Source organism: Panthera uncia, chromosome D1 (assembly GCF_023721935.1).
Source record: "Panthera uncia isolate 11264 chromosome D1, Puncia_PCG_1.0, whole genome shotgun sequence".
Lineage (NCBI taxonomy): Eukaryota > Metazoa > Chordata > Mammalia > Carnivora > Felidae > Panthera > Panthera uncia.
The window spans coordinates 89220579-89347725 of record NC_064808.1 but is presented as its reverse complement, the minus strand read 5'-3'; the positions used below and the strand labels follow the sequence as shown (position 1 = coordinate 89347725).

General features: G+C 39.9%; 5 protein-coding genes across 6 annotated transcripts; 4 read left to right on the top strand and 1 right to left on the bottom strand.

The window, feature by feature from the left end:
- Positions 1 to 10880: 10880 nt before the first annotated feature.
- EI24 (EI24 autophagy associated transmembrane protein) lies at positions 10881 to 23650 on the top strand. The gene is made up of 11 exons (XM_049654820.1): positions 10881 to 11057; positions 13950 to 14060; positions 16662 to 16807; positions 17664 to 17724; positions 18550 to 18616; positions 19172 to 19296; positions 19615 to 19734; positions 20088 to 20199; positions 21101 to 21212; positions 21610 to 21684; positions 22616 to 23650. Exons 2-11 carry the CDS (start codon positions 14019 to 14021, stop codon positions 22776 to 22778), a joined length of 1023 nt encoding a protein of 340 aa, XP_049510777.1. The 5' UTR covers positions 10881 to 11057; positions 13950 to 14018; the 3' UTR covers positions 22779 to 23650.
- A 5953-nt stretch (positions 23651 to 29603) lies between these two features.
- Positions 29604 to 57042, top strand: STT3A (STT3 oligosaccharyltransferase complex catalytic subunit A). The gene is made up of 18 exons (XM_049654728.1): positions 29604 to 29703; positions 31798 to 31924; positions 32661 to 32721; positions 36045 to 36166; positions 36567 to 36712; positions 38324 to 38414; positions 39784 to 39890; positions 40549 to 40713; positions 42497 to 42677; positions 43674 to 43829; positions 45225 to 45316; positions 46003 to 46158; positions 46369 to 46557; positions 47377 to 47493; positions 47613 to 47715; positions 51122 to 51310; positions 52601 to 52716; positions 53511 to 57042. The coding sequence occupies exons 2-18, from the start codon at positions 31837 to 31839 to the stop codon at positions 53547 to 53549; spliced, it is 2118 nt and encodes a 705-aa protein (XP_049510685.1). The 5' UTR covers positions 29604 to 29703; positions 31798 to 31836; the 3' UTR covers positions 53550 to 57042.
- Positions 57043 to 59049: 2007 nt separating this feature from the next.
- On the top strand, positions 59050 to 91165 carry CHEK1 (checkpoint kinase 1). Of its 2 annotated transcripts, XM_049654777.1 has the most exons (13): positions 59050 to 59470; positions 60200 to 60284; positions 61348 to 61571; positions 62770 to 62834; positions 62924 to 62993; positions 77839 to 78027; positions 78466 to 78570; positions 81578 to 81673; positions 85338 to 85446; positions 85642 to 85819; positions 86089 to 86220; positions 88701 to 88802; positions 90296 to 91165. In XM_049654777.1, exons 2-13 carry the CDS (start codon positions 60220 to 60222, stop codon positions 90389 to 90391), a joined length of 1431 nt encoding a protein of 476 aa, XP_049510734.1. In that variant the 5' UTR covers positions 59050 to 59470; positions 60200 to 60219; the 3' UTR covers positions 90392 to 91165. The 2 variants fall into 2 exon arrangements, with proteins under 2 accessions (XP_049510734.1, XP_049510727.1); XM_049654770.1 differs by having other exon boundaries at positions 59050 to 60284.
- An 18925-nt stretch (positions 91166 to 110090) lies between these two features.
- Positions 110091 to 116820, bottom strand: LOC125939415 (sperm acrosomal protein FSA-ACR.1-like). Its single transcript, XM_049654858.1, has 4 exons — positions 116672 to 116820; positions 113327 to 113932; positions 111227 to 111346; positions 110091 to 110474 (listed from the first exon to the last, which is right to left on the bottom strand). Exons 1-4 carry the CDS (start codon positions 116721 to 116723, stop codon positions 110350 to 110352), a joined length of 903 nt encoding a protein of 300 aa, XP_049510815.1. The 5' UTR covers positions 116724 to 116820; the 3' UTR covers positions 110091 to 110349.
- Positions 116821 to 121330: 4510 nt separating this feature from the next.
- On the top strand, positions 121331 to 123355 carry LOC125939435 (protein PIP-1-like). Its single transcript, XM_049654876.1, has 3 exons — positions 121331 to 121562; positions 122235 to 122348; positions 122912 to 123355. Exons 1-3 carry the CDS (start codon positions 121508 to 121510, stop codon positions 123034 to 123036), a joined length of 294 nt encoding a protein of 97 aa, XP_049510833.1. The 5' UTR covers positions 121331 to 121507; the 3' UTR covers positions 123037 to 123355.
- The last annotated feature ends 3792 nt before the right edge of the window (positions 123356 to 127147 follow it).

Below are 127147 nucleotides of genomic sequence, written 5' to 3'. Positions count from 1 at the left end.
TTCTGGTGTCTCTGGAAGAATCGTATCATCTTACAATATTTCCTTCATTGCCAAATAGCAACAACTACCCAGAGCCAACTGACAACTTCCTCCGCCCAGTCCATCCTGCTCAGCCGGCTCCACAGGGCCTGTAGACATTTGACTTTACAAGCCACGTTTGAACAGTTCCTTTGGGTCTACAAGAAAAAGCCAAGACAAAACCGTCTCCTTAGGCACAAATAGGTAAAGAATTAGACATCCAGGGTCACCTAGGTGGTTCAGTTGGTTAAGTGTCTGGCTCTTGATCTCAGCTCTTTTTTGGTTTTTGGTTTTTTTGAGTTTTTTGTTTGTTTTTTGTTTTTGTTTTTGTTTTGTTTTTTGAGCAGCAGGCAAAAGTTTATTAGAATATAAGACTAGAAAGGAAAAATAGAAGAAAAGCTCTCTTTACAGAGAGGAGACATTTGAACGTTCCTCTCAGCTCAGGTCTTGGTCTCAGGGTTATGAGTCCCAGTTCCACATAGGGCTCTGTGCTGAGGGTGAAGCCTACTTAAAAAAAAAAAAAAAAAAAAAATTAGATGTCCATATCACCTTGGTGCAATCTTCAGAGCAGTGCTGATCGAAAACAAAATTAGAAGCAGGCTGAGATCTATAGCATATCATTTGTGTAAATTAAAATTATGTACACATTGTAAGATAATTTATGTTTTAACAAGAACATGTTCAAATAACATGATACGTATGAAACACATGGGAACATTTGTGTAGGAAAATATGGGGAAAGGGGGATGGAGACTGGTGATACAGGGGAATGTAGAAAGGAAAACAAGAAAACAAGCAAGGCTTTGCCCAGAGCAATGATGGCGGGGTACTATGAGCTGAGAGGTGTACTATGAGTGGAGAAGTACAATGAACTTGATTAGCTGTAACTGATCAAAAAAAAAAAAAAAAGTAAAAACAAGAAGCTAAAACTCCTTAGCAGTTTTTATACTACCTTCCATGATGGTCTTTGCTCACCTTATCAGCCTCTCCTTTCTGTTCCTCCTCCCATGAGTTCTGTGCTTGTGGCTACCTTATCTGTCCCTCATCCTAAACCAGAATGGTAATTCTTCCTTTTGGCCTGCAGAGATTCCATCAACCCTTCAAGACTCAACAGGAATGTCACTTTTTTCAGAACCCCTTCCCTGACATCTCCAGACAAGCAATAGAAATCTTCCTTGTGACTTGTCCCTTACTCAGCCTCAAATTACACTTTCATGTTGTTGTCATTATTTACATACAAATGTTTCCTCTATTATCAAATGTCTCCTGCAATACTGTGTGACCCCCCCCCTTGTAAGCACTGACTAGTCACCTGCATATCCTTAGCACTTGTGTCAGGACTGGGTCCAAAGCAGATGCTTGATAAATAATTTGGGATCAGTGGGGTGCCTGGGTGGCTCAGTTAAGCATCTGACTTTGGCTCAGGTCATGATCTCCTGGTTCGTGAGTTTCAGCCCTTCATTGGGTTCTCTGCTGTCAGTGCAGAGCCTGCTTTGATCCTCTCTCTCTCTCTCTCTCTCTCTCTCTCTCTGCCCCTCCCCTGCTCTCTACTCTCTCTCTCTCAAAACTAAATAGACATTAAAAAATTATAAAAATTTGGAATCACTGACCATCATAAAGGAGAAGTCTCTCTAATTTTTGGAGACAATATAGAATAATGGTTAAATGTACAAATTTTGGGATAACATGGATCTGTGTTTGGAACAATTTCATCACTTATTATCTGTCTGTCTTTGGGCAATTAATTAACCTCCCTAAATCTTCGTCCTTTATCTGTTAATTGAGAAAGAAATGATTGATAACATACCATTCTTATAGAGTTGACCTGAGGTTTAAATTAAGCATGGAATGTAGGGGTGCCTGGGTGGCTCAGTGGGTTAAGCGTCCGACTTCGGCTCAGGTCATGATCTTGCGGTCCGTGGGTTCGAGCCCTGCGTCAGGCTCTGTGCTGACAGCTCAGAGCCTGGAGCCTGTTTCAGATTCTGTGTCTTCCTCTCCCTCTGACCCTCCCCTGTTCATGCTCTCTCTCTGTTTCAAAAATAAATAAAAATGTTAAAAAAAAAAATAAAAAAATAAAAAGCGTGGAATGTAAAATACAAGCCCAGGGGCACCTGTCTGGCTCAGTCTGTAGAACAGGTGCCTCTTGATCTCTGAGTGGTGAGTTCAAGTCCCACTTTGGGCATAGAGCTTACTTTAAAAAATAAAATTAAAAAAAAAGAGAGACTCTTAAAAACTGAGAATAAACTGAGGGTTGATGGGGGGTGGGAGGGAGGGGAGGGTGGGTGATGGACATTGAGGAGGGCACCTGTTGGGATGAGCACTGGGTGTTGTATGGAAACCAATTTGACAATAAATTTCATATTAAAAAATAAAAAATAAAATAAATAAATAAATAAATAAATAGGTGCAAGCCCAGTTTCTGATACTTTGGAAGCCCTCAATTAATCATAGTTCTGATGATCAAGAATTTATTTTAGGAGCACCTGGGTGGCTCAGTCAGTTGAGCGTCCGACTTTGGCTCAGGTCATGATCTCACACTCCATGAGTTTGAGCCTTGCATCAGGCTCTGTGCTGACAGCTTGGAGCCTGGAGCCTGCTTCAGATTCTGTGTCTCCCTCTCTTTCTCTGCCTCTCCCCTGCTCAGGCTCTGTCTCTCTCTGTCTCAAAAATAAATAAAAACATTAAAAAAAAATTAAAAAAAAAAGAATTTATTTTAGTTCCAGTAAGTAAAGTAAAGCTTCTACTGTGTCACTTGCAAATTGCTGCCTGATAGACATTATAATCTATTATCCATAATACCTTTCAATGGCTGAAATATGTTTTCACTGGTTTATTTGTAAAGGGGATTTTTGCCAACTGAATTTGGGCTCGTTCTTGCTATTTACCTATGAACCCTGTGGCCAAGACTTCTAGAATACCCAGTTCCAATTATGGCCAAAGAGGCATTTTTCTCATTAAATTCATACATTTAATTGGGACGTTTAAACCATTTAAATTTAATGGAATTACTGCTATGACTAGATTTAAATCTAACATCTTACCTTTTATTTGTTCCGTCGCTCTCCACCCTTTCCCTTTTCTACCGTCCTTTGGATTAACTGAGTCTGTTTAAGATTCCACCTTACATCCCTTGTTGGCTTATTAAGCATAACGCTTCGGTTTGTTATTTTACTGGTTGTTTTATGGTTTCCAGTCTACATCTTTAACTTGTCATCGTCAACCTTTAAGTACAATTGTATTCGTGTACATTTTTAAAAAAATTTTTTTTTTAATGTTTATTTATTTTTTGAGACAGAGAGCGACAGAGCATGAATGGGGGAGGGTCAGAGAGGGAGACACAGAATCTGAAACAGGCTCCAGGCTCTGAGCTGTCAGCACAGAGCCCGACGCGGGGCTCGAACCCACAGACTGTGAGATCATGACCTGAGCTGAAGTCAGACGCTTAACCGACTGAGCCACCCAGGCGCCCCTCGTGTACATTTTACAAAGCTTAAAACAATATATGTTCATTTGTCTTTTCCTGGGCTTTGTAGTACTGTCATACATTTTACTTCTACACACGGTATAAACCTCCAGCATATTATTATTTTTGCTTGAAGCAGCTCATTAGTTTTGAAAGACACCTAAAAATGTTTTTAAATCTTTTATACACATATATGCCATTCTTAGAGCTCTTCAGTCCTTTGTGTAAATCTGAGTTTCTAACCGGTATAACTTTCTTCTGGAAGAACTTCCTTGAATATTTCTTGTAGCGTAGGTCTTCTGGCGATGAATTCTTTTACCTTTTCTATCTCTCTTTGTTTTTTCCATGTTTATTATTTATCTTTGGAGACTGAGTGTGAGCAGGGAGAGGCAGAGAGAGAGGAAGACACAGAATCCGAAGCAGGCTCCAGCCTCTGAGCTGGCAGCACAGAGCCCGACGGGGGGCTCAAACTGTGAGATCATGACCTGAGTGGAAATTGGAAGCGTAACGGAACGAGCCACTAAGGCACCCCACCTTTTCTATCTCTGAGAAAGTCTTTATTTTACTTCTAAAAAAATGTATTGAGGTGAAATTCATATAACCTAAAAATCATTTTAATTCTTTTTAATGTTTATTTATTTTTGAGAGAGAGAGAGAATGAGTGGGAGAGGGGAAGAGAGACAGGGGGAGACACAGAATCCGAAGCAGGCTCCAGCCTCTGAGCTGGCAGCACAGAGCCCTACGTGGGGACTGAACCCATGAACCATGAGATCATGACCTGAGCCGAAGTCGGACGCTTAGCCGACTGAGCCACCCAGGTGCCCCTAACCTAAAATCATTTTAAAGGGAACAATTGAGTGGCATATAGTCCACTCACAATGTCTTGCAACTACTACCTCCATGTAGTTCCAAAACATGTCCATCTCTCCCAAATAAAAGACTGTACCCATTAAGCAGCTTCTTATGCTTTTTCTCTCCAGCCCCTGGCAACCATCAATCTGCATTGTGTCTTTATGGATATTTCATATAAAGGGAATTATTGCAATCTGTGGCCTTTTGTGACTATCTTTTTTCACTTAGCATAATGCTTTTGAAGTTTATCTGGTTGTAGCATGTATCAATACTTCATTCCTTTTTTTTTTTTTTCAATTTTTTAAAATGTTTTTATTTATTTTTGAGACAGAGAGGGAGACAGAGCATAAGCAGGGGAGGGGCAGAGAGAGAGGGAGACACAGAATCCGAAGCAGACTCCAGGCTCTGAGCTGTCAGCACAGAGCCTGACGCGGGGCTCGAACTCAGACTGTGAGATTATGACCCGAGCCGAAGTCAGATGCTCAATCAACTGAGCCACCCAGGTATCCCTACTTCATTCCTTTTTATGACTGAACACATTGTATGTGTATATCACTTTGTTTCTCTATTCATCCATTGATGTACATTGAAGCTGTCTCCACCTTTTGACTATGATGAATAGTGCTGCATTCATGTGCCTGTATTTGTTTGCATCCCTGTACCAGCTCTCTTATGTCACCCTTATTTTGAAAAGCATTTTGCCAGGTGTAGAATTCCAGGTTGGCAGTTATCTCTCCTTTGAATGCAGAAAGATGTTTCTGCATTCTCATACGGTTTGCATCCTCATTTCTGATCCTCTAAACAGAATATTTCTTTTTACTCTGACAGCTTTTAAGATTTTCTCTTTATTGATGGTTTTAAGCAATTTGAGTATGACGTGCCTTGGTGTGGTTTTCTTCCTGTTTCCTGTGCTTCTTGTCTTAGATCTTTGGGTTTATAATTTCCATCAAATTTGGACACTGTCAGCCATTCTACTTCTGACTTCGGTCTCCTTTAGCACTCTTAATGGATGTACTCTATTTTTTTAAATTTTTTAAAGTTTATTTATTTATTTATTTATTTATTCTGAGAGAGAGAGAGTAGGGGAGGGGCAGAGAGGGAGAGAGAGAGAGAGAGAGAGAGAGAGAGAGAGAGAATTCTAAGCAAGCTCCATGCTGTCAGCACAGAGCCCAATTCTGGGCTCAAACTCACAAACTATGAGATCATGACCTGAGCTGAAATCAAGAGTCGGACACTCAGCCGACTGAGCCACCCTGGTACCCCAGTGCTGTACTTTAGATCCCTTGAACATGTCCCTGGCCCACTGATCTCTCTTTTTCATTTTGGATATTTTCTCTTGTTGTGCATTTAAGTTCATCATTTTTTCTTTTGTAATGCCTAATCTGCTGTAATTCCATAAAATGTATTTTTCATCTCAGACATCGTGGTTTAAATCTCTAGAAGTTTGATCTGGCCCTTTTTAATATTTTCATACATCTACTTAACTTGCTCAGTTTCTTTTCTACCTTCTCGAATATATGGAATATAATTACAATAACTCTTTCTGATGTTCTTATTTATTCTATCACTTGTGCCATTTATGGATCTGTTGCTATTGATTGGTTATTCTCTTCATGATGCATTATATTTTCCTGCATCTTTGCATGCCTCATCATTTTTTATTAAATGTCAAAACATTATGAATGTTTCCTTGTAGAAAGTTGGATATTTTTGTATTCATACACATTTATGTATGTATGTATGCATGTATGTATTATATTTTATTTATTTTAGAGAGAGAGAGTGAGCTGGGGAGGGGGCAGAGGGAGAGATAGTGCGCATGCGTGCGCGAGAGAGAGAGAGAGAGAGAGAGAGAGAGAGAGAACCTTAAGCAGGCTCCATGCTCAGTGTAGAACCTTATGCGGGGCTCGATCCTATGACCCTGGGATCATGACCTGAGCTGGAATCAAGAGTCAGACATTCAGCTGACTGAGCCACCCAGGCACCCTTCATGTACATATATTTGAGCTTTTTTCTGGGATATAGTAAACATACTTGGAACACTGGTACTCTCTGTCAAGGTTGAGGGTGGCTTTTTTAAAGTTTGTTAGGTAGGACTAATACAGCCTTTGGTAAAGGCTGGCTTTTGCCACTACTGAGACAATGTTTTTCTGGGCATTATTCTACCCTATGTCCTTTAATTATCAAGTTCTTTCCCTTCTGGCTGGTAGGAACACAAAGTATTCTTACATTTTTGTGAGGTTCAGGGATTATTTCCTCTAGTCCTTTTGGGTGGCTCTTACTCACAGTTGAGTAGTTTCCTCATATGATGCACTGATGTGTGCTCAGCAAAACCCATGAGGTGCCTCTCTACAGCTCACTGGAGCCTCTACCCCTCTCTCTGCTCTCTTCCCTCTCTAGAGCTCTGCCCTGTGAACTCTAGCCACCTGTGCCCTGTGGGACCCCCAACTCCAGCTGCTACCCTCAGGGAGCATGCTAGGTTCACCTGAATTTCTACTGTCTGTGTTACAGCCCCCATGCACTAAAATGGACCCACAGTAGGCTCATCTCACTTGTTTCCGCCACTCTCAGGGATCATTGTCCTACATTGCCTGATGTCCGATAGCTGAAAATTATTGTTGCGTGTATGTATATTGTCTGTTTCTGTAGTTGTTTCAGTTGGGAGGGTGACTGTTGCTACATGTTGGCCAGAAGAAGAAGCCTCCCTTCCACATAATTTAATTCAATTCTTTTTTTTTTTTTTTAATTTTTTTTTCAACGTTTTTTATTTATTTTTGGGACAGAGACAGACAGAGCATGAACAGGGGAGGGTCAGAGAGAGAGGGAGACGCAGAATCGGAAACAGGCTCCAGGCTCCGAGCCATCAGCCCAGAGCCTGACGCGGGGCTCGAACTCACGGACCTCGAGATCGTGACCTGGCTGAAGTCGGACGCTTAACTGACTGCGCCACCCAGGCGCCCCAATTCAATTCTTAATTACTCTGTGGTAGATACTATCATTACAGATGAGGCATCTGAAGCTTGGAGAAATGAACAACGTTGCACAGAGGTTTGCATGGTATATGACCTGTGGGAACTAAAACCAAAGCAAGCAAGCAAAAGATACAAAACTCTCCTGATGGAAGGTACAGTGGTAAATCAAAAACTGTGCAAAAATCATCTGGCCCCCAATATTGTGCCCTTTCTACCCCTCTCACTGCCTCGGGGCAGTGTTTCTCAGGGTTATGACCTCCTGCAGTACAAACACCTGGAGTACAAACACTGGTATAAAGTGTCTATTTCTGGGTTCCGTCCCTGATACACTGAATCAAAATCTCTGGTGTGACTCTTTAGAATGTGTATTTCTAGGGCGTCTGGCTGGCTCAGTAGGTTAAGCATCCAACTTCAGCTCAGGTCATGATCTCACAGCCGCACAATGGGCTCTGTGCTGACAGCTCAGAGCCTGGAGTCTGCTTCGGATTCTGTGTCCCTCTCTCTCTCCCCCTCCCCTGCTCACGCCCTGCCTTTCTCTCTCTCTCTCTCTCTCTCTCTCTCTCTCTCTCTCAAAAATAAATAAACATTAAAAACAAGTGTATATTTTTTTTTATTTAAAAAAAAATTTTTTTTTTATACGTTTATTTTTGAGACAGAGAGAGACAGAGCATGAACGGGAGAGGGGCAGACAGAGAGGGAGACACAGAATCCGAAGCAGGCTCCAGGCTCTGAGCCGTCAGCCCAGAGCCCAACGCGGGGCTTGAACTCACGGTCTGTGAGATCATGACCTGAGCTGAAGTCAGACGCTTAACCGACCGAGCCACCCAGGCGCCCCACAAGTGTATATTTCTAACAAATTTTCTATACCTAAGAAATAGACAAAGTTCCACAAGAACTTTTGATTTTATCCTCTCTCAAATATCTGCAAGAATAATTCTCTAGTTTCTCTTTCCGGTTTCTTCAACTTTCCTTTGTATTTGGCTCTTTCTTTTTAGAAAAAATATTCAATTTTCCCCCAACTTAAAAAAATAAAAAAAGGCTCTTTTAGTTCTAGTCACCTGATGACAGAGCCCTTCTCTTTCACATTTAAGCTTTTCTTAATGAAAACTTTTCAACTGAAGTGTAACATATACACAGAAAAAGCACAAATTTTAAGCGCAGAGCTCACTAAGTTTTCTACGTGAACCCATCCATGTAACTCCCACCCAGATCAATAAATAGAACATTACCAGCAACCCAAATGTCCTCCTCATATCCCTTCCCCCTTCCTTCCCAAATGTAACCATTAATATGATTTCTAACACCTTGATTAGTTTTGCCTGCTTTTTGCCTTTCTATAAGTAGAAATGTACAGTATGCATGCTCTTGTGTTGGTTTCTTTTGCCCAATTTAATATTTATAAGATTGATCCATTTTCATTCATACAGTACTCTGCCTTATAAATATGCTAACATTTTTTAATCCATTTACTGTTGATGCATGTTTTGGTTGTTTCCAGAATTTGGCAGTTGGAAATAGTGCTGCTATGAATATTCCTCTGTATGCCTTTTGGTAAACTGTGAAGTTAGAGGGAGCACAGTCTACAAAAGCACCCTTATTTCTGACACCACTTGCAAGTTCAGGAGTTCCCAAGAACTTCCCTAGTTTCAATAATTTTCTAGAAAGACTCACAGAACTCATTAAAAGCTATTATACCCATGGCTTCAGTTTATGCTGCTGCATTTCTTTCTTTTTCTTTCTTTCTTTCTTTCTTTCTTTCTTTCTTTCTTTCTTTTTTTTTTCTTTTTTTCCTATAAAAGGTTTTGTATTTTTTTTAATGTTTATTTCTTTTTGAGAGAGAGAGAGAGAAGGAGACAGAGAATCCCAAGCAGGCTCCACACTGTCAGTGCAGAGCCTGACTCCCGGCTTGAACCCACGAATCGTGAGATCATGACCTGAGCCGAAATCAAGAGTCGGATGTTTGACTGAATTACTCAGGTGCCCCTGAAGGTTTTGTTTTTTAAGTAATCTCAACATCCAACATGGGGCTCAAATTCACAGCCCTGAGATCAAGATTCGCCTGCTCCAGGGACTGAATAGCCCCAGTGCTGCTTCATTTCTATGTGGTTCCTTGGGTGATCTCTTCTACTTCTGTCATTTCAACTATCATCTATATGCCAACAACTCCTAGATCTGTATTGTTACCCATATCTCTCTCGTGAGTCCAGATCCAGTTGCCTACTGAAATATTTCCACTTGTGTATATATAGCAGGCACCTGGAACTCAACGTGTGTAAAACTGAATTTGTCTTCCTCCATGATTCTTACCTGTCCTGCATTTCCAATGTCAGTTAATGACCTTTCTATCCATCAGGTTAGCCAACCTAGAAACATAGGAGCATTCATGTGCCCTTCTCTCTACCTCTTCATCCAACCACCAAGTCCTTAAGTTGCTTCCTTTTTGTCTCCAAACTATTTTTTAACAGGCTTATTTTGGCATGGGGCTGGAAGTTGGGCCAAGGAGAAGAGAGGTCGACAACTCCCAGCCCACTTAACTGAGGAGAGGGTCAGGAGTCCTGGGCATTTGCCCTGCCACTGACCTTGAGTAAGTCACCTGACACCTGGGCTTCATAGCCTACACATAGGAGGTTGCACTAAATAGCTTCTAGTGGTAAAAATCTGATTCTATAGGTGATCTTAGCACTAGCAGCTCTAAGCACAGTTAGAGGTAAAGGAAAATAGGAAGTGAAAAGAAGAAATAGGAAATGAGATTTAAGAGGCTTGGAATAGAAGAGAAAAAGGTTGCAGGTGAGGCTTTATGTGGATTCCCAAGGAATGGCCATCCCTGGGGTAAAAATGGACTGGTGGGGATGGAGATGAAAAGGTTTTATTTCTTTATTTAAAAAAAAAATTTTTTTTTAACATTTATTTATTTTTGAGACAGAGAGAGAGACAGAGCATGAACAGGGGAGGGGCAGAGAGACAGGGAGACACAGAATCTGAAACAGGCTCCAGGCTCTGAGTGGTCAGCACAGAGCCCGACGCGGGGCTCGAACTCACGGACCGTGAGATCATGACCTGAGCCGAAGTCGGCCGCTTAACCGACTGAGCCACCCAGGTGCCCCTTTATTTTTAAAATTTTAATCTCAACCATCACTTTGCCGTCAGAGTACACACCTAATGCAGCCAAACTGCATAGCGGCTTGTCCTGTTTGTTCTTGATGATCCTGACTTAAACCCATCTTGCTTAGTACCCTTTGCTTACAAAAATCTCCAACCAGATAAACCAAGGTGACCTCTATTTCGTTCTGTTGTTAGGTTTCGTAGGGTTTTAGAAGGACAAGCAACCAGGCAGGAGTATACTGGGGAGGGCAAAGAACAGGATGAGGTATCGGGAAGGACGCGATGAGGAAAGCGGTATGGGAAGCGCGTCGGGCGGTCCTAGGCTTCCTCGCACGCGGCGGGGGACCGGCGAGGCCCGGCCCACGGACTGCATTTCCCAGGCTCAGTCGCCCCGCCTGGCCCCGCCCCCTCCGCCGCTGCGGCCCCGCCCCCGCCACCCGGGGCGGCGCGGCGTGGCTCGGATCGTCTCCGCTCGGCTCGGCGCCCGCCCGACTTCCCAGCGGCCCCGTGCGGCCCGGGCATGCCCAGTTCGGGCGCAGCGGCCCCGGCCCTGGGAGCGCCCGGGCGGGAGCTGGCGGCCGGGCGTGAAGGGGCCAGGAGGAGCCGAGCTGACGCGCGGTGGGCGAGGGGCCGGGCGGCGGAGCGGCCGGGTAGGTGCAGAGTGGCCGAGCCAGGCCCCTGGCGCCGCGTAGCGGGCGCGCGGCTGGGGCCTTGCGAGGCAGGGGCGGTAAGGGCGTGCGAGGACAGGGAGGCCCCGAGCGCGGAGGTGCGGGGTTCGGGGCAGGGGCTCCTGCAGGGGACCCCTGGCAGGAAGGTTCCGGCCCGAGCGGGGTCGGGCCGGGGCGCGGAACGCTGCCCCAGGTGCGGCGCGTCTATGTTTAGCTCTGCGTGTGACCGGAGGTGAGCGTGCTCCGCACCTCGTGTACGGCTGGGTTGCGGGAGGAGACTAGTTTCCGGTCGAAATTGGCAAGGAGCTAAGGCGAAGATGCGTCTGAGCCCGTGGGCCCGGGGCAATCCGTGGAGCCCCCGTGAGACGTGAGGATGCTCATCCTTTCTGCACCTGGTGTGGGCTAGGACAGGTTCCTGCTTTCCGGGCTTGGTGGCTTAGAAATGAAAGGACAGGAATGTGCCTCAGTAGATGCTTAATAAGTTCTAATGACTGCTGAGAATCTAATGGCCGTCTGTAGATCTAGGTTCAGAAGTTGTCCATGGGATGGCTCGGGTTAAACTAATTGCAAAGCTTGAGGAAAAAGAAGTCCCGACAGAGGGTCTGAACACCAGGGTTTTGAAGATTGCAGTAGCCTTTCATTTGCTGTGATTTTGAGCAAGCCATTTAACTTCGGAGACTCAGTTCCTCCAGCTGTAAAATGATGAGAACCAGATGCATCTTCTTTCCTTCCAGCTCAGTTGTAACGTTCCTCCTGTGTGGTCTTAAATTGTGTCAAGTTCTGTTTTTCTCCATGCTTCAGTTTTTGTCAAACTGGACAATCACCAAGAATTCCTGAAGGAAGGCTGTTAGGGTCTCTGTAGAGAATTGAAGTGACTTGTCCTACCAAGGCTGCTGTTGGCCACTAGGTAACCTGCCACTTGTACGTGCAGAAACCAGGTGTTCATGGCCACGGTTCAGGTAACACAGCTGTTCTGTTGGACTAGAACTGCTGTGCTTCGTGCCCTGTGAGAAATCCAGGCTAAGTGATTGGTTTCCTTAAATTCCCAAGCTAGTTCATGTTTACTGGGATTATGTTTATATAGAAGTTACCATTTTCATGTTATACCTTGTATTCAAAAGACGAATGGAGAATTTTAAGATCCTTAATTTATAGATGAGAAAGTAGCTGGTTTGAATCCATGATAGGGGCGCCTGGGTGGCTCAGTCGGTTAAGCGTCCAACTTCGGCTCAGGTCATGATCTCGCAGTCCGTGGGTTCGAGCCCCGCGTCAGGCTCTGTGCTGACAGCTCAGAGCCTGGAGCCTGTTTCAGATTCTGTGTCTCCCTCTCTCTCTGACCCTCCCCCGTTCATGCTCTGTCTCTCTCTGTCTCAAAAATAAATAAACGTTAAAAAAAAAAAATTTAAATAAAAAAAAGTGAATCCATGATAGTCTTTACAAACTAGTATCATCCTTGAACAGTTATTATTCACCTGGCAGCGAGTTATCCTGTCACTGTGAGGTGTTTTTGTTTTCAACTGGGAGTGTTAACAGAAGTTTCTTACTCTAGAAACTTCTTTATTCTGAAGTAATGGGATTTGACCTCAGGAGCAGGTGGTACATACGGTGTTGTGAAAGTTGCCTTCCTACCACTATATTCCCTGTTCTTCTGGTTCTGGGTGGCACTAATCCAGTTGGGTCAAGGTACAGTTTGAAGTGGTTATATATGTGACAAAATGTGCTGTGTTTTGAAAGTTGAGTTTATACAAGATGCTTGTGAAAGTCATAATTTTTGAAGCTAGATTTCTCATTCACCTGAGAAATACATAAAATGAAAAAGTTATAGTATTTTAAAGAATGTTTATACACATGAACTTTTTTGGCCCGGTTTATAGTCCACCGTTTCTTGCGTGCATATTAAAATTGTGTGTATAGGGGCGCGTGTGTGGCTCAGTCAGTTGAGCATCCGACTTCGGCTCAGGTCATGATCTCCCAGTTTGTGGGTTCGAGCCCCCGTCGGGCTCTGTGCTGACAGCTCAGAGCCTGGAGCCTGCTTTGGATTCTGTGTCTCCCTCTCTCTGCCCCTCCCCTGCTCATGCTCTGCCTCTCGACAATAAATAAATGTTAAAAAAAAAAAAATTGTGTGTATATATATATATGTATATATTTAAAGTTGAAAACAGAGGGAGGCTTATTTGGTGGTCTAGGTGGGCAGTTTCATATTGTACCTTAAGCTCACTTGTATACCAGAGGATCCTGTGCATGAATTATAGTATTTAGTAATTCTTGCTAGAACTTTCATCTTGCTCTTGTGTTTTCATTCAAGTGTTTGAGGTTATACATCAAGCATAAATAATCGCTTAGGAGGATACTGAAATGTAATTATCACTCATCAACTCCTCAAGTATTTGGGAAGTGTAGGAGGGATAGTTAGGGACTTCAAGGCCTAAGGAGGCCTGGTCCAAGAGCACATTTACCCCATATAAAAGTGAAAGAGTGGGAAGTACTTTAAAATTTGTATTGCTTCAGTCGCCTGGGTCCCCAGTCGATTGTGAGATCGACCCCACATCCAGCTCCACACTGAGCGTGGAGCCTTCTTGGAATTCTCTCTCTCCTTCTTTTCCTCTCTTCCTCTCTCCCTCTCTGCCCCTCCCCTGCTCACGTGGTTACTTTATCTGTCAAACATGAAAAAAATTGTATTGCTTTCAGGTTTCAGCTGTTGCAGGTGTATCTTTACTTAGTTCACTGTGTTAGTATCTACGGGAGTGCTGGAATCTGCTGCACTCTGAGTAGAGATGTAAATACATGGAAAACATCATCGTGTAGAAATGTACGTGAGGTAACTTACCTGTAAGATAACTGTTTGTTGCCCCATTATGTTCCATCTGTTTCCAGGTCCTTCATGATGAAAGATTTTGAGACGCTTCTCTCTCCTGTGTAGTTAGTAGTTTGGGTGGTGAAGAGATGGCTGACAGTGTCAAAACCTTTCTCCAGGACCTTGCCAGGGTGAGTATGTCATCGAGTAATCTCTTGATCTTTTTGCTACAGAAACCGACTAGGAAATCCTTTAGGTTTTTTTTGGGAATTTTTATTATATTTGTTGGGTTCTTCACATGCAGGTTTTCATTGTCATCCATACTACTCAGGACAGTAAGTATTGTCCTGCATCTTCCAGAAGCTTGAGAGACCTATCTAGTGTATGTCTCTAGTATTGGAACCTTGGTCAGTTTGGCTCCAGAGCCTTTTCTTTAGAAAGATTTTTAGTGGGGGTGCCTGGGGGACTCAAGTCAATTAAGCGTCCAACTGCGGCTCAAGTCATAATCTCATGGCTCATGAGCTTGAGCCCTGTGTTGGGCCCTGTAGTGACAGCTCAGAGCCTAGAGCCTGCTTGGGATTCTGTGTCTCCCTCTCTCTCTGTCCTTCCTCCACTTGTGCTCTCTCTCTCTCTCTCAAAAAATGAATAAACATTAAAATAAAGAAATGAGAAGCTTTTTATTTTGGGGGCTCCTGGGTGGCTCAGTCGTTAACCATCTGACTTTGGCTCAGGTTATGATCTCACATTCATGAGCTCGAGCCCTGCATCAGGTGAGCACGAACCCCGCTTCGGGTAAAACACGAGCCCTGCTTCGGGTGAGCCTCCTTTCTCTCTCTCTCTCCCTCCCTTTCTCTCTCCCTCCCTCCCTCCCCCCCCCCCCCTCCCCCCCTCCCCCCCTCTCTTTCTCTGCCCCTCATGGGATTATCTCTCTCTCTGCCCCTCCCTCACTTCTGCCCTCTCTCTCAAAAAGATACTGACACTTATATTTAAAAAAAAAAACTTCTTATTTTGGAATAATTTTAGACTTACACAAAAGTTGCAGGATAGTACAAAGAGTTGCCCTATATCCTTCACCAGCTTCCCCTAATGTTATGTAACCTTGGTCCACTGGTCAAAATTAAACAATGAACATTGATATAATACTATTACCTAAACTACTCTATTCATATTTGCATTACAGAACCTATTTTCTCTCCATTCTACATGGTGCAGATGATGCTCTAGGAAAATGTCCCATAAAGATCTGTTTAGGACTTAATAACCCAAATTAACCAATAGCACACAATTCCATCATAGTGGATGTCTGAGACTTAATGCCCTGGTTGTAGCCCATGTAGCTGTATTCCTGGGAGCAAGAGAGAGGCCCATTCAATTGTGGGGGGGGGGGGGGGGGGGAGGATGGGGCGGTCCTTGCTCAATGGGAGTGCTTAAAAGTTCATTACATATGACCAATGTCTAGCTCATTGAAGATGCTTAATGTGTGGGTGAATGGATGGATGAATGAGTGTAGTTTTTGGGACTGGGTGATAGGCAGTTCTGGAGGTTGTAGCACTAACAAAATTTTCTGCTGTTGGAGCTCTTCCAATATGGTTGGCAAGAGCTTCTGTCACTGTCTTAATAGACTTAGCCTTCTTCCCCTTCATACACTCTTTAAGGACATTTTTTTCTCCAGCTCTACCGCCATATTATCTCCGTCTTATGTGGCATGCTCTTATCCTGCAGCTGTTCACATTTTATAGTAATGATTTATTTGTGTCTTTCTCCATCTGTGGTCATTCTAGAGACCAGTGTTTAATTTGTCCTCAGTATCACTAGAGTTTAGCACAGGATAGAGGACATACTAGAGGCATTTGATTAATACTGAAAGAATATAGGGGAGGGCAATACTGGGCTCTGTAGTCTTAAGTGTAGAGGGATTGGAAAGCCACTGTTTTGCAACCATGTTCTTCAAGCTTGGTTTGAGCAAGAATTGTCAGTGGGTACTAAATCTAGGGGAGAGAACTTGAGCAGGATACTTGCCTGGTCTCAGCCCTGTCTGCCCACCCATAGCTGATAAATTGCAAGATGAAAAGTTTGCAACCATATAGTGGAGAAAAGCTGGACAACCCCTTGACTGAGTATGTAAAATTAACATGACTCGCAAGGGCAGACAGATGTCATGTGTCTCTGGATGTAATACCGGGAAGGGCACACCAGCACTTCTGTGATATTCCTGCCCCAAAAGGGGCAACCTGGGTCTAATTGTGAGTGGACCTGAATTGAGAGAGTAGCATGAAATAACTGGCCTCTGTATTTCAAAAAGAAAGACAGGCTGAAGAGCTGTTTCTGATTGAAAGAGGCTAAAGAGCCATGACAGCTAAAGGTAGTATATGATTCTGAACTGATTTCTGACACGTGGAGGGTAAACATGCCCTAGAGGGCATTGTTGGGACAAATGGAGAAACTGGAATATAGACTGTAGATTCAAGTATTTCGGTATTAAATTTCTTGAATTGGTAACTTGGGTTTATATGGAAGAATATCATTCTTGGAAATACACATTCTGATATAGGAAAAATGCATATATGTAAATAATTAATTTACCACATTTATTATTACTTCGCAAAGCTGGAGAAAGGATATTTGGAAGTTCTATTCTTCCAACTCCTATAAATTTTGAATTATATCAAAAGATTAAGTCTCCCTTAAGCCATGTAGCAGAGAAATTTCAAATTTCAATAGTTTCCACTGTTATTTCACTTTATGTAATTTGGGAAAGTCTCCTGATGTGTATTCCTCCCTCTTTAATACAGGGAATCAAAGACTCCATCTGGGGAATTTGTACCATCTCAAAGCTCGATGCTCGGATTCAGCAAAAGAGAGAGGAGCAGCGTCGAAGAAGGGCAAGCAGTGTCCTGGCACAGAGGAGAGCCCAAAGTATAGAAAGGAAGCAAGAGAGGTAAGCAGCGGGGGCTGATGTCAGAAAATATCTGAGGGGGAGGGCGCTTCAGAAAGTGGCTGGTCCTTAGTGTAGAATGAAGACCTTATATAGTCACTCAGAGTTTCAGTACCCCCTTTGTTTTTTGTACTTTTTTTCCAAAAAAATGTTACGGGTGACTCTTTTTTTTCCCCCACATTAAATTAAACTAGGGTCTACTAATAATGCTTGTTCAGAATGTCATGGTGTTTCAGTTGGTTGTGTCTGACTCTTCAGTTTGGCTCAGGTTGTGATCTCAGGGTCGAGGGATCCAGCCGCCTCCCCCCCGCCAATCAATCAATCAATATTTTAAGAAATTAAAAAAAAAGAATGCAGAGATTTATATAAACTGACATTTAAAAAATGTCATGGTGTTTTAAAAAGACAGAATGGTGAATAGAGAACTGCAAATAATAATTATAAGAATCTGTTTTCCTAGAAATATTTTTCTTTAATGTTCATGTATTTTTGAGACAGAGGGGGGAGAGAGTGCACAGGAGAGCGCTCCCAGGCGAGTTGAGGAGGGGCAGAGCAAGAGGGAGACAGATCTCCGAAGCAGGCTCTGTGCTGAGCCCAATGCAGGGCCCGAACTCAGGAACCATGAGATCATGACCTGAGTCGAAGTCGGACGTTTAACCGCCTGACCAACTGAGCTACTCAGGAGCCCCTGAGAAATATTTTTAACCATTTCTTATTGACACTGGGAGAGCATTGAGAGAACAGTAGGTGCTAGAAAAATAATGGTAACCAACAAAAGGTAATGGTGAGTGAGTGAATGAATGTTGATTTGGAAATGGCCTGTGTGCCATATTAGCTGAATGCGTGTGGTCTTTTCCAGTGAGCCGCGTATCGTTAGTAGAATTTTCCAGTGCTGCGCTTGGAATGGTGGAGTATTCTGGGTGAGTTCTTTTTCCTCAAATGCCAGGTGCCTTACAAGCATCTTCAGATTGTTGCTCTCTTAATAGCTTTCAATTCTTTTCTTGAAACTGAGACAAGTAGCTTTTACCTACTGATACATGCTTAAACCATAACTGGGAATCTGTGCTTCTGCAATGATTTTATTTCCACTCAAAGAACACTTGTATGTAAATGTCAGGGATAGCCCTGAATATACATTTTATTTTTAAAAAACGACTCATTCACAAGTTTTAATGTTAGCGGTAACAGTTTCTCTTGACATGGGGCATTTTGGAGAAGAGCAACTATCAGAAGGGAAAGGCAGAAGGACAAGAGCAAGGTTATCCTTGCACCTGGTCTTATCATTCTACTAGAATTGATGACTATTGAAAACCCACACCAGAATATGTTGCCTAGAGTTAACTGAGAGCCAACACGGGCTTAAGTGAAATTTGAGTACTTTGAAGAACGGGTAGTGAGATTTTTTTGGGGGGACTTGGAATTCCATGTAATCCAACTTGTCTTAATCCAAACATTTCACAGATGTTTTTGGATGTTTGCTTAATAAAATATTACTATGTATTTAGTATGTGCCTGTATTTTGGTCTGAATATTATTAAAATGTTTGTCTGTGTCCCTAAGATCCTCTGTTTTTACAAGCAATGTCAGGTTTGTACCTTGGAGAAGGACTAGGCTATAGAAACGGGTCCAGTTTTGGTGCCTCTTCAGGGCTCCTTGAAAAGGCACCTCCATCTGGAAAATGACACTGAAACTTGGAACTCTTTTTAAAGAAGAGCTTTTAATGTTTACTTTATTCTTTCCTTTAGTTAAGTCTCCTCTTGTTTTATCGAGTGTTTATTCCTGTACTCCAGTCAGTAACAGCCCAAATTATTGGTAAGTATATGCATTGCTGTGTGCTGCGTGCCTGGGGCGGAGGTACAAGGGATTGTCCCCGTCTCCCTCAGTTTACCAAACACTTCCCTGTTCCAGGAGCTTTAGCTGTTTTTAGCTCAAGCCTGTCAACAACCCTTTGAGTGGGTACTGTTACCAACATCATTTTCGTGGATGAGAAAATGGAAGTTAGTTACCCGAGGTTAAACTATTAGTAAGGGGCCGAGCTGGGATTTAAACCCAGGTAGTTTCCTTTATACTGTGTACTGTCAAAGGTCTGTGATGTGTCAGTCAGCACCCGGTAAGCGGGTCTGTCTCAAGGTAAGCAGCACATATCTAGGACTACTCCAATGAGAGCTGTGGCTAGAATTTGATGTGTCTACGAAGAGGAAAACTATCTGAAGTAGTCATGGTCGTGTGCTGGAAAGAAACACAGGGTGTGTGTGTGTGGGGGGGGCGGTGAGGGAGAATAGTCACCAACTAGGGGGTTCCATATTCGGTCTTTTTTGTTTTTCATTTCTCCAGTTACAGTGACAACTCTCTTTTCCCCTTTCTTAGGTGATCCATCACTACATGGAGATGTTTGGTCGTGGCTGGAATTCTTCCTTACGTCCATTTTCAGTGCTCTTTGGGTACTTCCTCTGTTTGTGCTTAGCAAAGTTGTCAATGCCATTTGGTTTCAGGTAGGTCCAGGAGAGAATGGAGTCTGGGTGCTGCTGCATGATGGGTTGGTGGGTGGCAGGTTTTAGCCTGTGAGTGGTGGCTGTGCAGGAACGATTTCATAGCCTTAACCTTTGTTGGTCATGCAGCCAGTGGTGATTTTTGTGCTCTTGTAAAAAAAAAATGGAATTATTGTCTCAGTCGCAAAAGCATCTCATGGCCAGATGTCCGGGGGCTTTTCTCACCTGGCGGATCTAATGGTAGATCAGTGGCCTTAGCTTTGGGAATGGATAGTGAAGCCATCTTATTCATGTTTTGGTGAGCTGCTTTCTCTGTTACAGGACATAGCTGACCTAGCATTTGAGGTGTCAGGGAGGAAGCCTCACCCATTCCCTAGTGTCAGCAAAATAATTGCTGACATGCTCTTCAACCTTTTGCTGCAGGCTCTTTTCCTCATCCAGGTGAGACTGGCCTTCTGGGTACATGGGCAAATTTTGAAAAAGGATTCACCAGAGGGAGCTTCACAAAGACAGGGTGTTGCATTTATACGGGGGCAGATAAGCTTTATGGGAGGTAATGCTTTTTAAATAATTTTTTCACAGAAATAAATAGAGAATTTAAAAATCCTAAAATGATAAGCAACACGAACTTACCAGCTCTTCCTTGCTCATGGGCATTGTCCACTCTCCTGCTGTTGAGACCCTTACGGAGCATCTGTGAGGCTATCTAGGCAGAGGGGGAGGACTCAGTGGCAGGTGAATAGTGTTAGTTCTCTGAAGTGTTGGAATTAAGATTCTCCATATTTGTTCTTCAGGGGATGTTCGTGAGTCTCTTTCCCATCCACCTTGTTGGTCAACTGGTTAGTCTTCTGCATATGTCCCTTCTCTACTCACTGTACTGCTTTGAATATCGTTGGTTCAATAAAGGTGAGTCTGTGTAAAGAAACTGAGAAGTAGGATGTCCAGTCCAGAAGTGCTGCGAAGCAGACTTCTTAAACTGTTCGATACTTAGGCCATTGGCAAACCATCTTTGGAAGGAAGTAGCCTCTTTGGCAAGAGAGAATTTTCACTTAAGGGTTTTTTTTTTTTTTTTTTAACGTTTTATTTATTTTTGAGACAGAGAGAGACAGAGCATGAATGGGGGAGGGGCAGAGAGAGAGGGAGACACAGAATCGGAAGCAGGCTCCAGGCTCTGAGCCATCAGCCCAGAGCCCGACGCGGGGCTCGAACTCACGGACCGCGAGATCGTGACCTGAGCTGAAGTCGGACGCTTAACCGACTGAGCCACCCAGGCGCCCCTCACTTAAGGGGTTTTAACCCTTAACTTTGATGCTGGGGGATATGGCAATGGAACATTGTCTTTATGCCGCTTAATTTGATGTAGCTCTGACTGAGCCATGCGATAGCGTAAAAGAGCATGCATTATTCTGAATTAGATAAATTATTTGATGTCAGTGCTTTCATATTCTTTTGGGGATGTTTTAAAAGACCTTGGCATATCTGTCTGGGTGTCCCATGTTTGGAAGAGGTTAATTGATTTCTAGAGAATGGCTGCCCTTTTATTTGATACCTTTGTTCAGGACTCATCATGACAAAGGATGCTGATGAGGTAATTCATGATTCTTAGCAGCTTTGAAATTGTGATTGTTGAACTGAAAAGCTTTGCACAGAAGCCTTACCATATTCAAACAATTCCAATTTGTATGCTTTTTTTTAACTTCTACATGACAGATCTGTACCTAAAACTGAGACCTCAAATAATTTGTCTACGTAGTCATTTGACTAAAAGGAAATAAGCGATCTAATTGTATCAGCTCTCTTGTTTTAGGAATTGAAATGCATCAGCGGCTGTCAAACATAGAAAGGAATTGGCCTTACTACTTTGGATTTGGTTTGCCCTTGGCTTTCCTCACAGCAATGCAGTCCTCATATATTATCAGGTAATTTGACTTGAGGGACTTGATGGGGACTAGTAAAAATAAAGACTCATTGTAGGAGCACCTTCCATATACCTGCTCCTGTGGTAGGCATTTTCCATTCTTACTTGGCTGTCCGGTCTGCAGACTTTTTCTCCTTGACAGATAGTCAGATGTTTGTCAGCATTAAAATCTAGCCTGCATGATTCTATATGCCATACATACTCTTTTATGTTGCCTCCTGGAGCAGTGTTAAAAGTAGCTGGTGCTTAGGAAAAAAAAAAATTTTTGGAGATGTTTGAAACATTAAGATTTCATCAAGCCATGATGTTAGCTCTGGAGGCAAGGGAACTTTGGGCTTCTAATATCCCTTCCAAAGTCTTGGCTGTCATGAAGGTGACTCTTTCCCTTCTGTTTACAGTGGCTGCCTCTTCTCCATCCTCTTTCCTCTATTCATTATCAGCGCCAATGAAGCAAAGACCCCTGGCAAAGCATAGTAAGTATTAGCCAGTGTTGGCTAAAATGTAGTAACTAATGTAAGCTATCTGTCGTGTAAAGGATCAGGGCTATAACATCACAATTATAGGAATGAGACTTTTTAAAAGCCTCTTACATTGTAGGAAAACATTAATACATACTATGATGAGAGAAAAACACTTGTGGAATGGATTCGCCAATTTTTCCCAGGCATATATGCACATTACATTACAAAGAATTACACATATTCTTAAAATTTAACAGTTCACTGAACATAAGGCACTTGTAAACACCTATGGGTAAGTCCATTTTTGTAAAAATGGCCAACTTTTTATAGTGGGCTATGTGATCTGGCTACATGAGTTTATTGATAGTAAAAGTACTGTGAATCTTCAGCAATAATAATAGCACTCCTGAAGTTTAAAAAAAAAAAAAGTTTAATCTTTGATCAGTTTTGCTGAAGTCAGTGAGGATACATGTATTAAACATTTCGGATCTGCTTTGGGTGTTGGCTCACTCTTGCTCACTGTAATTGCAGGCTCTGTAATTGGCTGTCCCCTGAAACTCTTGAAAATGGAGCACATGTAGTATTTGATGTCTTCAGACATGGCTTGATGTTTATACTCTGAAGTCAGCCATAGACAAGTACTCCTCAAATCAGAATTAACCTGAAATGTAACTTTATTTCCTCGAAGCCTGACACTCCCAATGGCGATTCTGTCGTACTCGTGACCGCATCAGACCCAGTGCATTCTTTGGTTGCTGCCTGTTAACCCATGTGTCTAGTGTCTGTCCTTCCTTGATCAAATTTCAGTTCTCCTATTTTCCCCTATGTCATTTAAAAATGTTTAACGTAAATTTTAAAAAATTTTAAAAATAAGCTGTCAAGTAGTGAAAACACGAAGTTTGAGCAGCTCGGGATCTAACAAGTCGGGTCTCTTGCCTTTCAGCCTTTTCCAGTTGCGCCTCTTCTCCTTGGTGGTTTTCCTAAGCAACAGACTTTTCCACAAGACGGTCTACCTGCAGTCTGCCCTGAGTAGCTCAACCTCTGCCGAGAAATTCCCTTCACCGCATCCGTCTCCTGCCAAACTGAAGGCTGCTGCAGGCCACTGAGTCGCCTGCCACCCAGAGGGGATGGGCGGGATCAGAAGGGGGCTGTAGGAGCTCCTTTCCTTGTCACCTCCTCTGCCAGAGAAGGCAGGACCCGCTCTGCCAAGGGCCCGCTGCATACTCCCTTCTCTCTGAGGAACTGGGATTTTTGTCTCTGGTGCGCATAAGGCAGAATCTTCCTGACACCAGTATGTGGATTTCTAACATCGGTGGGTCTGAATGGACCACAGGTTTTTCTGCAGCTCTTTTCTAGCACTTGCCAGCCCCCGTGCCTGAACTGATTTGAATACTTTTTTTTCTCCCTGTGCCATTTACCCTCCCAACTCCCCTTCCTGCCTTCCACCACCCTCTGGATGAATGGATTTTGTAATTCTAGCCGTTGTATTTTGTGGACCTGTTACTTTTTTGTTGTTTTTTTGTGAAGCACATATATTGGATGTGGGAGGCGAAGGAGCATCTCATTTGCTCCGGGTCACTCCCTTTATAGCCATCACTGTCTTGTTTCTTGTAACTCAGGTTAGATTTTGGTCTCTCTTGCTCCACTGCAAAAAAACAAGCCCGAAGAGATGGGACAGGAGGAAAGACCTCGCAGCCAGATCTGCTGGGTCTTGAGGAGTGATTTTCTTCCCCTTGAAGGGGAAAAGCTTTTTTTCCACTGGTACACGGAAAGTTCCCCAGCTGTAGGGAAGTACCAGTTTCGGACAAGTGCCACACAACACCGAATGCTCAGAGAACCTGCACTTTTAACTCTGGAGATCCGAAGTGTGCTGCTGGCCACTGCCAGGTCTGTCTGGAATTTCAAAGGAATCCTGGGTGCTGCAGATAGGAACTGAAGGGGTAAATTTATTAAACCCATTAAGCCTGTGATTGGTTGGTGTTTTCCTGTCATTTTAAAGAGACTAAATATGGGGGAGGGGGGCAGATGTCAAAACACTTGTCCGATTTTAAAATGTCACAATTAAACGTGAGCTGGTTTCCCACAAGTGTGTAATGGTTGGATTTTCAAAAGTCATCACCTTGTGAAACGTTAAAAAATGTTAAGTGGAACACACGACTTTGCCTTGGATAATTTGGTTGTGGTTTTGAGAGATTAGTCCTAAAAAATGTTCCCTAAGAAAGTGCGGAGTGTGTGATTATAATCATGTTTACATCTTGTGAAAGAATTGGGAATTGTTTATTTTAAAGTCTGTATGTATCTATGTCTCCTGCATATTCAGGAAGGGTGGGAGAGGCTTTTAGGTTTCAGTGTATTGAACGTTTGCATTTGGCAAGAGGTTAGACATTTGGTTAACAGAAACGTTTATTACGTACAAGACAGTAAGGATGTAAAATTCATTGCTGAGAGACATAAAAGCAAGTTCAAAGTATAGAAGGTTTTAAAATAATGGGCATCTTGGAAGTGGGTGTTGTTACCAGATTGTGCACAAGAAAATGTAAATGACATAGTTAAAATAAGGTTTCCTTCCAATATTCATCTGTGATATCTTTGGTCATTTGACAGTAGTATTGCAGAGAAATACTTCCAGGTTGCTGTGGGGGTGGTTTGACAAAGATCTTCATATTTCATCAGCAATTACCTTATTTAAGATTAAATTTTTACAATTGGTGTAGTTATTTAAGTGGCCGCATCTTTGCTGCCTGAAATTTGTGTTTGTACAACTAAGCTGGTCTTAGTTTGGAAGGGTGGGAGGTTAAGTGGATGAAGTGATGCTTATCCAGCACTGTGACTGGCTACAGAAGATGCTTAAAGATGGAAGTGAGGAATCCACAGTTTTAGTAGTGTAACTGAGAGGCCAGGCCTGCACAAATGATAGATTAGACATATCTATAATAGAAATCTGGCCACAGTCTCAAATGAGATGCACGCGAAAGCAGTGTGAACTTTTCGTACATTTTCATTAGGGGGAGGGCCTGAGGGCAGTGGTTAGGAAATTAGAATCGAAGGGAGATTAGGCTGTGTTTTTGCCAAGTTCAGAATGGCAATTTGAGGCAGATGAACAGTAACAAAGTAAGGGAGATCACATTGCTAAACATGAGAGAGCTTGAGTTTTAACCATGCAACCGGGAGGATCTCAGGATTCCTGTTCACAAAAGTTCTTTTTAGGAATAGGCATCATGACTTTGACAGGTATTTGTGGTTCAACACACTACCCTTGTACCCCATCTAGAGCTTAGTCACCCATTGTAGCAGCTTGAAGAATTAGAAAGTGGACACTTCAGACCTCAGGATGTTTTTAAATTGGTTGGAAAGTTTTAAATGGACAGATTCACATTCCTACTTAATTGCTCTGCACTTAGGAAGGGGCCAAGAGAAAGTTGAAGAGGGACTGAGAAGAGGACAGCCAGTGGTTGGAGGTTTTTGAACCACCTTAAAAGAATAACAACTGTGGAAATAAAAAGGCAACTGTAGTTGTCTGTTCACTGTCTATTCAGTTTCTCTCCACTTACATTTTCTGATAACAGTAGTACATTCAGTTTCTACGTTCATGTGTTTACCTCTATCGAGACCGTTCTCGTAAAGACTATCAGCTCAGTAGTACAATGGAATTTCCCTCCTTCCCCATTTACATTCCCCCTATGCTATAATGACCCACAGAAGTTAAAAGGAAGCTGACTACAGTGTAACTTCTGCCTTTTAAATAATGAGAGCCATGCATCACTGAAATATTTTGGAGTCCATAGAGTGAGTCCGTAGAGCCAACGGATGACTTCATCATGTAACATTTGACTGCCTTCTCTGTTGGGCACTGTGCAAAGTACTGGGGATTCAAGGATGATCCAGAAAGATGATTACTGTCCTCTTGGACCTAACAGTGCCGTGAAAGAGAGTGACAAGTGATCAAAATTTTAAAAATAACATGTTCAAATAGCTGCTACTTTCCATAGGTCTCAAAGCTGGATAAAACACTGGATTTCAGAGAATCTCAGTGGGATGAGAGGTTAGGCTGTACACTCAGCCTCCCATTCTTGTATTCATTCTCTGATTTCAAATTTAAATGTTTTGTAGTGCTCTCAGACCCATGGAGAAAATAAATAGTTCTGGATCAGCATCAGAAGCCTCTCTGGAGCTTTCCCAAAATACACATAAGACCACCTGGACCTGGGGACGTCTGGGTGGCTCAGTCAGTTAAGCTCGGACTTCGGCTCAGGTCGTGATCTTGCAGTTTGTGAGTTCGAGCCCTGTGTCAGGCTCTGCTCTTGACAGTGCAGAGCCTGCTTGGGATTCTCCTCTCTATCCCTCCCCCACTCATGCTTTCTCTCTCAAAATAAATAAAAGACCACATGGACCTGGAGGAAAGTTAATTCCAGAACAAAAGGTAACTTTAAAAATTCTAATAACTACTTTCATAGAAATTTGGGAAACTTGCATCCATAAAGTAAGAACACTTACTTATGAAAAGGGGGTGAAATAGGAAAGTTCTTAGACATTAAAGCAATCGTGAAAATAAAATGAGATGGCTTATAAAAGTTACACTGAGAAAATACGAACAGACATTTCTCAAAAGAACACATCCAGATGGCTAATAGACACATGAAAAGATGCTCAACATCAATCATCATCAGGGAAATACATATCAAAACTACGATGAGATACCATCTCACACCTGTCAGCTAAAATAAGAGACAAGTGTTGGCGAGGATGTAGAGAAAAAGAAACCCTTGTGCACTGTGGGTGGGAGTGGAAAACAGCATGGAGCTCCCTCAAAAAATTAAAAAAAAAATTATCCTACAATGCAGTAGTTGCACTACTGGCTATTTACCCAGAGAATACAAAGATACTAATTCAAAGGGATACATGCACCCTTGTGTTTATTGCAGCATTATTTACATTAGCCAAACTATGGAAGCAGCCCAAGTGTCCTTTGATAGGTGAATGGATAAAGAAGAAGTGGTGTGTGTGTGTGTATATAGTGCAATATTACTCAGCCATAAAAAGAAATGTTGCCATTTGCAATGACAATGGATGGAGCTAGAGAATATGATACTAAGTGAAAGAAGAGAAAGATATACTATATGATTTCACTCGTGGAATTTAAGAAACGAGCAAAGGAATAAAAGACAAACCAAGAAACAGACTCTTAACAATAGAGAACGAACGTGGTTACCAGAGGTGAGGGGAGGGGTGGGTGGGCAAAATAGGAGATGGGGATGAAAGACTACATTTATCAGGATTAAAAAATAAATGATTTAAAAAAGTGACACTGAGGAGCCTAAATTAGAGAACTGAAAGATAAAATTAAGGAAAGTTCTCAGAACATAGAGCAGAATGATCAAGACATGGAAAAAGTTAAGAATCATGGAAATGTCCAAAAATCAGGAAGTCTGGCATTCATTTAAATAGCACCTTCAGAAAATGAGAACAGGAACAAGGGGACAAGAATACAACCAAAGAAAATTTCCTGGACTGATGACAAAATTGGAGTTTTCGGATAAAAAGTTCCTGCAAAAAGTAAAGCAGCAAAAATGAAAGAAAAACACATAGATGGGTTCTTTAAGGAAAAGCCATTCATCAAAGAGAAAAATAGGTTACTTGCAGAGGATTGTGATTGACATGGGCATTAGGCTTCTTAAGAACAACTCTAGATGACAGAAGATAAAATGCCTTAAAAGGGTGCTTTTTTTGTGTGTGGTCGTGTATAAGGGATGGGTGAGTCCCAATTTTGTTTCCATAATTCTAACTGTGTTATTAAGGGCAAAACAAAGGCATTGTTTGCTTTCCACTGCTTTCTTGAAAAAATTACTTGAAAATCTATCAAAGGGACAAATCCAAGAAATAGATGAGTAACTGAAACAAAACAAAATACCTAACCAAACAATGTGAAACAGTGAAATAGGTGCATTAGGAAGAAATCTTGGTAATGTAGCTTTTGCAGCACACCTGAAAAGGTAGATTCTGGGGAGAACATCTTGAAGAAAAAAATAGCTACTGTTACTCTTGTGTGCCTCAGATGAGATGAAGGCATGTGTTCTTTGGAATAATGAGGTAAAAGATGTTAAGTAGACACTTCAGGAAAGACCAAGAGCTTCACAGGAATGAACTGACTCCTACAAAGCAAGCAAAATATAGCTTTATTCTAAGCAATTGATGAAATAGTAAAAATAGTGTTTCTGAAAGAACCAACTCAAAACTTTTGGTTCAATAAAGCAGGAGGAAGGAGGATTAATTAATATGCTGAATTTATGTATCATATCTGGGTTTACAATAACTATAATTTCCCCCATGACTGCTGTCCCGACCTTGATTTTACTTACAGAGAAGACTTTCCCTATCAATTGGTAATAAAGAATCATCCTAACAATAGGCTTAAATTTTGAACTTTGTTCTTGAGTAGTATACTTTGACTTTGAAAAAAATTGACTTAATTTTACCACCTGGAAACTTATGAGAGTCCCTTTAAGAAACATACATGTTCAACAATTTTTTAAAAATTAATGAAAAACCAAGATTTTATGTTCTTGAAACAGTTTTTTTTTTTACTTCAAAGGAATCTATTTTTAATTCCTTTTTCTTTTTTAACAAGAAAAAAAATCAGCTCTTGTTTTGAAGAGGCATTTACTGGAAGTTCTGCAATTCCTTCAGGTTCAGCTTTAGTTTGCTTGCATTAGCAAAATTACAGTGAACACATTGTAAAAAAGCAAAAAAAAAAAAAACAACCCCAGAGCTGTTGAATCATAACGGCCCAGGGTCAGCTTGGTCATGTGAATTGTGAAAAGTACCCATGATTTTGAAGCACTGATTTAAATATGCTTTCAGTTTATCTTTGGTGGTTTGCATTTACAGTGTAAATAGGAAGAGAAGTGCGTGGTGGCATCGGCACTGACTTAGAAGTTACCGACGCTCCCATTTTCTTTGGTGTAGCTTTTGCCCACTGCAGTGTGTGGGTGTGTGTATACACGCGTGTCTGAGAGGGGACGGGATTGGCTGCTGAACTTCGCCCTTCTCCCTCTCCCCAGCCCTCACCTACCTCAGCATTTCTCCCCCCCCCCCCCCCCCCCGGGGGGGGGGGGTTAAGGGGGAAAAGAGACAAGTGGTTAGGGGTGAGCCGACAAAGCACAGCAAGGCTGCGTGCCGGGTCTCCGGAAAAAGCTTGTCTACTGCTTGCAAGGACTGCCCCTGCGGCGGTGGTTGACTAACTAGCCTGGCAATGGAGAGTCTGCCAATTTAACCAAAAGCCACGATCCTTTTAGGGCTAGGCATGCTCGTTCACGAAGTCGGGGGCTTAAGAAAAGGATACGCCTCGAGAAATCGGCAGGGCTCTCTCGGCTATCGCTGTCAAAAACAGCTCTTGAACGAACTGTCGGACAAATCCCGTACAAGATATAACGGTCTGGACGAGAAAGCGTTTGAGTGTTTATTTAAAGTAGGTAGAATGTTCTTCCCTCCTCTTCTCTAACCTTATGTTTGGTGACGGTCAATTTCTCCAATCTCCTGGAAACCGAGAGGGGAGATACCCTAACCCGGCTTTTTGGGATTTGTAGATTCGGTTTATTCCTCCGCGTAGTTTCCGCTTCTGGTCACATGACTGGGGTAAACCCGCCACACCTTCATCCCCCGCGACTCCTTCGCGGTCCGCAGACCGACACGTCACTCCTCGGCTCTCAACCAAACTGCTCCGAGCACGTTCTTTCCGCGCTCTCGCTCTCACGAGCGGGTCTATCACAGCTCTAAAAGAGTACGAAGTCCCGCCCCCTGACGGCTGAGTGATATCTGTATTGCCCAGTTAAGAAGTAGGAGCCCGCCTTTGTCCCCGCCTCCAGCCCTGACAGACAGTTCCACAATCCTATCGCTCTCTCGAAGTGGCGTATCGAGCCTTGGCCAGCCAATGGGGAGCGGCCCAGGAGGCGGACCAGGCCGCTGCCAGGGTTGGGTGCGCCGCTGAACGGATGGCAGAGGGAGCCCAGCCGATTCCTGAGGAACGCTGGCCAGGTGAGAAGGCCTTAGGCTATAACTTGAGAATTAGCTGCAGGTGCAGTCCAGGTTGTTGGTGGGGTTGGACGAAGTGCTGGAGGTGGGGCTTTAATGGCGGCGGGTGGGGTGTGGGAAGCGAGGTCTAGGGCCTTGCAGAGGAGGGGGCGTGGGGTGTGGGGTGGAGACGTCCTGGGATGGAAGGATGTGAAGGTTCGGGATGGGGCGTGCGCTTAGGCCTGGAGGGCGTGGGAAAGATTGGATCCTGCGACTAGTTCTGGAGGGGAGGGCGCTCAGGATGCTGAGGTGGTGGGGTGTCCCGCGGTGGGTAGTGTCAGAGGTGTTATATGCAGGTGGGAGGCAGGGAGTTGGGACCTGCTAGAGTGACCAGAAGAAGGGGGTGGGATGGGGGAGCAAAGGAGTGTGAGCAGGTGTGAGAGTGGGGGCTAACAGGGATGGGGAAGTTTCCGTCTTGGAAAACTAGAAGGAGGATGGGATTCGGATGCCACAGCTCGCAGGCACCGTTGAGGAGGAGACCCGATGCTAAGTGTTTAAAGTGAAGTGTCTTTTGCCCTTATTTGCTTTGGCGATGTGCTCAAATGACCAGAGAGCACACTAGGAAAACTCCCTTAAGGTCCTGCCTCAAATTACCAGTTCCTTTACTCAGTTTGCAGGTGGAGGTTCTAGTACTCTCATTTCTTCCGCTGACTCTTCTAGGTGTGTGGCTCATACCAGCTCTTAGTGGTGTTATGTTTTTCTGTTTCAGGCATTCGAGAAAAACAAGTACAAACTTGAGCGATGTGGCGGGATTATTGACTTCCTGGAGTTAGGTGTTTATTCTTGATTGCAATATGAGGTTTTCCTTTGGGGTTGTAATTAAAAACACATGCAAAACTGCCCCTCTGGGCCAGTTACTTATGGAAAAGATGTTGTCGGAGCTAGGAATGTATGATTCTTTATGCCTTCCGCCTAGTCTGGTGTTTTTTTTTTCCCCCTCTTTTTTCCTCCAATAATACTGAGAAAAAGATCAGAAGGCATGAAGGTTCTTTTTTCTCTCCCTGCAGTCTTGAACAGTGTTGCATATCTTTTATTACTGTATTCTTTATAACTTAGCCCTTGATGAGCTTATGGTTTAAGAAGGCAGCACTTTCTTAAACAGAAATAGCTAACCTACTTCCTTCAACATTTTATTTTAATCTAGCACCCCCCCCTCCCCGCCGAGCTTTTCTTGTTTCAGTAGGAAATTTTATTTTCTTTTCCCTCTAGATTGTCATCTGGTTCTATGAGCTATCTCTGAGATCAGTGGCTTAAATCGGCAGTGTCAATTATAGGCCTATCTTGAGACAGGCAACTGGAAGCGTCTATAGATCCGAGCAGTAGTTGCACTGTGATACATGGGATTGAAAGCGCAGTGATTGTGTATGTGTTTCTCTCCCTCTTGAGTGCATCACTGTATGTGTGTTAGTGATCATCATGCTCTTTAGCTGGCCCTGCAACACCATTAGGATTTGGAACAAAAAGAAGCTCGTGGCCATTCAGTTGCTGCTGAAATGTAGGGCCGTATATTGGGCATATTCAGTCATAGTTTGATTTCTAATTTCACCTCTCTATTTAGTATTCATTTCCCCATTTCCTGCTTTCTTTCATACATTCCTGCTTTTTCTTGAGTGCTCTTTTATTCTCTGTTTCTTCTTTTTCTCTATTTCCAGTCTTTTCTATTTTCTTTGCATCTCTTCACCCAACCGCCTTTTTCTATCCCTGTGTTTGCTCTTTACTCCTGCTGTACCACGCTATTGCCAGTTGTGCTTTTTATGTATTATGTACTTGTTAGCTGTGAAGGAGTAAGAAGCAGAATTCTGGTGATAGAGTCTAATCACTCCTTTTGAGTCTTGACACATGGACCTGACTCAGGCCTACTTCCTTGCCAGTCGGTCAGACTTCAGGCAAGGCTAGGGTGTTAGTATTGGCTCGGGTGTCAAGTATTAGCTCTGACCCTCTCGGTGTGTTCGTTAGCATGTGTCTCTTTTATGGTTTTTTTGCCGCCATAAAACATGAAAGTGAATTAGGTAGGTTAGAAGTGTCTGATGTCCTACAGTCTTGACTTTTCCTTTTCAGCTATTTGAGTGTCATCTGCTGCCTCCCATCGATGTCAAGATGACTAAGCTGGGATTTTTGCGGTTGTCCTATGAGAAGCAGGACACACTACTGAAGCTTCTCATTCTGTCGATGGCTGCTGTGTTATGTGAGTGTGCATGTGGACCTCTCTTTCTTTGCGGGTGGAAAGGAGAAAAAAATCAAGAATGGCTTACTTAAATGTCTTGTTCTTTTCAGTAGATTGCAATGTGTTGTTTTTGCTCTTATCCATCAGTATGATTTTATGAAGACAAAAGAAACACAAGGATTATAAAAGTCAGGGCTAGAGATCATCTGGGAAAGAATGGGAAGCATGCTGTACTAGTTGCCTACTTTAGTATTTCTGAAAATCTCTTCAGAACTTACTGTTTGTTTGTTTTTGTTTTTGTTTTTTTTTTTTAGATTTTCTTGCTCTTTGTGAGTCATAAATATAGTCTTGATTTGCCTTACCCCCCTTAGTTTGTTCCAAAATAAAAGTTCTGGGGAGGGGAAGTCAACGATTAAAAAAGATGACCATGTAAGTGGAGTGCAGTATTAGTAGGTGAATGCATTGTTACAGGTCTTGATAGTTAAATGTGTCCTACCTGTGTGGAAAATGTAGGTGTCATTGTCAGGGGAGAGTGAACTTCTAAGTGAATTCTACCCCTAACATGGGGCTTGAACTCAGGACCCCAAGATCAAGAGTCACATGGTGTACTGACTGAGCCAGGCAGGCACCCCTATTCAGGGATCATTTTACATTTCCTGTGACTTCTGTGCTGTGCTATTATCTCTATAATACTACAATCTACTATTATTTTTCATGGCGCACTACCATTAAGGTATTAACTCTCTGATTTTTGCAGCGTTCTCTACTCGTCTCTTTGCTGTCCTGAGATTTGAAAGTGTCATCCATGAGTTTGACCCGTGAGTACTTTTGCTTGATCTGGTATTTGCTTTGGGAAGCATTCAGGTCAATGGATTTCCAAGTGAAATTTTAATCAGCTCTCAGTGATGGGGTTGTGCTTCCTATATAGTTAGGGGGGAAAACCCTCAAGTTTTCCAACAGAGATAATTGCTTTCTTTTGAGACATTTCTGTTGGAATTAACCAAGTAAATCTCTCAAACTCATAGGAAATATGAGAAGCATTGCTGGTGTGCCTGCCTGTTAAGACCGGGCCAGGCTAGGAGAAGTCTGTTTGCTCAGCTTATTGAACAATCAGTGATGCACTTTGAGGAAAAGGGGCCTGTTTGAGGCTCAGAAGAAAATCACAAGTCATGAACTTGTGATTTAATGACTGTTTGTTTAACAATTTATATGATAGAAATTGGATCTACTGGTTAAGTTCTAAGACATTGGGGAACATTTTAAGCCATTAATTTGATTAGGGATTTTGTTTATTAGATAAGAAAAGGTATAGGTGAGTATTCATTTTGTTTCAAGCACTGTTTTGCAGATCATCTCTAAATCCTTAACAACCCTATTAGATGGAGGTCCTATTTTCTCCTTTATATAAATGAGGAGACTAGGCCTGGGAGCGGCTATTCAAGTTACACGTTTGGAGGAGCCAAGATTTGAATCTAGGTTTATCTGTCTCTGGATACTGGGGTCATTTTGTTGTATTGCCTAAAGTAAAGCCAGAATCATAGGTTCTTCAAACATCATTAATATTTTAAACATAGCATATTTCAGTTTATGGAGCATTGATTCAAAAGTTGATTTGCAAATTTGATATTTTGTGTAGGTGTATGAAAGCCCTTTGGAGGCATACAAATATTTTCTTTGGGGTCTCTCAAATCAATTTATATTTTTTTCTCATGAATGAGGAAACTTAATCTTTTTGTTTCTTGATCACCAGTCTGTTAAGGCTTCTTCTCAGATTCTCTAGATGAACAAACATTAAGGTGAGATGGTCAGGGAAAGCAAGACTATCTGGTCTGTAGTCATAGGCCTGGAAAGGACTGAAGAGATCTTGTGATTTGATGCTTCCATTTGCAGAGCAGGAAACTAAGGGATTGTGACCCCAGTCAGACCTCTTTCCACTAACTTAGACTTCCTCTGCCTCACCTTCCCTTCCCTTCCCTTCCCTTAGGTAAAGGACAGAGTTTTCACACATGTTGACTGCCTGCTACCCTCCTTTCTATTGTTTCTCTGACAGTTACCAAAATAACGTTCAACAGCAACAAACAGATGGGTAGAGATTTCTGCCATCTGCTACTTCTGCTCACTTCAGCTGCTAAAACTTGACTGACCAAGGAAGAAATAGGGTTAGAGGGATGGCCAGGAGAGGTGGTTAGTCATGATTGCCTTTAGTAATTAAAAATTTGGTTTATTTATTTATATTTTTTCCTTTTCTTTTTTTCTTATTTCTTTCTACTTTTTTAAATTAAGTTTATATTTGACTGTAGTTGATATGTAATGTTACATAGTTTCAGGTGTACAGTACAGTGATTGGACAAGTTTGCAGTGCTCAGCATCAGTGTGGCTACCATCTGTCGCCATACAATGTTATTACAATATCATTGACTATATTCCCTATGCTGTGCCTTTTATTCCTGTGACTTATTCATCCCATAATTGGCAACCCATTATCTCCCACTCTTCTTCATCCATTTAGCCCATCCCCCCAACCTCTACTGCTCTGGTAACCATCATTTTCTTCTCTGTATTTGCAGGCCTGATTCTGCTTTATGTTTGCTTGTTTGTTTGTTTTGGATTCCACATGTGAGCGAAATCATATGATATTTGTCTTTCTCAATCTGACTTATTTCATTTAGCATAATACCCTCTAGGTCCATCCATGTTGTTGCAAATGGCATGATTTCATCCTTTTTTATGGCTGCATAATATTCCATTGTATGTGTATATGTGTGTGTGTGTGTATGTATACCATATCATCCTTATCCATTCGTCTGTCGATGGACTTGTAGGTTCCTTCTGTATCTTGGCTACTGTAGATAATGCTGCAGTAAACATAGCGGTGCATATATCTTTTCAAATTCATATTTTCATTTTCTTTAGGTAAACACCCAGGAGAGGAATTACTAGATCATATAGTATTTGTTTTTAATTTTTTGAGGAGCCTTTGTACTGTTTTCCCCAGTGGCTGTACCAATTTACATTACCACCAGCAGTGCATGGGGGTTACTTTTATTCCACATCCTCCTCAACACTTGTTATTTCTTGTCTTTTTGATTTTAGCCGTTCTGAGAAGTATACGGTGATATCTCATTGTGGTTTTGCTTTGCATTTCCCTGATGATGAGTGATGTTGAGCATCTTTTCATGAGTCTGTTAGTCATTCTCTCAAGTTTCTTATTTAAAAAGAAATAAGAAAGTGTTACATAGCTTGAACCTAAAGAACTGTGTCTTCCCATGTATGACTCTTAAGCATTTTATGTCACATTTTTTTTTAAAGATTTTATTTTTAAGTAATCTCTGCATCCAACATAGGGTTCGAACTTACAACCCTGAGATAAGAGTTGAATGCTCTACTGACTGAGCCAGCCAGGTGCTCCTTAAATATTTTTATGCTATTTAATATTTTATGCTATTTATAAAATATTTTTATAAAATTATAATAAATAATATAAATAATATAAAATAAAATTTTATAAAAATAGCATAAATATTTTATGCTATTTATATTTTTATGCTATTATGTAGGTGGCATTCAGAACTATTTTAAACAACATGAGTAGAATTTGTTGTTAAGTTTAAACACTCATTAAGAAGTTTGTGTTACTGAGTGGATTAAACTGTGACATGCATATAGTGTTACACCAACATCTCTAGAGATGCTCATCACTTGAAGTTATCCGTGTGTCCTTCTGTGTGCTATTGAAATCTTTGTATGTTCCTTTTTCTTGAAAAGAGCCAGATTTATTGATGTCCACATCTCAGCTGTTCTGTCTGTGGGTGCTTGAATTCTCTGACTGGTGCTAATACCTACTAATTGCCAGGCCGGTGAAGTATCCTACTTGAGTTAGGCTCCGGTTGCATTTCCTTCCAAGACAAGCAATACTTTAGTTGAGACGTGTGTGGAGCTAGAAATGAGGGGACTTATGGTAATGTAAAATGATTTTCATACTTGGCATAATTTTTGGTACATAACTGATTTGTAATCATACAGATTGATGTAATGATCAGTTCCTCGATGGTGTGACCTGAGGAACAAGATTCTCTGCAAATTGGTATAGTTATTTGAGTTTGAAGAGGAGGAGATACAGATCATTTCTTTCTTGCTATAGGTACTTTAATTATCGGACTACCCGGTTCCTGGCTGAGGAGGGATTTTATAAATTTCATAATTGGTTTGATGACCGAGCCTGGTATCCTTTGGGACGAATCATTGGAGGAACAATTTATCCAGGTGAGAGGAACAGGGTTTTCTTAAAAAAAAAAAAAAAAAATTAACAGAAATAAGGTATTTGTATGTTATAGAACAGTTTCTCATATTTCTAATGTCTGCATTTTTTGTGACAATTATAATTTCATTCTAATTACCAGTTCCTAAAAGTGGATCTTCTGTATACGGGAGAATATGTGTGGGAGCTGGGGATGGGAGGTTTTTCATAAATTCTGGACTTCGGATTGAATCCTAAGAAGAGAAATTTAATAAGCTTACTGCAGTTGCTATATTAGTGTTTCTGGTAGTTTGTCAGGACCTATGTTATGTTATCACTTGATTGATACTTTGATTCTCTTTCTCTTTCCCTTAAGTTCTTGGTCTTACCAAGATAACCTAATGGAGTTTCTTCTTCCTGTTACAGGCTTAATGATCACGTCTGCTGCAATCTACCATGTACTCCATTTTTTCCACATCACCATCGACATTCGGAATGTCTGTGTGTTCCTGGCCCCTCTCTTCTCTTCCTTCACCACCATCGTCACGTACCACCTTACCAAAGAGCTCAAGGTGAAGGATTTGGGGTGATAGGCTTGGGAATGAATGTTGTTGAACCTCTCTAGTAGATGCTAAAGGGTGGGGTCTGATAGCCATAGAAGGGCAGGGAGCCAGAGGCTACAGATAGCTTTTGCTAGGCTGAATTACTGGGTTCACTCCAGCCCCTTCCTAGAACATGTGGTTTCTTCTTATTAGCAACTGATTGTCCTATACGAGAACATTTGAAGGTCAAATATAAATTTCTACATAAGATAAAAAAAAAATGTTTAAAATGTAAAATGCGAGCTTTAGATTTTGAAGTCCTCACAACCTAAGGGAGAGGAAAAATAACTCTAGGAAGTATTCCAGAATGGTTCATTCTTCCTACTGGAAATGGACATTTAGCAATTATTTGTTGATTCTTTAAACATATATTTAAACATTTTTTTTTTGTTTTTGGAGAGTGAGCGTGCATGTGCACATGCACATGCGAGCTGGAGAGGGGCAGAGGGAGAGAGACAATCTTAAGTAGGCTCCACACCCAGTGCAGAGCCTGATGCTGCGTCTCATGACCACGAGATCATGACCTGAGCTGAAATCAAGAGTCGGGTGTTTAACTGACTGAGCCTCCCAGGTGCCCCTATTTAAAAATTATTGGGGCGCCTGCGTGGCTCAGTCAGTTGGGTGTCCAACTTCGGCTCAGGTTGTGATCTCACAGTTTGTGAGTTCAAGCCCTGCCAACAGCTGTGCCAACAGCTCGGAGCCTGGAGCTGTTTTTGGATTCTGTCTCCCTCTCTCTCTGTCCCTCCCCCACTCATGCTCTGCCTCTGTCTCTCAAAAATAAATAATAAAAAAAAATTAAAAAAATTATTAAATCACTTTTGGAGTAGATTCCATAATGGCTCTCTTTTTCTAGGGTTCTGCCTTGCTGATCTGGCTCCTTGGATGCTATTCTTAGTTTGTGGCTGTGGTGTCAGGGAGATACCTGAGAAGTGATAAACTAGTAGAAAGTTTTGGGACTCTTGAGTTTAGTTTGGAAATCTTTTCATCCTTCTCCTTGCTGCCCTTGTTCCAAATTTGATTCTTATCAACAGACAAGTCCCTACTCTTTTGGAGTGTGATTATATTTCGTTGTTTCTCTCTCCTGACCTCACAGATTGCTTTGTGATATTCCAGCTTTATTATCTAAGTTCCTGGCATCTTTAGTCCAGACAGATGATCACCTTTTGGCTTTTTGGCTTAAATAATAATTGTCTTCCTTTTGATTATCCTTGCATAGCTTTTAGAGGTGTGACTGTCCTGGCAGTGTTCAGGTATTGTTAGGGGCAGGGACTCATAAACCTGGGAATGCTCCAGCCAAACAGCCCATTCTGGGGCAGTGTCTGATGTCTGACAGCTTACATAATTTGTCTGTCCTTAGCATATATGTATTCAGTTTCAGATGTGGTATCATCCTGGGGAATTGGTTGTGAAGTCTTTAGCTTTCTCGTGCTGTGAACATTTCTAGCATTTCTAGCATCACGTCTACCTTGGAAAGTGTTGGACTGTGTTCTGGGCCCAGTATAAGCAGAAGGACTAGTGGATCCTCTCTTCTCTCTTGTGAGTGAATAGTGTTAACTTCCTGTTACCCCTCTTTTCTTCCAGGATGCGGGGGCTGGGCTTCTTGCTGCCGCCATGATTGCTGTAGTTCCTGGGTACATCTCCCGATCTGTGGCTGGCTCCTATGATAATGAAGGTAAGACTTAAAATGCCAAAGATGATAAATTCATCTCATTGTTCCATAGACATTCAGGAAGTGCAGTAAAATCTGAGTTCAGATCTGATGTTTAGCACTAGCAAAATGGTATCTGGGTGAGAAGATTAGAAATGGGCTGGAAGGGACCTCAGACAAGTTTATAATCTCTCTCTGTCATTCCCTTCAGAAAGGTAATTTCCTTTTATAAGGGCTTTATCTCTTCTCTGGACTGATAAAAGTAGAGTTAGTTTAGTGTTGAATGGTACTATTATTTTAACATTGTAATTATTTGCATTATTTTCCTAGATAAGAAAAATGGATATCCTTTTTTTTTTTAAGATTTTATTTTTAAGTAATCTGTACACCCAAGGTGGGGCTCGAACCCACAACCCTGAGATCAAGAGTTGCATGCTCTACCAACTGAGCCAGCCAGGCATGCCGAGAAATTAACGTTCTTAAAGCTATAATGACTTTTGTTGACTGTGTCAATTCAGCCTATATTTATTGAATGTTGTTGGGAAAACACAATGTTAGGTATTATAGATAATGAATAAGATAATTTTGGCTCATATTTAAGGAATTACAGTGACCAATAATGAATAAAATTATGTTGGCCCATAATCTATTAAGGAAGTTAAATACAGACCCATAACTCATAACAGGTAGTAGTATTATGTGTCACTAGAGAAGTATGAATAAAGTACTTTGGAGTGTGAAAGGAGAGGTTAATTCAGATTTGGAGATCAGGGAAGACTTTGGAAGTAGTTGAGGTTGCACTAGGCAGTGAGGTTTGGACTTCATTAGGCATATATATTTATTTTTTATATTTATTTATTTTGAGAGGGAGCGCACGTGCGTGAGTGTAGGAGGAGCAGGCTCCATGCTGTCAGTGCAGAACCTGATGTGGGGCTCGATCTCACAAACCATGAGACCATGACTGGAGCTGAAATCAAGAGTCAGATGCTCGACCAACTGAACCACCCAGGCGCCCCTCATTAGGCACATATTAAGGAGAGGGGCAGTCAGGGCATAAGGACTGGCCTGTGGTAAGATGCAGAGGGTGGATGGTGCATAATAATGTGGAATATCTTTAGGACTCTACACTAGCAAGGAATTTAGTGCCTGGAAGGAATAGTAATAATATTTGTTTTATACTAGGTATTGTTCTAAGTCCTTTAACACTTTTATGAAATAGATACTATTATGGCCTCATTTTTATAGGAACCTGAGACAATAAGAGGTAAAATAATTGCACTGTTAATGCGCAGTAGGTTTGAGATATGAATCCAGGAAGTCTGTTCCAGAGTAGTATTCTTAAATATTACGCAAGCATGGCCTTTTATTGAATTTTTTTCTGTTCTTTCTGCAGGGATTGCCATCTTCTGCATGCTGCTCACCTACTACATGTGGATCAAAGCAGTAAAGACTGGTTCCATCTATTGGGCTGCCAAGTGTGCCCTTGCTTATTTCTACATGGTAACTCTTCACTCCTGTATTCCACGAGTGTCTTTATTGGGACTGATACAAATTGGAAATAGCTCTTGGGCTTTGAGACCATGGATTGGAGGCTAGAAGTCTTTATTTTCTCTTATATCCATACAAAGCCTAATCCAAGGCAGGTGTGGCCATCCGTTGTGTAACAGCAAGATAGAGGCAATGTTTTTAATTTTTAAAGTTCTTCAGATACCATATGACCCATGGATACATATTGGTTGGCCAACTGTCTTTTCTGCTGTGTTCCTTTAAAATTTTTCCTTTTCTAATGTATTTTTTTCCTGTTCAATCTTACATAGTCACTTAGACTTCTTCCCTTAACTGCTTCCACCTGCTCACGTTTCCTATGTATCCCTAAATTGTCCACATGACATTACAATAGATGGTGTTGCTGCTTTTGTTATCATGATGGTAGGAGGCATAGGGAATAGGGGATTGAGTTACAGTAATAGGGGTGACTTTGATTTTTCTACTTAAAGAAATCATTTATTTAAACTCTTGAAGCCACTTGTCATAAATAAAGCTTATAGTTACTGTAAAGGGACTTACAGTCCCTTACCTTTGAAAAGATCACAGGTAATATTGTAAGTGGTGGCCTGAAGAGGAGCGCTCAGAGGAGCTCTTTTTTATCCTGTCCTAGGTCTCTTCCTGGGGAGGCTATGTGTTCTTGATCAACTTGATCCCTCTCCATGTACTGGTGCTGATGCTCACAGGACGCTTCTCCCACCGGATCTATGTGGCCTACTGTACTGTTTACTGCCTGGGCACCATTCTTTCCATGCAGATCTCCTTTGTGGGTTTCCAGGTGAGCCCTAGACTGAATAGAGTTGTTAGCTTCCTCAACTTCTTTAAACAGCCCCAAGTAGCTTGATTTACCTTGGACCATTGTGTTAACTGAAGTAACAGAATCACTGGTCATTAAAGTCTGCTTCCAGGGGTGTGTTAATATTTGCTCCATAAAGTTTGAATTTAATGACTCTTAATTTGGCTTAGGTTTGTGGGAAGGAGGGATATTTTGAGCTGAGTTGATATGAATGCAAAGTTATTTCCAGTCCTTTTTAATGCTAATGAGTCCATTTAATAGTAATGACCCCTGAACTTCTTGATGGGATCTATGTGAAAGTCCTTTAGGAAGCAAAGTACAAACGTTTTTATTTTTTCAATTTTTTAAATGTTTATTTATTTTGGGGGAGGGGAAGAGAGAGAGAGAGCACGAGCATGCGAGTGGGCAAGTGTGAGCAGGGGAGGGGCAGAGAGAGGGAGACAGAATCTAAAGCAGGTTCCAGGCTCTAAGCTATCAATACAGAGCCTGATGTGGGTCTCAAACTCACAAACTGTGAGATCATGACCTGAGCCTAAGTCTGCCACGTAACTGACTGAGCCACCCAGGTGCTCCTCAAAGTACAAACTTTTAACCCCATTTCCCATAGGGTTAAGAGATAAAATTATAAAGTCAGAGAATAATGTGGTGTGTTTGATTTCTCATATAAAATTCTTATGGAAATGGAGGACTTATTCAGAGGTCAGCTTGTATTTTCTTTACTGATCACCTGCTATATGCAATTCGCTAATCACTGGGAAATGTAAAAATTAAAAATATGATTGTTGTCCTTAAGGAAGTTACAGTCTTGTGGGGAAGGAAGTACATGCAGCTGTCTATATTCTGTAGTATAGCAGTTCTGGAAATGTAATTCGCCGACCAGCAGCAGCATCAGGAACTTGTTAAAAATACAAATTCTGGGGCGCCTGGGTGGCGCAGTCAGTTAAGCGTCCGACTTCAGCCAGGTCACGATCTCGCGGTCCGTGAGTTCGAGCCCCGCGTCAGGCTCTGGGCTGATGGCTCGGAGCCTGGAGCCTGTTTCCGATTCTGTGTCTCCCTCTCTCTCTGCCCCTCCCCCGTTCATGCTCTGTCTCTCTCTGTCCCAAAAATAAATAAAAAAAAAAAAAGTTGAAAAAAAAAAAATTAAAAAAAAAATACAAATTCTGGGGACAGCTATCAGACTCTGTTGGTAGAGCATGCGACTCTTGATCTTGGGGTTGTGAGTTCAAGGCCCGCGTTTGGTGTAGAGATTACAAAAATAATAATAAAGTTAAGTATTGTGAGGAACCAAATAAACTCCAACAAATTCTTTTTATTCAAAAACAGCAAATTCCAGGGCTTCATCAGAGACCCACTGAATCAAACTCTAAGGGGTAGAGCTCAGCAATCTGTGTCTTAACACCCTTGCTTCGCCCTCTCCATGATTGTGGTACTCACTAGAGTTTGAGAACCACTGGTCTAAGCAAAGAATTTATAAGTAATGAAAGAGCGAAAGTGTGTGAAACAGAGGGGAGTGATGGATTTCAGTGTGGCAGATTGGGAGGAAATAGTATTTGTAAGATAGAGTAAGGTATGATTTATAGGACTCCAAATACTGTTTAGAAAATGTGGTAGGTGAAATTAGCCCCTCTCCTCCATTGGCCCTACCTAATTCCTTGGAGGCCTCAAAACTCATTTGAGCCTTTGGTCTGAACTGGGTCAGGATAATTCAGGTCTAGGTTGGACTCATTGCTTTCCAGCATTGTCATATCTATGCTTTTACCTACAGCCCGTCCTTTCGTCAGAGCACATGGCGGCTTTTGGGGTCTTTGGTCTCTGCCAGATCCATGCCTTTGTGGATTATCTGCGCAGCAAGTTGAATCCACAGCAGTTTGAAGTTCTTTTCCGAAGTGTCATCTCCCTGGTAGGCTTTGTCCTTCTCACCGTGGGAGCGCTCCTCATGCTGACAGGTAGGGAAGGCCCACAGCTTTTGTAAATGGATATGGACACATAATGAACTTCAAAAATAGGGGTTATTTCTTGACCACAGAAAGATTCATTCTTTTTCTCCTAAGAGTATAAAGTCCTACTTCTTCAATTCAGTCCACTTGTCAGCCCCAGTGTTTTGATTCTGCATAGTTAAGAATGTCTTGTTAGAGTAGCTCTTTTTTTTTAAATGTTTATTTATTTTTGACAGAAAGAGACAGAGCATGAGTGGGGGAGGGGCAGAGAGAGAGGGAGACACAGAATCCGAAGCAGGCCCCAGGCTCTGAGCTGTCAGCACAGAGCCCGACTCGGGGCTCGAACTCACAGACCGCGAGATCATGACCTGAGCCGAAGTCGGATGCTCAACCGACTGAACCACCCAGGTGCCCCTAGAGTAGTTCTTAATGTTAGCAACATCACACTTTGTTGAAAGGACTGGATCTTGCCTTGCTAATTTTTCTCTCTTTTTTTTCCCTTTCTTTCCTACTGGTAGGGTAAGAGAAATCATAACACTGCTGGCCATTCCTTACAAACATAGTCTGTCTAAGCCCATATGCACTAACTCATGGCTGTTTAGCATGCCACATTTTTTTCCTTCCCATTTGTCCTTCTCAGAGGCTGATTGGATTCTGCATAGGTCTGTCTGTGTGGTCTATTTCAGAGCAGCACTGGAGGATGTAGTAGCTTTGTTTATAGAGCTGACCTTGGTTTGGCCAGATTTGACCCTAAAACCTTCACAGGAAACACTTTTGCCTCCCATCTCTGACTTTGTGTACAGCTTGACTTTATTCTGCTGGCTGGGCTCTCAAGTTTGAAAGGAAAGAGTGAGATTCTCAAACTACTGATGGTATTTTAACAAAAACTTAGTCCTTTTCTGTCTTAGAGACTCTTATGAAAATAGGAAATTGTGATTAATTAGGATAAGATGTTATTTTGTTTCAAGTGTGATTGTGAAATATTTGTTGCTTCTTTGCTGCCAGGAAAAATATCTCCCTGGACTGGGCGTTTCTACTCACTGCTGGATCCTTCTTATGCTAAGAACAACATCCCCATCATTGCTTCTGTGTCTGAGCATCAGCCCACGACCTGGTCCTCATACTATTTTGACCTACAGCTTCTGGTCTTCATGTTTCCAGGTCTGTCTACTTTGTGTTCTGAAGTGGCCTTCTTTGTAAGAATCACCATTTGATTCAAAATAAGTAAATTACCCTCATCCTTGTACTTTGTTGTTGTTTTTGTTTTTTGCCTCTTTACCCTATGCAGTACAAAGGATGGCTAAGCACATTTTTCTAATATTTGAAGCAGAGTAGAAGTCAGAAGTTGAACAGTTGGAGATGCTGGCAAGTTCAGAGCCTCACAGTTTTCTGTTCATTTGTATTATAAGTTAAAATTCAACTCAAATTTGTATTCAGGCTTTTGTTTTTGTTTTTGAGTACTTTCAATGTACCTCTCTCCCATCCCCCATCCCTGACTCTTCCCCATTTATCTATCTTCTTGGCAGTACTAAAGTTTGAGAATAGGCATGGCTGGTTGTAAAGCCTCAGTTACTTACCTTCTAGCCAATCCAGAAATGGTTTTGAATTTACTGGGGTGTTTCCTTTTTTATTTTTTTAATAAAAGAGCTTCTATGGTTTTTATCCTTCATGAAAGTAAGTTGTTGTCTATTGTAAAAAATACAAACAAGTTAAAAAAAAAAATTGGGGAGTTCTCACCAAACATCTATTGCTATTGTTAACATATTGATGTATATTCATCCTGTTATTTATTCATTTATCTATTTTAGTCTTTTTTAAATTTTTTTATTTAAAAATTTTTTTTTTAGTAACCTCTACACCGAACCTGGGGCTCAAACTCATGACCCGGAGATCAAGTGTCACATGCTCTTCTGAGCCAGCCAGGCACCCCCTCATCCAGTTATTTATTGAATAAAAATCGGATAATACTGTTTATTTTTTTTTAACGTTTTCTCATTTTTTTTTTTTGAGAGACAGAGAGAGAGTGACCAGGGGAAGGGCAGAGAGAGAGAGAGAGAGAGAGAGAGAGAGAGAGACAGAATCCAAAGCAAGCTCCAGGCTCTGAGCTCTCAGCACAGAACCTGATGTGGGTCTCAAACTCATGAACCGTGAGATCATGACCTGAGCCTAAATCTGCCACTTAACTTACTGAGCCACCCAGGTGTCCTCAGGATGATACTGTTTTTCCCCAATTTTTTTCATTTTACAAAGAATCATAATTTCTGTTATTTAGTATTATTTTAGAGATGTAACATTTAAATGTATTATTTGTTAAATTTTTTAAGTACAGAGATGTGTAAAGAAGATGGCAAATAGTCCATAACATCCTGCAGCAATATTTTAATTGATATATTCTATTATATAAATACGCTATAAAAACGACATCTTTAATGTTGGATATTTAAGTCGTTCTGACTTTTTGATGTTTTAAAGAGTTCTATAGTAAATAAATGTCTTTGCACATATCTATGATTATTTATTTTAGCTGCCTGCTTCTTTTTACTTTTACTTTTGTAGTTGGTCTCTATTACTGCTTTAGCAACCTGTCTGATGCCCGGATTTTCATCATCATGTATGGTGTGACCAGCATGTACTTTTCAGCTGTCATGGTGAGGAATGCTCTCAGTCCTAGCAACATTTCCACCCCTGACTCTGAGGTGCATGGCAGGATTCAGAATGTAATGATTGTGCACGTGCTTTCCTTGGAGCATTTGAAGAACTGAGTTGTAAAGCTGCTCACTGGTGCTGATCCTTCCCAGGAATGTATGGTGCACTCATACATTCTGGTGGTGGGGCCCAGCTTTCTGGGATTCATAACCTTGTGTTAGGGAGAGACACATATACTCTGTTGGATAAAGTGACCATGGGCAGCTTTCTTTGTGTCTCTTTCTGAGTGTCTTCAGAAAGGAGTTGATGTTTTTTCCTTAACGTTCTGGGAAGATTGCCAAGTATTAGATTGTTGAAAGAGGAAAGATTTTATAAATTGTAGTAAGACAGTGTTTGTTATGGTTTTTTTTTTTTTTTAAATTTCAAACCATAGTTAAAAACATTCTTTAACATAGCATTATTATTCAGGGTGCTTTCATATATTCGCATGTAACTGAAAAACAGCTTTAAGAAGTGTATACTTCCATTGTAGATGTATCAAATATTTTCTCATATTCTGTTCTTTTTTTACTAAGAAATCATGTTTGTTGAAAACCGCTGAATTGATGTCATGATCTACTACCAGGTTGAAGTCTTTAATTTTGTAAAACACTGATTGAACTGTGTTTTTGCTTTCTGTCTCTTTTAGGTGCGTCTCATGCTAGTGTTGGCACCTGTAATGTGCATCCTTTCTGGCATTGGAGTCTCCCAGGTGCTGTCCACTTACATGAAGAATCTGGACATAAGTCGTCCAGACAAAAAGAGCAAGAAGCAACAGGATTCTACCTACCCTATTAAGAATGAAGTGAGAATTAAGCAACACTAAGAACAGGCTTGGGAAAATGTGTGTGTGTGTGTGTGTGTGTGTGTTTTGAGTGAGGGAGTAGAGTGCTGTCATAGTGGGTGAACTCATACAGGTCTTGAATCATTTGGATTCATTTCATCTGTATTATTGTGTGTAAGAAGCTGTTCTGAGTTGTGTAAATTTAATTTACAACACAGTTTTCTTGTTTAGGTGGCAAGTGGGATGATATTGGTCATGGCTTTCTTTCTCATCACCTACACCTTTCATTCAACCTGGGTGACCAGTGAGGCCTACTCTTCTCCCTCCATCGTGCTGTCTGCCCGTGGTGGCGATGGCAGTAGGATCATTTTTGATGACTTTCGAGAAGCATACTATTGGCTCCGTCACAATACTCCAGAGGTAAAAATTTGGGGGGGAGTGGGATTGAGGAGTCGGGTGAAGTTGGGGACATTTGCTCTGATAGTGAATCATACAGCTTTTAGATGGGTAGAAAGCTTGGAGAAATTGGAACTATAGAACCCTCATGCTGAATGAGCCTTGAAAGTCAGCCTTCATTCAATTCAGGATTTCTTTTGTATCCTTACTGATAATCATCTACACTCTGACACTGTGGTGATTTTATCATGAGGTGGACCATCCCAATTATAAAAGAAATCAGAAAGTAGAAACATGAAAAAAGATAGTTTCCATAAAGTGATCACCGAATGATAAACACTTTTAACATTTTGGTTTAAAGCTTTTGAGAATCTGAAGTGATTTTCTTTGCAGTAGCTATTGGGAGTAGTACTTCTGAGTTAGACTCTTAAGGAGTTAAGCTGTAAGAATTTCTTAATCCTAGTGCGTCATATCCTGTGGTTTGTATTCCCTCCCATTTTTATAATAACTGCTTTTTGTGAATTGTGAAAGATCATTTAATATAATTATCTGATGACACCAGAATGTTTATTTGGAAATATCACACGGTCCCCCTACACCTGCCATCCTATTATGCTTGTTTATATAAGGTGATCTGAGATGAAAGTATTGGGAGTGTTGGATTGTATAATTTATACTGAGATTTCACGATTATATGTAAATGTAGTACCAAGTGCCAAGAATTATTTTCTTTGTAGGAAGTCCCTCACTTACTATACTATAGGATGCCCTTCCAGTTCTTCTCTCGTATTTGATTTTTGGAGGCAGCGAGCAACTTATTTTCATTTCCCATTCTTCTTTCAGGATGCGAAGGTCATGTCATGGTGGGATTATGGTTACCAGATTACGGCTATGGCAAATCGGACAATTTTAGTGGACAATAACACATGGAATAATACCCATATTTCTCGAGTAGGACAGGTAAAGTGAAGGGATTATATGAGTATTTGGCTCATGGGATCTAGTGGGAAATATTTCTCTCTGAGGGATCACATGACTTGGAATTTTTTGCTTTGAGAAATGTGCATTTATTTTTCTAGGCAATGGCATCCACAGAAGAAAAAGCCTATGAGATCATGAGGGAGCTTGATGTCAGCTATGTGCTGGTCATTTTTGGAGGCCTTACTGGGTATTCCTCTGATGGTATGTACTTGATTCTATTTCTAACTATAGTCATAGATTCTAAGAAAACTAGATGACTGTCCTATTTTTCTGTCTTTTTACTGATCTCAACATATTTTCTTGGTTGGGGAAGTTCCTCAGTATTTGTAACGTTAGGGGTGGTTTTGTTTTGGTTTTTTTTTGGCAACAAGTAGGAGGTAAATGTAAATAATTCTCATTTAGATATGGCATGGTATAGTTGTCTAAAGACCTAGGAGTTGCTTACAACCAGGAAACAAAGAACATAAAGCTTAGCCGAACCTATTGTGGTGATCATTTTACAGTATAGGTAAATCAAATGAAAAATAATAACAGAGTAAAATACAGTGTGGAAAAAAACATAAGTCATCTGAAAATGAACTTTAGAATTAGCATTTTTATTTTATTTATTTATTTATTTATTTATTTTATTATTATTTTTTTTTAACGTTTATTAATTTTTGAGACAGGGAGAGACAGAGCATGAACGGGGGAGGGTCAGAGAGAGGGAGACACAGAATATGAAGCAGGCTCCAGGCTCTGAGCTGTCAGCACAGAGCCCGACGCGGGGCTTGAACTCACGGACCGCGAGATCATGACCTGAGCCGAGGTCGGCCACCTAACCGACTGAGCCACCCAGGCGCCCCTAGAATTAGCATTTTTAGTGGGTTTAAGCCATAGATTCATCTGCCAGCTTAAAATGTTTCCTATTTGTTTTATATGTATATATATATATGTATATATATATATATATATGTATGTATATGTATGGCATATGTTATGTTATATATACATATATATATGTATGTATGTATGGCATATGTTACCATGTTCCCTGTGATTGTTAGCAAAATTCTATTTTTAGAAGAATCATCAAAACATGGTTTGCTGCCTTAAAAAAACTTTTAAGAAATTAAAGCAATACTTTATATATTTTAACATATTAAATTCTTTTGAGGGTTTATAACAAAAAATGGTAGGGAGTACCCTGTCCCTAAACTTAAACTCCCTTATGATACAAGTTTCCAGAGGCAATTATTTCTCTAGTTGTTTCTTCTAGTACTTATGTTCATATTTAAAAAATATGTGTATTCTATTCATTGAGCATTTTATATATGCTATATCAATTTATAATTGTAGATAAGAAATTTCATTCTTTTTACCTTTTCTCACTCCCTCCTTTTCCTCTTGATTCTCCTTAGTAGAGTTAATTTTTAGTTTTTGGTTAAATCCAGATAAAGTGTTTTCAAAGTCCTGACTATGTAAATATTCATTGTTGAGTCAACCAGTATACCATGGTTACAGTCTTTCCTCGAATAACTTTTCTTTTCCTGCAGTTACTAACTACCTCTTATTTCTATCTTAGTTTTCTTTGAATATATGCCTGCTTGTAAAGATGTTTAAATTTTAGATTATATGTATATAGTACTTTAATGTGCCAAGTATAAAGTAAGAAGATTGGTTTTCTTGTGTGTCTTGTACAGCAGAGGAGGAATGATGAGAGCAGGAACATGTGTTCACAGACTTGAACTTTCATAATCACACCAGCACTATTTGTGTGTAATTATTTATAGGTTTTCTAATAGTCACAATATAGCCAAATCCTATAGAAAAGCATTTGTGAATGTATGTCTATGTGTATATGTATTTTTATATGTATCATTGTACACATATATGTGGTAGAAAGGGATAATTTCTTGAGGTCTTAGCACTAACCATTGTTAAGTAACCACTTTCAGTCAGTTGACCTTTTATCGCCTACTAACGTGCACAGAAGTGTGTTTAATGCTGGCATAAAAATAAATGTCATTATTTGGAACATACTGTAATTTTTTTGTGTGAGATTAAGGAAATTACCATATCATCCCCTGCCTATGGCAACCACAATTCTGATTTCTGTTTCTGAGTTTGTTTTTTTAGATTCCACATAGAAGTGAGATCATACAGTATCTGTTTTTCACTGTCTGACTTATTTCACTTAGCATAATGCTCTTAAGGTCCATCTCTGTTGTTGCAAATGGCTGAATTTCCTTTTTTTCTTTTTTTTCAATGGCTGAATGGTATTCCATTTTATATACGTGGTGTGTGTGTGTGTGCGTGTGTGTATCTAGATATATAGATATAACATTTTCTTTACCCATTCATCCATCCGTGGACACTTACGTTGTTTCCGGGTCTTGGCTATTATAAGTAAAGTACAGTGAACATGGGGGTGCAGTTATCTCTTTGAGATAGTAATTTCATTCTTTCAGATACATACCCAGAAGTGGGATTGGTGGATAATATGGTGGTTGTATTTTTTAAATTTTTGAGCAACCTCCATACTGTTTTATGTAGTGGCTACATACCACTGCCAATTTACATGCCTACCAATGGGATATAAGGTTTCCCATTTTTCCACATCCTTGCCAGCATTTGTTATGTCTTGTCTTATGATAATTAGGTGTTAGGTGATATCTTGTTATGGTGTTGAGTTGTATTTCCCTAATGATTAGTAATGTTGAGCACTTTTTCATGTACATGTTGACCATTTGAATATCCTTGGAAAAATGTCTATTCAGGTCCTTTGCCCATTTTTAATCAGATTATTTGGGGGTTTTGTTACTTTTTTTTAAATCCTTTTTTTTTTAAAGCTTATTTATTTATCTTGAGAGAGAGAGAAAGCATGAGTCAGGGAAGGGCAGGGAGAGGAGAGAGAAAGAGAGAGAGAGAGAGAGAGAGAGAGAGAGAGAGAGAGAGAATGAATCCCAAGCAGGCTCTGTGCTGTCAGCTCAGCCTGATGTGGGGCTCGAACCCACAAACGATGAGATCATAGCCAAAGTCAGAGGCTTAACCGACTGAGCCACCCAGGCAGCCCTGGGGTTTTGTTATTAAGACATATGAGTTCCTTATATTTTACTTCCTTTGTTTTGTTTTTGGACTAAGTCTTACAAGTCCAGTATGTACTTTATATTTCCAGCACGTCTTAATTTGGACTAGCCACCTTCCAAGTGTCAGTAGCTACATGTGGCTAGTATATAGAGCTCCTATATTGGACAGCTCAGCCCAGCTAATACCTGGGAATACTATCTTTGTGACTTAACTCTGGACCAATAGCACAGGATTTCAGGAATAATCTACAGGAAGAGTTGTAAATTTTGAGGGAAAAGTTTTGCTGCCACATTGTGTTTCATGTTTTTAAAAATTAGACTTAAATGGTACTATTTCCCATTTAAAAATGAGGGATTTTCTTAGAAATTGTGGCTTTTTCAAATGTCATGTCATTATGTTGTACCCCTTAAACTAATATTGTATGTTAACTATGCTTCAGTTAAAAAAAAAAACAAGGAAAGAAATGGTAGCTTTTCATTAGGTGATTTAGCTCCAGCAGCCTTTGTGACACAGCAATTCTCTTTCTACTTTTTTCTAGATATCAATAAGTTTCTGTGGATGGTCCGCATTGGAGGGAGCACCGACACAGGCAAACATATTAAGGAGCACGATTATTATACTCCAACTGGGGAATTCCGTGTGGATCGTGAAGGTTCTCCAGTGCTGCTCAACTGCCTTATGTACAAGATGTGTTACTACCGCTTTGGACAGGTCTACACAGAAGCCAGTGAGTGATTTATAACATTAATAACACAGTAAGAACCGTGATAGCTAACACATACGGTTTTTTCCAAGTGCTTTACATCTATGAACTCATATGATCTTCACTACAACTCAAAACATAGATACTAATATTATTTCCATTTTATATATGAGGAATTTCAGGTACAAATAAGTTACTTACCTGCCCAATGTCACGTAACTAACTAGTGGCAGAGTTAGGTTAAACTCGGGTGGTCTTGCTCTAAATTCTGTACTTTTACCCATTACATTTTATTGCCTCTCAGTGAAAGAGGAGAGAGGAATGGAGAGAGGAATGAAGGGGGATACAGTGATATAAAGGACTTTTCATTTCCTTAAATAAATACATGGAGACTAATCTGATTAGGTTAAGTCTTTCCTTCTGACTTTAATTTCTTGTTTCTGCACTAGGGACAATTCCTGAAGTGGATTCTGGCCTTTGATTTCTTTTTGTTTTTTGGTTTTTTTTTTTTGAGAGAGGGAGACAGAGAATGCATGCATGTGTGGTTGAGGTGGGGGCAGAAGGGGAGAGAGAGAGAGAGAGAGAGAGAGAGAGAGAGAGAGAGAGAGAATTCCAAGCAGCTCTGTGCTGTCCAGCTGACACTCAACCGACTGAGCCACCCAGGTGCCTCCCTCCCTTTTTAAAAAATTTTTTAAATTTAGTTTTATGGGGTGCCTGGGTGGCTCAGCCGGTCGAGCATCCGACTTCAGCTCAGGTCATGATCTCACAGTTTGTGAGTTCGAGCCCCATGTCGGGCTCTGTGCTGATGGCTCAGAGCCTGGAGCATGCTTCAGATTCTATGTCTCCCTCTCTCTCTGCCCCTCCCTCCACCGTCTCTCAGAAATAAACATTAAAAAAAATTTTTTTTAGTTTACTTTTTTTTTTTTAGAGGGAGGCAGGCCTTTGACTTCTGATAGGTTCTTCTCTGCATGGAAGGGTTACTTGTGTAACACAGAGGCCTCTGGGTAGCATCCCCAGGAAAGGAGGGGCTGGGAAGTCAGCCTCCCATCTCTTAAAAGAGATAGCCTCCATGAATTTGCCAAGCATTAACTTGGAGAGGACTTGAGTCAAGGCAACACTTGATCTGTGCCTACTACCTGATGTCTTTTTGTATAGGTCCTACTCTCTACACAAACTACAGGCTGAGAAATAACATTCCATTTGGTAGATGATTTATCAGATTGATTTACTCTTTCCTTAGGAAATCAGCACTGTAGAAGTGTTTCTGTCTCTCTCTCTCTCTCTCTTTTTTTTTTTTTTTTTGTCCCATTCTAGAGCGCCCACCAGGCTTTGACCGTGTCCGGAATGCTGAGATTGGGAATAAAGACTTTGAACTTGATGTCCTGGAGGAAGCATATACCACAGAACATTGGCTAGTCAGGATATATAAGGTGAGCAAGTGCTACACTGAGAAAGCAGCTCTCATGTTTGCAGATTGGTTCTAGTGCTTAAGAATGGGCCACATATTTGTAATATAGGGACTTTATTTTTTTAAGTTTTTTTTTTTTTTTTTTTTTTAAAGAGCATGTGAGTGGGAGGGTGGCAGAGAAAGAGAGAATCCCAAGCAGGCTCTGTGCCATCAGCACAGAGCCCGGCATGGGGCTTGAACTCACGAACCATGAGATCATGACTGAGCCAAAATTAAGAGTCGGACGCTTAACCGACTGAACCACTCAGGCTCCCCTAATACGGGGACTTTTCTAATGTCAGAAAAGTAGTTTGCAACTCAGAATGTTAATATTTTTATTTTAGATTGTTGTTAGAGAGTAGACACCTAGTCTGCTGTCATTTTGGCTGTGGTTACAGTGTTATTTTTCCAGTTGGGGCTGCACTTGATCTGTTTTAGTAACTATCAGGCTTGGAGGGGAGAAAAGTGTGTGTGTGTGTGTGTGTGTGTACACTACATTTTCTTTTACCCCCCTGAAGAATTTATGGCATAGAGTTACACAGAAATGTGTTATATATCTTACATAAGAAAAGATTGACAACCCCTGATATATTTGGCAGGTAGACCATTTATTCTACTCTTGAGAGGTACTCCTAAAGGCTAAGCAGAGAGTAGCTAGTCTCAAACCTGTGTTCGTTTTGTCACAAAACCAAACCAGGCAGCAGAACCCAACTCAGTAGAGAAGCTCTCCAAAGTTGACCTCATCATAAATATTAAAATGACATCCTTATGTTGCAGGTAAAGGACCTGGATAATCGAGGCTTGTCACGGACATAAATGTTACAGCCAGCTCTGATACGCTTCGCACTGAACGCGTCACGTTTAGGACGCTGAAGACGTTTTTTAAATATGCAGTTTATAAGAACAGAGCACGATGGGATTAGTATTGTCTGGAAGTTTTGCCCTGGGCAGTATGGGCTGGGCCAAATGGAACGATTTTTATAATTCTGAGCAGGTTACCAAATGAAATGTCATGGCTTTACTTTGGTCAATTAAAGGGGGGAACTTTTTTTTTTTAAATGTGCCTTATTTCTTTTGACTTATGGCTGGTTTGAGAAAGGCAAAAGTTTGTGCTGGGCTGATAGAAGGAGGGAAAGCAGACCTCGTCCATGCTGTTAGCTTCCTAATTGAACCCTGTGGGGGCATTCTGTCTCTCTCAAATCAGGAACACTATCAAGGACTAGCTCAGATCCTACACGTACAAATAATTTTGTCATTTCAAAAATCGTAGCACCTAGCACAAAGCCTTGCATACGGTGGGTGCTCAGTAAACTTTTATTAAATAAATAAATGTTTGTGGAACCAGAGGAGTGCCATTTCTGGGCAGGAAAGGCAGTGTGTTGCCATCACGTCTCTGTTCTTAACGTCTCTTGTCCTTAGAAGCTCTTTGCTTTTATGAGGGACAGAAGGTAGTCGACTAGCCAGACCTGATTTCACCAGTATTCTTTGGGACTAGCTAGGTTTTTTTGTTTTTGTTTTGTTTTTTTTCTTGAGCAAGAATAAATCAAGTGAGCATCACTTGAAGTTTTGAAGAAAGACTCAAGGCAGTGAAATTGTTGTTCTCAATGGACATGAAACTTCTCTGGTGTTATATATGGAATTTGATGATCAGTCGGTATTTTTGAATCAGCTGAAATATAATCAGACATTTCTATTTGAAATCCAGCTTTTCAGTATTCACTTATCCATGATACAGTAAATGTCTTTTTCTCATTTCTTTTAGCTTATATGCGAAAACCCTTGTAATTATTTAAGGGTGGCTTCTTTCTCCCTTAGTGTCAGCCTGTTTGTTGTTATTCTATGCTGCAAACAAACTCAATGATCTGGTTTTGAAGCCCTGGTGAAATGAGCTACAAATTGAAAGGGGGAAGAATTGCTATTACCAAGTACCTAGAGACAGTGCTAGCCTGACTGCAGTAAAGGGGAAGAGAAACTCAAAAACAAACTTAACTGAAAGCCCAGTAGTTCCATCAATATTTAACGTCAGGACAAACAGCCTTATATTCAGTACAGTAGGACACTGTGTATTTGACAACATACGACATATATCAGTGATGTATATAAACCCTAAGTCATAACAAAAATACAAGGTAACTGTTGAGTGTTGCCTGTTTAAGAAACAGGAGCAATTACATGGCTTTTAGATAAGTCAAAATGGTGCTCCTAAAGGGTATGCTCAGGTATTCTTGTATACCCAGGAAACTTAGCCTTCCAACCAACTTCTATACCAAGTTCTTGACCTGTGGGTGAGATTTAGATTTGATGTAAGATCTAATTTACTATATGTAAATATGTTACTTCATTTATATACAGAATTTCTCCCTAGTGGAAGAGGTTATTCTGAGTTTCTTTTTTTTTTTTTAAATCAATATGAGCAATACCAGGTAAAGATCATTAGTGATCTTCCTTGGTAGTATATATGGGCTAGATAACCCTTTAACTTATCACTATCATTGTTAGTCTTACAATTTTAGTTTTGTTATCTTCTAGGCTACGTGAAGCTATCTTTTTTTAAGATTTTACTTTTCACCTTTCATGGTTGTAGTGCACCTAGTGTAAGAAAAATCAAATAGTTATAAAAAAAGCAACAACACTGTTTTCCACCTCCCAGAGACCCCACTTTCAACTCTGCTGATTCTCACATTACTTACCTCCCTATCATTAAATAACTTGCTTTAGTTTGCTGTGTGTTGGTTTTTCAATTTTAGGTATCATTTGTTGACTTGGTGGTGTGGAAATTGAGGGTGCTATGCCCATGGACACACAGATTCTTACCATTTTAAAGTTCTATATTTTAGTTATGATTTAGAATAGCTCAATAGTTTTTACTTTATGTTTTTTCACAACTGGGCCATGTGGTATATATGCTTTTACGGCTTTTTTTTTTTTTTTTCCCTTCCGCATAACTTTTTTGGAGAAAAAAGCTTTTCTCATTTGTATTTTGTACTTGACACTAATTTCTCCCCAAGCTCTCCTTCATTTGTGCCAGCTTCCTTTCAATATGTTCAAGCTTGTTAGGTATTCATTCTTGGGGATGTCTTCTGTTTTGGTATATTCTCGTCTGGATTGGTTTACGTCTTAGGTCTGCTACTCACCTGTTGGGTTGGTAGGTCTTCCATATTGTGTTAATCTCCTAATTTCCTTCTTGATTATCACCTCTATTTACCTTCCTGAGAAAATGTGTGGGAGATAGATCTTGAATGTTTCTTGTCACACTCAATTGGGCAAGTACAGAGTTCCAGGTTGGGGAGAACTTTTCCTTAGAATGATTATTTTTTTTTGATTTTTAAGTTTATTTCTTTGAGAGAGCAAGCAAGCGAGAAGGGGAGTGGCAGAGAGAGAGGGAGAAAGGGAATCTCAAGCAGGCTCTGCACCATCAGCACAGAGCCTGACGTGGGGCTGGAACCCACCAACTGTGAGATCATGACCTGAGCTGAAACTGGGAGTCAGACGCTCAGCCAACTGAGCCACCCAGGAGCCAGCCCCTCCTTAGAATTATTTTGAAGGCATAGGCCATTCATGGTTTTCTGTCTTCTAAATGTTGTTGAGAAATGCAATGCTATTCTGATTCTCAATTTTTTGGTATGTGTCCATTCCCTCCAATTCCCACCACAGGCCTATTAGGAACCTCTCTTTTTATGTAATATTTTGGAATTTTCCCAATGATGCACTTGGGGATAGGTCATCCATTGTGCTGGGTACTTTAAACTTTTAAGTATGGAAAGTCAAGTTCTTCAGTTCTAAGAAATTTACTTATTTGTGTATTCTCTCAACTCCTTTTCTCTTTCTGAAAATTATTTGGATGTTGGACTTACTGGGTTAGTCTTCTGATACTCTTTTTTTTTTTTTTTTTTTTAATTTACATCCAAGTTAGTTAGCATTTTTTAATGTTTATTTTTGAGAGCGGGAGAGGGGCAGAGAGAGAGAGAAGATGATAGACGATCCGAAGTGGGCCCTGTGCTGACAGCAGAGAGCCCAGAGTGGGCCTTGGACTCACAAACTGTGAGATTATGACCTGAGCCGAAGTTGGATGCTTAACTGGCTGAGCCACCCAGGTGTCCCTAGTCTCCTGATACTCTTATATGTACTCTTGGTTTCCCATCTTTATTTTTCTTTCTGGGAGATTTCCTAAACTTTTTTTTTCTAACCTTTCTATTTAGTTTCCTTTTTTTTCTGCTGTTACTATTTTTTTTTTTTTTTATGTCCAAGAGCTTTTTAAAAAAATAATCCTTTGTTTTAATATCCTTCATGTTAAAGGCCTTTTCAAATTCTTGGTTGTCTGCTCTTCTTAGGAAGTGGGGCCCTAAAAAGCTGATTGGAAGGTCTATATGGGGTGGGGCTTACTGAATGTCAGCTGCTCTCCTGTGATCTGGCTGAGTTGTCACGTTGTTACACAGGAACAGAATTACATTGTTACATAATTGTTACATAGGAGATCCCTGATACCGGTATTTTTAGATCTTTTAGATAGGTTAGATTCCCTCCTGAAGGCCTGTATGTCATAGGGATGCCTAGCTGGCAGATTTCTGGGAGTAAGGTGGGGCAAGAAGGGTTTGAGTTTCAGTACATAAACTTAATACCTTTGTTTTCAGTAAGGTACCCAAGTTTTTAACTGTGCCTGATGCTCTCCAGTTAGGATAGGGTTTACCCTCTCAAGTTTTGTACCAGCTTTGGGGAGGAGCAGTTCCTTGGGTATATAAAGGAGGGACGGGATCCAATTCTTTTGGCTTCTTAGTCTTTCAGCCTGCCCTGTTTAGTCCCACCTTCATCTCCACGTTCAGTTACCTGGTGTCACTAATCCAACTTGAGCCTTTTGGGAGTTCTGTGATGTAAATCAAGTTGCTTTTCTTTCCTATTGCTGGTTTTAAGATTCATCTTTATCATTCATCTAAAAACTTCCCAATTTCCAAAATTTTGTTTTTCATACTCCATTCTTGTGGGTTATTGCCTTTTGTTACAAATTTACTATTTTAAAATAGTAAACTTTACTATTATTAAATCGTTTTAATATTTACTATTGTAGTAAGGTTTCAGAAGGGAACAGAAGCTATTGTGTGCACTGATTCTCTCACATTCTTTAACTGGTATTTTGCCTGAAACCTGTATACCTTATTCATTTTTCAGGCTAAGATAGCTTAATTCCATCCAGACACAGGAACTGTGTAGGTCCCCCTCTTCCTTTCTTCATATTCTTTGTTTATAGCACAGTGCGAAAATGGAGTAAATGACCTGGAAAACTTACTTTATTCCATGAACCCTAAACTGTTGATGTCATGGTTAAAAACTCCAACAAGCACTTTGAAGTGCTCTGGCCTTGTTTTTCTGTCCCCAGACTTTGCTTTAAAACGTGTGTGCTTTTTTGGGTAACATGTTGTACACTCATTTTACTGTATTACCAGTATCACAATCAAGAGCTTTATACTCGAGGTGTGTAGCCCAGTTTTAAGAACTGGAGAATTTAATGGAGATTATCTTGCCTACACCTTGAGTTCCCTGTCTAGTTTACTGTCAAGGGGGAACACTTACGGTTTTTCCACATTATTTTGTTCTCAAGCAAGTCCCTATCCCGAGAATTTTCTTTCCCATTTAAACTGGTTACTCTGCTTTTATTTTTTTATTTTTTATTTTTTTTAAATTTTTTTTTTCAACGTTTATTTTATTTTTGGGACAGAGAGAGACAGAGCATGAACGGGGGAGGGACAGAGAGAGAGGGAGACACAGAATCGGAAACAGGCTCCAGGCTCCGAGCCATCAGCCCAGAGCCCGATGCGGGGCTCGAACTCACGGACCGTGAGATCGTGACCTGGCTGAAGTCGGACGCTTAACCGACTGCGCCACCCAGGCGCCCCGGTTACTCTGCTTTTAAAATAACGCATCGTAAAAAACGAGGCAAAACAGTCCCTTTGCCTCCAGCTGTCTTTTTTACACAGTGAGAATGAAAAAGAGGATAGAAGAATTAAGGCTATGGAGATGCTGTTCCTTCAGAAAAGCTGGGCTAAAGTCGTGTTTTGGAGTCTGGAGACAAGGCAAAACTGGTTATCCTGACACGCCCTCACAGTACAAAGTGTCGCTTGCTTCCGAGGGATGCCTTTCCACCCCCCACCCCGCAGCGCGGCCAGTCTGTGCTTCTCGCTCCCGCCACAAAGTTCTTTCATTCTTCACGGGATCTGTTCGAAACGGCTGTTCTAGCTTCTCGGCTCTAGTTTGATCTGTGCCCCTTCTTAAAGTTTCCGAGGCAACACTTCTGAATACTATCCGCACAACGCTGCCAGGCCCAGAGCAGCGGGGAGGGTACTCGAGGACCCGCACTCCCAGCGTGTGTGCAGGTCTCCGAGGGGACTTCGGCTCCGCCCAGGAGCGCGAGGACGGCCCGACTGCGGGCCACGCACCGGACACCTGCATGCACCGGGGCCGGGAGATTCTTCGCGTTGATGCGCTCGGCTGTTCTTAAACCTCTCCAGCCTGGGTCTCCTCTCGACTCTAAAGTAACCCGGGCCTGGCCAGCTCACGCCTCGGGGGCAACCTCTGGGTACCGGCCGCCCGAAGAGGCCACTATTCACAGCAGCCGCAGTAGGAGACGCGCGCTCTCCTGCTTTACGGCAAGGGTGCGCGCGTTTGCGACAGCGTGACGCCGGGAAAGTTTTGGCGGGAAAAGCGCCGCATTTGGATTCCTGTGGTGGCGGGCAAAGGACGGCCTGGTGAGGAGAGGCAGCCGGTAGGGTTGGAAAGGAGTCTGGAAAAGGACTTCGGGGGTCTACATTCGTTGAGAGGGGCATGGCGAGAGAAAGTTATGGGTGACAAGCGAAGTGGATCAGAGAGATTCCCGCGGAGGGGCGGTTTCCGAGACTGGAGGAGTTTGGGACCAGGGGGACCCTGTTGTAGAGGGATTGGAGAGACTACCTCTCTGCCTGCTGGGGACCCCAAAGGTTTGGGCGCCCGCCGTCCCGAGTGCCAGCTAGCCCTTCCTTCCGCTTCTTGGGGCAGTTTGGCCCCGCCCCAGGCTCCTCCCGGCCTTCTGGATGGCGTGGGGGTGGGAATTGGAGCTGAGCAAGGGGGGAGGAGGGGCGGCAGGCGTCGTCGGGAAACCCTGTCCTCCTCTAGCCCGCAGCCCTTCACCTGTCTCACCCCTTCCCTTCCCTAGTCACCCGCCCCCCAAAGCATTTGTGCCCCCAGCCTCTCAGCACAGCCGCTGCATTTCCTCGGAGGCCTGAGGGCGGCGGTTGTAGCTTCGGTTCGCGTGGGAGTGGAGAGTGTGAATTACACCACGACATGCCAGAATTTAGTATACTTGCTGGTGCTTGAGAGCCTTGGGTAAAATACGGGTGAGGCGGAGGGGGAAACCAAACTGTTAGTTACGTTGAGGGATCGTGGCAGATGGTTGAAGCTTATCCTCAGCCCCATCTTTTCCGGGTTCCTGCCTTTTACAGCCGTGATCCATCCTGGAGTCATGGCAGTGCCCTTTGTGGAAGACTGGGACTTGGTGCAAACCCTGGGAGAAGGTGCCTATGGAGAGTGAGTTTGAGTCCTTTTACCTTGCCTTCACGCTTGCTTTCGTTTTCTGTCTGTTGTCTTGTTTGAGTACAGATTTGTTGTTTTGGAGTTGTGTATTCTATTTTATTTTCATTTATTTATTTAGACAGGGAGCGAGCATGGTTGAGAGGCGGGGAGAGGGAGAGGGGGAGAGAGAGAGAGAGAGAGAGAGAGAATGAATCTTACACAGGCTCCATGCCCAGTGTGGACCCAAACTTGAGGCTCGATCTCACGACCCTGGGATCATGACCTGAGTGGAAATCAAGTCAGATGCTCAACCAACTGACCCACCTAGGCACACCAGGAATTGTTTATTATAATACAGTGGCATCTCAGAGAACAGATCTTTGCATTTGAAATCTAAGACCTTTGGGAACTAAAGCCGCGTGAAATTTTGGAAGGATCAATTTTTTTTTCTTCCTTTTTTTAAAACATTTTTTTCTGTAAAGAAGTGGAAGAGACCTGTGAAGTCAGGTTCTCCTCCCACATATTCCTTGCTGGGTTTTAAGCATAGTGGTTAAATGAGCAAATGAACAGACTCTGGAGTCAGACTACCTGGTTTCAGATTTTCACTCTGTTACATACTAACACATTGTTTTGTGTTCTTAGGCAAGCTCCTTAATGTATCTCTGTTTCCTCAGGTCTACCATGACAATAATAGTACCTACCCCATAGGTGCTTAGAACAGTTAGTACAGGCATATATAGCATGAGGTTAATAAATATTAGGTAACGTTATTAAAATCAAATAAATAGAGCATGTGTATATGTGATGTGGCCTAGAATTACTGTTACTCCGTTTTAGTTTACTTTATCAAGCATTTATTAAATAACCTTTGGATACACAACATAATGACTTCTGTAGAGCATTAGCCATCATACATCACATTTCAGAAAGGAGTACTCTCTGTTGAGAACATGGCAGAAACCATCTTCTTGGCTTTTACCGGGTGGAGAAAGTAACGAAGGTAAAATTGTTGGATAAGTCAATATTTAATCTTTTGAAGTCTTAAATAGAATTCACATGTCTTCGTTTTCCTTTTTAGAGTTCAACTTGCTGTGAATAGAAGAACTGAAGAAGCAGTTGCAGTCAAGATTGTAGACATGAAACGTGCCATAGACTGTCCAGAAAATATTAAGAAGGAGATCTGTATCAATAAAATGTTAAATCATGAGAATGTAGTGAAATTCTATGGCCACAGGAGAGAAGGCAATATCCAGTATCTATTTCTGGAGTACTGTAGTGGAGGAGAACTTTTTGACCGAATAGGTATGGAAATAAGATTTAACATGTCTATTCTACTAATTAAGTTTCTAAATTTGTTTTTTAATCTTGGATCTGCTATTTGGTCATTGTCCACTCAGAACTGCTTATGCAACAAGGAAATTACAGGAAGTTTTCTTGTTTTTGCAAGTTATGTTAATACATTAAAGTATATATAGATTCATCAAGGAGAACCTTTTTCCCAAATTGTGCATGTGATTTTGGTTAGGGTTGCTGTTTTGTAGAGTTTAAGAATGATAAACTAATCTCATGGTGAAGTATTGTTTTACCTATACAGTGACTTTTCTTTATAGACATTCCAGTTACACGAAATCATTGCATGCATTTACAGAGCCAAAATGATAGCATGTTGTTATATTTGTTCTTTTTTGTTTAAGTGAAATAACTTGAGAACTTTTTAGAATTGCTTTACCTATATTTAGTAAATTCTGTACTTGGTACTTTCAGCATTCTATGTAGATTCAAAGGCTTGATGTTTTAGAACACTAAGTACGTAAAAATATATTATGTGGATCTAAATTTATTGTCTACAGCTATTGTTTTCACAGTTAAAAACTGATTATTTAGAATCTCCAGTATGTATCTCAGGAGAGAGTTCAGTGTAAAAGAAATCAAGAGGTAAAGACAGAGATCAAAATATAAAAAGAAAACTGACAATAGAACATTTTTTAATAAAACTGTATTTCCCAAAGGAACTTTGCAGGCATTCATAGCTTTGTAGTATGAGGGATTAGATGAAGTTTCATTTTGTTGTTCAATATTTGGTGATATTAGTTTATGTTTGCCCAGGCTTATACTTTGGCAATTACATTTTAGTGATGAAGAAAACAATGTCAGAGCATTTAGAAGAAATTAGGGGAGAATTGGAAAGATACCAAATAAATCATGATTAGTGTAAGATAATCAGAGGCTTTCAAGGTATGGCTTGCATTCTTGATCTGGATAATAGTTTCTCTCTGTAGTTTTCCTGTGATGTTATTTTATTTTTGCCACATAACAGATGGGGAATGTGAGTTAATTAAGTACCGTGTGAATTAACGGACACTAGAGTCTTAATTGCTAGCATAAGATTCTGTTTGCCAGTATGCCATCACAAATGTCTAAGCTTTGATTTAGGAGACTCTGTGGTTGCTGCCTGATTATGTTTACATGGCAGGCTAACTTTCATTATTAATTCTTATAGAGCCAGACATAGGCATGCCTGAACAAGATGCTCAAAGGTTCTTCCATCAACTCATGGCAGGGGTGGTAAGTACAGTTGTTTCTTTTCCTTTTACATAAAATTAATATGAATGAAGTAAGTTAGCAAAGTATGCCTCTCTCTGTTTCTCTTTTAGGTTTATCTACATGGTATTGGGATAACTCACAGGGATATTAAGCCAGAAAATCTCCTATTGGATGAAAGGGGTAGGTATAGCATTTTGTCACTGTTGCCTAAATTATTTTAATCTATACAAGGCAGAGTTGAAGCTTTTGCATTATTGAAAATTTAGGGCAAAAAATCTGAAAAGTGTAGGAAATTTGAGACACTCAGTATATTTTACAAGCCCTTCCTGATATAGTTGTAGATGAGATAGAGAAATCTAATCTAGATGCAGGGTTAGCTCACTAAATGAATAACTGTATGAATAGTCTTAACTCTTCAGTGAATTAATAAAGGAAAGTTTATGTTGGAATACCCTGGACCATAGGCTTATCCTGTTTGTTCTAGTTAGTTAATTAGTTAATTTTTTTTTCAAGTTTTTATTTAAATTCCAGTTAGTTAACATAGTATAATATTAGTTTCAGGAGTAAAATTTAGTGATTCATCACTTACATATAACCCCCAGTGCTTATCATAACAAGTGCCTTCCTTAATACCCATCACCCATTTAACCCATCTCACAGCCCAACCTCCCCTCCAGCAATCCTCAGTTTGTTTTGTATGGTTAAGAGTCTGTTTTATGGTTTGCCTCTCTTCTTTTTTTCCTTATGTTTATCTGATTAATTTCTTAAAGTGCACATATGAGTGAAATCATATGGTATTTGTCTTTCTCTGATTGACTTATTTTGCTTAGCATAATACATTCTAGTTCCATTCATGTCATTGAAGATGGCAAGATTTCATTCTTTTTTATGGCCGAGTAATATTCCAGTGTATATGTATACCACAACTTTATTCATTCATCTGTTGATGAACACTTGGGCTGTTTCCATATCTTGGCTATTGTTGAAGATGCTGCTATAAACATCAGGGTGCATGTGTCCCTTCAAATCAGTGTTTTTGTATCCTTAGGGTAAATACCTAGTAGTGCAGTTGCTGGATCATAGGGTAGTTCTTTTTTGAACTTTTTGAGGAACCGCCATACTGTTTTCTAGAGTGGCTGCACTAGTTTACATTCCCACCCACAGTGTAAGAAGGTTTCTCTTTCTCTGCATCCTCGCCAACATCTGTTATTTCCTGTGTTGTTCATTTTAGCCATTCTGACAGGTGTGAGGTGATATCTCATTGTAGCTCTGATTTCTATTTCCCTGATGATGAGTGATGTTGAGTATCGTTTCATGTTTGTTAGCCATCTGTATGTCTTCTTTGGAAAAATGTCTGTTCATGTCTTCTGCCTATTTCTTAGCTGGATTATTTGATTTTTGAGTGTTGAGTTCGGTAAGCTCTTTTTTTTTTTTTTTTTTTTTTTTTAATGTTTTTTTATTTTGAGAGAGAGCTTGAGTGATCAGGGGAAGGGCAGAGAGAGAGAGAGAGAGAGGGAGAGAATCCCAAGCAGGCCCTGTGCTTACAGTAGGGCTTGATCTCACAAACCATGAGATGATGACCTGAGCCAAAATCAAGAGTCAGATAGATGCTCAACCAACTGAGGCCCAAGTTTGAAAAGTTCTTTATAGATTTTGGATGTTATTAATAACCCTTTATCAGATATGTCATTTGGAAATATCTTCTCCCATTCCAAAGGTTGTCTTTTAGTTTTTTGATTTTTTTCTGTGAAGAAACAATTTATTTTCTGTGCAGAAGCTGTTTATCTTGATGAAGTCTCAGTAATTCACGTTTGCTTTTGTTTCCTTTGCCTCTGGTGATGTGTCTCATAAGAGGTTGTTATGACTGAAATCAAAGAGGTTGTTGCCTGTGTTCTCCTCTAGGATTTTGATGGTTTCCTGTCTCACATTTAGGTCTTTGATCCATTTGAATTTATTTTTGTATATGATGTAAAAAAGTAGTCCAGGTTCATTCTTCTACTGGTTGCTGTCCCGTTTTCCCAATATCATTTGTTGAAGAGACCATCTTTTTTCATTGGATGTTCTTTTCTGCTCTGTTGAAGATTAGTTGACCATATAGTTGTGGGTCTATTTCTGGGTTATCTGTTCTGTTCCATTGATCTATGTGTCTGTTTTTGTGCCAGTACCATCCAGTCTTAATGATTACAGCTTTGTAATATAACTTGAAGTCCAGAATTGTGATGTCTCCAGCTTTGCTTTTCTTTTTCAACATTGCTTTGGCTATTTGGGGTTGTTTGTGGTTTTAGGATTGTTTGCTGTAGCTCTGCAAAGAATATTTGTTCTTCCAATCCACGAGCATGGAATGTTTTTCTGTTTCTTTGTGTCATCTTCAATTTATTTCATATGTGTTCTGTAGTTTTCAGCGTACAGATCTTTTATCTCTTTGGTTAGGTGTATTCTTATGGGTTTTGGTGCAATTGTAAATGGGATTGATTTCTTGATTCCTCTTTCTGTTGCTTCTTTATTGGTGTATAGAAATGCATCAGATTTCTGTACGTTGATTTTGTATCCTGCAACTTTACTGAATCCATGTGTCAGTTCTAACAATTTTTCAGTGGCATCATTCGGGTTTTCTACATAGAATATCATGTCACCTGCAAATAGTGAAAGTTTGACTTCTTCCTTGCTGATTTGGATGCCTATTTTTTTTTGTTGTTGTTGTCTGATTGGTGAAGCTAGGATTTCTTGTATTATGTTAAATAACAATGGTGATAGTGGACATCCTTGTCTTGTTCCTGATCTTAGGAAGAAAGCTCTCAGTTTTTCCCCACTGAGGATTATATTGGCTGTGGGTCTTTCATGTATGGTTTTTATGATGTTGAGGTATGTTCCCTCTATCCCTACTTCATTGAGGTTTTGTGTTTTTTTTTAAGTGTTTATTTTTGAGAACGAGAGACAGAGACAAAGAGCGAGTGCAAGTGGGGGAGGGGCAGAGGGAATGGGGGACAGAGGATCCAAAGTGGGCTCTGTGCTGACAGCAGAGAGCCTGATGCAGGGCTTGAACTCATGAACTTGGAGATCATGACCTGAGCCGAAGTCAGATGCTTAGCTGACTGAGCCACCCAGGCACCCCTCTTGAGGGTTTTCTTGTTTGTTTTTTTAGAGAGAGAACTCGAGTAGGGAGAGAGGCAGAGGGAGGGAGAGAGAGAGAATCTTAAGCAGGCTCCATGCTCAGCATAAAACCCAACACAGGGCTTGATCCCACAACCCTGGGATCATGACCTGGGTCAAAATTAAGTCAGTTGCTCAGCCAACTGAGCCACCCAGGCGTCCCTATTGAGGGTTTTTATCAAGAATGGATGCTGTATGTTGTGAAATGCTTTTTCTGTCATCTACCGAGAGGATCATATGGTTCTTATCCTTTCTTTTATTAATATGGTATATCATGTTCCTTGATTGCAAATATGGTATATCCTATTCATTGATTGGATGCTTTCAGTCCAAGAATAACTATGTACTATTGGATTCAATTTGCTAGTATTTTGTTGAGAATTTCTGCATCCATTTTCATCAGTGCAGAGCCCAATGCAGACTCTAACTCACGAACCCTGAGATCATGACCTGAGCTGAAGTTGGACGCTTAACCAACTGAGCCACCCAGGAGCCCTTGTTTGTTCTTTTTAATCTGTGATTTGGATAGAGATGCAAGGAGTTTAGTTATATTTTATGGATGTCATGAAAACTGAGAGAGATGGATAGTGAAAGTGTTAGCTTATTAAGTCAGGATCAAAAAAGATGACAGAAATGTCTGTAGCATGAGGCAGTGATTTTTGTCTGTTTTGTTTAATGGTTATTTAGTGCATTAGAATAGTGCGTGGCCAATAGTAGGCTTTCAAAAATATTGAATGAATGAATACAGCAGGCCAAAGAAGTGGGTCAGGTTTAACTTTTCCAGGACAGAAAAATCTGAAGTTCAGGATTTGGATTTTGAAAAGTAACTAAGTTTAGTTGAATCACATTATCTTTGGTAGAAAAGCAGGTTAAAAAAGACTTTTACCAAGTAACAGATTTCATATTAGTCACCTGTGTGATGTAGTCAGTAGAAAACTAGGGTGATATTGAGAATGAGGAAGATAGCATTCCAACACTGCTTCAGTGAGGCCATACTGGAAATACTGGGTGTCCTGGGACACTACTGTAAAAGGTATGTAGATCACTGAAGTGCTTTTACAGGACAGTGATGAGACTGGTGGAAGGGGCACAAACTATGTAAAATAAGGAATAATTGAAGGAGCCCAGGAGAACGTTACTAGTGGTTAAATACAGTTTTTCTGAACACGTTGGTGAAAACTATACAGAAGCAGTGGATTAGTGCAAGCAATGGACCCTGTTATTGGACCTATCCAAAAATTGAATAGGTTCCTTTGGAATGTAATAAGTTTATAACATGAGAGTCAAACACTAGATTATTAATTATCAGGGAATATTATAAAGAGAATTTAAACATTGCTTGGCTAGTTGGACCAAAGTATTTTTAAGATCTTGTCCAACCCTGACGTTTAGTATTGCTGGCAGTGTTGTTCACAAGTCACTGTACTTTCTTTTCAGCCTCCTAACATTTTCCTGAACTCTGTAATTGACCTTTATACAAGGAGATAAGCTAAGAAAAGCCAGTTTATTTAATAAGTAATGGAGATGTGAATATTTGGAATAGGAAAGCTTTGTTTCCAAACTAAAAATATTGGGTGTTTTTCTTTATAAAGATAAAAGTTAATCATGAAGTAAGATGAAAAACAAAGAAAAAGGTAAAAAATCACCAGAAATCCATCAGTCAGTTATAACCACTGTTAAGTTTTGGTGAATATCTTTTTGATATCCTTTTATTAACCCATCTACCTAGCTACCTAAGATCCTCCTTTGGTTATTTAGCCTTTTGCAAGTAGCTTCTTAAGGCACATAGCAAACATTTAGACATTTCGAGAATTTGGTGTATGGGAAAAAAGGAACAGAATCGTTGATTGATGAGTCCCAAGAAATGAGAGCACAGCTGGATAATTCCTTTATTTATTTATTTATTTTTTTAATTTTATTTTTTATTTTTTAAATTTACATCCAAATTAGCATATAGTGCAACAATGATTTCAGGAGTAGATTCCTTAGTGCCCCTTACCCATTTAGCCCATCTCCCCTCCCACAACCCCTCCAGTAACCCTCACTTTGTTCTCCATATTTATGAGTCTCTTCTGTTTTGTCCTCCTCCTTGTTTTTATATTATTTTTGTTTCCCTTTCCTGATGTTCATCTGTTCTCTGTCTTAAAGTCCTCATATGAGTGAAGTCATATGATATTTGTCTTTCTCTGACTAATTTCACTTAGCATAATACCCTCTAGTTCCACCCACGTAATTGCAAATGGCAGGATTTCATTCTTTTTGATTGCTGAGTGATACTCCATTGTGTGTGTATATATATATATATGTATATATATATACATATATATATATACACACCACATTTTCTTTATCCATTCATCCATTGATGGACATTTGGGCTCTTTCCATACTTTGGCTATTGTTGATAGTGCTGTTATAAACATGGGGGTGCATATGTCCCTTTAAAACAGCACACTTGTATCCTGTGGATAAATGCCTAGTAGTGCAATTGCTGGGTTGTAGGGTAGTTCTATTTTTAGTTTTTTGAGGAACCTCCATACTGTTTTCCAGACTGGCTGCACCAGCTTGCATTCCCACCAACAGTGCAAAAGAGATCCTTTTTCTCTGCATCCTCGCCAACATCTGTTGTTGCTTGAATTGTTAATGTTAGCCTTTCTGACAGGTGTAAGGTGGTATCTCATTATGGTTTTGATTTGTATTTCCCTGATGATGAGTGATGGTGAGCATTTTTTTATGTGTCCGTTGGCCATTTGAATGTCTTCTTTGGAGAAGTGTATTCATGTCCTTTGCCCATGTCTTCACTGGATTATTTGTTTTTTTGGGTGTTGAGTTTGATAAGTTCTTTATAGATTTTGGATACTAAACCTTTATCTGATATGTCATTTGCAAATATCTTCTCCCATTCTGTCGGTTGCCTTTTAGTTTTGCTGATTGTTTCCTTCGCTGTGCAGAAGCTTTTTATTTTGATGAGGTCCCAGTAGTTTATTTTTGCTTTTGTTTCCCTTGCTTAAGGAGACGTGTTGAGTAAGAAGTTGCTGCGGCCAAGATCAAAGAGGTTTTTTCCTGCTTTCTCCTCGAGGATTTTGATGGCTTCCTGTCTTACATTGAGGTCTTTCATCCATTTTGAGTTTATTTTTGTGACTGGTGTAAGAAAGTGGTCCAGGTTCATTCTTCTGCATGTCGCTGTCCAGTTTTCCCAGCACCACTTGCGGAAGAGACTGTCTTGATTCCATTGGATATTCTCTCCTGCTTTGTCAAAGATTAGGTGGCCATACGTTTGTGGGTCCATTTCTGGGTTCTCTATTCTGTTCCATTGATCTGAGTGTCTGTTCTTGTGCCAGTACCATACTGTCTTGATGATTACAGCTTTGTAGTATAGCTTGAAGTCTGGGATTGTGATGCCTCCTGCTTTGGTTTTCTTTTTCAAGATTGCTTTGGCTATTCGGGGTCTTTTCTGGTTCCATACAAATTTTAGGATTATTTGTTCCAGCTCTGTGAAGAATGCTGGTGTTATTTTGATAGGTATTGCATTGAATTTGTAGATTGCTTTGGGTAGTATCAACATTTTAAACAACATTTGTTCTTCCTATCCAGGAGCATGGAATCTTTTTCCATTTTTTTGTGTCTTCTTCAATTTCTTTCATAAGCTTTCTGTAGTTTTCAGCATATAGATTTTTCACCTCTTTGGTTAGATTTAATCCTAGGTATTTTATGGTTTTTGGTGCAACTGTAAATGGGATCGATTCCTTGATTTCTCTTTCTGTTGCTTCATTGTTGATGTATAGGAATGCACCCGATTTCTGTGTGTTGATTTTATATCCTGCAACTTTGCTGAATTCATGAATCAATTCTAGCAGTTTTTTGGTGGAATCTTTTGGGTTTTCCATATAGAGTATCATGTCATCTGCGAAGAGTGAAAGTTTGACCTCCTCCTGGCTGATTTGGATGCGTTTTATTTCTTTGTGTTGTCCAACTGCAGAGGCTAAGACTTCCAATACTATGTTGAATAACAGTGGTGAGAGTCGACATCCTGGTCTTGTTTGTGACCTTAGGGGGAAAGCTGTCAGTTTTTCCCCATTGAGAATATTAACATTGGGTTGTTCATATATGGCTTTTATGGTCTTGAAGTATGCTCCTTCTATCCCTACTTTCTTGAGGGTTTTTATCAAGAAAGGATGCTGTATTTTGTCAAATGCTTTCTCTGCATCTATTGAGAGGATCCTATGGTTCTTGTCCTTTCTTTTATTTATGTGATGAATCACGTTAATTGTTTTTGCAGATATTGAACCAGCCCTGCATTCCAAGTATAAATCCCATTTGGGCGTGGTGAATAATTTTTTTAATGTATTGTTGGAGCCGGTTGGCTAATATCTTGTTGAGTATTTTTGCTTCCATGTACATCAGGAAAATTGGTCTGTAGTTCTCCTTTTTAGTGGGATCTCTGTCTGGTTTTGGAATCAAGGTAATGCTGGCTTCATAGAAAGAGTTTGGAAGTTTTCCTTCCATTTCTATTTTTTGGAACAGCTTCAAGAGAATAAGTGTTAACTCTTCCTTAAATGTTTGGTAGAATTCCCCTGGAAAGCCATCTGGCCCTGGACTCTCGTTTTTTGGCAGATTTTAGATTACTAATTCTTTTTCCTTACTGGTTATGGGTGTGTTCAAATTTTCTATTTCTTCCTGTTTCAGTTTTGGTAGTGTATATGTTTCTAGGAATTTGTCTGTTTCTTCCAGATTGCCCGTTTTATTGGCATATAATTGCTCATAATATTCTCTTATTATTGTTTTTATTTCTGCTGTGTTGGTTGTGATCTCTCCTTTTTCATTCTTGATTTTATTTATTTGGGTCCTTTCCTTTTTCTTTTTGATCAAACTGGCTAGTGGTTAATCAATTTTGTTAATTCTTTCGAAGAATCAGCTTCTGGTTTCATTGATCTGTTCTACTGTTTTTTTGCTTTCAATAGCATTCATTTCTGCTATAATCTTTATTGTTTCCTGTCTTCTGCTGGTTTTGGGTTTTATTTGCTATTCTTTTTCCAGCTCCTTAAAGCATAAGGTTAGGTTGTGTATCTGAGATCTTTCTTCTTTCTTTAGGAAGGCCTGGATTGCTATATACTTTCCTCTTATGACCGCCTTTGCTGCATAAGAGGTTTTGGGTTGTGGTGTTGCCATTTTCATCGACTTCCATGTACTCTTTAATTTCCTCTTTATCTTCTTGGTTAGCCCATTCATTCTTTAGTAGGATGTTCTTTAGTCTCCAAGTATTTGTTACCTTTCCAGATTTTTCTTGTGGTTGATTTCGAGTTTCATAGCGTTGTGGTCTGAAAATATGCAAAGTATGATCTCAATCTTTTTGTATTTACTTAGGGCTGACTTGTGTCCCAGTATATGGTCTATTCTGGAGAACGTTCCATGTGCACTGGAGAAGAATGTATATTCTGCTGCTTTAGGATAAAATGTTCTGAATATATCTGTTAAGTCCATCTGGTCCAGTGTGTCATTCAAAGCCATTGTTTCCTTGTTGATTTTTTGATGAGATGATCTGTTCATTGCTGTGAGTGGGGTGTTGAAGTCTCCTACTATTATGGTATTACTGTCGATGAGTTTCTTTATGTTTGTGATTAATTAATTTATATATTTTGGTGCTTTCACATTTGGCACATAAATGTTTACAATTGTTAGTTCTTCTTGGTGGATAGGCCCCTTGATTGTGATATAATGCCCTTCTGCATCTCTTCTGCAGTCTTTATTTTAAAGTCTAGATTGTTTGATATAAGTATGGTTACTCCGGCTTTCTTTTGTTGACCATTAGCGTGACAGATGGTTCTCCATCCCCTTATTTTCAATCTGAAGGTGTCTTTAGGTCTAAAGTGGGTCTCTTGTAAACAGCATATAGATGGATCTTCTTTTCTTATCCATTCTGTTACCCTATGTCTTTTGATTGGAGCATTGAGTCCATTGATGTTTAGAGTGAGTACTGAAAGATGAATTTGTTGCCATGATGATGCTTGTAGAGTTGGAGTTTCTGGTGGTGTTCTCTAGTCCTTTCTAATCTTTGTTGCTTTCTTTTCTCCCCTCAGAGAGTCCCCCTTAAAATTTCTTGAAGGGCTGGTTTAGTGGTCACAAACACCTTTAATTTTTGTTTGTCTGGGAAACTTTTTATCTCTCCTTCTATTTTGAATGACAGCCTTGCTAGATAAAGAATTCTTGGCTGCATATTTTTCTGATTCAGCACACTGAATATATCCTGCCACTGCTTTCTGGCCTGCCAAGTTTCTGTGGATAGGTCTGCTGCAAACCTGATCTGTCTTTCTTTGTAGGTTAGGGACTTTTTTTCCCTTGCTGCTTCCATGATTCTCTCTTTGCCAGAGTATTTTGTGAATTTGACTATGATATGCCTTGTTGATGGTCGGTTTTTGTTGAATCTAATGGGGTCCTCTGTGCTTCCTGGATTTTGATGTCTGTGTCTTTCCCCAGGTTAGGAAAGTTTTCCACTATGATTTGCTCACATAACCCTTCTACCCCTATTTCTCTCTCTTCCTCCTCTGGGACCCCTATGATTCTGATGTTGTTCCTTTTTAATGAGTCACTGATTTCTCTAATTCTTAAATCATGCTCTTTTACCTTAGTCTCCCTCTTTTTTTCTGCTTCATTATTCTCTATAAGTTTGTCCTCTATATTGCTGATTCTCTGTTCTGCCTCATCCATCCTTGCCGCAGCTGCATCCATCTGTGATTGCAGCTCAGTTGTAGCATTTTTAATTTCATTCTGGCTATTTTTACTTCTTTTATCTCTGCAGAAAGGGATACTAATCTATTTTTGACTCCAGCTAGTATTCTTATTACGGTGATTCTAAATTCTGGTTCAGACATCTTGCTTATATCGGTGTTGATTACATCCCTGGCTGTCGTTTCTTTGTGCTCTTTCTTTTGGGGTGAATTCCTTCGTTTTGTCATTTTGAAGGCAGAAAATGAATTAATGAGGTATAAAAATTGAAATTAAAAAATATTAAAATTAAAAAATTAAAAACACGCACAGAAACAAAAATTGAATAAATGATGCTAGATCCTAGGTGTGTTTTGGTTGGGTGTTGAAAGTGGTTTGACAGATTACAGAAAAAAAGGGGGGGAGGAGAAAAGGAAATCGTTTGAAAATTTGAAAAAATGAATACACTGAAGTAGACTAAAATGAGATGAGGGGAGTAAAACAGAATTTGAAAAAATATACGCAAAAGTAAAGGATACAGTAGAAAAAAATTAAAGAAAAATATTTTTAATAAAAATTAAAAACAAAATGAAATTTTTCTTTCTGTATTCAAGAAAAAGAAAAGAAACGAGAAAGAGAAAAAAGGAAAAAAAGGAAATCGTTTGAAAGTTTGAAAAAGTGAATACACTGTGGTAGACTAAAATAAAATGATGGAAGTAAAATAGAATTTGAAATAATTTACATAAAAGTGAAAAATGAAGTAAAAAATTAAAAAAATATATTTTTGATAGAAATTGAAAGTAAAAATAAAGTTTTTCTCTTTCTGCATTCAGGAAAAAGAGAAAAAAAAGGAAATTGTTTGAAAATTTGAAAAGGTGAATACACTGAAGTAGATTAAAATAAAATGATGGAAGTAAAATAGAATTTGAAAAAATTTACACAAAAGTAAAAAATATAGTAATAAGAATTAAAAATATTTTTAATAAATTTGAAAATAAAAATGAATTTTTTCTCTTTCTGTATTCAAGAAAAAGAAAAGAAGTGTAAAAGAGAAAAAAAGGAAAAGAAAGAAAATTGAATAGATGAACCTGCTAACAGATTGAAGTAGGACTGAAATTGCTTCGTTTTCCCCTAGAAGTCAGTCTATGTAGCTCTTTATACTCCGTAAACTAAGCCGGCTGTGAGACTTTTGTTCTTGAAGAGTGAAGTTGGCCCAGTTGGGCGGGGCTCAGTGTAACAGCTCTGATCTCCACTAGATGGCGCTGCTAGCCTACTGGGGTGGATTGTTGCGGGCTTCTAGGTGCGTATGCGCGGGATCGGTGAAAATGGCACCGCCCAGCTACCCAGTCTGTTCTTCCAGATCAGCAATGGCACACCAGCCCTCTGTCTTCAGCTTTTGTCCACTCCCTGCTTTTTCACTCTCTGTGACCAGGCCCCAGGCAGTACCTCTCTCCCGAGTTTTGTCTCAGATGCTGGAGAATTCCTTTAACTTCCATTTATCATTCTATTTTCATTACTTTTTTTTTTTTTTTTTCCAACGTTTATTTATTTTTGGGACAGAGAGAGACAGAGCATGAACGGGGGAGGGCAGAGAGAGAGGAGGACACAGAATCGGAAGCAGGCTCCAGGCTCTGGGCCATCAGCCCAGAGCCCGACGCGGGGCTCGAACTCACGGACCGCGAGATCGTGACCTGGCTGAAGTCGGACGCTTAACCGACTGCGCCACCCAGGCGCCCCTATTTTCATTACTTTTTGAATGCTAATAGCCTTGATGGTATTACAGTCAATTCCTCCCCTTCTTCATTTACAAATTAAGTCCTTTTTTGAATAAATGTAGGTTTCTAGCTAAATAAAACACTCTGGGAAAGAAGAATTGTGTGTCTACCTGTGAGAAGCAGTATAGCATATTTTTAAGAGCTTGAGATTTACAGTCATTTGAACTTAGGGTTAATCTAGGCCACCTCCTAGTAGGTGTATGGCCTTGGGTAAGTTGCTTGCCTTCTCTCTGCCCCACTTTCCTTCTTTATAAAATGGTGATAGTAAGAATCTATTTGGGTTGTAAGGATAAAGGAGACATATATATCTTTACCCATATATGTATTAACATAAGTTAGATCATAAGATATATGCTTTTTTAACGTGCATGTGGACTTTATTTTTCAGCCTTTTCCATTGTATTTATAGTGTAAAAATCTTTACTTTTAATGAAAACTTAAAAAAAATTCAGGCATGGGGCCCATCTGGCTGGCTCAGTCAGTAAAGCATGTGACTTTTGATTGTAGAGTGATGAATTCAAGCCTCACATTGGGCATAGAGCTTACTTAAATAAATTCAAGCACGTAAAAAATTATATAAAACATATAATACATATTATAATAAAATAAAAATACAGCAACCACCTGTGTAACAACTTGGTTTAAAAAATTAAACATTATACATATGTATACCACTCGAAGCAGTGGTGTTTATAATAGCAAAAAACTGGAAACAACCTAAATATCTGTCAACAATAGAATAGATAAATTATGAAATGGATAATTTATAGGTACAAGTAATGACATGGATATAAGTTTCATAGAAGTATTTATACCAGTATGATTCTATTTATAGGAAGTTCAAAAATACGTAAAATAAAACATTGTTTATTTGGGAATAAACAAATATGGGAAAAATTACAGAGGAAAAAAGCATATTAAAACCAAAATCAGAATGGTGGTTACTTATGAGAAGGTAGAGAAAGAAATAAATTGAGGGAAGTAATTACAGGGGATTTCAATTTTTTTTTTTTTACATTTATTTATTTTTGATAGAGACAGAGCACAAGTGGGGGAGGGGCAGAGAGAGAAGGAGACACAGAATCCAAAGCAAGCTCCAGGCTCTGAGCTGTCAGCACAGAGCCCAACGCTGGGCTCGAATTCCCAAACCACGAGATCATGACCTGAGCCGAAGTTGGACGCTTAACCGACTGAGCCACCCAGGCACCCCAATTAATTACAGGGGATTTCAAAGGAGATATGAATGTTCTTAAGTTGAGTATTGGGTAAATGGGATATGCTCACATCCTGCATATTCTGTAAACATTCTTTTGTTTCTATTCAATATTTAATAATCTTTTTTTAAAAAGATAATGTTACTGGGGCACCTGGGTGGCTCATTCGGTTAAGCGTCCGACTTCGGCTCAGGTCATGATCTCGCGGTCCGTGAGTTTGAGCCCCGCGTCGGGCTCTGTGCTGACAGCTCAGAGCCTGTTTCAGATTCTGTGTCTCCCTCTCTCTGACCCTCCCCCTTTCATGCTCTGTCTCTGTCTCAAAAATAAACGTTAAAAAAGAAAAATTTTTTAAAAATAAATAAAAAAAGATAATGTTACTAATATAGTCCAAGTCCTGTGTATGCCTTCTCAAATGTATTCCCTTTTCTTTTTCTTAGAGATAACCACACTCCTCAATTTAGAATTGATTATATGCAGTTCTCTAACCTGAGTGTTATGTTGCAGACATAAGGAAACAATAAAATCTGAGGAATGCTACAGTCATCCATTAGTATTTTCAGTGATTAGTAACATAGAAGTAACTTGGCACTCTAACTCTCAGTGGTTTGTCAAGATTGTGTCATGTATAGCTATTAAAAGGATAATTACAGTAGCTACCTCCCAATTCAAATACAGGTAAACATTATCAATGGATTATATATCATATTGTATGGATATGTATATACCTGATTTTAAAGAATCATTTCCCTATTTTAGGACATTTAAGTTGTTTCTAGCTTAGAAAATGGAACAGTGATGTCTGTTCTAAAGTTTTGCGCAGTCCCCGTATAAAACTTGGGTCATGTTATAATAGATATTTGCTATGGCCCTTGTCCTTTTTTTTCCACTCATACCCTATTCCATGTCAGAACTATAGATAGACCTTTTCTTTTTTTAAACAACTTACCTACATAGTTTTCCTTGCATACATGTGTAACAAGATTTTACCATTTCCTTATTGGATATTTAAGCTATTTACAGATAATACTGCTAGGAATATTCTTGTGTTTGTCAATTTGGGGGATTATTTCTGTGTTTGTGTTCCTGGAAATGGGAATTGCTAGTTTAAAATTCTTTTTTAATGTTTATTTATTTTTGAGATTGAGAGGCAGCACAAGAGGGGATGGGCAGTGAGAGGGAGACACAGAATCTGAAGCAGGCTCAAGGCTCCAAGCTGTCAGCACAGAGCCTGACATAGGGCTTGAATCCACTATGAACTGTGAGATCATGACCTCAGCCAAAGTGAGACACTCAACCGACTGAGCCACCGAGGTGCCCCGGGAATTGCTAGTTTAAAGAGTGAATATTTCAATTTTGACATCTTTTGATAGATTGCCCTCTAAAAAGGTTATACCATTTGACACCTTGATAATAGGGGGTCTTCCCTCCTAAGATTAGGTTAGATTCCCTTGCTATAAGATCTAGTAATATCCTATGTTTTCGTAACTTTCCCAACAGTTGTCTGTTGTTAATCTTCTTTAGTAATTCACTTACCTGCATTGGCTAGCATAGCATCAGTCAGTTGTGGTGGATATTCACTAAGCACAGGGTAAGTTGAAAGTTCTGCTTGTAGTTTGTGTGTGTTTAAGATGAAGTTAGAGGAAATTTGCCTTTCTGGTTTATTTTCTGTGCGTAGTTCCTCCTCCTTTTCTAAAGTTAGCCACTTTGACACGAAATTTTAATGTTTGTGGATCTTTAGTTTTGGTATGTCTTTACATATTTTCTTCCTGCTCTGTGGGTTTGTTTGCTGCTGAGAAAGTTGTACCTGGTTTGTTATTGATGTCTCCTTCCAGCCCTTTGTACAAGTTGATGAAGGACTTGGCTGTGCTTTCAGCCTAAGACTATAGTGCCCTTTTTACAGAAGGACAGCCCCTTTTGACTCCATTGTCTTTAACCTGGTCCAAACTGTTTTGTGTATTGATGATTTTTCTTTAGTTAATAGAAGCTCTGAGGCCTTTTTCTAGGTTTGGCTAGGTGAAAATGTCTTTTATTTCTTTTAAAATGTCTTTTTTTGTCATTTTAAGGTAGAAAAGTTCTACAAACTTGAAGTAACACCAGTGATTTTCCAGTAATACTTAATTCCTTTAAGTATATCTATTTACAAAACATCTTTATTAAGTGCCATTCACTTTTCCTTTGGTTTAGATAACCTCAAGATCTCTGACTTTGGCTTGGCAACAGTGTTTCGGCATAATAATCGTGAGCGTTTATTGAACAAGATGTGTGGCACTTTACCTTATGTTGCTCCAGAACTTCTAAAGAGAAAAGAATTTCATGCAGAACCAGTTGATGTTTGGTCCTGTGGAATAGTACTTACAGCAATGTTGGCTGGAGGTAAGAGCTTTTTAATCATGATGAAACTCCTGTCTGTGGAAAGCCAGATTTGTTGTACCAAAATAAATAAAACAAACCAGGGGAATCCATATTTATATGATAGTATTTTGATAGTAAACTTATTTATAACTAAGTTGGAACTTTTAATGTCAAAGCTTTTTAAAAATCAGTTTTATGTAGAGCTGCTAAATGAAATATCACAATAGCAACCTCTTTTAAAATTCATGTGAATAATTTTGGAAAGAGTAGGGTAGAAGTAGTTCATCTGTCTTTGAGGTGCCTCTAAAATTTCTATGAGTTAGCATTCTTAGTTTGAAAACCATATTGAATTAATTTGGAGGAAACATTTAATGGATTTGTATCACTGAAAATTTTCCTTTAAAATCTTTACTATATAATGACATGAACACTCAAAACTGGGACTTGTTTCTTTTTTAGAATTGCCATGGGACCAGCCCAGTGACAGTTGTCAGGAATATTCTGATTGGAAAGAAAAAAAAACATACCTCAACCCTTGGAAAAAAATTGATTCTGCTCCTCTAGGTAACTGGGTTATGTTGATTGAAAGCACTGATTTCTTGGATAATGAAGACTAGTGCTGTTTTAATTTTTTTCTTATAAATTTTTTCTTTTTAACTTTTAAATAATCACATAAATAGGGGCGCCTGGGTGGCGCAGTCGGTTAAGCGTCCGACTTCAGCCAGGTCACGATCTCGCGGTCTGTGAGTTCGAGCCCCGCGTCAGGCTCTGGGCTGATGGCTCGGAGCCTGGAGCCTGTTTCCGATTCTGTGTCTCCCTCTCTCTCTGCCCCTCCCCCGTTCATGCTCTGTCTCTCTCTGTCCCAAAAATAAATAAAAAACGTTGAAAAAAAAAAATTAAAAAAAAAATTAAATAATCACATAAATAGTCTGTGATCCTTGCAGATAGATTAGAAAATAACAATTTTTTAAAACCCTATAATCCCAGCACTCGGCACTCGTTAATAGTTTCTATTAATGTTTCGATATATAGTTCTACACTTTGTTGTAAAAATAAATAGCAAGTATATGTTTTTTGTATATGTATATAAGTGTGTGTGTTTTTACAAAAAATAAGATCATACTACACATGCTATTTTATAACCTGTTTTTTTTGTCTTAATGCTATAGTGAAGTACATTTTTCCATGACTATAGTTGTAGGTCTGTCTCATTATTTATAAATGAAAGCTGTGATGGTATTTTGCTATGTGGATATGTCTTACTATATGCATCCAATTCACTGTTTCAAAGACTTATATTTAAAAAAAATTTTTACTTATGAAAGAGATCCAGTGATCATCCCTATAATGCACATACTGTAAATCTTTTTTTTTTTTAATTTTTTTTTTTTTCAACGTTTTTTTTAATTTTATTTTTGGGACAGAGAGAGACAGAGCATGAACTGGGGAGGGGCAGAGAGAGAGGGAGACACAGAATCGGAAACAGGCTCCAGGCTCCGAGCCATCAGCCCAGAGCCTGACGCGGGGCTCGAACTCACAGACCGCGAGATCGTGACCTGGCTGAAGTCGGACGCTTAACCGACTGCGCCACCCAGGCGCCCCCATACTGTAAATCATTTAATTAAAAAGCAAATCCAGAAATATCAAGGATGTATACAGGTTTTTTGTTCTTTTTTTTTTAAATATTTATTTTGAGAGAGAGAGAGTGAACACGTGTTTGTGAGAAGGGGCAGAGAGAGGGAGAGAGAGAATCCCAGCAGGGTTTGCACCATCAGCATAGAGCCTGGTGTGAGGCTAACCATGAGATCATGACCTGAGCTGAAATCAAGAGTCAGTCGTTTAACTGACTAAGCCACTTTGGTGCCCCTAGGATGTATGCAGTTTTTAATTATTATGGTTTACTTTGCCAAATTACTTTTCAGAAAGTTTGTACCATTTTACCACAGTCTCATTGGTTTATATATTTTTAAAAATATTTGATTATTAGCTTTTTGCCTGTTTTTGTGGATGGTTTATTTTACTCACTTTTTGGCAGGGAGGTTTTCTTATTACTTTGAATTTTTTAAAACATTAATGTCATTAGATCTTTGCATTTGTTACAAATATTTTTCACAATTTGCCATGCATTTTTATTTTGTTTATGCTATTTTCATGTGCAGAAGTTTTATATTTTTATTTATTCAAATCTATTATTTTGTCCTTTGTGGTTTTCTGACTGTATTGTTATGTTTGGCAAGGTCTTCCCCACCCCTAACTTTAGAAGAAAATTCCTGTGTTTTCATATGTGTGGTTTTTTTTAATGTTTATTTTGAGAGAGAGTGCGAGTGGGGGAAGGGTAGAGAGAGAGAGGGAGACACAGAATCTGTAGCAGGCTTCAGGCTCTGAGCTGTCAACACAGAGCCCACAGTGCGGCTGGAACTCAAAACCATGAGATCACTACCTGAGCCGAAACCAAAAGTTGGACATTTAACCAACTGAGCAACTCAGGCACCCCTTAGTTTATTTTTTATGTAGGTTCCATGCCCAGTGTGGGGCTTGAACTCATAATTCTGAGATCAGGAGTTGCATGCTTTACTGACTGAGCCAGCCAGGGGGACACCCCTCATTTGTGTTTTTATACCTTCAGTTTTTCATTTAAGTCTTTGGTCCATTAGAAAATAATTTTGGGAGGAGGTTAGAGTGGGAGAGAACAAAAGCATAAGAGACTCTTAAAAACTGAGAACAAACTGAGGGTTGATGGGAGGTGGGAGGGAGGGGAGGGTGGGTGATGGGTATTGAGGAGGGCACCTTTTGCGATGAGCACTGGGTGTTGTATGGAAACCAATTTGACAATAAACTTCATATATTGAAAAAAAAAAGAAAATAATTTTGGGGGAGCCTAGGTGGCTCAGTCGGTTAAGCGGCAGACACTTGGTTTCGACTCAGGTCATGATCTCACGGTTCATGAGTTCAAACCCTGCATTGGGCTCTGCACTGACAGTGCAGAGTCTGCTTGGGATTCTCTCTCCCTCTCTCTCTGCCCCTTCCTTACCTGATCATGTTGTCTCTGTGTCTCTCAAATAAACAAAAAAACCTCAATAAAAAAAGAAAATAATTTTGGTTTTGGGAGATGTATGAGTTCTTTATCAAAATAATTAAGGTACTTTAGGATGACAGTTACTTATATTACTATCTCTTAAAAAGCTACTAGAAAGTAATTTTTCTTTATAAAACTGTGTGAATGAGGATGTAACTTGACATATTGGCACACTGGAGTTTGGTGTTGAAAATGGATGAGGATTTTTAAATCTTTTTGTTAATGTTGTCAAATGGGGAGAAACATTTCCACCTGGTTCTTGCTTTACTTGTTTGCAGACAACTGAGCATCAGATCTGGGAATGGCGTTCTCAGATACAGACAGTAGCAAAGAGCAAATGCATGAAATTAAAGCAATAATTAAGTAGCTTTATTCTTTCTCCTCCCTGGAAATAATATTTGGATATAAGGAGATCAATAGAGAATATATTCCACAGTACAAGTTTCTAATTTGCATGTCTCTTTTGTAAATGTTGTCTTAATATTTTATTTTTAGCTTTGCTGCATAAAATCCTAGTTGAGAATCCATCAGTAAGGATTACCATTCCAGACATCAAAAAAGATAGATGGTACAACAAACCTCTCAAGAAAGGTAATATCCTTAAAATACAAGTATTTTTTTTCTGTGAAAGAAAAGGCACTTGCATTCAGTATCACAAATCAACAATACAGGATACCTATGGTCTCTGTCCTTATGTAGGTTGTAATGTGTAGTAGGAAAAACAGAAATACAAAAAATAATTTTAAGTTTGTTAATAAAGTGGAAAAGCAGAGTACTATAGCTAAGTGTTTGACCAGGTCTTAAGTGACTTAGAAGACTTGTCTTCCTGAGGAAATCACATTAAATCTAAGAACCGAAGATTAAAAGGGACCTAGCCAGATGAGTACTAGCAAGATGAGTGGCAGATTCTGAACAGAGAAAGCAACATTTAGAGAGTCTTAGAGTTTGGAAGGTGATACATTTGAGGAACTTGAAAGAAGACCAGTATGGCATGGACCATGTCTGGCTTGTCATTTTAAGTCATTAGTCGTTAGCATGATGTGTGGTACATTGTAGGCTCTCAGTAAATGTTTGTTGAGTAAATGAGTGAATAGAGAAGGGGGAGAGGAAGAGAGGTTTGAAATGAAGTAGATAGTGACCGAAGTGTGAAGGAGGACCTTGTAAACCATGTTGAGGATTTTGGGCTTTAACTTAAGGCCATTGAGGAAGCAAGGAAATGACACGATTGTATATTTGGTTTTAAAAGGTCCTTCTGCCTACTTTTTTTTTTTTTCCATTGTTTTTGAAATTTTTTATCCTAGATGTGAGAAGATGGTACCTTGGATTGGGTTAGTAGCAATGGATTTGGAAGGAAGAGGTAGATGCCAAAGAAACTTACAAACTAGAATTGATAGGACTGGTAATTGTTTATATGTAGAAAATGAAAGAGAATTAGGAATCCAGGATGACTCTTCTGGGGTGACAAACTCAGAAAATGGTGATGCCATTTACTGGGATATAACTTAGGAAAAACAGAATTGGGGAGAAATTTTATTTGGCTTTGGACATGTTGATTTTGAGAAATAAAACTGTCTAATAAGTGTGTGTGTGTGTGTGTGTGTGTGTGTGTGTGTGTGTGTAACTCAGGAGACAGGACCAGGCTTGAGATGTCAATATTTAGTTGTTTTCTGCAAATAGATGATAATTTAAACTGGTAGATGAAATTAAGTATATGAAATCTTAAGGAATGTCAACATTTAAGTAGTAAGTAGAGGCCAGGGACACACAAAAGTAGCCAAAGAGATGGGAGGAACATCTGGAGAATATGAAAAAAGTGAGGCCAACAGAAGAAAATGTGTGATAGTAGCAAACACTGTTAAGTGAATTAATAACATGAAGCCTGAAAATTTGCCCAGTAGTTATTCATGATCATGGCAGGAACTGGTTTGGTGAAAGGCTAGGAGTAATTTTACTTGACAGTGCAATGATTATAGTCTAAAAGAGAGATAATGAAGCAGAGTATAGACAGCTCATTCAAGAAGTCTGGCTGTGAATGGGAGGAGAGAATGGCTAAAGATAAGTGAGGAGTTTTTAACTCTTCTCTGAATGTGTCTTTTCCCTTTTCCCTTTGTTTTAATTGAACTCAAGCTCTCTCCTGAGAACACAGCTTCCCCTCAAGTGGTGATGTTTTCTTTCCCACACACTCCTACCCTTGAATCTGGGAGTGGGGCAGGCATCCTTTTTGTCCTTCATTTCTACTTTCTCCCTTTTTCTCATATTTCTCCCCTCTTCATTTTGAATCTCATATTATCAGACTACTTCCTAATGTTCCCTCCTTGTGATAATCAGTTTCTGAACCCCCATTTAAAACTCCTGCCACATTGTCACTCTCTCTAACGTGACTCTTGTACATTTTGTCATGGCTCTTGGTGATTTAAATATTCATTTGGATGACCCTTCGAATATCCTGATTTCATATTTCCTTTACCTTCTCTCTAGTGATCTTCTCTTCAGACATCCTGCTTTAACTACTGGCATATTTTTTTTCTGGCTTCCTCCTCTAGTACCCTGACTTCAACAATCCTTTGACCCTGCCTAGACTTGAAGTCCATTAATTCTACTTCCTTTTCACTATATCTTACCTGTCCCCTCCCTAGGTCCTCAGTTCCATCGTCACTACTTTAAATCCCAAGGTCAGTCATTGTAATGACTTCTTTACTTTCAGCTTCAGCGTTCCTGCCCTGTTCTCTCTTGATCATGCTTACTGGACAAAACCTAATCCAATTTTAATCCAGTTTTCTACCTGCTCTATACTTACACCTGCACAGCTGATTGCACCTGGACCAAAATACACAACAATGTTCACTTTAAATTCAGGATCACTGATCTCCAGTGAGCCCTTAATTCTGCCAGGCAATTATAATGCATTTCCCTACTTCTTTCACAACCTCAGTCTTCTAAGTCACATTTGTATACCTTTTTTTTTGTTTTTCAACTTCTAGCACCTCCTTCCCCATCCTCACTCTCACTTCCTATTTCACTGGGAAATAGAAACAATCATAAGGCAACTTCCATAAGCTCCCATCACCATCTCCAGCCACCTAACCAGCTGCTTCTGTGCTCATATATTCTGCTTTCTCCTTTGTTGCTATGAATAAATTGTCTGCTCCAGATATATACTAGCTCTCTCTCTTATGCACTAGGCCCATTTCTCTTTTGCCTACTCAGAGACAATTCTTTTGTCTTCCTCCTGCATCATTAATTTTTCCCTCTCTACTGCTTTCTCATCAGCATACCAGCATGCTGTTTCTTTCCTCTTACTGCCTGATGTATAGTAGGCTTAATAAAATAAAATATTTGAATGAATTAGTTAGTAAATAAAATGTTCAGCTAAATGTAAGTGTGTTTAAATGACTTTGGGACCGTTCCAGTTGAGAGGAGGAGGCTGAAGGTCAAGAGAGAAGGAATGAAGGAGCATCAAGATCCCCTGAGATAGGAGGGCATAGGCTCACGTACAAGTACAGAGATGAACATTTTATGGGAGCATGGAAGAGGGAAGGATGGGTAGCAGTGCAAGTAAATTGACAGATTTAGTAGTGGCAAATTGAGGGAGTTTCTAATGACTTATTTTCTTTGTGCAGTTGGAGATGGTATCGAATGCGAAGCAGTGAGGTGGTGGGGGTGGGTCGTTATGGGAATTTGACAAGAGTATAGAAGTTTTGAAGAGATCATTGTGTAGAAAGGGAGAGGAAACTAACTAGAGAAACACAGTGTTGAAGATTCAGCTGATGGTAGTAACCAATGAATTTATAGTGGCATCATTTTCTGTATAATGATTATTCTTGGTAAAGCTTTTCCAGGGAGCAAAGAATGTTGGATAGAGCAGATTCATAATATTTATCACCACTGTCATAAATTGTTTTCTATTTTTAAAAGTTTTGGTTTTTTAGCTAGGTCTCTTTGTCTTCATAGAACACTGTTCTTTTACCATAAATGGTACCATTAAAATTGTGGCCTTAACCCCATACTTGGAACATGCTTACAGGTCAGGATTTGTGAAATGTGTAATTTGATAAGTGAGTTCTCATAAGTTTATAATGATCATATTTCTTTTGTAATCATGTACAAAGAGCCACTATTTGTCTTATAGAACTATTTTGCTTTAAATACATGGATTTAGATGTGTTTTTACTTCTTTAATTTTCCAGTGGGGTTAGTTGAAGAACATTGCTTAGGAGACTTGAAAATATTTGTATTTATGTTTTCTGTTTTTTAGGAGCAAAGAGGCCCCGAGTCACTTCAGGTGGTATATCAGAGTCTCCTAGTGGATTTTCTAAGCACATTCAATCCAATTTGGACTTCTCTCCAGTGAACAGTGCTTCTAGGTAAGATAAATCAGCAAAGATCAAATAGTTGTTGAAAGTAGTACTCCCATAAGAAGTAATGCATATATATATATATTTTTTTTTTCTTAATAGTGAATGTAATGTTTATCAGTGTGAGAATGGTAATGTGATATAAGAAAGGCCAGATTGATTTTATCTAAAAATATATATTTTCCCCATATCTCAATGCCTCAGTGAAGAAAATGTGAAGTACTCCAGTTCCCAACCAGAACCACGGACAGGTCTTTCCTTATGGGACACCAGTCCTTCATATATTGATAAACTGGTACAAGGGATCAGTTTTTCCCAGCCCACATGTCCTGATCATATGCTCCTGAATAGTCAGTTACTTGGCACCCCAGGATCCTCACAGGTAAGGGAATTTAGTTTTTCAAATAAATAATGAAAACCCTCTAGTTTTTTGTCATAAAGCCTTTTTTTAAATGTATAAATCTTAGAAATGTTGTATTAACACTTTAACATATACAGATTTTTTTTTTTTGCAAAGGAAGGAAGAATTAGAAGATACTTTGATGTATAAGAATCTTAAGTCACAGAAGAGAATTTTCAGACCAATTAGTTGTGATATGACTGCTTTTGGTGATACCAGATTCATTCAGGTCTCCTCTGTTTGACATGTAGAACCCTTGGCAACGCTTGGTTAAAAGAATGACACGGTTTTTTACCAAATTGGATGCAGACAAATCTTACCAATGCCTGAAAGAGACTTGTGAGAAACTGGGCTATCAATGGAAAAAGAGCTGTATGAATCAGGTATGTTTCATTGATTTTCCTAAAGAAAAATGTAAATATTTGAGTAAAAAAGATCATTATCAGTATATTTTCAAAAAAGAAACAATTGAAATTCAAAGGATTTAAGTAAAATGTTGTTTACCTTAAATAATATTGACAGTCTTCTCTGAGGTTATTAAAAATACTGACTCAAGTCATTATTTTTTTAAAAACTACATATACTTAAATTGTAACAGTAACAAAGATTCCCTTTATGAAAGATGAATACGTTAACAATCCCATATTTCTTCCACCTCCCCTGCTCCCACCTACCAGTTTTTGTTGTTTATGTTATTATGGCATATTTGTATCATTGAAATTCTTTATTTTTTTATTTTTTTTAATGTTTATTTATTTTTAAGAGAGACAGAGTGTGAGCAGGGGAGGGACAGAAAGAGGGAGATAGAACTTGAAGCGGGCTCCAGACTCTGAGCTGTCAGCACAGCCCTATGCAGGGCTCGAACTCACGAACCAAAGTCAGACACTTAACTGACTGAGCTACCCAGGAGCCCCTGTATCATTGAAATTCTAATCTGTCTTTAGGTTTTTCAAAAACTTTAATGTCATGAAAAACAACATGAGGGGAATATTATGTATTAAAGAAGCCTGATAAATAATGTAATGCATGATCTTTCACTAGATCATGGATTTAAAGGGGAAAAAAAGCTTTAAAGAGTGTTATTGGGATGATTGGAGAAATTTAATATGGTTTTTATGTTAGATATTGTTTTTGTATCGGTGTCAAATTTCTTGGGTGTTGTCATAATATCGTGGTTTGTAGGCGAATGTGTTCATAGGAGAAATATGTTGAAGTGAAGTGTATGTCTTCTATAGCTTGGTTGAAAAACTTAAAAAAACACACACAAAAAAGACAAGTAAACATATACTTATCTAGGTTGATAAAATCAATGAAGGATATATGGTTATTTATTGTAGATTCTTTCAGTTGTTTTGTAGATTTGTAAGCTTTCAAAATTAAAAGTTAAGGGAAATTGTTACTATGCAGAAATCTGAGGCCAGTCTGATTTTCCTCTCCCTTGTGTGGGGTAACTTACTTTTTTTTGGTCAGGTAGATTTATTGAGATAAAACTCACATAACATAAAAATCATCACTTTAACCATTTTAAAGTGTACAATTTTGTGGTTTTGGTGTATTCACAAGATTGTGCTATTATCATCACTTAATTCCAGAACATTCCATTGCCCCCAAAATAAACTTTATACCAATTAGTGGTCACTCCTCATTCTTCCCTCCCTTCATTCCCTGGCAGCCACTGATTTACTTTCCGTCTTTGTGGACTGCCTATTCTGGATGGTTCATATAAGTGGAGTCATATAATGTCATATAAATGGCTCTTTGTGTCTGTGTTATTTTACTTAGCATGTTTTCAGGGATAATCTGTGTTGTTTACATTCATTACTACTTCATTCCTTTTTACGGGCAAATAATATTCCATTAGGTGGATAGAAGACTACATTTTATTTGTCCAGTTTCCTGTTGATGGACATTTGGGATGTTTCTACTTATAGGCTATTATATGAATAATGCTGCTACATACGTTAAAAAATTTTTTTTGTAATGTTTATTTATTTTTGAGAGAACAGAGACAGAGCACGAGCTGGGGAGGGGCAGAGAGAGGGAGACACAGACTCTGAAGCAGGCTGCAGGCTCTGAGCTGTCGGTACAGAGCCCGACGTGGGGCTTGAACTCATGATCTGTGAGATCATGACCTGGGCCCAGGTTGGACACTTAACTAACTGAGCCACCCAGGCGCCCCTTATACAAGTTTTTGTATGAATTTACATGTGTTTTAGTTTGCCAGGGCTGTCATAACAAAACAGCAGAGACTGGGTGCTTAAACAACAGAAATTTGTTTTCTCAAGATTCCAGAGACCGGAGTCCAAGATCAAGGTGGCAGCAGGGTTGGTTTCCTTGGAGGCTTCTCTTCTTGGCTTTCAGATGGTCTTTCCTCTGTGTGCATGCATACCTGGTATCTATGTATGCTAACTTTTTTTTCTTACAAAGACACCGGTCATATTGGATTGGGGCCCACCTAATGGTCTCATTTTTAACTTAATTACCTTTTTAAAGGCCCAGTCTTCAAATATAATCGTATTCTAAAGAGTTAGGGCTTCAACATACGAATTTTGAGAGGACACAATTGCACCCATAACAATATGTTTTCAATTTCTTAGCTCTATACCTGCTAATAGAATTGCTAAAGCATAGAGTAACTCTACGTTTGACTTTTTGAGGAGCTGCCAAGTGGTTTACCAAAGCAGCTGCACCATTTACATTCCCAGCAGCAATGTATGTGTTTTGTATTTTTCCAGAACATGATGTGTTGTTCTAGTTTTGCATAATTGTGGTACACCAGTGTATTTTTTATAGCCATTCCTTGAAGTGAGAATTATTATAGATATTTTTGTAATTTGGACTAACCTGATTTTTATTGCCTTAGGTTACTGTATCAACAACTGATAGGAGAAACAATAAACTGATTTTCAAAGTGAATTTGGTAGAAATGGATGAGAAGATCTTGGTTGACTTTCGGCTATCTAAGGTATGTAGAACAGCACTTTTTTTTTTTTTTTTTTTTTTTGAGAGACAGAGTGTGCTGAACTAAAATCAAGAGTCAGATGCTTAATCAACTGAGCCACCCAGGTGCCCCTAGAATAGCACATTTTTTAAAAAAACTTTGTTTTGCTTTTGTTAGAGAAGTATTACGTGTTCATTGTAGAAACCTAAAAAATATGAAAACATATAGAGGAGAAAATAAAAATCAAGTTTAATCTTATCCAGAGAGAACAGAGACTTATTTTTTACTATATTATAGTAGTCTTACTACTTCTTTAGTATGTACTATATGCAAATACTCTTACGTAGAGATTTTTTTTAATGCCATTTATTTGTATTTACATGGCATGTGTAAAATATGGTAACTTGCTTCTTATTCAATGTTATGAGCATTCATTCTTGTCATTCTTCTAAAACAAAGTCTTTTTTGTAGAAAATGTAAATAAGTAAAAATGAAATAAAAATAATCCTAAATTATGCTACCCACCAGTAATTACCCTGATTATTTTAGAGCATTCTAAGCTTTGGGGCACCTGGGTTGGCTCAGTTGGTTGAGTGTCTGGCTCTTGATTTCAGCTCAGTCATGATCTCACCCTTCAGGAGTTTGAGCCCTGTATTGGATTCTGTTCTGACAGCTCAGTGCCTGCTTGTGATTCTCTCTCCTTCTGTCTCTGCCCCTCCCCTGTTTATGTTCTCTCTCTCTCTCTCTCTCTCTCTCTCTCTCTCTCTCAAAATAAATAAACTTCAAAAAAAAGGCATTCTAAACTTTTTCTTATTGAATCCAAATACATCTTTTTAATTACAATTATGTGTTTGTCAAAATGTACAATATCATTAATGAATCTTTATCTGTCATAAGTAAGTCTGTGATTAATGTTCATGTACACAGAGTTTTGTTCACATTTCTGGTTATTTCTTTAGAGATTACTCGTTCTGATAGAAGACCAAAATAGCATTTTCTCTATTTCCTGAGAGGTTGTACATGGCTCTAAAGGAGGTTGGAGAAATAGGTCACATTCTGAAATTGGAGCTTTGCTGTTAGATGCTTAGTATGGAATTAAATTATTAAGATCCTACTGTAGTGAAATCTTTCTTATAACTGAACGACTGGCTTTGTTGCCACAGTATTTTGGCAAGATTTCAGTGTAGTTGTGTAGCTTAATTTTAGTTTACAAACCCCCAGTGCCTATGGAAAACAGTGACTTAGGTCCAGAGTTACCAATGCTTGAAACAGACAAGCTGCCATTGTTTCTGCTCTCTGAGCCCAGTGTAGTGGGAACAGTGATGGGCCCAAAATCAAGTTGGAATTATTTATGTAGCCATTTCTTCGAGAATATTTGGTCTTCATAAGAAGACCTGAAGGGAATTGTAGCTGGACATACCTAAGGATATTTGCCTTTAGTTACCACTAAAGAAAGTTTGATTTTATGGCAGTCTCTTTTTTTGACTTTTTTTTTTTGGATATTATTCCTAATATAGGGTGACGGATTGGAATTCAAGAGACACTTCCTGAAGATTAAAGGGAAACTGAGTGATGTTGTGAGTAGCCAGAAGGTTTGGCTTCCTGCCACATGAGAGATCCATTGGATTCCTGGTGAATATAGTGCTGCTATGTTGACATTATTCTTCCTAGAGAAGATTATCCTAGTCTGCAAACTGCAAACATTAGTCCCTGAAGAGTTGTCTTCCCTCTAGCCAAACATTTTCCAATTCTTTTTGTATGTCCTGCATACAAACAATACCTGTATCTTCATTATAACTAAAGATTTGGGGAACGAATGGATAGAATTCATTAGATATTTCTTCATCTTGTGTTTAGTGTCTACATGTGATGGAAACCATACTTTGGGAATACATGAGCTTACCAGCTTTTATACCAGTGTAATGAAAGATGATATTCTTGTCGCATTGTTAACAAAACATTTGGTTTTATCCAAAAAGTACATGTTTCCTTCATGTTGATTTAGTTATATGGATGGATTAGTAATAAAAGCAATCCCTGTAACTTTTGGACAGTAGATTTATCAGCCTATAAAGTGAAGCCAACTTCAAAAAATATATCCTCAAGATTTGTACTTCTATTTTCACAAGGGCATGACCAAGTATATAAATCTGTTTTTGAATTATAACTGTTAATTAAAATTGCAAGTAAGTATGTTTTTTTCCAGTGTGGTTAATAATATATATAATACTGGTTGGTGTTTCAAGTAGAAGTTGAGCATAAACTCTAATGCTTAACTACCTTTACTCTAAAACTACTATTGCACATTTTAAATATTTTTCTATATTATTTTCTACTTTCACAGCCATATTTTAATTCTTTATTAAAGAAATAAATTTTATTTTGAAAATGAAGAGCTAACTCTGTGGACTTATTGGTGACCAAGCTTCTAGGTGGTAGGGAATAATAGAGGAGGGAGAAAGAAAGAAGCTGTGACAGAAATAGATCTGCTAGATTTACTAAGACTTTGTTTTTCTGATAAAATTTATATTAATTTTTGAATGTATTAGGTTGGGGCCTGTATTCCTTTTTGTTGGTAATTTATAAAATTAATCATCTTAGTCTAATAGTGAACACACGACCAAAACCAACGTTTGGTCCCAGTCCTACAACCCATTCCTCCCTAGTTCCTCCCATCCTAGTAAATGTTACATTCAGCCCTCCAGTGCCTTAAGCCCAAACCCCAGGAATCCTCTTTGACATGATTTTCATATTCTAAACTTAATACAGCAAATCCTATTCAGTTTAGCAGATTTATCTACAACCTGTCCGACTTCACATCTCTCCTAGAAGTACTCTAGTTGAAGTCTCTGTTATCTCTCTTTTCATATTACTTACTCTTCAATAGTTCAAAAAAGTAGTCAGAATGACCTTTCTAAAATGTGAATCAGGTATCCCTCCCCAGTTCACAACTCTCATGATTTTTCACCACACTTCAAACACAATTTAGAATTTTCTCTGACCTCTTGGCTTTATAGGACCTGTCCTCGCCACATTTTGTGCCTCCTCTGCTGCTCTCTGACTTACTCATCCTTCTGTAGCTGCATTTGCTCTGCTGTTCCACTCGCAGTGTAAGCACATTCTCACCTCAAGGTCTTTCTTTGCTGTTCCCTCTCTCTCGAGTGCTTTACTCCCCAGACTCATGTGATTTGTGCTTCACTGTAAGTCTGTGCTTAAGTGTCACATGTTATACAGTCTTTCATTGACTTACCTAAAATGTTACCCCACTTCTATCATTCTTTGTTTTTCATCATAACACTTATTATCTGACATTATATTTTTATTTACCTATTAAATGTCTGTCTCCTCCATTGCAATATGTAATATTTAAGCTCCTTGAAGTCAGGAATCCCATCTGTCTTGTTCAGTTCTGTGTCCCCAGCACCTAGAACATGCCTTATGTATTACAGCATGCAGCGAATGGTTACTTAATGAAGAAATAGACACTCAGTTATCTTATCTTCCCTCAGAATAGATCTGAAAGATGAACACTTCTCTCCATTTTGATTGCTATCACTCCAGTTCAAGCTCCTTCATCTCCTCCCTGGATTTCTTACTAAAAACTAATGTCTTCCCACTTCCACTCTTGCCATTTCCCAACCCTTGCTCCCTCAAAGCCTTTTCATGACATAGATCCCAAGCTGGTTTTTTTTAAAAGATAAATTGTACTGTGACATTCCTTGCTTAAAAACCTCCAGTGACTTCCCATTGCATCAAAAATGGAATCTAAATTCTTTGCTTGGACTGACCTGCAAGATACACCATCTGTCCTCTTTACCTACCGTACTATAGGCATAGTGGCCTTCTACTTCTTCTTCTATTCATTGGGTATGCCAAGGCTCATTCCCCTTACCGGGCTTTGATGTTTACAGCTGCCACTGCCTGGAACCCCTTCCAGTAGTTTGCATGGCTTATTTAGTATTCATATCTCAGCCCAAATGTTTCTACTATCCCCAATCACTGTCCCATTGTTTTGTTTTCTTCATAGAACTGATTACTATCTGAAATTATTTATTATCTGTGTCCCCTACTAAAATGTAAGCTTGGACTTTGTCATATCTTTTCCTCCTTTGTTTTCTTTCTTTCTTTCTTTCTTTCTTTCCCTTTCTTTCTTTCTTTCTCTTTCTTCTTTCTTTCTTTCTTTCTTTCTTTCTTTCTTTCTTTCTTTCTTTCTAATTTTCCCCCCTCTCCCTTCTTGCCCTTTAGTATATCTTATATATGGAACAGGATCTGGGATATAGCAGGTATAAACAAGTATTTGATGAATAAATGAATGAATTAAATATCAGATGAAGAAAACGCTACAGAACATTGTACGGGGAAGGTGAATAGGTGCATAGTAAACAAACTTTCTCAGCTATTGGGATTTGTGTAGAATAGTGGGGAAAGTTCCATTCAGACTTGGACAGATTAGCTCTCACATTTACAATTATGTGAGCCCAAGCAACTGCCTCTGGAAAACATTCTAGGGTTGTTTTTAATCTTAATTGAGTTAATGTGTATGAAGAGTATAGGATACTGGGTTGCACAAAAGGCATTCAATAAACATAAGCTGCTCTAATTTTTCTGCAGTGTTCACTATGCCATTTGGGAGAAGGCATTTACTCCCATTTTTAAAATTAATGTTTGTTTATCAGTGAAAATTTGCTAAGTGTAAAAATGGGAAAGGGATTCTTATCCCAAGATAACAGCTAAAATTTTGTTGGAGAGATCAATGAGTGCTGCGCACACGTGTGTGTGTGTGGGGTTGGTGTGGTGTGGTATGTGTAATGGGTGATTGCTGAGATAAATATAAACACATAAAACACATACAGTTTAATAAGCAGTTATAAAGTTAACATCTGTTTAACCAAACTGAATTGAAGAAAGAGCATTTCTGGACCCTTATAAGCCTTCCCTTGGCCCCTTCTTACAGACCACTCCCTTCCCCCAGAAGTAATTATAAAGCTTATTTTTGTAATAATCCTCTCTTTGGTTTTCTTTAGTTTTCTCAGCTATTTATGCATCCTTAAATGATACAGTTTAGTTTTGCCTGTTTTTGAACATCATATAAATGAAATTAGGCTGTATGTAGTTTTTATATGTTGCATTCTCTTTATATTTATGCTATGGCATGTATCGAATTCATCAATTTTAATTACTGTATAGGATGCCATTTATGAACATATACCACTAATTATGTATTCACTCTAGTGCTAATAGGTTGGATTATTTGGATTATTTATAGTTTGACACTATTATTAACACGCCTGCTAAGAACATTGTTGTACATGTCCATGAATTTCTCTAGGTCCTGGAGACTAGTATATATACCTCTGAGCAAATGGCTGGGTTTTAGGATATCTATATCTTCAACTTGAATAGAATAATGGCAAACTTTTCTAAGGTGATTGTACCAATTTATACTGTCATATGAAAAGAGGATGCAATTGCTGGAAAAAGTTTGGAATGATCTAAAGTATCAGAATTTTCATAGCAGAATATGTATGTCTAGTGTTCTCAGATTTTCCACCTGTGTTTATTGTTATCGGTCTAATTTTTGCCAAATTACTGGTGTGTAATGTCTTTGGTATTAATTTGCTCATTCCTAAGTTTAAATGAGGTTGAGTATCTTATGATATACCCCTCCCCCGCCGTCTTTTCCTCATTTTTCTTCTGTTTTTTCTTTTCCTTAATGATTTTAATTCGTGTGTTCAGCGTACTAGTTCTTTGTCAGTTGCATGAGTAGTATGTACACTCTCCTGTTCTGTGACTTAGTGTTTCATGTTTCATGGAGGTTTATAATTTTAATGTAGTTCAAGTAAGACCTTTCTTGGCTGGCTTTGTTTCCTATTTAAGGACTCATTCTCTACTTCAAGGTCGTGAAGATTTTCTTGTATGTTATTTCCTAAAAGCTTTATAGTTTGGCTTTCACGTTTAGATCTACAATCCACTTGAAAATGGATTTTGTGTATAATGTGAGGCAGAGGTCAAGTTTCATTCCTCCCCTCCCCCACTTGGCTATCCAATTTTAAATTTATCCAATTTTTAAATTAAAAAACTGGCCGTTTTTTAAAACATTTTTTAGTTTATGTATTTATTTTGAGAGAGAGAGAGAGCATGAGTGAGGGAGGAGCAGAGAGAGAGAGAGAGAGAGAGAGAGAGAGAGGATCCCAAGCAGCCTCTGGGTCAGCATAGAACCCTACATGGGGCTCGATGTCATGAACCATGAGATCATGACCTGAGCTGAAACCAAGAATTGGACACTTAACTGACTGAGTCACCCTGGTGCCCCAGGACTGGTTATTGAAAAGATTATCCTACTCCCACTGACTGCTCTTCATTGATTCAGTGTTCAGATTTCCAATTCTTGTTTTTTACAGTACATTTTGGATCAGGATCCAAATAAGGCCCACGTCAGCAATTGACTGATGTCTTTTAACTTGATTTTGGTCTACAAATTCCCCTTCAGCCTCCCTCCCTCTTTCTGACTCTTTTAACCTTGAAATTATTGATAGAAGAATCCAGCTGGTTTACTCTGTAATTTTCTTTGGTCTGGATTTACTGATGGCATCATTGTGATACAGTTTCTCATGCTTCCTCTGTTTCCTGTTTCTTTAAATATATACTTCAGGAGAGGCGCCTAGGTGGCTCAATCGGGTAAGCATCCAACTTCAGCTCAGGTCTTGATCTTGCAGTTCGGGAGTTTGAGGCCCCAGGTCAGGCTCTGTGCTGACAGCTCAGAGCCTGGAGCCTGCTTTGGATTCTTTGTCTCCCTGCTTCTCTTCCCCTCCCCTACTCGCTGTCTGTCTCTCATTAAAGAAAGAAAAACTTACATACATACTTCAGGATACTAGTTCTGTGTCAGTTATATGTGTTGCATATAACCATTCAAAATCATAGATTTCCAGGAGTGCCTGGGTGGCTTGGTTAAGCGTCTGACCAGCTCACATCATGATCTCATGGTCAGGACAGTGCAGACCTACTTGGGATTCTCTGTCCCCTCTCTCTCTGCCCTTCCCCCACTTGGACACACACTGTCCTGTTTCTCAGAATAAATGAACTTAAAAATAAATAAATAAAATCGTAGATATCCCTCTAAGTACCATTTCAAGTCATAAATTTCATTCGTTGTATTTTATCTGGCTCACATTTTTCTATCTCTGTGAGTTATTTTTGACCCATAGATTATTTAGAATTATGTTCCTGAATTTCCAAACCTTTGGGAATTGTTTTTATTTAAAAACTTTTATTAAGATGCAATTTATATGCCATAAAATTCACTCTTTAAAAAGTGTACCATTTAGTGGTTTGCAGTGTGTTCACAAAATTGTGCAACAATCACCACCACCATCTAATGCCAGGACATTTCATCACTCCACAAAGGAACCTTATACTCATTTTTTCCTCCCTTAGCCCCTGGGAAGCACTAATCTACTTTCTGTCTGAATGGATGTGCTTATTTTGGAATTGTATAATGTGTGGCCTTTTCTGTCTGTTTTTTTACTTAATGTGTTCAAGGTTTATCCATGTTGTAACATGTATCAGGTTTCCATTCCTTTTTATGGCTGAATAATAATATGTGGATACTACTTTGTGTTTATCCATCAGTTGATGGATATTTGGGTTTGTTCTACTTTTGGTTATTATGAAAAGGCTGCTGTGAACATTATTATACACACTTTTGTACATATTCATGCAATTTTCAGTTCCCTTGAGTATAAACTTATATTTGCTGGGTGGTAATAGTTTTGTGAATATTTTAAAGTAAATTTTAGCTTAATTGTATTGTGGTCATAAAGCATACTTTATATAGTTTCAGTATTTTGAAATTTGTTAAGTCTTATTTGGTGGTTCAGAATACAGTTAAATTTTGTAAATGTTCCATCTGTGCTTAAAAAGAATATGGTGTATATAATTGTTGGGTATAAACTTCCATATATATCTAATCAATGCAGGTAACATATTCAAATTTTTGATATCCTACTTCTTATTCACTGAATTACTGACAAAGTTAAAATTCACTACGATTGTGGATTTGTGTATTTTTCCTTGTGATTCTATTAATTTTACTTTGCATTTGGGGGCGATGATTTAGTTTACATACAGGTGCAAACTTGTCATATCTTCTCAGTGAATTAAGCCATTTGTTTATTTTGACATGGCATTCTATATGGATATAGTAATGCTCTTTGTCCAATACTAAGGTAGCTCCACAGGCTTTCTATTGGTTAATATTTGTATGGCATATCTTTTCCACTCCTTTTCTTTTAACTCTTCTAAGCCATGTGTAAAATGCACCTCTTTTAATTATCTTTTAATCCAATCTGATGATCTTTGCCTAACTGGCACACTTACTCCATTTGTACTCAGTTTAATTACTGATATATTTGGATTTATTTCTACCATTTTACTTTAGTCCTCCTGTACTTAAATTCTTTTCTCCTTTTTTTTTTTTTTTTTTGTCTTGTTTGGCCTTCCTTGGTATTTCTTTAAAACTCATTTAGTCGTCTTCGTCTAGTTTGAAACTATAACTCTTATTTTGGTGAGGGCAGGGAGGACCGGTTCTCTAGAATTTACAAGGTACGTACTTATCAAAGCCTGAAGCTAATCACTTATACTCTTTCTGGGCAATCTAAGAACCTTATATTTTTCTACTTTATATACTGTTGTTTTGTATTTTAATATGTGTGTTTATATGTAATTCTGTCTATATAAATGTTTTTGAGAAAATTATAGTAATATCTCATTATAATTTTGATTTGCATTTCCCTAGTAGCTAATGATGTTGAATATCTTTTCATGTGCTTTCTTGCCATCTGTGTATCTTTGATAAAATGTTTTTTTCATGTCTCATTCATATTCTAATTGGATTTTTTTATGTTGGGTTTTGGAAGTTCTTTGTATGTCCTAGATGCTGGTTCCGTGTCGGATATATGGTTTGCAAATACACTGTCCCATTCTGTAGCTTGCCTTTTCATCTTCTTAATGGGTCTGAAAATTACAGAAGTTTTAAATTAAAATCAAGTCCAATTATTAATTTTTCATTTTATGAATGATGTTTTGGGGATCTATTAGACAAAGAGTCTAATAATCCTTTGTCTAGGCTTAGATCTCAAAGATTTTCTCCTATTTCTAAAGGTTTTTGTTCTTTCATTTTACATTGAAGGCTGTGATGCATTTTGAGTTAATTTTTGTGTAAGGTGTGAGCCTTCAGTCGAGTTTAATTTCTTTTTCCTCTGAATATCTAGTTGTCCCACTGCCGTATGCTGAAAAGGTTATTTTTCCTCCATTGAATTGCTTTCGCACCTTTGTAAAAACATCAGTTGGGTGTATGTGTAGGTTTGTTTCTGGGTTCTCTGTTCTGTGTCATTGATGTATATGTATATCTTTCCAAAAATACCCCACAATCTTGATTACTACAACTATATAATGTGAATTTGGTAGATTGATTCCTTCCAGTTTGTCTTTTTCAAAATTGTTTTAGCTATTCTAGTCCTTTGTCTTTTCATATACATTTTAGAATAATCTGTCTGAATCTAAAAAAAATCTTGCTGTGTCTTAGTTTTAATTGTGGTAAAATATATACAATATAAAATTTATCATTTTAAGTATTTTTAAGTGTCCTGTTTGGTGACATTCAGTACATTCACACTGTGATGCAATCATCATCATCATCATCCATTCCCAGAACTTTTTCATCTTCCCACACTGAAACTCTTGTACATATGAAACTAACGCCTCATTTACCCTTTGCCACCGGCACTCAACATTCTGTCTGTTTCTATGGCTTTGAATATAGTACCTCTAGTCCCTCATAGAAGTAGAATCATACAATATTTGTCCTTTTGTGTCTAGTTCATTTCACTTAGCATTTGTTCTCAAGGTTTATCCCTATTACAGCATGTATCAGATTTCATTCCTTTTGAAAGGCTGTATAATATTCCATTGTATTATAATCCACATTTTGTTTATCCATTTATCCTTTGATGGACATTTGGGTTGTTTGTACCTATTGGCTGTTGTACAGCTGCACGGCTGCTGTGAACATGAGTGTACAAATATCTATTTAAGTCTCTGCCTTCAGTTCTTTTGGGAATATACCTAGAAGTGGAATCATTAGTTATATGGTAAATCTGTTTTTAATATTTTGAGATAACACAATATTGTTTGCCACAGTGGCTGTACCATTTTACATTCCCACCATCCTATAGTTATTACAATATATTTAAAATTAATACCAACTTAATTTTGGCATGAACTGACTCTAGGCCTTTACAGCTTTGCTTCTTCCCTTCCCCATTTTATTGTTGTCACAAATTATATCTTTATCATATACCTATTAACATAGATTTACAGTTATTTAAAAAAAATTTTTTTTTAACGTTTATTTATTTTTGAGACAGAGAGAGAGCATGAACGGGGGAGGGTCAGAGAGAGAGGGAGACACAGAATCTGAAACAGGCTCCAGGCTCTGAGCAGTTAGCACAGAGCCCGACGCGGGGCTCGAACTCATGGACCGCGAGATCATGACCTGAGCCGAAGTCGGACGCTTAACCGACTGAGCCACCCAGGCGCCCCAGATTTACAGTTATTTTTTATGCATTTGTCTTTTAAATCCTGTATAAAAGTGGAGTTCTAATTGTTTTCTCACTACACATAAGGTTTTGTTTTTCTCTGGCTATTTTTAACATTTTTTTTTCCTCTGAATGTGGAAGTTCCTCAATTAAAAATAGAAATACTTTACAATCTAGTAAATCCACTTTGGGGTATTTACCCAACGAAAACAAAAACACTAATTAGAAAAGATATATGCATCCCATGTTTGTTGGATATGGAAGCAACCCAAGTGTCCATTGATAGATGAGTGGATAAAGAAGAGGTGGACTGTGTGTGTGTGTGTGTGTGTGTTGATAGAAAATTACTCAGCCATAAAAAATGAAAATTTGCCATTTATGACAACATGGATGGACCTAGTAGGAGTGTTGTGCTGAATGAAATAAGTCAGACAGAGGAAGACAAATACCATATGATTTCACTTGTATATGGGATATATATATAAAAAAAAGAGAAACAGAAACAGACACAAAGATAAAAAACTGATGGTTGCCAGAGGAAAGGAAGATGGGGGGATGGATGAAATAGGTAAAGAGAGTTAAGAGGTATAAATTTCCAGTTATAAAGAAGTTACAGGGATGAAAAGTACAGTGTAGGGAATATAACGAATAATATTGTAACTGATGACAGATGGTAGCTGCACTTACTGTGGTGAGCATTTCGTAATGTATATAATTATAAAATCACTATGTTTATACCTGAAACTAAGGATTGTATGTCAACTACAATTAAAAATAAATTTTTTAAAGTTTTTTTTTGTATTTAGTTTTTAGAAGCTTAATTATGATGGTTCTTAGTGTAGGTTTCTTTAGATTTTTGCTATTCGGTATTTTCTCAGCTTTTTGAATATATAGTTTATGTCTCGCTAAATTTGGGAAGTTTTCAGCTGTTATTTAAGTATATTTTCAGTCCTGCTTTCTTCTCTTTAGGGACTCCAATGGCGTGAATGTTAGATCTTTTGTTATAGGCTCTGTTCTTGTGTTTATATGTATATTTTTTGTTTAGTTTTTTGCTGTTTTCTGATTGGGGAATTTCTCTTTTCTGTCTTCTCGTTCACTTATTCTCCTTTCCTCTCCATTCTGCTGATGAGTCCAATCCACTGAGTTTTTTATTATGGTTATTATATTTTTCAGTCCTGAAATTTTTATTTGGTATTTCTATATGTTTTATTTATTTGCTGAGACATTTTATCTACTGAGGCTTTCTATCCACTTTTTTCAAGAATGTTCATAATTCCTCATGGAAGCATATTTATTATAGCTGCTAAAATCTTTTTCAGATAATCCAACATCTCTATCATCTCAATTTTGACATACATTGTCTTCCCCCGCCCCCCGCCCCCCATTTAGTCTGGGATCTTCCTCGTTCTTGATATGAAGAGTAATTTTTTTAAACTTGGACAGTTTTTAAAAATTTTATTCATTTATTTTGAGAGAGAGAGTGTATGCACAAGTAGAGGAGGGGCAGAGAGAGAGAAAATCCCAAGCAGGCTCTGCACTGTCAACACAGAGCCCAATGTGGGGCTTGAACTCCTGAATTGCGAGATCATGACCTGAGCCAAAGTCAGGCGCTTAACCGACTGAGCCACCCAGGTGCCCTGAAACAACATATTTTGAACTGTGTTTTGGAAGTTGAATTTTATTTAAGCCTTTTGTTTTAATTGGCTTTTTTGCAACACTACTCCAGCAGTGAGAGGGGACAATATCTTGTGCTATCAGGTAGAGACAGATGTCCAGGTTTTCCATTGGCCCTTCATTGACACCCAAGTCGGGGAGCTCTTCATTACTGCTGTGCAGGGTAGACTTCCAGCTCCACATGTAGTCACCACTGATACTATCATGGGGCCTGCCTCCTTACTCCTGGGTAATGGGGAAAGTCCCAACCCCACTAGACTGCCTCTGGTACCACTCCAGTGGGGATGGGAAGTTACTCCCCATTATTGCTGAGTGGAGGCAGAAAAGTCCTGGCTTTCCCCATGGCCTGCGCTGACACTGTTTGGGAAGGGCCTTATTTCCTACTGGGGATGAAATCCCAACTCCGTACTTGGCCTTCTCTGACACAACTACAGCAGAGGTGTTGGGCAGCTGATTATATCCTCATTATATAGAAAGAAGTGCAGGCTCCTCACTTGGCCTGTGCTGGTATGGGTGGGTATGGGACCATAACTGTTACTGTGGTATGTAGCTGTAATTGATTGGTTGTTGTCTTTTGACGGGGGGAGGGGATGGGGGGGTAAAAAAGCATTTAATAACAAATTCCTTACATTTGTACAGTTTACATTAAAAATTTTTTTAATCCCCATAAAGTTAACATATAGTGTTATATTAGTTTCAGGTACACAATATGGTGATTCAGTAATTCTATGCATTATTCAGTGTTTGTCAAGATAAGTGTACCCTTGGGGCGCCTGGGATGACTCAGTCAGTTGGGCATCCAACTCTTGATTTTGGCTTAGGTCATGATCTCACAATCATGAGATTGAGCCCCACATGGGGGTCTGTGCTGAGCGTGGAGCCTGCTTAAGATTCTCTTTCTCTCTCTTTGTTCCTCCCCCACACTCCCTTTCTAAAAAAAATAAAAATAAAAAAAAGTGTATTCTTAATCCCCTTCACCTATTTCACCCATCGCCCCCCCCCCCCACCTCCCTCTAGTAACCATCTGTTTGTTCTCTACAGTTAAGAGTCTGTTTTTTTGGTTTGTCTCTTTTTCTTTTTTTTTGTTTCTTGAATTTTACATGAGATCATACGGTATTTGTCTTTGTCTGACTTATTTCACTTTGCACTCTCTCTAGATGCATCCATCTTGTTGCACCTGGCAAGATTGCATTCTTTTTATGGCTGAATAATATTCCATTGTGGGGTGTGTGTGTGTGTGTGTGTGTGTACATGTGCACGCACACCTGTGTATATCTCATATCTTCTTTTTCCATTCATCTACGGATGTACACTTGGGCTTCTTCTATAATTTGTCTACTGTAAATAATGCTGCAATAAATATAGGGATGTATATATCCTTTTAAATTAACATTTTGTATTCTTTGGGTAAATACCCAGTAGTGTGATTTCTGGACCAGATGGTAATTCTATTTCAAAAATTTTGAGGAGCCTCCATACTGTTTTCCACAGTGGCTGTGCCAGTTTACATTCCCACCAATAGTACATGAAGGTTCATTTTTTTCCACATCCTTGCCAACATGTGTTGTTTCTTACGGGTTTTTTTTGTTTGTTTTGTTTTGAGTTTTTTGTTTTTTTGTTTTTTAGCCATTCTAACATGTGAGGTGATAGTTCCTTGTGATTGATTGTTTATTGTCCTTTTTTTTTTTTCTTTCCTATTGGCATTTTCAGGTTGCCAGATTCTTCACCTCCATATCTGGAATATCTGAGGGTAAAAAAAACAAACAGGGAACTCCACACTGTTTTTCCTTGCATCCCAAGGTCCCTAGCTGGTTTACCTTCTTGTCTCCCCCTTTCAGATTCGTGTGTTTTATAATGTCCAGGGGTTTTGGTTGTCCTTTGAGGGAGGCATAGGGAAAAGTATGTTTACTCCATCTCACAGAAGCGGAAGTTTAGACATGTATCAGTTTTAAGTGTCAACATATGGAATATATTTTAATTCTTTGAGACATTATTATTTTATTTATGCAATGTAGATTGAGCCAGATTCATTTCCTTTTCTTTCTTTCTTTCTTTCTTTCTTTCTTTCTTTCTTTCTTTCAAGTGTTTTCTTCTCATTTCTTCTTATGGAGTTTCTGGGATAATTTTCCTTTTGTTTGAAGTTCATCTTTTTAATTTTTTCCTTTAGGGTCTGTTGGTGGTGATACTCTTAGTTTTTACTTGTCTGAAAATGTCCTATTTGACCTTATTTTTTTAAATGTTTATTTATTTTGAGAGAGAGATGGTGAGCAGGAGAGGGCAGAGGGAGAGAGAGAAAAAAATCCCAAGCAGGCTCCACGCTGTCAGCATGGAGCCCAGTGTGCGGCTCAAACCCATGAACCCCAAGATCATGACCTGAGTCGAAGTCACTCACTCAACCTACTGATCCACCCAGGCACTGCTAAGTATTTTAAATATTTTCCAGTATTTTTAGTTTTGTTTTTTTTTCAGTATGAGGAGTAGTCCAAATAGCCTAAGTTTCAGTTGGTGTTATTTTTCCTCTGAATAATTCAATATGCATTTCCTAGGAACAAGGACCTTCTCATAGACAACCTAGTTTAGTTTATAGAAATCCAGAAACTTAACACTGATATAATACTCTTATCCAGTTCATAGTGTATATTCAAATCTTATCAATTTTCTCAATAATATTCTTTAGAAAAATGTTTAGGTCAGGGTCATGCATGGTTTTCCTGTCTCCTTATTCTCCTTGAATTTGAAACAGTTCCTCTTCTTTATGTTTCTTGACCTTAACATTTTTGAAGATTATTATAGACCAGTTATTTCATATAATTTCCCTAAGTTTTGTTTTGTATGATGTTTTCAGATGATTAGGTTCAGATTATGTATTTTGGGTAGGAAGATCACTGATGGTGTGTCCGCAGTTATTGATGTTTGGATTTTTGTTTACCATATTGACACTGTTTGTCTACCAGTTTTCAATTTGGCCCAAGGGGTTGTTCTTTTATTTTTTTTTTTCATTTTCTACCTTATTTGAGTTAATCAAATATTTTTTTGGTATTCCATTTAAAATTTTCTATTGGGTTTTTAGCTATCGCTTTCTGTATTTTTTAAAATGACTTTTCTCTAAGGATTACTCTATCTTTTCTCAGTTGAGTTAAATTAATATTGTACTATTTCACTTAAAAATAAGAAACTTTTGAAATAGTTCCAGTGACCTCCCCTGTCCTTTGTGCTATTATTGTTATATATATTATATCTTTCTACATTACAAATAATTTTACCTTTAAGTGAGCATGACTTTTAAAATTATGAAAAGAAGGGACGCCTGGGTGGCTCAGTCAGGTAAGTGTCCGACTTTGGCTCAGGTCATGATCTCACGGTTCATGAATTTGAGCCCCATGAGGCTCATGAATTTGAGCCTCTTTGCTGATGGCTTGGAGCCTGGAGCCTGCTTCGGATTTTGTGTCTCCCTCTCTCTGCCTCTCTTCTGCTCACACTCTGTCTCTCTCTCTCAAAAATAAACATTAAATTTTTTTTAGTTAGGAAAAGAAATAGTATACATGTCTTAAATTTATCCACATATTTACTTTACCTGTTCTCCACATTTCTTCCTGTAGATCAGAGTTGCCATCTGGCATCATTTTCCTTTAGCTTCCTTGCACGTGAAGAAATTCCTGTAGCTTTTTTTTGTAGTATGGGTCTGTTGGTTGTGAATTCTCTTCCTGTTTGGTTATATGAAAATGTCTTCATCACCTTCATTTTTGAAGGGTAATTGTCTTGTTTGTAACATTCTGACTGACAGGATTTTTTTTTCCTTTTATGGCTTTAAACATGTAATTCCCTTGTTTTCTGTTCTCCTTTTTTTTTTTTTTTTTTTTTTTTGATAAGAAGTCAGCTGACATTTGTATCAGTGTTCTCCTATATAATAATGTATCTTTCGTTGGGACCAATTTTGAGTTTTTCCCCCTTTATCTTTGAATTTTAGTAATTTGACTGTTACGTGCTTATATGGTTTTCAATTGTATTTCTCCTACCTTCAGTACACTGAACTTCTTAGATGTGTAAGTTTATGTTTTTCAAGTTATGTTTTGCGGAAATTTGGGCCATTATTATTATTATTATTATTACTTTTTTTTTGTCTCATTATCTCTCCCCTATTCTTCTGGGACTCCAATTACCTATATGTTACGTTGCTTGATATTGTCCCGTGCAAGTCACTGAGGATTTGTTCTCTTTCTTTAATATTTTTTCTCTGTTTTTCAGATTGGATAATTTCTGTTGAGCTCTCTTCAAAATTGCTGACTCTTACATGGTCTCTAATATGCTGTTAAAACTATCTAGTGATTTTTTTCAGTTATTGTCCTTTTCAGTTCTGAAATTTCCATCTGATTCTTTTTTATAGTTTCAGTTTCTATGTTGAGATTCTGTATCTGTTCATTCATATGACACTATTTTCCTTCAGATTCTTGAACATATCTCTAATAGCTGCTTACTGCTTTTGTTCACTGATTCCAATGTCTGGTACATCTTGGGGTCAGTAACCTTTTTTTTTCTTTGCTATGGGTCACATTTTAATTTCTGTGTCTATTAATTTCTTATACAGTGGACATAGTGAATGATGCATTGTAGAGGTTCTGGATTCTGTTCCTCTGAAGTGTGTCGACTTGTGTTCTACTAGGTAGTTATCTTAGGTTGACTTGTACTCCAAACTCTATCTCCTTTGAGGTATACAGCAGCACAGATCTCTGCTCAGTTCTTTTAGCTTCCAGCTGCTATTGTTGTCAGACCTCCTGAAGTCCGTGATCAGCCAAGAATTTGGTCACAGTTTATACACATTTTGAGGCTTATCTGTGGCTTCTTCCTTTCCAGAATTTCCCTAATTTTACAGCTGCTTTGCCAGCCCTAATCTTGGTTCTCTGAATCTTCAAACCAGTAAACTGTGGGGTTGTGCCCTCCCTGTGTTATGTGGATGAAGAAGTGCCCTTAAAATAAAGCCACAGACTTGTAAATCTCACCCATTGCTGTTCCTATCTTTTTAGGGGTGACTTCCCTCCAGTTCCTTTCTTTTTTATTTTTATGTGTATTTATTTTCAGAGTGTTCACATGAGTGAGAGTGGGGGAGGGGCAGAGAGAGAGGGAGAGAGAGAGAATCCCAAGCAGGCTCTGCACTGTCAGCACAGATCCTGATATGGGGCTCAGTCTCACAAACTGTGAGATCATGACCTGAGCCAATCAGGAGTCAGACACTTACCCAACTAAGCCACCAAGGTACCCCTCTTCAGTTCCTTTCAAGGAACTTTTAAATAGTTCTTTCTTATGTTTTACCCAGTTTATAATTTGCAGGCATGAGCAAGACATCCAACTTGTATATTCTTATCTAAAGGAGGGGTAGTTCAACCAAACTATTCCACTATTAATGGAAGCCAGAACTTCCCTTCTTTTAAATTTTAACATATTTGAACTTAGTTCCTCAAAATACATAGCTAATAGATTTAGCTATATTTTATAGAACAGATTTAGCTGATATTTATCCCCTTCCCTCAAAAAAAAAAGTGTCAACTGTGTTAGTAGGATTTCATTTTCATTCTTGCCCTCAGTAGACCATATTTCAATTGAGAATTCATTTGTAATTTTAGTTCCACGTTTGGGGGGTCTTTAGTTTTGAATGCCAGTTTATCAAGGGATAGTACTATGTATCTAAAATAATTCTCACTCAGAAATTTGAAAAGGAGTGTGAAAGAGCCTCGATATCACTGTCGTTTATTTTAGCTTGTGACAAGATTCTCCAGTTTGTCTTGCTTAGGATCCTGCAATTTTAACAATTTTGTATGGTTGTTTTCGAGATTAAAAGAGAAAGCATAAACAAAACTGCTTCTCATGGCACAGAGTATATATTCTGTAAATGCTATTCCCACCCTCTTCACACTGATGATTGTCTTCATGGAAATACATACACAACATCAGTGCCCAACTCATTCATTTGGTTCTTAAATAGGACATATTTAAATCCATAGGTGAAAATACTAAATTAACCACAGCTTATATTTCTCTATTAACATACAAAAATGTTGAATGTGTTGTCAATATGGATATTCCCATAAAAAAACAAGTATGAATGTAACCATCACTGAGTTTTAGCCAATGGAAATACATGCCAAGAAACATGTTGTTTTGTTTTGTTTTAAAAAATTTGAAGTTCCATTGTCTTCCAGGCAACAGTTATTGCCAACAAAGAGTCTGTTACCAATATGTTTTTGGGAGAGGGTTCATGGTGTGTGTGTGTGTGTGTGTGTGTGTGTGTGTGTGTGTTTAATTTTTAAACTTCACAAACAATAAAATTTGTTTCTTGATGTACTATTCCAAGAGTTCTTAAGCATGAAATCTAAAGCCCTGTACATAAAAGAAAAAAAAATGATAAATTAGATTTTACCAAAACTAAAGGCTTTTGCTCTGCAAAAGACATTGTTAAGACCACCCAGCTGACTGAAACCTATAGAAAGCTTATGAAAGAAATTGAAGAAGACACACACACACACACACACACACACACACACAAAGGAAAAATATTCCATGCTTATGGATTGGAAGGACAAATATTGTTAAAATGTCGATACTACCCAAAGCAATCTACATATTCATCACAGTCTGTATCAAAATAACACCAGCATTCTTCACAGAGCTAGAACAAACAATCCTAAAATTTGTATGAAACCAGAAAAGACCCTGAATAGCCAAAGCAATCCTGAAAAAGAAAACCAAAGCTGGAGGCATCACAATCCTGGACTTCAAGATGTATTACAAAGCTGTAATCATCAAGATGGTATGGTACTGGCACAAGAACAGACACTCAGATCAATGGAACAGAATAGAGAACCCAGAAATGGACCCACAAACGTATGACCAACTAATCTTTGATAAAGCAGGAAAGAATATTCAATGGAATAAAGACAGTCTTTTCAGCTAATAGTGCTGGAAAAAGTGGATGACGACATGCAGAAAAATGAACCTGAACCACTTTTTTCCACCATACACAAAAATAAACTCAAAATGGATGAAAGACCTAAACATAAGACAGGAAGCCATCAAAATTCTAGAGAAAGCAGACAAAAACCTCTTAATCCTTAGCTGCAGCAACTTCTTACTCAACACATCTCTGGAGGCAAGGGAAACCAAAGCAAAAATGAACTATTGGGATCTCATCAAAATAAAATTTTTTTGCACAGCGAAGGAAACAATCAAGAAAACTAAAAGCAACTGGCAGAATGGGAGAAGATATTTGCAAATGACATATCAGATAAAGGGTTATTAGTATCCAAAATCTATAAAGAACTTATCAAACTCAACATCCAAAAAACAAACAATCCAGTGAAGAAATGGGCAAAAGACATGAACAGATACTTCTCCAAAGAAGACATCCAGATGGCTAACAGACACATGAAAAAATGCTCAATATCACTCATCATCAGGGAAATGCGAATTAAAACCACAATGAGATACCACCTCACACCAATCAGAATGGCTAAAACAAACAACTCAGTCAACAATAGATGTTGGCAAGGATGCGGAGAAACAGTATCCCTTTCGCACTGCTGGTGGGAATGTAAACTGGTGCAGCCACTCTGGAAAACAGTATGGAGGTTCCTCAAAAAATTAAAAATAGAACTACCCTACAAATTGCACTACCAGGTATTTATCCAAGGGACACAGGTGTGCTGTTTCAAAGGGGGTACTCCAGTGTTTATAGCAGTGCTATCAACAATAGCCAAAGTATGGAAAGAGCCCAAATGTCCATCGACGGATGAATGGATAAAGAAGATGTAGTATATATGTACAATAGAGTATTACTCAGCAATCAAAAAGAATGAAATCTTGCCATTTGCAACTACGTGGATGGAACTAGAGGGTATTATGCTAAACGAAATTAGTCAATCAGAGAAAGACAAATATATGACTTTACTCATATGAGGACTTTAAGATATAAAACAGATGAACATAAGGGAAGGGAAGCAAAAGTAATATAAAAACAAGGAGAGGGACAAAACATGAGAGACTCTTAAATACAGAGAACAAATTGAGGTTTGCTGGAGGGGTTGTGGGTGGGGGGATGGGCTAAATGGGTAAGGGGCATTAAGGAAGACACTTAGGATGAGCGCTGGGTGTTATATATAGGGGATGAATCACAGGAATCTACTCCTGAAATCATTATTGAACTATATGCTAACAAACTTGGATGTAAAATTAAAAAAAAAAAAAAAAAAAAAAGACCACTCAGCTGATCTCAGGAGTTTTAAACAGAGGTTTGGGGGAGCAGTGGCTGAAAGGAGATGGGCTTGTGTAGGAAAAGAGGATTGATTTTGGTCTTGAAAGAACCATTCTGGCTAATATTTATAGTGTAGTGGAAACAACTCAAATTGACATCATGCAGATTTGGTTTTGAAATCTGGCCCTGGCTCACTGTAGCTCTGTAACCATGGCAAGTTTGGAACAACATGAAATCTGAACAAATTCTGTGTGTTTGTACACTAAGGATGATGCTATCTTTTTTGTCTACCTTTCTGGGCTCTTTTCTGAGGATCAGATGAAACCATGTATGTGAAAACACACTGAAGAATATAACACTGATAGAGGTAGGTGAGGGACTATTAATAGTTATTTCCACTCGCCCCTCTATGCTGATATGATCCCGTAACATTGTGTGAGAAAAATATTTAAGCACCATGACCTACTACATATTTATATAGCACATTTTTAAAAAGAGTCATTTTATTGTTAAAATCAAGAGTAGACTCTTGAATACTGAAAATTCTCCAGAGCCAAAGAAGGTGAGTTTTAGACATCCTGACAAGTAGACAGGGGTGGGGTTCCTATTGAGATGGAAAGGTAGGGGTTCAGAGAAGGTTCCACAGTGTTGTTTAAGCTACTTTGCATTTCTCTTTGTGGTCTCTGCCCTGGGGGACCCCTTCACTTTGAGGAAGGTGGAGTGATTTAAAATGCATCCACTTTAAGCTCCGGCTGACCCTGCAACTGGCTAATGGGAAAAGAAGTCTGTCGCCAGCCTATATTCTTTACCATACGGAATTTATTGAGAAAGAAAAGAATGTTGAGAGATGGGGTAAGAGAAGGCAGATGACAGAGAAGAATGGCTTACAGGGCATGGATAGGAGAGGAAAGGTGAGGGATTTGAACATCCTGTCTGACACTCAGGCGGAGACAGATGTGGTTAGTTATAGACTGGGGGAGAAACAATATAACTTGAGCCCAGTAGGGTAATGGAGAATTTTCGCTGCCTGAGTCAGAGCGGGAAGCAAGGGCACAGGCTTCTAGATCTTGTTGCAGAAAGATTGATTCCGACAGCATATAATTTGCATCCTGGTTCCATGGGAGAAGAGGTTCATTGATGGGCACATATTCTCACAACCCTGAACCATGAATTGGAGTTTTCCACCTGAAAGAAGTAGAGATAGACTATAGTGAGCAGAAGGCTTCCTTCTCCCACCTTAGCCTTCATCCATGGTCCCCAGTGTCCCCATACAGGCACGAGCAAGGTCTCCAGCTTGTATATTCTTCCACCCCTTCTCTTTCCATCCGCCTTTTCTGGGCCCTTCCCCATATCTGTTGCCCACTGCCTCTATTGAGGGACTAGACAAACCACAAGGGAAATCAGGCAGTGTGGTTCACGGGAAATCAGGCAGTTTTGGTGATGAGGAGTGAGTATAAGAGTAGAGAGGTATGAGAATATACTAAGATAGTTCTGGCAACCTATGAACACTGACTGATAGACAATTCTTTATTCATTTATTCAATATTCACTAAATGCCTTCCATGAACTAAACATTGTGCTAAGTGCTAGGAATACATAGCCATGAACAAGACAGACATAGTCCTGAGTTTATGGTCAATGTGTCAACATCTCAAAGTGCAACTCACACATTTCTTTAATACAAAGAGATAGACAGTCTCCCTGTTCCCTTTTAAGACATCATAGGCTTGCTCTATGGAGGGCCTCTACCTCTCCATCAGTAGCTGGAATGCTGCTCTTAATTCTTGAAAGGATAAGGTTCTTCTGAATCTCCAAGTTTCTGGGGAATCACAGCTTGACCCCTCCTCAGACTCCCACCACTGCAACTACTCCCAAGAGTACTCAAGTTAGTGGATGTGTTTCCCTGGCAAAGATTGTATCATGAAGTCCCCACATACCTTCAAAGATCTTTTTTAACATGCACTGCTGGGAATTCTGAGTGGAGCAGACTCCCTCTCCACGAAGACATTTTCCTTGATCATTCATATATGAGCATGTGTGGCAATTTAATATCGGGCCTGCCAATTTAAGATAAGCCTAATGAAATTCCCTGAGGTTCCTCAGAAAATTAAAAATAGACCTACCCTATGACCCAGCAATAGCACTGCTAGGAATTTATCCAAGGGATACAGGAGTACTGATGCATAGGGGCACTTGTACCCCAATGTTTATAGCAGCACTCTCAACAATACCCAAATTATGGAAAGAGCCTAAATGTCCATCGACTGATGAATGGATAAAGAAATTGTGGTTTATATACACAATGGAATACTACGTGGCAATGAGAAAGAATGAAATATGGCCTTTTGTAGCAACGTGGATGGAACTGGAGAGTGTGATGCTAAGTGAAATAAGCCATACAGAGAAAGACAGATACCATATGTTTTCACTCTTATGTGGATCCTGAGAAACGTAACAGAAACCCATGGGGGAGGGGAAGGAAAAAAAAAAGAGGTTAGAGTGGGAGAGAGCCAAAGCATAAGAGACTCTTAAAAACTGAGAACAAACTGAGGGTTGATGGGGGGTGGGAGGGAGGGTAGGGTGGGTGATGGGTATTGAGGAGGGCACCTTTTGGGATGAGCACTGGGTATTGTATGGAAACCAATTTGACAATAAATTTCATATATTTAAAAAAAAAAAAAAAGAAATTCCCTGATGGTCCAGGTGTATAGCTATGAGTCACAAGGGGTGGGATGATGGGTAGCAAGGAGCCTGGATACCACACATTTCATTGCTTGGCTCTCACTGAGCATCTGAGGGCCCTGCGTCTGATAGAGCATAGTCTCTGTTCTGTACCTGAGGAAATGCCTTCATTCTTACTGCTTCATCTATGATTTTCAGTGCTGAAGAATCCCAGACTGCTCCCTATATTACTGATGTTTGCTCCATACCCCCACTGGCTTCCTGGATATTTAGTTAAATGCCCTTCTGCCACATCTGACTCCATAGGAGCAAAGTAGAACTTTTGTCACTTGACTGGCTCCCCTTTGTACTCCCCTGTCATGCTCTTACCCATACGGGACAAATGGAGTAAAAACTGATTAATAAGCTATGTTAGAATACTCTAATGTTGCAAACTCGGTAAAGGGTGATCAGTCTCCAATTTCAAACTGACCTTCAACAATGTCAATTTGTCACAAAGGGCATTCTTTTCGAAATGCTTCCATTTTGCCTCTTTTGCTATCTCCATTCCCAATTCCCTAGTTGAGGAAGCACAAAGAAATCAGAAGGATGTGGGCTGAAGAGTCAGGCTGACCCAAGTTTGAATCCAAGGATTGCTCCTCTCTAGCGATGTGATGTTAGCCTTACTTCTTAGAAGATTTGGAATACTACTACTTATGCAATGGGAGGAAATATGAAGTACTTATATTTGGTAATATCTTGAGACATTAAACTCTGGGTCTTGTTTTCCTTCCTTGGACAACCCTTTTTAGTAAGAGTTAAAATATTGCAGTTTTACTGGGAACTTATTTGTGGATCTAACAGACAAAAGTGTGCTCATGCTTTATTGTCCATGTTCAAACAAAACAGAGCCACCTAGCCAGGGCTAGATATCCACTTACAGAGTTTGCAAAGCATTCTAACATAGTTTGTTGGGGCAGATTTAGCATGAAGGTCATGGAGCCTAGTCTTCCACGAGCCCCTTCCAAGGGAGTGTATTCATAGTTTCTTATGTAGAATAAAGATGGAGGAATGACTGCTGGCATTTTGTATTTGTGTGTGTGTGTGTGTGTGTGTGTGTGTGTGTGTGTTTTAAAGAGGGCCCTCAAAACTGCTTAGCTCTCAGGGCCCCACAAAACCTGTATCCTGCCTCCTGGTATTATTATCAAGAGACGTAAAGAGCGTCTTTGAGAGAGCTCTTCGTGAAGTGTTTGTGAATTAGTCTCTCTTCCATACCCTCTCCTTAAAGTTGGCTTTCTTGATGTTCTGCCTAGGTCACACCTGAAGTCAAGGACTAGTACCCATCCAGATGTGCCTCACCTGAAAAGGGGCCTCACCTGAAAGTGTGCTTGAAGGTGGAATGCCTGAAGGCTGTTCACCCGGTGGCTTTTCACCTGAAGCTTGTTCACCTGAAGCTTGTTCACCTGAAGCTTGTTCACCGGAAGCCTGTTCACCTGAAGGCTTCTCACTCAAAACTTGTTCACCTGAAGGCTTTTCAGCTGAAACCTGTTCACCTGAAGGCTTTTCAGCCAAAACTTGTTCACCTGAAGGCTTTTCACTGGAAGACTGTTCGCCAGAAGTCTGTTCACCAGAAGTCTGTTCACCTGAAGGCTTTTCACCAGAAGTCTGTTCACCTGAAGGTTGTTCACCAGAAGTGTGCTCCCCTGTGGTGTGTTCACCTGACATGTGTTCACCCGCAGCATGCTCACCTGAAGTGTGCTCACCTGAAGTGTGCTCACCTGAAGCGTGCTCACCTGAAGCGTGTTCAACTGAAGCGTGCCCACCTGAGGTGTGCTCACTTAAACTGCTCTCGTCTGAAGAAGTCTCATACAAAGCCTCACCATCTGAAGGGTTTCCAAGTGAAAAGTACCCACCTGAAAATTGCTGAACGGAAGCTTGATGATCCATAGAACCAGGAGGTTCATCAGGCTGACCTGATGCTCCTGGGGTGGAGAAGGAACAGAAGAGAGAGTGAAGGTGAGAGAAAGAATGTCTGGGATAAAGACTGCTTTTCATATGCAGTAAGGCTAATGTTGTGGGATTCCTGGGTTTCCTGTGGGCCAGATCAGGCACCTGAAGATATTACAGATGTTGGGGGAACTCAGTGAATTACCCAAGAGACCATGAAGGTCAGAGGCGTTAGTAATGAAACACACAGAGACCAACCCTGGCATTTAAAGGAAGAATTTTAAGATCTGCATTGTTAAGAAATGCACAGGGGGGCCCACTTGCCCATGTACCAAAAGCACCTAAAGGGAAAATAACGTGCTCCCCCTGACAAAGCCAGCATTTGGAAATCAAAGTACCATCATCACTCACATAACCAGAAGTCCACCCCCAGCCCTCCCTCCAGTGTCTTTGTGGGTGAAAGGCAAGAAGGATGAAGATATGAAAGGGAAAGAGAAGCTAAGTAGTTCTGGCTGGAATTTAACGTGGAAGGTTTTAACCTTTAGACAGGATAAATTTTAAATTAGAGATGACAAATATCTAAGGAACCTACAAAAATTATGAGACAGGATTTAAGACACTTTTATTTGGCAAATTCAGGTTCTTGCTCACACTCAGTCACCAATCCATGTGGGTTGGAGACTCAAAGTTGCCATCAATTATTGAGGTAAGGGACACCTGGGGGGCTCAGTTGGTTGGGCATCCGACTTCAGCTCGGGTCATGATCTCACACTCTGTGAGTTTGAGCCCTGTGTTGGGCTCTGTGCTAACAGCTCAGAGCCTGGAATCTGCTTCACATTCTGTCTCCCTTTTTCTCTGCCCTCCCCCGCTCATGCTCTGTGTCTCTCTCTCTCTCCTTGAAAAATAAACATTAAAAAATTATTAAGATAAAAACATTCTTTGCTTATTTATTTCTGAATCGATACTCCTTGTGACATATACCATTTATATCCACTTCACTTCATGTAGTTGCCACGAGTCTTCAATAAGATAAATTGTGAAGTTCCTAGTTTATTCCTTAGGTGCTCAACTTATTTTTCTCTCCTTCCCACTTTACACTGGGACTTAACAAAACTCTTAACTGGTCATTCTCTTCTGGCCAATTTCTTCTATCTTTAATCCATTTCACCAATGACTATCAGACAAACATTCTTTAAGTATGATTTTCATTTTGTTGGAATGTAGCACCAAACAATTTGATTATTACTCTTTGACTAGACTGAGTAACCCAGAGGAGAGTGGGTAGGCTACTGAGTTATTAATCCCAGCCAAAAGCTGAGAGGAATTACAAGATCTTTTGAGGCTAAGGTAGCCTAAGTCTCTAAAATACCCTTATCTCTGCAAGAGTTCTGCAATGATATATATATATATATATATATATATATATATATATATATATATTCTGGGTGATTTGCAGTCCTTATAATCAATGACTTTCTGAAAGACTAGGATTAGAATACATTGATAAAGCAATGATTTGTTAAGGCTTTTGGGAGGTTTTTATTTTTATTTTTTAATTTTTTTTGATGTTTACTTTTGAGAGAGAGACAGAGAGCAAGCAGGGGAGGGGCAGAGAGAGAGGGAGACACAGAATCCAAAGCAGGCTCTAGGCTCCACACTGTCAGCCCAGAGCCTGACGTGGGGCTTGAACCCACAAACCGCGAGGTCATGACCTGAGTCAAAGTCACACTTAACCAACTGAGCCACCCAGGCGCCCCTTGGGAGGCTTTTATTTTTAAAAGTTGTTACTGAAATATCTGCTTTGCTGATTCTTCAATATTTAAAAGAAATTTTTTTAAATATTTTTTAGAGAGGCAGAGCACAAGTCGGGGGAGAGGAGCAGAGGGAGAGAGAGAATCTTAAGCCGTCTGCATGCTCAGCACAGAGCCCGACATGCAGGACTCAATCCCATAACCCTGGGATCCTGACCTGAGCTGAAATCAAGAGTCAGGCACTCAACCGATTTAGCCATGCAGGCACCCCTTATTCTTCAATAGTTAACAGAAGTTTTAGTACAGAGATTTCTGATACAGAAAGGTTGAAAAAGCACACTAATTTCTTAGTCATTCTTATAGTTGATGACTTAACTGTTTCACCACGTGGCTGACATTTCTGAGTCAATTTTTGAAAGTCTAAGAAAGTAAAAACCAAAATTCTTTGAGAACCAACATTACATTTGTCATTTAATTGACACCTCAGAGCTCACGGCCTCTCTCTTCTCCTCTAGGAGGAATGAGGGAGCACAGCCCTTCATGAATGAGGATCCTGAAAGAGGAAATACAGACAATTGGATAGATAGAACATGGCCATGAAGGAGAGGCTCGTGAGGTCTCTGGCCCATAGCTATGCTCTGAGATGGATTTCTAGGTACATCACATTCCCGTCTCCTTGTATCTTTCCTTGCTACATCAACTACATAAGGATCCCTTGCACTCAGTTAATTGGGACAAACCTTCAACGGACTTCCACAGAACCCCTAGACTTATCTTCTCATCTCACAGAGCAACAGGTTCAAATGGTCAGTGGTTGAAAGAAGTAGGAATGAGACTGTGCCAAGCCAGTGGGCTTCTCTGGTGGTAAAGCCATAACTAGGAGGAATCAACGGACTCAGGAGCTCTCAGAGTTGAACTCGTTTAGCTCTTCCTGATTCTGAGTCAGATTGGTTTGGGTAACTTTCTTCTTCAAGGGCTAAAAGACCTTAAAGAGGCCTCCTAGAGCCAATATAAGGGACTCACCTCTGGCAGATCCAACCAGATAAAGACTCATTAGTAAGAGAAACTTCTTCATCTGGATTTTGGGGAAGAGGGGACCCTGGTGTGGGGCACCCAAGACCTGTGAAGTAAACCTGTGAGCAGAAGCTCCCAATACTAGGTTACAGCTTCTGGGAATTCTAGAATCTCAGAGACCACCCGTGTTGCCTCACAATGGGTTTGAGCTTTGAGGTTCTCCTATAGGCTGCTCAGGCAGGAAGGCCCTCTAACAACCCATGGCAAATTGTGCCAATGAAGACTAATTTGCCATGTGTCAGGTGGTGTCTTGGGGCTCAATCTCTCTGCCCTATCTTTTTTTAAAAAACATCTTATTACCAAAATAACATACTCTCTTTGAAATAAAATTTAGAAGTTATTTACTCTCTTTCAAAAGTGTTCTTGACAATGAATTGTGATTGGCTGATTATTATCTATTTGGCTCTTTAAATCAGCCTTTTTTGGCCCTGTAGGCTGACCTCTATTGATTTGATCACCTGAATACTAGCTGGGTTTGGCTGCAGACTAGATTTAGCCTTTGGAAGATTGGAGGGGGAAATACACACACACACACACACACACACACACACACACACACACACAGATTGAGATTGAAATATTTCTTCTTTTCCTGCCACAGTTTTGACACTGGTTCGATCTTGACATGGCAAAGCTTCTACAGCTCCTGGGGTTCACCAGGCAGTGGTAACATGTTGGTTTTGGCAAATACATGATATGGGCACAAATAGAGATTGACAAGGGATCATTGAGAGCTGTGCCTTGAGCTGTAATTTCTGTCAAGGGGGTAGAAGATGGATGCAATGAGGCCTCCACCTGGTATATTGGGGATTGGGTGGCAGAGATCCCCTGGCCCTCACCTCCTACTTCTTCCCTACCTTCCTCCCTTGTAGCACTTTGTTACATGTACTACTGGATGCTGGACCCAGAATAGATGTATTTGTCACTCATAATTATGTGTTTAATATATGTCTCCTCCATTTGACTCTAAACTCCTTGAAAGCAGGGTCCTTGTCTGTCTTGATCACTGTAGTATCCCCACTACCTAGCAGCAGTTTGCCACAGAATACATACTTAATAAATGCTTCCTGAATGAAGGAATGGATGAATTGTCTTTCTAGACAAGCTCTTCCTCTTCATCCTACGTCCATCCCAAGCCCCACCCATAGCCAACTTCTAGCTCTTCCCTGAATATGCAATGCTCTCTGCCTTTTCCTAGTGCTCCTCTCCACTTTTCCTGAAATTGTACTTCTCCATCCCGTCTTCCTGATGAGAATTCTTACTCTTTACACACTCCCTAAGAAGCCTTATCATGTCCACCACCACCTACAAATTGAGGGCTCCTCATATCTGCAAGCTGGCCCACAGAGCCTTCTCTCCTTAGTTCAGATCCAGATTTCCAACTACCAGCTGGACGTTTCTATCCAAGTATTCCCACAACATCTCAAACTCAACATTCGTAATACTGAATTCATCATTTGTACCCCAATTCCGTTCCTGGGACCTTTGGTTCAGTAACGGGCTCCTCCTTCTCCCACTCCTCACACAATACATCAATTTTACCTCTAACTACTTCTTCAGTTTATCAGCCCTTCTCTACTCCCACTGACACAACCCAAGTTCAGGCTCATCCCTCCCCTGCACCACTGAAACAGCTTCTTCTCGGTCTGTTGTCCTCATCAGAATTTTCCTTTGTTCTGTCGCCATAACTGACTTCTAAAACTAAAATCCTGAGCAATGAAGTTCTTCCTAACCTGCTGCAGAAACTCCAAACAAAGATGTCCAAGATCAGGCTTCTCCAGCTTCGGTTTCCACAGCCTTACAGCCCTGCCAGTCGCACAGCACACAAACAGATGGTTAGACTCAGTCCTTTCGAGACCACGCATTCTTGAATACGGCACGAACCTGAGAAGGAGAGGCCTGTTCAAAGGTGGGGACATCCTCTGTTTGGCTGTCTGTATAGATTTGTTCCTTCTGTGATATAACAACTCAAGTCAGGGATGGGCTGTGTGATATTATCACTGGGAATTGTGTGAGTAAAGGGATACAGCAATTTCTACCTTTCACTTTACCAGCTTCTTTGCATGATGGTGACTTAACCCGTGGTGTGCTGGGAGCTGGCTTGAACTGGCGGATGAGAGCTGATGGTGAAAGTTCAGGAATTTTATAAGCTACTTGTTGAACACAGCTATTATTATTTTTTTCAATGTTTATTTACTTATTTAGAGGGAAGAGCACACACGAGTGAGCACAAGCAGGGTAGGGGCAGTAAGGGAGGGAGAGAGGGAGAATCCCAAGCAGGCTCCGCACTGTCAGTGTAGAGCCCGATGCAGGGCTCGCTCTCATAATCCATGAGATCATGACCTGAACTGAAATCGGGAGTCAGACGCTCAACTGACTGACCCACCCAAGCACCCTAAACACAGATATTATTAAAGTTAACATATAAACTGAGAAATCATATTAGAAACAGAGGTAAAAAATACTGAAAACCTCATCAATTCTTTATTATTTTACATTTTGCTATTATCTGTGCTCATAATGTTATTTAGTACCCTTGTTTGCTGGAAATACTATATAATGGTGGGCACGTGTCTTCTCAACTTCCGATTCAGCGATGTCAGGATGGTAGCTGGTCATTGCCATTTGCACCGTGGAAATCTATAAATGCTACAAATCGGGACCTTTCCCACTAGCCTCACCCCACGAGCATCCCCGCACACCAGGAGGCTGGATCCATGTACCGTAACCTGGGAAAGGTGGCCAACTTTTCAGGACATTGACACTTTTCAGAACTTTTCAAGACATTGAAACCTTGCAAATTCCTTCAGCATAGGAACTCATATCTAACAGGACAACTGATAAGTATTTTTTAAAACTAAAAGCCAGGAATTCTGTGGTTGAAGCCAGATAAGGAATGATAGTTTGCGCTAATGGTTGCATCCAATGGATGCAGTCTTTTGTCCCCACTGGTTATTGATAAAGGTTATTAGTAGCCATTATACAAGGGCCTGCTCTATCCAACCTGGGAATTCTGCCACCTATGTGACAAACTTAGGTCTTGCCCTGGAATGTTTCCTGAGGCTAGGACCCTGATGCCCAGGACTTTGCCTTCACTGTATGCAACCACAGCTATTCTTCTGATTCCTTGGGAACCAGGCCACCTAATTTTTTATTTTTTTTTTAATTTTTTTAATGTTTATTTTTGAGAGAGAGAGAAGGTGAGGGGCAGAGAGAGGGAGACACAGAATCCGAAGCAGGCTCTAGGCTCTGGGCTGTCAGCACAGAACCCGACACTAGGCTCGAACCCATGAGCCGTGGTGAGATCATGAGCTGAACCGAAGTTGGACCATTAACTGTTAACCAACTGAGCCACCCAGGCACCCTGTGGCCACCTTCTTTTTAAATGTTTATTTACTTTTGTGATAGAGGGAGTACAAGCCAGGAGGGACATTCCTTGACAGTGTTCAGAAGGGGGTAGACTGCTTTCTGATACCACCATGAGCTGTGATGACTTTGTCAAGCTTTATGTAGTTTGTATTAAGAAAGCAAAACTTTTTTTTTTTTCCCCAGATCAGTGTTCTTCTTCTTATTTCTTAAGTTTGTTTATTTTGAGAGAGAGAAAGCATGAGCAGGGGAGTGGCAGAGAGAATCCCAAGCAAGCACCTCGCTCTCAGCCCCCGCCGGGGCTTGAACTCCCGAATTGGGAGATCACAACCAAGTCCACGAAAGCTTGGAAGCTTGATCCACTCGAGTAACCCAGGCGCCCCTCCGCATCAGTGTTTTAAAATTACACTCAGCCGGGCACCTGGGTGGATCAGTCGGTTAAGTGTCTGACTTCGGCTCAGGTCATGAGGTCCTGATCTCGCGGTTTGTGAGTTCGAGCCCTTCGACTCTGTGCTGACAGCTTCTGTGTCTCCCTCTCTCTCTGCCCCTCCCTTGCTCACGCTCTGTCTCTCACTGTCTCAAAAATAAATAAATAAAAAACATTAGGGGCGCCTGGGTGGCTCAGTCGGTTAAGCGTCTGACTTCGGCTCAGGTCATGATCTCACAGTCCACGGGTTTGAGCCCCGCGTGGGGCTCTGTGCTCACAGCTCAGAGCCCGGAGCATGTTTCAGATTCTGTGTCTCCCTCTTTCTCTGACCCTCCCCTGTTCATGCTCTCTCTCTCTCTGTCTCGAAAATAAATAAATGTTAAAAAAATAAAATAAAATAAAATAAAATAAATAAAAATAAAAAACATTACAATTACGTTCAGCAGTGTATAAATGAACAAAAATCTCTAGTCTGGCATGCAGCCTGCCTGAAAGATTACCCCAAATCTGCTTTTTCAGGTTTAGTGATTTATTTAGCACCAGTGCAGGCACGTATCCATCTCCGTGAAATCAGGAGATTCCCGAGTCTGCGCTCACACCGCATTCGGGGAAGTGGTCTCGAGTCTGGAAAATCCTGGCGTCACGTGCCCCACCCCTCCAGGTTCCTCAGCTCACCTGAATCTCAAGAATTCTTGGGCTGAGCAAGGCGGACACGATTCTCCCATTAAAAGCTAGGGGGGGCATGTGACCAAAAGAAGCCAGGAAAGGACGTGGCTCCCCCAGCGGGGCCAGTGGAGGTGAGCGGAGACCCGGAGGTGGGCGGGGAGGCTGGGGCTCCCACCAGGCGCTCTGTTCACTCCAGGGTCTGTGGAAGCCCAGCCCTCAGCTCCCATTGGTGGCCGCTCCCCGCTGGGGGGAGGGAGGGGGATAAAGCCAGATACTCAGGGGCTGACACCAGTGGCTCTGTCCCTCCCTCTGTGGCCTGGTCCAAGATGGGTGCGAGCCTCCTGCTGCTGGGCCTCTCCTTGTTGCTGGGCTTCCTGCAAGGTGAGCCAGTGCAGGGCCTCTGAAAGGACCTTGGGCACTGGGGCTGGGTGCTCTGTGCGTTGGTGGGTCAGGGGGAGGTGAGGAGCAAGGCACCAGGGCCTAACCTTAACCTCAGAGGCGATCGCCGTCTTCACCTCCTCGCCCCACTGTTTTTCCTCTGTCTCTGCCTCCCCTCTCCGATGTTTCCTCCACTTTTGTCACTGCGTTTTCCTTTCTCCTTTCTCCCCTCTTCCCACTTTTACTTCACCTCCTTCCCACCTCAGTTCTCATCCGATACTCCCCAGTTCCTCAAGCTTTCTTGCCGAGAGCCCTACATTTGCGTAAAAGGGAGCAAAGAAGGTTCTTTGTGGGTGGCAAAGGCAGTGGGGGCCATCCAGAAGGATTGGGAAGATCGGTGACGGGCCATGTGAGGGGGTTGGCGGAGCTGCGGTGTAGGACTTGACCTTCAGCACAGTCCATCCCTGGGAGCAGAGGGGCATCCTGTCGTACTGGCCCGCTTGCCTCCTCCCAGGGGTGTGCCAAGCACCCAGAAATCCCCTGCTCTCAGCCCCCTCTTCAGGCCCCGGGAACCAGCCCCTTCCAGGCTGCGTGTGGCCCAGAAGGTGTGCTCCCTGCTGATCTGCCAGGAGGCAGTGGTGGCCGAGGCTCATCATGCGGGTTTTGACTTTCCAGCTCTACCGTGTTTCCAGTGTCCACGAGTCAACGCCAGCGGGGTTTGCGAGACTGGGGAAAGTGTCTGCGAGACTCAGGGCAGCCAGCGGTGCTTCCTGAGGAAGGTCTACGAAGGTAGGTGGGTCCTGAGAAGTCACCTGGGTGACCCTTGCCTGATCCTGTGGGAGGTGGCTCTCAGGAGCCCTGAGGGCAAAAGCAGAGAGTTTGGGAAGGAAGTTTTTCTTAAAAAGTTGGAAGGGGATTTCCTGGACCTGGTGCTGGACTGCCACTAGCCCTTGACTGGACCAGCAGACCTGTTAGGAGAAAAAAGTGCTTGTTGAGGGGTCCCTGGGTCCTTGGGCCGTCCCCATGCTGCTCAGGGGTGGGAGGGACTGGCTAAGAAAATTCCAGGGGAGCTTGTGTGTGGTAGTGCTTTTGGGAACTGGTGGCCTTAGTTAAGGCAAGGTAAGGGGTTGGAGGAAGATGGCCCACGAGGGGCTCATCTCTGTCTTTGCAGGGTGGCCAATGTCCCTTATTACCTGGCAGCCCGACTCCTTAGGACTCTGTGCTGTTTCTCCTTATTCTCTGAATCCCCCATTCTTTCAACAAATGTTTATTGCTTTACCTCTTAAGTGGCAAACACTTTTGAACTTGGAAGTCACAAATCCGAGGTCCTCTTCTCTTGTCTTCCTCTCCAGATGACAGGCTCCTGTATGGATACCAGGGCTGTGGGGACCTGTGCCTCTCCATGTCTTTCTTCAGACAAAGTGTTCAAGTGGATTTTGTATGCTGTAATGACACCCCTTTCTGTAACAGATTTTAGAGACTTGGCCCTTTAGCCCTTTTCTCCCATTTAGCCCTTTTCTGTACTCCTGGAGCCTCAAAGGACGGGGCCATCCTTCCCCAGCACTGTTCAAGCCCCGAAGCCTGCTCCTACTAAGCTACGGGTGGTGACATTTCCACAGCTTCACCCACCAGACTGATGCTTCCTGTTTCCCATCGCCCCTGCTGCTCTTTTTCTCAGATTCCTGTCTCCCCCTCCCCTTTCTCTCTCTGTACCTACATCCCTCCTCGCTTCCCCTGTCATTGGCTGGCATATAACAAGCTCTCCCTCCTCCCCCTTTTCCTTCCTCTGACAAATATTTTCTTTCTTTTTTTTTTTTTTTAATTTTTTTAATGTTTATTTATTTATTTTTTATTTTTATTTTTTTTTTCAATGTTTTTTTATTTATTTTTGGGACAGAGAGAGACAAAGCATGAACGGGGGAGGGGCAGAGAGAGAGGGAGACACAGAATCGGAAACAGGCTCCAGGCTCCGAGCCATCAGCCCAGAGCCCGACGCGGGGCTCGAACTCACGGACCGCGAGATCGTGACCTGGCTGAAGTCGGACGCTTAACTGACTGCGCCACCCAGGCGCCCCAATGTTTATTTATTTTTGACAGAGAGAGAGACAGAGCATGAGCAGGGGAGGGGCAAAGAGAGAGGGAGACACAGAATCGAAAGCAGGCTCCAGGCTCTGAGCTGCCAGCACAGAGCCCGATGCGGGGCTCGAACCCACAGACCGCGAGACCATGACCTGAGCCGAAGTTGGACGCTCAACCGACTGAGCCACCCAGGTGCCCCTGACAAATATTTTCTGACGGCTAAGCCCGGGAGTTCGATGCTGATTAGAGAACAGTGAATAAAACAGACCTGATCTCTGTCCTCAATCATGTGCCTTCATTTTAGTGGCTCCTTTTCTGCCAGGTGACCAGGGTCACAATAGCTCCAGTATCTTGCCTCGTTCTTACTCACAGGACGTAAGGCTGGAAGGGACTGCTTCACCAGCCCCTCTGTCTGTCACACACACACACACACACACACTCTTTCTCTGTCTCCCTCAGTCTTCCCCCCCTTTCCACTGTGTAGCTTTTTCTGAATAAATCTTGCATCGTGGTGTTGCTTAGATTTTTGTTTTTATGTTTAAATTATATGAGTAAATATTCAATTTAGGAAAAATATAAAATAGTGACCAGAATAGACAATCCCACCCTACCATGCAGAGACATCCCTTGTTTTAGGGCTTATGGTATACCTCCTTAAGTTATCACATTTGCTTAAAATAAAGTGCCTTTTTTTCCTGCTGTCTTCAAGATTTGCTCTCTATCTTTGGTTGTAAGCAGTTTGATGTTTGTGGTGATGTTGTTTTCAGTGTTCATCTGTTACAGATTCTTTCAGCTTCTTTGGGTCTGTGTTTTGCTGCTTTTCATTATTTTTTGGAAATGGTGCCTATTATGTTTTTAAGTATATATTCCACCTCATTTTCTGTTTCTTCTCTGTCTGGGCAACTAATTGAGTATGTTAGAATGTTTGGTATCATCCTGCAGCTCTTGGATGCTGTGTGCTGGTTTATTATTGTTATTTTTTATTACTTTATTACATCTACTCATGTTTCAGTCTAATTTCTATTGCCCAATCTTCAAGTTCACTGATTTTTTCCTCCACTGTATTGAGTCTACCGATGAGCCCATGACAGAAATTCTTTACCTCTGATATTGTGTTATTTTATTTCTAACATCTCCGTTTGACTCTTTCCTAGAGATTCTGTTTCTTCTTTCAAATCCTTCATCTGTTCATGCATCCTAACTTTTCTGTTCAATCTTTTTAACATATTATAGTTAATGTCCCTGATTAATAGTTCCAACAACAGGCCATTGCACAGTTCAGTTATGATAGTTACTTTATCTCTTAACAATGGGTTGGGGTTTTTTTTTTTTTTTTTTTGCTTTTTTGTGTTTGTAATTTTTATTTTATTTATTTTTTTAATGTTTATTTATTTTTGAGACAGAGACAGAGACAGAGACAGAGACAGAGTGTGAGCAGGGGAGGGGCAGAGAGAGAGAGGGAGACACAGAATCCAAAGCAGGCTCCAGGCTCTAAGCTGTCAGCACAGAGCCTGATGCTGGTTTTGAACCCATAAACTGCAAGATCATGACCTGAGCCGAAGTTGGACGCTTAACTGACTGACCCATCCAGGCACCCCTGTGTTTGTAATTTTTAAATCAAATGTTTGGCACTGGGGGTAGAATCGTAGAGCATGAGGTAACTATTACTGACACCTAGAAATGGACATGCTTATTTTTATAATTTTTTTAACTTTATTTATTTTGAGAGAGAGAGACAGAGAGAGAGTATGAGTGGGGGAGGGACAGAGAGAGAGAGAGAGACAATCCCAAGTAGGCTCAGTGCAGAGCCTAACATGGGGCTCGGTCTCACAAATCATGAGATCATGACCTGAGCCAAAATCAAGTCAGAGGCTTAACCCACTGAGCCACCCAGGCGCCCTGGTGCTTCTTTTTGAGTGAGACTGTCATTGTGAGGGGCTGAGGCAATCTAGTCGGACATTGTGACAGGTTACATTTTATTGTTGCTATTGTTACTTTCCATGTGCCCCAGGCTTCAAACTCCTCCAGTGATGGAATGTTGTTTTCTTGTGTTAGGGAGGGTTTCTCTTTCTGTTCATGCCCTCTTCCCAGCTATTAGACATCCCTGTATTCCTGCACCAACCAGGTGGTGGAGGAAAACCAATTTTCCCTCTACCTATTTGGATTCTTGGCTAAGACTGCCCTGTAAGAAAAGATTAAAGAAAAACAGAATTTAATAGCATGCTTGCCTCTTGTATACATGGGAGATTCCCAGGCGAACTGAGTGACTCTTCTCCAAACAGGCTCAAGCCACCACCTTAAATACCATCCCCAGCGAAAGACAAAAGAAGACATTGCAGGGAGAGGGCGGCAGTTACCAGGAAAAGCATAATCAACAAGGGTAAGGTTGTTGTACAGATTTAAGTCGTTGCCTTGTTCACTGTAAGACTTTCTAGAGATTTTAGTCATCTTCTTCCTGGTACACAGAGGGAGACCCCCTTACAAATGGAAATTTCCCTTATGAATGTACATACTCAATCTTCAGAGCTTTTCCTATGTCTGCTGTGTCTTAAAAATAACCAGCTTAAAACAACCCTTATTCCAAAGACACTTATTTTAGGGAGCCATATTCTGCTCCCCCTCACTCCTCTCGCAGCATGATAATGCTGCTGCTTATCATTTGGTGCTGAATTTGTGGTTGTGAGTCTCTGTTTTCCTGGTTCAACTGCAATCTGAGCCTGTCTCAGAATGCCTGGGCCACTTTCAGTATGCCTGCCCCTCCTTTCTGTGGATTTCTGCCTTGTTCTAGGGCTGGTCTTAGGAGATAGTTTTTGGCCTTCTCAAAGAAGCAAAGATTTAAGAAAAAAAAAATTTTAATGTTTATTTTTGAGAGAAAGAGAGAGAGACAGAGTGTGAGTAGGGGAGGGGCAGAGAGCGAGGGAGACACAGAAGCTGAAACAGGCTCCAGGCTCAGAGCTGCCAAGCACAGAGCCCGACGCGGGGCTCCAACTCCTGAAACTCGAGATCGTGACCTGAGCGGAAGTCCAATGCTCCACCGACCGAGCCACCCGGACACCTCAGAAGTACAGATTTGTAAAAAATTGTTGTTTTACTTATCCTTATCCCAGCCACAATAGGACTTTGTGTCCTATGGTCAGGATTTTCTGCCCTTCTCCCAGAAATGTAAAGCGTTTGCTTTAGAGGAAAAAAGGTCAAAGAAAGTAAGGGGGGCTGTGTGTCTTTTTTCAGCAGCTGCCGATCAGGTCTTGCAAGTCTACAAGGCCTTGGGGTGGAGGGTGGGTCCGCCTTGCTTCTGATCTTTCTCGTTAGCTCTGGGTAGAGATCTCTGGAATAGAGGTTATAAGCAAGTACAAAATACTATTAGGTCTGGGGCCCTCATTTCTTTCCTACTGACACTTGAGTCCTCACTTGGTTTTTAATGCTTGTTAAAAGCTTAGCTAGTCAGTTCTTATGCCTTTTCTTTTCTTTCTTTGTTTCTTTGTTTCTTTCTTTCTTTCTTTCTTTCTTTC

What these genes read in the sequence shown, in the direction of transcription:
- EI24 (XM_049654820.1), top strand. Translation starts at nt 14,019, where the DNA reads ATGGCTGACAGTGTCAAAACCTTTCTCCAGGACCTTGCCAGG. An exon ending in TCAATGCCATTTGGTTTCAG is followed by an intron (nt 19,297 to 19,614) that starts GTAGGTCCAGGA and finishes TCTCTGTTACAG; the next exon opens with GACATAGCTGACCTAGCATT. An exon ending in AGGCTCTTTTCCTCATCCAG is followed by an intron (nt 19,735 to 20,087) that starts GTGAGACTGGCC and finishes TTTGTTCTTCAG; the next exon opens with GGGATGTTCGTGAGTCTCTT.
- STT3A (XM_049654728.1), top strand. Translation starts at nt 31,837, where the DNA reads ATGACTAAGCTGGGATTTTTGCGGTTGTCCTATGAGAAGCAGGACACA. An exon ending in TCTGGTCTTCATGTTTCCAG is followed by an intron (nt 43,830 to 45,224) that starts GTCTGTCTACTT and finishes TTACTTTTGTAG; the next exon opens with TTGGTCTCTATTACTGCTTT. An exon ending in TCCGTCACAATACTCCAGAG is followed by an intron (nt 46,558 to 47,376) that starts GTAAAAATTTGG and finishes TTCTTCTTTCAG; the next exon opens with GATGCGAAGGTCATGTCATG.
- CHEK1 (XM_049654777.1), top strand. Translation starts at nt 60,220, where the DNA reads ATGGCAGTGCCCTTTGTGGAAGACTGGGACTTGGTGCAAACCCTGGGA. An exon ending in AGAACTTTTTGACCGAATAG is followed by an intron (nt 61,572 to 62,769) that starts GTATGGAAATAA and finishes TAATTCTTATAG; the next exon opens with AGCCAGACATAGGCATGCCT. An exon ending in GCACCCCAGGATCCTCACAG is followed by an intron (nt 85,820 to 86,088) that starts GTAAGGGAATTT and finishes TTTGACATGTAG; the next exon opens with AACCCTTGGCAACGCTTGGT.
- LOC125939415 (XM_049654858.1), bottom strand. Translation starts at nt 116,723, where the DNA reads ATGAAGAAGTTTCTCTTACTAATGAGTCTTTATCTGGTTGGATCTGCC. An exon ending in TCTGGTTGGATCTGCCAGAG is followed by an intron (nt 113,933 to 116,671) that starts GTGAGTCCCTTA and finishes TCTCCACCCCAG; the next exon opens with GAGCATCAGGTCAGCCTGAT. An exon ending in GTTAAAAAAGATCTTTGAAG is followed by an intron (nt 110,475 to 111,226) that starts GTATGTGGGGAC and finishes TACTTCTTTCAG; the next exon opens with GTGGAAAACTCCAATTCATG.
- LOC125939435 (XM_049654876.1), top strand. Translation starts at nt 121,508, where the DNA reads ATGGGTGCGAGCCTCCTGCTGCTGGGCCTCTCCTTGTTGCTGGGCTTC. An exon ending in GTTGCTGGGCTTCCTGCAAG is followed by an intron (nt 121,563 to 122,234) that starts GTGAGCCAGTGC and finishes TTGACTTTCCAG; the next exon opens with CTCTACCGTGTTTCCAGTGT. An exon ending in CCTGAGGAAGGTCTACGAAG is followed by an intron (nt 122,349 to 122,911) that starts GTAGGTGGGTCC and finishes CTTCCTCTCCAG; the next exon opens with ATGACAGGCTCCTGTATGGA.